General features: G+C 22.9%; 17 protein-coding genes across 22 annotated transcripts; 8 read left to right on the top strand and 9 right to left on the bottom strand.

Moving 5' to 3' along the window:
* The first annotated feature begins 4301 nt into the window (after positions 1 to 4301).
* On the top strand, positions 4302 to 6877 carry LOC128952332 (GATA zinc finger domain-containing protein 4-like). Its single transcript, XM_054297712.1, has 4 exons — positions 4302 to 4683; positions 5330 to 5439; positions 5805 to 5962; positions 6621 to 6877. The coding sequence occupies exons 1-4, from the start codon at positions 4399 to 4401 to the stop codon at positions 6770 to 6772; spliced, it is 705 nt and encodes a 234-aa protein (XP_054153687.1). The 5' UTR covers positions 4302 to 4398; the 3' UTR covers positions 6773 to 6877.
* A 6212-nt stretch (positions 6878 to 13089) lies between these two features.
* On the top strand, positions 13090 to 16401 carry LOC128952354 (uncharacterized protein DDB_G0271850-like). The gene is made up of 4 exons (XM_054297738.1): positions 13090 to 13431; positions 15288 to 15397; positions 15669 to 15823; positions 16221 to 16401. Exons 1-4 carry the CDS (start codon positions 13195 to 13197, stop codon positions 16370 to 16372), a joined length of 654 nt encoding a protein of 217 aa, XP_054153713.1. The 5' UTR covers positions 13090 to 13194; the 3' UTR covers positions 16373 to 16401.
* Positions 16402 to 23613: 7212 nt separating this feature from the next.
* Positions 23614 to 25842, bottom strand: LOC128952596 (uncharacterized transmembrane protein DDB_G0289901-like). Its single transcript, XM_054298012.1, has 3 exons — positions 25767 to 25842; positions 24655 to 25659; positions 23614 to 23810 (listed from the first exon to the last, which is right to left on the bottom strand). Exons 1-3 carry the CDS (start codon positions 25831 to 25833, stop codon positions 23614 to 23616), a joined length of 1269 nt encoding a protein of 422 aa, XP_054153987.1. The 5' UTR covers positions 25834 to 25842.
* A 1259-nt stretch (positions 25843 to 27101) lies between these two features.
* LOC128952262 (uncharacterized protein DDB_G0271670-like) lies at positions 27102 to 28617 on the bottom strand. Its single transcript, XM_054297621.1, has 3 exons — positions 28382 to 28617; positions 27605 to 28273; positions 27102 to 27292 (listed from the first exon to the last, which is right to left on the bottom strand). Exons 1-3 carry the CDS (start codon positions 28446 to 28448, stop codon positions 27111 to 27113), a joined length of 918 nt encoding a protein of 305 aa, XP_054153596.1. The 5' UTR covers positions 28449 to 28617; the 3' UTR covers positions 27102 to 27110.
* Positions 28618 to 29249: 632 nt separating this feature from the next.
* Positions 29250 to 32909, bottom strand: LOC128966239 (uncharacterized PE-PGRS family protein PE_PGRS54-like). Of its 6 annotated transcripts, none has more exons than XM_054313084.1 (6): positions 32789 to 32909; positions 32500 to 32670; positions 31566 to 32372; positions 31182 to 31529; positions 30124 to 31098; positions 29250 to 29425 (listed from the first exon to the last, which is right to left on the bottom strand). In XM_054313084.1, the coding sequence occupies exons 1-6, from the start codon at positions 32865 to 32867 to the stop codon at positions 29289 to 29291; spliced, it is 2517 nt and encodes an 838-aa protein (XP_054169059.1). In that variant the 5' UTR covers positions 32868 to 32909; the 3' UTR covers positions 29250 to 29288. The 6 variants fall into 6 exon arrangements, with proteins under 6 accessions (XP_054169059.1, XP_054169060.1, XP_054169063.1 ...); XM_054313085.1 differs by having other exon boundaries at positions 31182 to 31709; positions 31746 to 32372; XM_054313088.1 differs by having other exon boundaries at positions 31182 to 31709; positions 31782 to 32372.
* A 1044-nt stretch (positions 32910 to 33953) lies between these two features.
* On the bottom strand, positions 33954 to 35306 carry LOC128952597 (peptidyl-prolyl cis-trans isomerase-like 1). Its single transcript, XM_054298013.1, has 3 exons — positions 34996 to 35306; positions 34779 to 34912; positions 33954 to 34368 (listed from the first exon to the last, which is right to left on the bottom strand). The coding sequence occupies exons 1-3, from the start codon at positions 35046 to 35048 to the stop codon at positions 34058 to 34060; spliced, it is 498 nt and encodes a 165-aa protein (XP_054153988.1). The 5' UTR covers positions 35049 to 35306; the 3' UTR covers positions 33954 to 34057.
* Positions 35307 to 37479: 2173 nt separating this feature from the next.
* Positions 37480 to 40450, bottom strand: LOC128952509 (histone-arginine methyltransferase CARMER-like). Its single transcript, XM_054297916.1, has 4 exons — positions 40391 to 40450; positions 39134 to 40246; positions 38683 to 39015; positions 37480 to 38599 (listed from the first exon to the last, which is right to left on the bottom strand). Exons 2-4 carry the CDS (start codon positions 40034 to 40036, stop codon positions 37706 to 37708), a joined length of 2130 nt encoding a protein of 709 aa, XP_054153891.1. The 5' UTR covers positions 40037 to 40246; positions 40391 to 40450; the 3' UTR covers positions 37480 to 37705.
* A 3839-nt stretch (positions 40451 to 44289) lies between these two features.
* Positions 44290 to 48037, top strand: LOC128952294 (serine/threonine-protein phosphatase PP1-beta catalytic subunit). Its single transcript, XM_054297658.1, has 6 exons — positions 44290 to 44977; positions 46046 to 46177; positions 46314 to 46544; positions 46760 to 46864; positions 46991 to 47349; positions 47591 to 48037. Exons 1-6 carry the CDS (start codon positions 44923 to 44925, stop codon positions 47687 to 47689), a joined length of 981 nt encoding a protein of 326 aa, XP_054153633.1. The 5' UTR covers positions 44290 to 44922; the 3' UTR covers positions 47690 to 48037.
* Positions 48038 to 54096: 6059 nt separating this feature from the next.
* LOC128952595 (neurexin-3-beta-like) lies at positions 54097 to 56948 on the top strand. Its single transcript, XM_054298011.1, has 4 exons — positions 54097 to 54187; positions 54609 to 55444; positions 55532 to 56233; positions 56306 to 56948. The coding sequence occupies exons 1-4, from the start codon at positions 54097 to 54099 to the stop codon at positions 56723 to 56725; spliced, it is 2049 nt and encodes a 682-aa protein (XP_054153986.1). The 3' UTR covers positions 56726 to 56948.
* Positions 56949 to 62464: 5516 nt separating this feature from the next.
* Positions 62465 to 64182, top strand: LOC128952593 (uncharacterized). Its single transcript, XM_054298010.1, has 4 exons — positions 62465 to 62509; positions 62698 to 63063; positions 63167 to 63928; positions 64022 to 64182. Exons 1-4 carry the CDS (start codon positions 62473 to 62475, stop codon positions 64180 to 64182), a joined length of 1326 nt encoding a protein of 441 aa, XP_054153985.1. The 5' UTR covers positions 62465 to 62472.
* Positions 64183 to 64756: 574 nt separating this feature from the next.
* LOC128952205 (myb-like protein I) lies at positions 64757 to 67878 on the bottom strand. The gene is made up of 4 exons (XM_054297554.1): positions 67481 to 67878; positions 66792 to 66901; positions 65574 to 65728; positions 64757 to 65118 (listed from the first exon to the last, which is right to left on the bottom strand). Exons 1-4 carry the CDS (start codon positions 67769 to 67771, stop codon positions 64889 to 64891), a joined length of 786 nt encoding a protein of 261 aa, XP_054153529.1. The 5' UTR covers positions 67772 to 67878; the 3' UTR covers positions 64757 to 64888.
* Positions 67879 to 79200: 11322 nt separating this feature from the next.
* Positions 79201 to 81246, top strand: LOC128951951 (demethyllactenocin mycarosyltransferase-like). Its single transcript, XM_054297259.1, has 2 exons — positions 79201 to 79979; positions 80401 to 81246. The coding sequence occupies exons 1-2, from the start codon at positions 79436 to 79438 to the stop codon at positions 81222 to 81224; spliced, it is 1368 nt and encodes a 455-aa protein (XP_054153234.1). The 5' UTR covers positions 79201 to 79435; the 3' UTR covers positions 81225 to 81246.
* Positions 81247 to 81788: 542 nt separating this feature from the next.
* Positions 81789 to 83196, top strand: LOC128952591 (N66 matrix protein-like). Its single transcript, XM_054298008.1, has 4 exons — positions 81789 to 81911; positions 82015 to 82179; positions 82386 to 82853; positions 82994 to 83196. The coding sequence occupies exons 1-4, from the start codon at positions 81830 to 81832 to the stop codon at positions 83194 to 83196; spliced, it is 918 nt and encodes a 305-aa protein (XP_054153983.1). The 5' UTR covers positions 81789 to 81829.
* Positions 83197 to 86277: 3081 nt separating this feature from the next.
* LOC128952248 (translation initiation factor IF-2-like) lies at positions 86278 to 88511 on the bottom strand. The gene is made up of 4 exons (XM_054297606.1): positions 88321 to 88511; positions 87715 to 88143; positions 87245 to 87388; positions 86278 to 86586 (listed from the first exon to the last, which is right to left on the bottom strand). The coding sequence occupies exons 1-4, from the start codon at positions 88385 to 88387 to the stop codon at positions 86336 to 86338; spliced, it is 891 nt and encodes a 296-aa protein (XP_054153581.1). The 5' UTR covers positions 88388 to 88511; the 3' UTR covers positions 86278 to 86335.
* Positions 88512 to 90362: 1851 nt separating this feature from the next.
* LOC128952589 (uncharacterized) lies at positions 90363 to 92251 on the bottom strand. The gene is made up of 4 exons (XM_054298006.1): positions 92195 to 92251; positions 91834 to 91893; positions 91608 to 91755; positions 90363 to 90437 (listed from the first exon to the last, which is right to left on the bottom strand). The coding sequence occupies exons 1-4, from the start codon at positions 92221 to 92223 to the stop codon at positions 90363 to 90365; spliced, it is 312 nt and encodes a 103-aa protein (XP_054153981.1). The 5' UTR covers positions 92224 to 92251.
* A 6830-nt stretch (positions 92252 to 99081) lies between these two features.
* On the bottom strand, positions 99082 to 100655 carry LOC128952586 (macrolide glycosyltransferase-like). Its single transcript, XM_054298002.1, has 2 exons — positions 100037 to 100655; positions 99082 to 99920 (listed from the first exon to the last, which is right to left on the bottom strand). Exons 1-2 carry the CDS (start codon positions 100575 to 100577, stop codon positions 99082 to 99084), a joined length of 1380 nt encoding a protein of 459 aa, XP_054153977.1. The 5' UTR covers positions 100578 to 100655.
* An 18285-nt stretch (positions 100656 to 118940) lies between these two features.
* Positions 118941 to 119468, top strand: LOC128952584 (uncharacterized). Its single transcript, XM_054297999.1, has 2 exons — positions 118941 to 118994; positions 119091 to 119468. The coding sequence occupies exons 1-2, from the start codon at positions 118941 to 118943 to the stop codon at positions 119466 to 119468; spliced, it is 432 nt and encodes a 143-aa protein (XP_054153974.1).
* Positions 119469 to 128836: the final 9368 nt, after the last annotated feature.

Below are 128836 nucleotides of genomic sequence, written 5' to 3'. Positions count from 1 at the left end.
TAAAAAAAAATAAATTTAACAACAAAAAAAACAAATAAAAATAATAACCTGAAATCATCAAAATCATTGCAAACAATATAATATATTTAAGCATGGTGAAAGATAGTAGATTAAAATTAAAAGATACAAGATAAAAATTGTTATATAAAAATAATTTTTAAATATAAATTATTTTTATTTTAGTTTTTTTTTGATAATAAGCCTAATTTTTTGTTGTTGTAAATAAAGATAATTTTTTTAATTACAATTACTTATATACCTGTATATACAGTATATAAAGTATATGATAATAAATTATTGTCGCATAAAATATTATTAATAATATTTTATATACAGAATAAATAATAAAAATGTTAGATCAATAAAACCATATATTTTTATTTCAAATAATAAACTTATTATAATTTCAATATAATATTTAATATATTAAGTGAGCATGCATATTAAAAAAAAAATTTATATACAGTATATGATAGTTAAACTAATAAATATTATATGTTAGTTTATTAAATAAAAATATATAATATAACAAATAATAGAAAATTAATGGAAAATTATTATATATGCATTATATCAGCATTTACTAACTTATAACATTAAATAAAAATGATCTAGCAAAAAATTAGCTAAGTAGATTTTAGAAAAATAAATAAATCTTATTTATTATTAATAAAAAATATTTACTTTTTGTTTTGAATAAAATATAATTAGTTTAAATTAATAATATTTTAATTGAGAATTTATTGGGATTAAATTAAAAATTTATAGGGAATACAATAAATAAAAAAACTTGCAAAAAAATAATTAGTAATATAAAAAATATTTTCAAAATTAATGACCAAGCTAATGTTAATAATTTCAAAATTTTTTAGTCGATAACATTACATAAATAAAATAACATAAATCAATATGTTTAATTATTGCATGGTTAAAAAGTTAAATGACTTAAATTTATTTTTAGTTTGAAAAAATTATGGGTATATAAGGAGCCTGTATCTTTTTTCAATTTAGTTATATATTGAAAACAAAATAATATTAATTAAAATATTAATTATTATTTTTAAAAAAAAACAATACTACTAAACATGGTGATGCTATATTTGTATAATTATTAATAATAATTTACGTAATATATTTTTAATTGCTGTATAATAAACTATACATCTAATATTATAATATGTTGTAATTATTGTTTATATTGTATTGATATTTGAATTTAAAAAAAAAAATTGCGATAAACTCTAATTATTAGCTTATTTTTGTTACTTAAATAATTTTAACAACAAAATTAAAAACAAAAATGTAATGTAATGTAAAAATAACATAATAACAAAATAAATCAACATGCTTAATTATTGTGTCGGCCAGTTAGCCGACGATTACGTAAAATAAAACGAAACGGTAATAACAATTAACGTTTATTTTATAAAACATAAAAAACTAATCAATACAACGATTACAAAACGTATATATATATATAGGATATGTCTGTGTCGACATCTGGTCGACAATTCCCCCGACGGAAAGGAGTCGATCATCTATCCGACGTCACCATAGTTGACCAGAGCAAACGCGGGAGCTAGTCGTGTATTACGTGACGTTTTATCGGGCGGTTTTCGGTGCGATTTCGGTATTTCAACGAATTTTCGTCCCAAACTTTCGTTGATATTTGCGGACAATTTGCGGGCGTCATTCATAAACAATGTTATCGGTGTGTTTGAAACCGAGTGTCGACTTTTCGATAACTGTCGCTTATTTTGACGGCTTTTGATCGGCTTTTCGGTGGTATCGATGTTGTTGACGGATATGATAGCTGTCTGAGCGATGTTTACGTTTTCTTTCGGTTCGGCGGTCCGTGGATTGACAGTAGAAGTGACGGATACCGATTCGGTTTGAGAGACAGCGCTTTTGTTGACATTGTCGTTTTTGGTGTTCAATACAATGTCTGTATTGACGACATATGCGTTACACGAATGAGCGGTGGCTATTGACGGACTAGGCTTCGGCATCAAATTGAACAGTCGTCGAGCGTCCTGACCAATGAGTGCCGTGTGGTTACAATCTTCGACGACATGAAGAGTCAAATAATCTGTTTTATTTCCGATTGTAACCGACACGTGTGAACTACCGATGGTGTAGACCGTGCCGACAAGTTGTTTGATGGCTATTATTTTCGATGGGTCGGGTCGTAGTCGAAGTTTTTGCGCCAATTGTGACGATACAATTGATACGGTGCTGCCGGAGTCGAGAAGCGCTTTGAAATACATACCGTTGACTCGAAGGCCGAAATAATCGAAATCCTTGACGTCATTGGTATTGACTTCAGCTGAGGACGAGTTGATGGTTCGTGTGTTGGTTCCTGATCTGCTATCGGAACCGTTGCGGTTCGAACCAAAGCGTTTGATTGGACACCTAGAGTGCCAGTGATACTTACGGTTGCCGGTTGCCAAACAATACCGACACGGCGGTGAATCGTTTTTCTTACGATATGTATTGCGTTTGACAACCGTTGCGGTGAGAGTCTGTTCACGACTAGTGGTCGATTGAGTTAAACTTTTCGATTTGGACGCTTCGATACCTAAGGCGACTTCGAACCAATCGTTCGGTGTCTTAACTCTCGAAGCGCCTAATAGCTGCCGATAGCTATCGGGCATACCGTTTGTGAGCATAGCGACGGTGTTGCTATCATTGAGACCGGCCTGTGATAGAAGCCGACGCATATCGTTGTAATATGCGGTGACCGTCTCATTACGATTAAGTGTACGACGAGTGGCGTCGATCAAAGGGTTCGTTGATTTGCGTGTGAACCGGGCGATCATGAGTTCGCGGCACCGGTGATACGTAATGGTCTGCCACATCGGTTCAATCTCTTCGGCCATCCAAATATGCGGAACCATTCTTCGATGGTGATGTTGGCGTCGGGACCACTGTACTTGTCACATACCAGACCGATAATGCGACCAATCGGTTGATATGTACGGTGTGCAGCGTATGTGTCATCGTTATTATGTCGAATCATTGCCGATGTTTGCGTATGAGTAACGTCACGAGTAATGCTTTGATTAATCGGTGGTTGCGGCGGTTGGATCTGATTGTCGGAAGTGGACATCCGAGAGACCTGTGCTACGACTGTCTCGACATCGGATTCACTGACTTCGAGATCCTTGACATCGACACCGGTTGACGGATCATTAACTCGTTTGCGTTGACAAACACGTGTTTTCGGTGTGCCTACCGCTCGGGTACGGCTGCGGGTGCTGTAGTAGTACGGCATGATTGACACGATTGTTGACGATGACTAACGGTTGAGTAGGTTTATTGTTGCCGACTGCGCCAGAATGTCGGCCAGTTAGCCGACGATTACGTAAAATAAAACGAAACGGTAATAACAATTAACGTTTATTTTATAAAACATAAAAAACTAATCAATACAACGATTACAAAACGTATATATATATATAGGATATGTCTGTGTCGACATCTGGTCGACAATTGAAATAAGTTATAAATTACAATAATAATAATAATAATAATAATAAATATATATTATTAGTTAATTCTTAATGTTTAAAAAATAAAGTTAAATGAGTTTATAATAATAAATTATTTTTATTTAAAAACTGGGTATAAAAGGACCATGTATCTTTAATATAATATTTAATATCTATAAATAATAAAATACAATATTACTAATATATTAAATGAGCATGAATATTTTTAATAATTTATATACAGTATATTTGGTAGTTAAACTAATAAATATTATATGTTAGTTTGTTAAATAAAATTATATAATATAAGTAATAATAGAAAATAACAACAAAATATTTATATAAAAAAAATATATTAATAATAACCATATAATTAAATAATATGTGTAGTAACAAATTAATTTTAACTAAACTATATTATTTATTTAATTAATTTACTCTTTACACTAGTAAATTTATGTTAAATTCCCCCCTATAATAAAGTTTTTAATAATAATAATTGCTATAATTTTCAACTATTTCTAAAAATAAATATATTATAACATTTACTGTGTTATAGTAATTTGGTTTTGTATTATATTAATTATCCGAAAACGATTTAATAATTAAAATATAAATGTAATATCTAATAAATATTTATAATTTTAAAAAAAAAATCTATAAATAGAATTTGTATGCATAATTTAAAACTATTAATTAAAAAAATACTTTTACTTTTTATATGATTTTAAAATCTGTGCCAAATTAATTTTAAAATATATTAATAATTTCTCCATTTTATAGTAAATACATTTTTTTATAATTAGTTAGTTATTAGTAGTACTAAGTTTGCTAAGAAACAGTTGAAGTTTAAAATTTAAGACATTATTTAATCTAACAATCATTCTATAGTTATAATCATAAAATTATGTCTAAAATTATCCAATTACCATTGTTTAATTTAATATTAGCAATAATATTAATTGAGTCTGAAAATTTTGTAAAATGTAACAACACTAACATTAACAATACTGATTATAACAGCAACAATAGCGGCATTAATGTCAACAATAGCGGCAATATATCAAACCAGAGCGCCATTAACATCAACATCAATAGCAGTTTGAGTAATATACAGACTAACAGTAATAACATTAGCAACAATAAAATTAAGTTATTTGATCTACCTCCAATTTCTGAGCTAACATCTAAGGTAATATATATTTATTAAATAATATTAAATTTTACATTATAAATAATATTTATAAAAAAAAAATAAATATTAAATTTTAAAATTAGCATAAAATTTATTATATTATAATGGTAAATTGAACAGCCATAAAAGTTACCGTCTATATTAAAAACAATCATAATCAAGGTTTAAGATTTTAGGGGATGTTTAAGGAGTTGGGGTATAAACTATTATTGCATTTAAAAACGGCAATTTCATAAAATTTAAAGAAATTCCCAATATAAATTCACAGAAAAATTGAGAAATTTTCCAAACATAAAAATTTAAAATAAAACTTAATTTAAAAAAAATAATGTATTTAAAATTGAAAAATAGTTGATAAAAACATTAATCAGTTATTTTTAATATTTTAATAATGGCTCTTTGGGGGCTAAAATTTTAAAGGGGGGGGGTGATACCTACTCGTTTTTAACATACACCCCCCCTCCCCCCATTTGGTCAAAACGTTTGGTTAGTGAAATCCATAAAATCTTGATTGTGAAGAGGTGGAGACGGGGTCATTTGACTTAACCCCCCCCCACCCCCTCTTTATTAACCTTGTTTATAAAAAAAGTAATTGTGATTAGTTATAACTAAATAAAAAAAATAATTTTTTTTTTATAATTAGATGACTGGTCGTTGGTATAAAATTTATGCAACAAGCTCAAATATGTTTATCAATTTGGATATTGAAAACGTATTCGGCTCTAATCCGCCTGAATTAAAACTAGCATTAAGGTAAACTAAAAAAAACAAAAAAAAATAGTAACTATTGATATTTATATAAATATGTATTTAATTTTTAATTATTTCATATATTTATATATATATAATAATAATAATAATAAAATATCTAATTATTTCATATATATATATATATATATATATATATACTAATAATAATAATAATAATAATAAAATATCTAATTATTTTTACATTAACTAACAACATGACATTAAGGTAAACAACAATAAAAAAACAAAAATTAGTAACTATTGATATATGTTTAAGTAAATTTTAAAAAAAATTATTTCATATTTTTATATATAATGATAAAATATCTAATTTTTTTAATATAATTTTTTTTAAAAATATTTTTTAGTAACGAAATTAATGGAAAAATCGTAAGAGGATATACAATATTAGATCAATTGAATGGTATGGATGTTACCTATGATGAAGGTAGTCGTGTTAACTATAATATAATGGACTATGATTTTGAACGCTATCTTGTAATGAGAAATACAAAATCCAAAAATGGTATATTTTTTTATTAAAATAAAAATTTAACAAACTTTAACAATTTATAGATTTATTTTATAATGATTTAGTATAATTATTTTTTTTTGGACAAAATTTTAGCCAAAAAATTTAATAATTTTTCTATTAATCAATGATTTTTTGTTGTTGTTGAAAAAAAACCAAACATTTTACTTAAATAAAAAAATTCTATTTTATTTTTAAGGATTTTTTATTTAAAAAAAAAATTAAAATATTAAACATAAATCTAATATACAGTATATCTATAATATTAAAAAAAAAATCTATAGATCATAAGGAGTCACTGAAAAAAAAACATTGAATTGAATACATGTTAATATAATTTTTTTATTTTAACTAAAACACTAACCTCTCCCCCTCCCCCTCCCACCCAAACCCTAACACTTTCTAACCTCTCCATCCATTTACCCCCACCTAATATCTAACGTAATTAAATAGAAAAAAAACATTATATATATAATTTTTTTGGTACGATAAGTATGTAATTTAATGCATTTTTAAATAGCATGAATTTTAATTAATTTATTTTACTGTTTATAATCTAGACTTAAAAGCGATAATAAATATAATATATAGTATTTTTTTTAATAAATTTGTTAAAAATTGTTTTTTTAATTATAATTATTTTAATTTATAGTTGAACTAACCGTTTACAGCCGATTCAATGATCAATCGCCAGAAAAGGCTAGACTATTGAATAATATTTACAGAAAACTCGATCGATTGGGTCTTAAAATTAATTTAAAACCAGTTAACAACAAAAAACCTAAAAATCGACGATTAGGTTAATCTGGTTAACCGATCAATCAAATAATTACCGAAAAGTTATAAAATCAAAATTTATTGAAAAAAAACAAACAAATATTTTTTTAATTAATTATTTTGTTTTGTAAGCAGCAAATTATTAATCAATTATTATATATAGTTTAATATTATAATTTTATTAACATCTATAATAAAGTATATATATATATTATATAATTATTACAAATAAAATCCTATTTATTAAAAATCTTAATATGTATTAATAATATGTAATTATATACTATATATAAATTAATAAAAATTTAACATTTATTATTTTTGTTAATGATTTTTTTCTAAACTTTTTTTTGTTGATTAAAATCTTGTCCAAATCCATCCATTTCCATAATAATAATAAATTATAATTAATATTAAATAATAGTAATTAAAATAAATATTAAAGTAATATATATATATTATATATATGTTTTATAAAATTATTAATTGTTATTTATTTATCTAATAAATTTCAATCTAACCAAATGCACAAACAAATAATAGTAACAACAATAAAATATTTTTTAATATATAAATCATAATTAATTAACTAATGATTTATTAAACATCATAAAACCTTAAAAAAATTTATTAAAAATAAAATTATTAATAAAAAGATTATTATTTTAACCATAAATAATTATATAAAATAATAATAATTTATTTATTATTACCAAAATATAACTACTACTTCTACTACTTATTAAGATATAAAAATTAATAAAAATTTTATTAAATAATATGTACATCAATAATTATTGTATCTTTATTATTATTATTACTAGTCTAAAATCTACTAAAATAATTAAAACAAGATAACAAACAAAACAATTAACACATTATTGCTATTATTGTAATTATAATAAAAATCATTAAATTGTGTAACATAACAAAAAAATATATTTATACATTTATAAATAGTAGTTTATATTATCAAAATTGGTATATAATTATATAAAATAATTTATAAATGTACAAAAAAAAATTTCAGCAATAAATGTTTTTTATATATTGTTTTTTAGATAATAAATTTAAATTATTTATTAAATGACAGTCTAATTAACTAAAATATTATTAATGTAATCTTATATAATTATAGTAAACATTTATGAAATTAGATTTTTGTTTTGTTTTTACTATGACAACAAATTAATTATTATTTTATTGTTTTTGTTATTATACTTAGTTTTAACATAAAACAAAAAAAAACTAACAAATTACTAATTGAAAGTATAATAAAAAGTTTATTAGCTATAGTTTTATGTGCAAAACATTTTTTATGTCTATTGAAGGAATAAAAATTTTAATTATTTTAAATTTAAAAAAAACATTTATTAAAAACACTGTAATTATAATATTCTATATATATATATATCTATAAATCAATAATAATATAAATATAAAAAATTTATATAAAAACATTAAAATAGTTTACAATCACTTAATTTATTATTCAAATTATTAATAATGATTATTTTATATACAGAATAAATAATAAAAATGTTAGATCAATAAAACTATATATTTTATTTAAAATAATAGACTTATTAAATAACATATTACTAATATACTAAATGAGCATGCATATTTTTAATAATTAATATACAGTATATTTGATAGTTGAACATATATTTATAATAGTATAATACGTGTTGTCACAAATTAATTTTGTGATAATTGACATTATATTGTACCATGCTTTAAATTATTAAAAAAAATTATTTATAAATTATACATATAATTAAATATTATATTTAAATTATTAAAAAAAATTATATTAATATTTTTTTTGCATTACTAATAGAAAATTAATGTATTATTTGCATTATATCAGCATTTACTAATTAATACATATCTAATATTATAATAATTTTTAATTATTGTTGTTAATATTGTATTGATATTTTTTAATTTAAATAAATAGTTGAGATAAAATATAAACTCCTAATATTAAGTACTAAATCTAATTATTAGCTTATATTTTTAATTCAATTATTTTAACTACAAAGTTAAAAAAAATAAATAATTAGTAATGTAAAAATATTTTCGAAATAAAATGATCAAGCATAAAACAAGCTAATGTTAATAATCTCAAAAAAAATTTTTTGTTGCCAATAACATTACATAAATAAAATAAAATATCGTAAATTAACATGCTTAATTATTGCATGGGTTAAAAAGTTATAAATGAGTTTATACTAATAAATTATTTTTATTTACTAAAAAATTATGGGTATATAAGGAGCCTGTATCTATTTTCCAATTTTAGTTATATCTAGTGAAATCAACAAAAAAAATAATAATTAAAAATTAATTATTATTTTTAATTAAAAAAAATCTATTTTTACAATATCTACTACTAACTATATTAATACTATCAAAACTAAACTAACCATGGTGATGTTTAAAAAATACATTTTACTGGTGGCTATGTTGTTCATGATTGCCTCAACCACTATGTCAGGTATTGTCAATCAATTTTGTTATAATTTTTGTTGTTGTTAAATATTTGAATTTTTTACAATAAAATTTTTTTTTCCTAAAAAAAATAATTAAACTATTTTTAACTAATTATTATTATTATTATTATTATTTAGTGGCCAAGCAATGTGGTAAAGATGAAATACAATGTGCATTTAGGGATAAATGTTGTCCTAACTTTGATCAGTTTTGTTGCTTATTATAAGCCAAATGATAATGATGTTTTTTAAAAAAAAAAAATTTTTAAAAATAAAATACTTTATTATGAAAACATTTTTTTTGTATATTATAGTTATTATAAAAAATTAAAATTAAAAACATAATAGAAAATAAAAAATATTATTTTTTTTATATAATTATATAAATAATTATTTATTTATGTTAATATTCTTTATAATAATTTATTTAAAAATAATATTATTATAAGCCATTAATTAATTATAATTTATTATAAGCCAGATGATAATCATGTTTTTAAAAAATAAATACAATTAAATAAACTGATAAAAAAACTAAATAAAAATAAAATACTTTATTCATTAAAACATTTTTTTTGTTTATTATAGTTATTATGAAAACATTTTTTTTTGTTTATTATAGTTATTATAAAAAAATAAAATAAAACTAATATTAGAAAACAAAAAATATTTTTTTTAATTATACAGTATAAATAATTATTAATTTATTTATGATGATATCCTTTATAATAAGTTATTAAAAATAAAATTATTTAAGATAAAAAAAGATTATTAATAGAAACTTTAAAAAATTAATTAATTAAAAAATAGCTAAATGAATAATATAATAATTATTTATTTAATTTTATCAATCTATAACACTACTACTACTATTTATTAAGACATAAAATTAAATTAATTAAAATTTACTTAAACTATATATAATCTATAATCAATAAATAATTATTGTATCTTTATTATTATAATTATTAATTACTAGAAATGTACTAAAATAATTTAACAAGATAACAAACAAAACAATTAACATTTAATTGTTATTATAGAAATTATAATTATAACAAAAATAAATCAATAAATTGTATAACAAAACAAAAATATATTTATATCTTTATAATTAGTATTTAGTGCTATTTAATCGATATATAATTATTAATAAATTAATATATAAATGTAGGAATTTTTTTTATAAAAAATGAATAAATAATTGTTTTTTAACATTTATAAAATTAGATTTTTGTTTTGTTTTTATTTGACAACTATGACAACAAATTAACTATTATTATTTTTTTGTTGTTATTTTAGCATAAAACAAAAAAAAATAAACTAACTAATTACTAATAATATAAAGTATAAATAAAAATAAATTTACAAACTATAGCTATTTGTGTAAAAAAAATTAATGAAACAAACTATATAATTTTTTTTTAAAAAAATTAACAAACAAGCAAAATGTTATTAATAAATTATAAAATCTATTTGAAATATTTATTACATTCACTGTACATAATTGGTTTCTGTATTCAAACGTATCAATTAAGCTATACATATCTATTGTATGATAAAATAACCAATGTCAAATATGATGAGGATGCACAACTTAAATGGCCAGCTATAACCGTATGTATGCATAAATATTATTTTCTAAAACCGTACCTGTATCAAAATAAAACCATTGAAAAGTGTAAACATAGTGGCAATAGTATTACTACAAGTACAGAGTGTATGAAAATTTATAGAAATTTAAATCAGCTATCAATTGCTAAACAAATAATGCTAATTGTCAATAGTAGTCAATGGCTACAATGTAGTCTATTTACCAAAGTACAACAACAACAACATCATGGTAATAATAATAATAATAATATTGATGCTAAATATGATGATTGTCAAGGTAGATTTAAACTAAATGAATTTTTTAATGATTTTGCCTATTGTTTAACATTATTTGCCAATCATACCAACAACACTAACAATGTACATGGCGATTATTATGATGATGGTAAATTAATAAATCAGCACACTCTATTTAACAATTATAATTATGATCTAGGTAGTAGTACAAAATATCTGGCTAACTTAGATTTTGATCTAAAATTTATGAAAAACTATAATGTATATTTAATGTTACACTGGCATAGAGAACGTATCTATCATTTATTACAATATAGAAATGTACAAATTATTAATATTAATGGCACCGGTTTGGGTTATATTAGATATAGGGAAACAGTATTGGATGATAAAGTTATGACATATCGAGGCCAATGTCATACAAAACAGACACGTTTGGAGTGTCTGTTCGACTGTCAGATTAGGCAAACAATTAGTCAATCAGGAGGACAGACACCCAAAGAACTATTTACTTATGATATACATAATAATAGTCTATATTTTACTAATACTAGCTATCAATTGGATGCTAATTGCAAACAACAATGTAATAATCATCGAAAATGTAGACAACATTTCTATACATTTGTAACAACTAAAGAATATTACGATGAATCGAGTTTTAATCAAAAATTTCGATTTGTTTTGGAAGTACCGTCAGAGCCGACAACTGTCTACGAAATATATCTGAAACTATATTTCAATGAATATCTGTGTCTATTGGCCAGCATTTTGAGTCTATGGTTTGGTTTTAATATACTATCGACGGGTAATGCGATAAATAAATTAGTTAAGAAACTGATTGATAATAATTTTAATTTATGTATAACTTTTAATTTAACTCAAAGAAACACTAATCAGAATAATACGAATAATGTTTTTATTAATGTTCGTAATTCTAATAATTAAAAAAAAATTATTAATATTTTATATAATTTATATTTATAAAAATAAATTCATTACACATTAAATTATTTATATACAGTTTTATTGGACAAATTTATTTGAAAATATATAAATTGTATATTTATCATTTTAATATAAATTATTATTATTAATTATTATTAAAAATATAATTAAGTTAATTAATACTGTAGTAAAAATTATTGACTCAATTATCAAATATAAATTAATATTATTACAAATTATTAATATAAAATTAATATCAAGCTAAATTAATATAATAAATAGTTTTATTTATCAAAAATTTTTTTTTTGTTATTTTACAATAATAATATTTACTAATAAAAAAAATAAATTATTATGGGTATACAAGTGTCTGTATCTTTTTAAAATTAATAATATCAAGAAAATAATAATTAATAATTACTTAAAATACTATTAATTTAAAAACAATATCCTATTTTAGCCTGCTTAAATATATATTACTGATTGATATCTTTATGCTGATTATGCCATAACTATGTTAGATAATTATTATTATTATTTTTACATAATAAATTACATATTTTAATTTACAACAACAATAATTTTTTATATTTATATATTAATATATTATAATTTTTATTAGTTAAATATTTTTATTTATAAAAAAAATTATTGCTAAATTGTTTTGTTTTATTTAACTAAAAAATCTGTAAAAAAATGTTAAATATATATTTTTAAAAATAATTACTATAATTGTCTTAACTATTATTAATTATTAGCTAATAATGTATTAATATTTATAACAATAATAATTAATATTAAATTTTAATAATTAGTTTTATTTTTTTAATTAGTTTTATTCAATGCCAACATTTTGTAATATTTTAAAAATAATTCATTTAACTATTCATTTGTATGTTTTTAAAATAAATAAAATTATAATTTAAAGCTAATAATTAAATGATTACTCATATGTAATTCATTATTAAATGAAAATATTTTTTTAAAAAAAAATCTGTGCAAAAATTAATATATAAATATATTAATAAATTCTCCATTTTTAGTAAATATAATTTTTTGATTAGTTTAAATATTATTAGTGCTAAGTTTATACAGATAGTACATAATCTAATTCAACTTAACATTTATTAAAATAAGTATAAAAACAAAGTAATGTTTATAATTAACCTGTTACCTTGGTTAGTTTTAATATTGGTAATAATATTGATTGAATCAAACAATCAGGTAAAATGTAACTATACTAATATCAACATTACTGGCAATAACACCAACAATGGCGGCAATAACTCCATTATCAGCGGCATTAACATAAACAATAGCGGCAATAACTCAAACAGCAACAAAATTAAGCTACCTGATTTACCTCCAATATCTCTAATGACATCTAAGGTAATATTATTTAAAAAAAAATTTTTAAAATTATGTTGTAAATATAAAATAACAGTTTATATATTTAAATCATATAAATATTATCATATAAAATTTATAATATTTTATGTGATATTTTTAAAGATAGATACCAATATGTTAAATATAATAATCATAAATCAGATTTATTTAGTGTACAATCTGGTGTAATACAGGGTGGAGTTACATCAAGTGTTTTATTTAATCTATACATTTCAGATATTATACAAAATTTAAATAGTTATATTTTTAAATATGCGGATGATATTACATTAATCAAAATAATTAATAATAATAATGACTGTCATAAGTTACAATCTGATTTAAATTGCATTTCAAATTTTTGTATTATAAATCAGTTACAATTAAATATCAGTAAATGTGAATTTATGCGAATTTCAACTAAATCTACTGAAATAAATGATTACTTTATAAATTCTACTAAAATTAAAAATATAGATAATAACAAAAATGTAGGTATATTTTATGATAAAAATTTTAATTTTAATATTCACGTAAACTATATATACAACAAATGTATTAAAAAATTTGCAATTTTAAAAAATATTTGTAAAAAAGCTAGTGGTAATACCTTTTTAAAAGCATATCAAACTTATATTATACCCATAATTGAATATTGTAACCTATGTTTAGTATATAATTCAACACAATCTGAAAAAATTGAAAAAATTCAGAAAAAAGTGACAAAATATATCTGTATGCTAATGAATAAATTTAATTTATCATATTATGAAAGATTAAAATTTTTAGATTTAGAATCATTAGGTAAACGCAGAATTTTACAAAATTTGAAGTTATTTTTTAAAATAAAACTTAAAAACATTGATATTCCTAACAATTGGATAAACTGTGTTGAATTCTATAATACAACTAGACATGGGATAAAATGTAGAAAAACTGTTAATAGATTAAAAAGGTTTGATAAAAACTTTTTTGATTATAATGTAAATTTATTTAACAATTTACCACAAAATATTAGGGATGAAACAAATTATAACAAAATAATTAATTTACTTAATTGTTATTTTAAATAAATATGTAATTTTAAAATAATTTTAACATATTTTATTGTCAAATATTATTGTATATTATTATGAGAATATTGTATTTCATAACAAGTATGTGAAATAAAGATTATTATTATTATATAAAACATTTAATCAATTTAATTAATTAAAATAATAGTTAATCTGGACACATATGATCTAGTGATTTATAATCAATAATTTCTACATATTTTTTTATAATAAATTAACTGCAATAGTTCTATACAATATCTGTATGTTTCAAGTAACTAATATATATATATAAGTTAAATAAGTAAACTATATGTATTTATACATATACTAGTATATATAATCTAAGTTATTAAATTATTTACTCAAATTTAAACTTTTAATTGGCATTATCTTTATATATATATATACTGTTGGTAATTTTTCGCAATTCAATTTTCGATTGCCGCAATTGCGGAAAATTGCGTGAAATTGCTTGAAATTGCGCGCATGAGGGAATGTATAAAAATTAACTTTATGATATAATAATTAAATTTTATATAATTAATTTATGTTTTTATTCATATTGCTGTGCCATTTAAATTTTTGTACAATTGCGATTTTCGCAATCGATCTTTTTGCAATTGCGGCAATTTCACGCAATTTCCGAGCAATGCAATTGCGCATTTTGCAATCGGTACATCACTATATATATATATATATATATATATATATATATATATAAATCTAAGTTATTAAATTATTTACTCAAGTTTAATCTAGTACAATTTATACTTGCTATTTTATTATTATTAATATTAGATGACTGGTCGCTGGTATGCAATTTATTCAACAAATAGAAAAATATCTAAATATTTGGACATTGAAAACGTATTCGGCAGTAATCCATCCGAATTAAAACTGACATTAGGGTAAATAATCTATTTTTTTTATATAAAATAATATAATTATTACTTTTTTAAAAAAAATATATATATATAATATAGATAAAATATTTACTAAAAAAACAAAACTTTATATAAAATAGTATTACTATAATTAGATTATAATTTTATAAAAATTTTAATTTTAATTTATACGAATACTAACATATACATAAAACAGTAAATTCAATTTGTTATTTTATTTAGTTTAAAAAAGTTTTTAAAATTTTAATTATTGTCTATTTTATTTTGTTCATAGTAATTATAAAGACTTACCAAATATTGGATATACAATATTAGATGATCTGAATGGTATGTATGTTACCTATACTGATGGTGGCCGAATCTACTATAATATATTGGACTATGATTTTGAACGCTATCTTGTAATGAGATCTGAGATGAGAAAAAATGGTATATTTTTTTTATAAAATTTTCTTATATTATAATTTTTAAATAATTAAAAAAATTAACAAAGGGTTTTTAAAGAAAATTTAGTAAATTTTAATTAAAAAATAAAGAAGTAAAAAATTTGCAAAATTAATGTCAATGATTGACGTATAGGTTTAAAGTAATTAAAAAAATAATAATATTTACTCTTAAAGTGGTATAAGATTGTTTTATTAAATTAATTTAAATAATTTATATATAATAAAATATATTTAAATGCTATTATTATAATAATTTTTTACAATTTAAAAAGATAAATTAACAATTACAATTTTTATTAGCAAGTAAAATTTATAAATATTAATTTTATGTAATTTTAATACTTGTTTAAATTATTTTATTTTAATAATTATAATTATAGCTCATCTAAACGTCTTCAGTCGATTCAATGACAAATCATCAGAAAATGTTAGACTATTGAACAATATTTACAGAAAACTCGATCGATTGGGTCTTAAATTTAATTTAAAACAAATAAATCAACAAAAACCAAGTAATCGACGATTTGGCTAATGGTTATCCCATCAATAAATAACTACCGAACAGATAAAAATATAATTATTTAAAATAATAATTTATTCAAAAACTAAATAATTAAGTAATTGTTTATATACTTTATTATTGTTATTAAATTTTTTTTGTTTACTTGTAATTTATTCAATATTGTAAACTAAAATTATAAATTTTTTAAAATTAACAATTGCAAATTTTATTCATTGATTTTATATTTAAAATTTATTTAACTTTGTAATTTTTATCTATAATAAATAAAAAAAATTAAAAAGTTTATTAACGTTTTCTTTTAACTATATAAAAATAAATCATAAATAACTTTTTTTAAAACATAAAAATCAATAAATTGTATAACAAAGCAAAAATATATTTATATATTTATAAATAGTATTTTATGTTATCTAAATTGTTTATATAATTATATAAACTAATTTATAAATGTTTTTCAATAATAATTGTTTTTTACCATATTATTTTTTTAGATCTGTTTAAATAATGTTAAATTAAATTAGATTATGTATTATTATCTGTGTAAACTGTCCATTTTTAGTAAATATAAATTTTTAATTAGTTTAGATATTATATTAGTGCTAGGTCAGTACAGATAAAATTAATAAAAAAAATTTCATAAATAATCTTTTTTAATTTTACATTTATTATATAGATATAATCATATAATAATGTCTAAAATTATCCGATTACCATTGTTAATTTTAATATTCTATGCCAACATTTTGTAATATGTAAAAAATAATTCTTTCTAACTATTTATTTGTGTGTTTTAAAATAAATAAAATTGTAATTTAAAACTAATAATTAAATCTTTGCTAATATGTAAGTGATTTTAGATAAAAATAAATTTTATTAAAAAAATCTGTGTCAATTAATACTTAAATATATTAATAAATTCTCCATTTTTAGTGAATATAAATTTTTAATTAGTTTAGATAGTATTTGTGCTAAATTTGTAAAGATCTTTAATTTAACATTTATTTAAAATAACTATAAACATAAAATAATGTTTAAAATTAACCTGTTATCTTGGTTAGTTTTAATATTGGTAATAATATTGATTGAATCTAACAATCAGGTAAAATGTAACTATACTAATATCAACATTACTGGCAATAACACCAACAATAGCGGCAGTAACTTCACTGTAAGCGGCATTAACACCAACAATAGCGGCAATAACTCAAACAGCAACAAAATTAAGCTACCTGATTTACCTCCAATTTCTTTAATGACATCTAAGGAAATATTTTTTAAAATAAAACTTTTTAAATTATGTTGTAAATCTTAATTTACAATCTATTTAAAACTTAAAATTTAATCAATTTAATTAAAATAATAGTTTAGCTGGACTCATATGCTCTATTGTTTTACAATCAATAATTTATACATAAGTTTTTATTTTATAGTGTAACTGAAATAGATCAATAAAATAACTGTTTGTGGTAGTAATTAATAAATTTAAATAATTTAAATAAGTAAACTATATATATATATATATATATATATATATATATATTCTAAGTTATTAAATTATTGTATAAAATAATATTTAAAAATACTTAAAAAAAAGTATAATTTAGTACAATTTATAATTACAATTTTATTATTATTAGATGACTGGTAGCTGGTATGAAATTTATTCAACAAATTTAAAAAGAAAATTTAGAAATTAAAAACGTATTGGACAGTAATCCGCCCGAATTAAAACTGACATTAAGGTAAATAAAATAAAAACTTTATATAAAATAATATAGTTATTAGATTATAATTTTATAAAAATTTTAATTTTAATTCGTACATATATTCTAACATATACTTAAAACAGTAAATTCAATTTGTTATTTTATTTCGTTTTCAAAAGTTTTAAAATTTTAATTATTGTCTATTTTATTTTATTTTTCATAGTAATATTAAATACTTACCAAAAATTGGATATACAATATTAGATGATTTGAATGGTATGTATGTTACCTATGCTGATGGCAGTCGAATCTTGTAGTAAGACATAAAGGAAATGCTAATAAAAATTGTATATTTTTTTAATAAGATTAAATTACAAAAAAATTGTTTACAATTTCCAAAGTTGTTTTTATGATAATTTTTTTAAATTGAAAAACTAACAATTATAGGGTCATAAGAAAATTCAGTAAATTTTAATTAAGACCAGTTAAGAATGCTACAAAACATTTTCAGATATAAAACCATAAATACGTTTAAAATCATTAGTTATGGGTTATAAAATAACATTCTAAAACAGGTCAAATATACATAATTTCGTACATATTGTCAATCCCAAAATCTCGATCTTAGGAGGGGGTATTTTGGCCTTACCCCCCCTCTACCCCCTTACTTAACCCTGATATATATATATAATATTAAGAATAATTTTATGAAATTTTAATACTTGTTTTAATTATTATTTTATAAATATAATTATTATATTTATAGTTGATCTAACAATCTTTAATCGAGTATCTATATAATATACAATATTGTTAATAAATTTGTTAATAATTGTTTTTTAATTTTTATTTAAATTATAGTTGATCTAACCGTTTACAGCCGATTCAATGACCAATCATCAGAAAATGCTAGACTATTGAACAATATTTACAGAAAACTCGATCGATTGGGTCTTAAGTTTAATTTAAAACCAGTAAAACAACAAAAACAATATGATATACAATTTGGTTAATGATTGTCCGATTAACTACCGAACAGTTATTTAAATAAAAACTTAATAATTATATAATTTTATTATATAATGTACTTTATTATTGTTATTAAAAATAAAAATATTTCCTTTTAATTTAATCTATATAGTAAACTAAAATTATATATTTTTAAAAATTAACAACTACAAATTGTCAAAATATTACATTTAAAATTTACATATTAAAATTTATTAATTATTTCATTTATAAAATGTTATTTTTGTATATTTTTAATAGATAATACAAACAAATTACAAATATTTAATATTAATTATTATTATTATTATTATAGCTATTATTAGAATTGTTTTTATTAGTATTTCTTTGAGTTAAATTAATAGTTAAACATAAATTAAAATTATTATCAAACAGTTTCTTAACTAATTTATAACTAAATAATAATTTTCAAATTATTTCAAGTTAGAGGATATTTCTATAAACTATTAATCCATTTTTACATAAATATATGAATTTTTTAAAATTAGATAATTGAGAAAATTTATTAAATTTTTTTTTTTAAAAATGTAACTGAAAATATTAGTAAAAAGTATAAAATTTAAAAAATATTGTCTATAATTGATAGACAAATGTATTTTTGTGTTTGAAGTAATTTTTAAAAAATATATACTTTTAAAATCAATTAAGATATGACAAAATATTTTTTTTTAAAATAATTTTTAAAAAATTAAATAATTTTTTGAAAGTTTATAAATTCTAATTCGAATCATTGTTCTATTTTTTTATTATATAACGACTAATTTTATAAAATTTTAATTATTGTTTTAATTAATTTTTTTAAAATAATATTATTAATTATAGTTCATCTTACGGTTTTCAGTCGATTCAATGACGAATAATCAGAAAATTTAAGACTATTGAACAATAATTACAGAAAACTCGATCGATTGGGTCTTAAATTTAATTTAAAACTTATAAAATCTATAAAACCAAATAATCGACGATTTGGTTAATGGTTATCCGATTAATAAATAACTACCAAATAGATAAAAATATAATTAATTAAAATAATATTTTATTCTAAAACTAAATATTAATAATTAAGTAATAGTTTATAACTTTATGATTGTTATTTAAAAAATTATTTAAATGTAATTTAAACAATATAGTAAACTAAAATCATTAATTTTTTAAATTAACAACTACAAATTCTATTGACAAATTTTTAATGTTTAATATTTATAATATCTATAAAAAATAAAAATAAATAAAACGTTTTATTTTAACTATATAAAATATATCATAAATAACTTTAATAATTTTTTTAATATAAAATTTATTTAAATCGTTACTTAAAAATAATTTATTAAATAACCATTTTTTAGTAAAATGAAAGTTAATATCAATTATTTAAATAAATTATTAAACGATTTATAAAAAAAAAATATAATTTATTTGTAGTCATAAAATCTTTAATAAATTAAATTAAAATTAATTTATCATGCTTGAAAAATTCTAGTTATATGTTAAATTTTTTTTTTATATAAATATAAAAATTAATTATTTATTATATAAATACAGTAAAAACTATAGATAGCTTTAGATATATGAATTAAACAGTATATATATATTTTTATTTTATATATTAATGCTACTATTTAATTATATAATAAATTTACATTGTTTTACATTATAGTGTATTTAGAAAAACATATTAAATTAGTAATAATAGATCAGTCAATATATACATATACTGTATACTATAGATGGATTACTTTTTAAAAATTATTTATTTATTTATTTGTCATCAAAAAATAAATTTAAACATGTAAATCTTATTTAATTATTAATTTAATTTATAAATAGTTATTAATGGTGGTTTACCAAAAAATTAAAATAATAAATAAAATATTTTTTGGTCATCATTAACAGCATTATCATGTATTTTATTTTTTGTTAGCCAGCTAACATTACACCTAGATCTGATGGTCCATGACAACCAGGATCAATTAAGCCAGTACCTTTGAGTATACACCAATGCTCGTCCGGACAACATTCACCAAAACATTTAGGATTACCATTTGGACATTCTGGTTTATCAACTGGATCATTTGATTTTATTGAATGATCTAATAAATTTTTCATAGATTTTTTTACTGTAAAAAAAATCACACATATTAATGATAGGTAAAAAAATAAACAACAAATAATAATAGTTAAATCTAGATAATTAAACAAACATAACAGAAAATTAATTATAATAACATACACATACATACACATACACCTACACATTCACATACACACACATACACATACTGTACACATACACATTCACACACATACACATACACATACACATACACATACACATACACATACACATACACATACACATACACATACACATACACATACACATACACATACACATACACATACACATACACATACACATACACATACACATACACATACACATACACATACACATACACATACACATACACATACACATACACATACATACATACACATACACGCAACTTACTTTGTTGTTGTTGTTGTTGTTGTTGTTTTTGTTGTTGTTGTCTCTGTGGGTTAGACCGTCCGCCGCCTTTATTTCTATATTTAATAAAACCTAATTAGAAAAAAATTGTTTAAAATAATGAATGAATAGATATTTTTTTTTTAATTAAAAAATATTTTTTTCAAAAAAAACCTTTTTTCTCAAATTCAGTACAAAGTTCTAGTTTTTTGTCATTAGTTTTATAATCGAAACCTTTGCCATTCAGACATTTTGCATTCATTTGATTACAATATTGAAGATTACAATAAAGTTGAAAACATAATTTCAAAACATATTGATGACAAAAATCTTTGATTCCTTCTAAAAATTATTTTTTTAAAAAAGTATAAAATATAATATTATAGTATTATATCATAAATAAAGTTTTTTTTAAATAAGTTTTCTTTAATTAAATATAATTAATAAATAGAAAAATGTTTTACGTTTATTATGTGCTAGTATTGCATTATACATTACATGACCTGGATCTATTAAATTTGACATACTACTACCACCACTACCACCACCACCACCACCACCATTTCCACCTAGATCAATAATTGTAATAATAATAAAATTTATTATTATTATTATAATAATTTAACTAAACCTTGATACTACCCTGATTTGACTTGTGATTAACTCTATCATTAAAAGTTGATCCTTGTCCACCTAATAATAAAATTTAATTTAAAAAAAAACTTAAATATTATTTAATAGTATTTATCTAACCAAAAGTAACTGAAACAAACAATAGTCCCAACAAACTAATAATTAAAATCAAGTTATTTAATATAATAGTTTTCATTTTGTATTATTTTTAGTTTTTATCAATTAATTAGTCAAATAAGTTAAATATGGATAACTTTAAACTATATTGAAATACTCTATATCTATGTTAAACTTTATGAAATCTTATTAAAACATATCTTTTTAATAAAATTTTTTAAATTATGTAATATTTAATTGCTAACTACGTGTTGGTAATATATTGATGTATTTAAATTATTTAATTATAAAAATATGATTAATTAAACATTAATTTTGATGATTAAATTACGGTAAGTGTAAATTTATTTATTATAATCAAAAACGAGTTACATCAAATTATAGTAAAACTCATTTTTTAATTTTTTTAAAAATTATTTCTAATTAAGTAATATTTAATTGCCAACTAAGTGTTAGTAATATAGCTGCAAATATTTTAAAATGTTTTATAAAACAAAAATTTACTTTTGATAATAATTACAAGATGATAAAAGTGTAATAACAATCAATTAGTATATTTTAATAATGTATTTTTAAAATAGTTTTTAAAAGATCTTTTAATTTACAATTTTTTTTGTATACATTATTAGTATTTTTCTAATCGAATCTAAAATCAGAATTTAAAAATTTCGCAAAAATAATGTTACAGACAAACAGAAAAACGATTTATTAGATTCCCGTAAAAACAAACGTTTATTTAGATATTATTTTTTTTTTGGTATATTTTTACTGAAAAAAGGTTTCTGTAATAAAATGATAAAATTAACTTTAAAAAACAAAAACAACAATCGAAATTTTATATAACAATTAATAAATTTATTATATTATTGTTGTTGTTGAATAATGTTGATGCTAATGTTGAAAATTTTAGTTTTATTAAAAATTTATTATTTCATAAACAATTATTAAATCATAAAAATTATTGTAACATAAAAAATTATTAAATCATAAAAATTATTATTTCATTAAAAATTTAATATTTCATAAAAAAAATTATTAAATCATAAAAAAATTATTATATCGTAAAAATAATTAAATCATAAAAATTTAATATTTCATAAAAAAATTATTAAATCATAAAAAAATTATTATATCGTAAAAATAATTAAATCATAAAAATTTAATATTTCATAAAAAAATTATTAAATCATAAAAAAATTATTATATCATAAAAATTTATTATTTTATATATAAAAAAATTAGTAATGTTGATAGTTTCAAATTTTTTTTACTACTTTTTCCTCGTTAGTCCATTTTTTATTTCTACATCTCCAAACAGTATTTAGTTTAAAACCAAATGGATACCAACCGCCGCCATTTTTACAATGATAATATGATTCTTTGCAATTATTAGCATTACACGAATGATAGAAACATCGTTTACTTAAATCATGACAGATTTTAATAACAATTCCTAAATAAATATCATACAATATATTTAAAAAAATTTTTTTTTTTATTATTATTAGTAATTAAAATTAAAGAATATATATTTTAATTTAATAAAAAAAAATAATATAGATATATATAGATATATAATGCCAATTAAGTTTTTAAAATTTTTGTGTAATATCTCATGTGTGTATATACAGTAGTTTAAACTTTCAATGTTAAGCAAGACTAACTTATTATTACATTTTTTTTTATCAAGTATCTAATGCTAATGTATTACGTAATATTTTTTTAAAACAATTTTAAACTCTCCCTTTAAGATCTCACAGTGTTTTTTTTTGCAAACAATAAATAAAAATTACAGTACAAAAAACTAGGGTAGTATATCACATATATTTCAATAGCCATATAGGCATTAACATGGGTTATTTAACAATAAATAAATTCACCCATGATCATCAGCACCTGACCTGTGACAAAAAAAAATATTTGCAAACTGAGATGGGAATATCTATTTTAAAAACATTTAACTGGCATAAACTATATATGAGGCGTTATTCGGATAATGATTTTTGATAATTTTTGATTAAAATGCACTGTCGAAGCTTATGGTTTATTAAAATATATTTGACCTCGCTCAAATACACTGTTAAATATTTTTTAACATTTAACACTTTAACAAACACACAATTAAACATTTTATGTAATTTAATAGTTCATAAAATTTGTTATTTAATTTGTGTATTATATTTTTGTTTGTTTGATTTTTATCTTGGTCATTAATTTTATTTTTAAAATAAGGGACCTTATAATATATCTGATAACGTTTGCTATATATATATATATATATTTATATTGTATCTTACTTTTATAATAGTCCTCTTTCTTTTTAATTGCTTCCCAATAAATTCCTTCAAGTAATTTGTTATAATGAGGTGGATTAACACCCCGGGGAATTGGTTTACCGTACAAGCTACTTTTTCTTCGCCCAGTCTTAACAAAAGCATATTCGCCAGTTGGACGTCTATTGGAGGCACTACTAGTCGACCCTTTTGAGTTACCTCTTGTCGACCCTTTTGAGTTACCTCTTGTCGACCCTTTAGAGTTACCTCTTGTCGACCCTTTAGAGTTACCTCTTGTCGACCCTTTTGAGTTACCTCTTGTCGACCCTTTAGAGTTACCTCTTGTCGACCCTTTTGAGTTACCTCTTGTCGACCCTTTAGAGTTAACTCTTGTCGACCCTTTTGAGTTACCTCTTGTCGACCCTTTAGAGTTACCTCTTGTCGACCCTTTAGAGTTACCTCTTGTCGACCCTTTTGAGTTACCTCTTGTCGACCCTTTAGAGTTACCTCTTGTCGACCCTTTTGAGTTACCTCTTGTCGACCCTTTAGAGTTACCTCTTGTCGACCCTTTAGAGTTACCTCTTGTCGACCCTTTAGAGTTACCTCTTGTCGACCCTTTAGAGTTACCTCTTGTCGACCCTTTTGAGTTACCTCTTGTCGACCCTTTAGAGTTACCTCTTGTCGACCCTTTTGAGTTACCTCTTGTCGACCCTTTAGAGTTACCTCTTGTCGACCCTTTTGAGTTACCTCTTGTCGACCCTTTAGAGTTACCTCTTGTCGACCCTTTTGAGTTACCTCTTGTCGACCCTTTTGAGTTACCTCTTGTCGACCCTTTAGAGTTACCTCTTGTCGACCCTTTTGAGGCACTACTAGTCGATCCTTTTGAGACACTACTAGACGAACCTTTTGAGGTCCCACTTGTCGACCCTTTTGAACCAGTTTTTCGATTAGCTGTTGATTTGCCGCTGCTTTTGCCACCATTTTGACCCTTATTTTGATTAACTTTTCTAGTGTTTTGTTTTTGTCCATCTATGACAACAATTATGTATTTATTGAGAAAATGAGATAATTTTTTAAATAATAATCGTTATAACTTTATTTTTTAAATATTTTATTTATAGTATATATAAACTGACCAGATTCAAATAATAAAACTAACAAAAAAAATAATATTAATAAACAAAACATTAGTGATAACTTCATTGTAAACTTTAATATATATATATATATAAATACTTAAAAATAATTATATCAATTAATAAGTTAACTATTTAATTATAATTTTGATTAAGTAATATACTTTATTAAATTTTATTTTAATTAAATTTAAACTGCGTCTTATTTATTTGATTTTATTAAATGCAATACAGTATGTTATTTATAAATATATAATTTAATGATATTATTATATTAATTAATGTTTTAATTATTAATTTATTTAACTAAACAATGATAACCATGATTTTTATTTATGATTAATTTTATTATTAATAGATGATCCATGTCTACCTAATTAATTTATAATTAAAAAATATCTTTCAATGGTATTTTTTTTTAAAAAAAAGTTTACAGTTAGAAACAATAAACTAATAATCAAAATTAAATAGTTTTATATTTTAGTTTTCATTTTGTATTATTTTGTTTTTGTTGTCTTTTTTTAGTCAAATAAGTTAAATACAGATAATTATAGTGATATATATATACATAAAATTTAATTAAAACTTATTTATTAAAAAAAATGTAATCATTTAAAATTATGTAATATTTAATTGCTAAGTACGTGTTGTTAGTATACCGTAGATGTAAATAAATAATTTATTTATAACAATATGATTTTAAATATTAATTTTGATTCCTTAAATAAAGTACAATAAAAATTTATAAAAAAATTTATAAAATTATTAATAAAATTGTTTTAACATTGCTATAAAAACAATAATTACTAGTAAAGTTGTTATTTACTCTAAAAAATTTCTCTATCTATTAATCTATACATTATGGAAACGATTACATATTTATATCTTTTGCGTTTATAAATTTTTAAAATTTTTGATACAATTTTTTTAAAATATATATTATTATTAGTATTTTTCTAACCGAATATAAAGTCAGAATTTCTAACTAATTTGTAAAAAACTATTCACAGACAAACAGACAGACTCAAGAAAAACGATAGTTTAGATTTCTGTAAACAAAACATTTTAATATTTTTTTTTGATATTTTTAGCTGATAAAAAGTTGCTGTATTAAAATATGAAAACAAAATTATTTAAAAAAAAACAATAAATTAAAATAATATTAAAATTGTTGATGCTAATGTTGAAAAATTATTATTTTCATAAAAATTATTATAAAATAAAAATTATTCTTTTTAAAAAATTATTATTTTATAAAATTTAATATTATATAAAAATTATTTTCATAAAATTTATTATTTTATAAAAATTATTATTATAAAAATTTATTTTCATAAAATTTATTTATATTTTTTCTTGTTTAATCCATTTTTTATTTCTACATTTCCAAGTAGTCTTTCCCGGACCAAATGGAAACCACCCTGCCCCATTTTTGCAATGATAATAAGATTCTTTGCAATTATTGGCATTACACGAATGATAAAAACATCGTTGGCTTAAATTATGGCATATTTTAATAATAATATCTATTACGAAATGTTCATACAATATATTAGAATAATTTTATTTTAAAAATATTAAGTATTAATAATTCAATGTCATTATTTATTATATAATAGTTATACAATGCCAATTTGGAAAGTTTAAATTTGATTAATATCTTTATGCTTAACTAAATAACTTAGTATACAGTTTTATTTTTCAAATGCATTATATAATATTTTAAACAATACTTTATATAACTTACCTAATATCAAGTTAACTGTATATCAAGTTACCTTGCTTAGCGTAAAGTTTTAATTGGCATTATATGTATATATATACCGTATATATATTACCTTTAAAGTATTTTTGTGTCTTTTTAAGAGCAGTCCAATAAATATCTTCAAGCACTTTGTCTTGAGGTGGTATAAGACCCCGGGGTACGGGTTTACCGTACCAGTTACCTTTTCTTCTGTTAGTTTTAACAAAAGCATATTCGCCAGTTGGAGGACCTTTTGTGGTGGTAACAGTTTTCGAACCCTTTGAGGCACCACTTTTCGAACCTTTTGAAGAACTACTAGACGAACCTTTTGATGTACCTCTTGTCGACCCTTTTGAGGCACCACTTGTCGAACCCTTTGAGGCACCACTTGTCGAACCCTTTGAGGAACTACTAGACGAACCTTTTGATGTACCTCTTGTCGACCCTTTTGAGACACCACTTGTCGAACCCTTTGAGGCACCACTTGTCGAACCCTTTGAGGAACTACTAGTCGAACCTTTTGAGGTACCTCTTGTCGACCCTTTTGAGACACCACTTGACGAACCCTTTGAGGAACTAATAGACGAACCCTTCGAGGCACCGCTTGACGACCTTTTTGAGGCACTACTAGACGAACCTTTTGAGACACCGTTTGTCGAACCCTTTGTACCAGTTTTTCGATTAGCTGTTGATTTACCGCTGCTTTTGCCACCATTTTGACCCTTATTTTGATTAACTTTTCTAGTGTTTTGTTTTTGTCCATCTATGACAACAATTATGTATTTATTGAGAATTTTATTTTTTTTAAATCATATAATTAGCTAGAAATATATTATATTATATATATATATATATATATATATAAACTGACCAGCATCAAATAATAGAACCAACAAAATAATAAATATTACAAAACAAAACATTAATGATAGTTTCATTGTTGGTTTTGTTTTTGTTTTGTCTAAATTAATATTACAGTATATATATATATAGATATTAAAAACTTATAGATATAAAAATATTTAAAAAGTATTTTAACCGAAACAATATAGATTAATAATTAAACTATTATATAAAAATTATTTCAAAATTTAATTATTTTTTTAATTAAATTTAAACTGCGTCTTATTTATTTTTATTTATTTTATTTATTGATTTTATTAAACGCAATATGTTTTTTATAAAAATTATATTGATATATTAGATTCCTTATTTAAATTAGTATATTATTTTTATCAAAAAAAAAATAAACTATTTTTATTAACATATACAAATTATAAATATTAATAATTTATAAATATATATATAAATTAATACCAAAAATATATTAAATTAAAACAAATTTTAGAAAAATTATAATTCTTAATAAAAAATATTTTATTTTGAGTAAAAAATATATTAGTTTTAATTTTAGTATTTTTTTAGCTTTTAGCTGTCTTAATCTACAATAATTTTAAATAATTTTTTTAATTATAATTAATTAATTTATTATAGTTTATAAATAATAGCTATATATTAATTTGATCCATCTTAAAACAAAAGAATTAAAATTTTGTAAATAATTATTATTTATTAAATTTTAAAAATTATTATAAACAAAATTAAACCAAAAAAATAAGTAATAATTTATTTCATTATAATATTTAAATTATTTAATATATTTTTGTTGCTTATATATATATATATATATATATATATGAATTAACAAACATAAATTAAAAACTTATTAAATTATTATTATTATTATTATAAATCTTAAATGTTGTAAAATTGTTATTTTAAAACATTGGACCCAATAGTTCATCAAAATCTAATTTAACACATTTATCATTATGACAAACATCTTGACCATAACAACAACCATCAGCTGATTGTTTGCACGGAACACCTGCAGAGCAACTACTTTCTGTCGGTACTATTGTAATAAATAAAATGAAATTATAAATTTTAAAAATATATATAATTTAATTTAATTTAATAAAAAAAATTTAATTTAAAATATTTAAATATTTTAGCATAATAATAATAATAAGTGTCATATATATACCTACTTATATATATATATATATTATATATGTCTGTTTAATTTGTTTGTTTGTTAAATATTAATTATTAATAAGAAATTGAAAGTTTTTTAAATAGTTTTTTAAAATAAATATTTATGTATTATAAAGGAATTACTTGTGTGTGTGTGTGTGTGTTTGTATGTATGTGTGTGTAGGTATGTGTGTCTATGTATATGTGTGTTTATGAACGTGTTTTATGTATGTATATACAGAATGTATGTTTGAATGCGTAAGTTTGTGTAAGTGTGTGTGTGTGTAGTTTACTAATTAAATCTTATTATTTAAATTATTAAATTTAATTTTTTAAATTTAAATATAAATCATCAAGTTACTTTCTAAAATTAATTGAAAAGTATTAATAATACTTTGAGCAGTATTTTCTATAAAAAAAAATAAATGTTAATTTTTATCTATTATCTATTTGATTTTTTTTGTTGGTAATTTTTAACAATATTTTATTAATTTTACTAGTTATTAAAAACAAATATTTTTTTGTTGTTGAATATAAGTTAGATTGTATTTGTAATTTTATAATTGATTTGCTTACGTTCAGAAGTACTAGCAAAGAAACCATCGTCAGTATCTTCTTCAATAAAATCGCTACCATCATCATCATCATCTTCTGTAGAAGTTGATTTGTTATTATCTCCTCCAGGAGTAGTAGTTTCCTCGCTATGATCTCCTCCAGGAGTAGTAGTTTCCTCGCTATGATCTCCTCCAGGAGTAGTAGTTTCCTCGTTATTATCTCCAGGAGTAGTAGTTTCCTCGCTATGATCTCCTCCAGGAGTAGTAGTTTCCTCGTTATTATCTCCAGGAGTAGTAGTTTCCTCGCTATGATCTCCTCCAGGAGTAGTAGTTTCCTCGTTATGATCTCCAGGAGTAGTAGTTTCCTCGCTATTATCTACTCCAGGAGTAGTTGTTTCCTCGTTATGATCTCCAGGAGTAGTAGTTTCCTCGCTATTATCTACTCCAGGAGTAGTTGTTTCCTCGTTATGATCTCCAGGAGTAGTAGTTTCCTCGCTATTATCTACTCCAGGAGTAGTTGTTTCATCGCTATTGTCTCCTCCAGGAGTAGTAGTATCTTCGCTATGATCTCCTCCAGGAGTAGTAGTTTCCTCGCTATTATCTACTCCAGGAGTAGTTGTTTCATCGCTATTGTCTCCTCCAGGAGTAGTAGTATCTTCGCTATGATCTCCTCCAGGAGTAGTAGTTTCCTCGCTATTATCTACTCCAGGAGTAGTTGTTTCATCGCTATTGTCTCCTCCAGGAGTAGTAGTATCTTCGCTATGATCTCCTCCAGGAGTAGTAGTTTCCTCGCTATTATCTACTCCAGGAGTAGTTGTTTCATCGCTATTGTCTCCTCCAGGAGTAGTAGTATCTTCGCTATGATCTCCTCCAGGAGTAGTAGTTTCCTGGTTATGATCTTCTTTATTTGTTAATTCATTATCTTTATTTTCGTCACCTTTATTAGCACCTTCATGTGTAGCTTCAATTTGATTGCTTTCATTACTTCCATTATAACCTAGAATAGTCACATAACAATTTATTTGATTATTAAAATTTTAACTAATTATTTTTAAATTAATTAATAATTATTGGCTTCACCTTCAGTTGTTGTTGTCTCGGTTTGTTGTTGATTATCATTACCGCCAGGATTTCCATTATTACCTCCATCTCCAGTATTTCCATTACTACCATCACCTCCATTACCACCAGGACTTGCATTACTACCATCACCTCCATTACCACCAGGACTTGCATTACTACCATCACCTCCATTACCACCAGGACTTGCATTACTACCATCACCTCCATTACCACCAGGACTTGCATTACTACCATCACCTCCATTACCACCAGGACTTGCATTACTACCATCACCTCCATTACCACCAGGACTTGCATTACTACCATCACCTCCATTACCACCAGGACTTGCATTACTACCATCACCTCCATTACCGCCAGTATTTCCATTACTACCATCACCTCCATTACCACCAGGACTTGCATTACTACCATCACCTCCATTACCACCAGGACTTGCATTACTACCATCACCTCCATTACCACCAGGACTTGCATTACTACCATCACCTCCATTACCACCAGGACTTGCATTACTACCATCACCTCCATTATCACCAGGACTTGCATTACTGCCATCACCTCCATTACCACCAGGACTTGCATTACTGCCATCACCTCCATTACCGCCAGTATTTCCATTACTGCCATCACCTCCATTACCGCCAGAATTTCCATTACCCCCATTACCTCCATAACCGAAAGGACCTCCATTACCGCCATCACCTCCATTACCGCCATCACCTCCATTACCGCCAGTATTTCCATTACTAGCATCACCTCCATTACCACCAGGACTTGCATTACTGCCATCACCTCCATAACCGAAAGGACCTCCATTACCGCCATCACCTCCATTACCGCCAGTATTTCCATTACTAGCATCACCTCCATTACCACCAGGACTTGCATTACTGCCATCACCTCCATAACCGAAAGGACCTCCATTACCGCCATCACCTCCATTACCGCCAGTATTTCCATTACTACCATCACCTCCATTACCACCAGGACTTGCATTACTACCATCACCTCCATTACCACCAGGACTTGCATTACTGCCATCACCTCCATTACCATCAGGACTTGCATTACTGCCATCACCTCCATTACCGCCATTACCTCCATTATCTCCGTAACCGAAAGGACCTCCATTACCGCCTGAATTTCCATTACTGCCATCACCTCCATTACCACCTAAATTATTACCTTATTAATATACAATAGTCAGTAAACAATTTTATTAAACAATTTATATTATTTTTTATTTATAGAAATAATTTCATTAATAATTAATATATAATAAAATAAATAAATAAATAATGATTGTCCTAACCTTCAGTTGTTGTTGTTTCAGTTTGTTGCTGATTATCATTACCCCCATTACCTCCATTACCACTATCACCTCCATTACTGCCATCACCTCCATTACCGCCAGAATTTCCATTACCCCCATTACCCCCATAACCGAAAGGACCCCCATTACCGCCATTACCTCCATTGTCACCTGATTTTTCGTTTAATAAAAACAATTTAAAGTTTAAACTAATAGATTTAAATATAATTATTTATATATATATATATATCCTAATTAATTTAGTAAATTAATATATTGTAAAACAAACCATCTTGACCAATTACAAATAATTGTTGCGACAAAATAATAATAAATATTAAATAGCAAAAAAATTTAGTAATTTTCATCTTGATAATTATTTATGGTAGCTTTTTAAAAATTTAAATATTACTTATATTTAAAAAGTAAATAATTTATTTTAATATTATTTATTTGAAAAATGGAGCCATATTATTATTTTTAAAATTAATTAATTAATTAATAATTATTTTTTTTATTTAATATTATTATTAATATATCAAATTTAATTATAGCTTTTTAATAAGCTCAATAATATTTTCTCTACTGTGTTATTGTATATATATATATATATATTAATTATTATTATATTATTTATTATTAATTAATATATATATATATAATCGTTTTCAAAAGTGGTTGACACGGTTTTTTGTTGGCTATAAGTTTTAAACTGTTAAAAAAAATATAATTTTTTGGGTGTACTTTGGATCGGTTGTCCCGTTCTCGAGATATACCCGAAAAACTGGTTATTTTTTAACAAATTATGTCCGCAGAACCCAATTATTTCGGCAACCGATGAATGGACAACAAAATAACCGTAGAATTGTAGATATTAAAAATATAAACTTGCACATTTTTTTGTCCTGGCCGGATCGGTAATCCCGTTTCCGAGATATACCCGAAAAACCCGTATAAAATTTACCGGTTAGGTTTAAAATATTAATTAATAAATTCAATGAAAATAAGAAAAATTATCAATAAATAATTCATTTTAAAATTAATTCAATTATTTTGCTTTTGAATACAATGTGTATAGTGTTTGTCTTAATTTATATAATTGATTAAACAAATCAATGACAAAAACTAAATAAATTTGAAATACTATTTGAATGTAATTTTAATATCAATTTTAATAATAATAATTTTTGTTGTTTTATTTATAATTTAAACAATTTTTATTTGTTTGAATGTATCGGCAATTTGGATATCAAAACAAAACAAAACTAAAAAAATATTAATAAAATTAATAATAATTTAATACAAAAAAAATTCATAACATAAAAAAGCAAACAATTTGTTTTATATTTATAAAAAAAATGTTAAACTAAACATTACATTAACCGATAATTTATAATATTATTATTGATAGTAATAATAATAATAATATTATTATTATTAAATGACATATAAATTTATAATAATTGTATTGTAATAAAATAAAAATAGTAATAAAAATAAAATGTTGTTATCATTTCAAATGGTAGGTTTGGTTTGTTCAGACAAACCAATCTATAACCTAATCCCTGACCGATGCCTTCAAGATCTTCACCTCATCGACAGGTCTATCAGTTTTGTCAGTCTTTATTCGTCCCATTTTCTCCACAACTGACATACCATTAGATACGCGACCAAAGATGGCATGTTTACCGTCCAAGTGCTGAGTGGGCGCTAGGGTTATGAAAAATTGACTGCCATTGGTATTGGGACCCGAGTTGGCCATACTAATGATACCGGCACCGGTATGTTTGAGCGATGGATGTATTTCGTCGTCGAATTTCGGTCCGTAGATTGAGGCACCGCCGCGTCCAGTGCCCGTCGGATCGCCGCCTAAATTGATTTGATAACAATAGTTAATTAGTGATCGCAAGAGAGAGACTGAGACAGAGAGAGAGAGAGAGAGAGAGAGAGAGAGAGAGAGAGAGAGAGACAGAGAGACAGAGAGAGATAGAGAGAGAGACAGAGAGAGACAGAGACAGACAGAGAGATAGACAGAGAGAGAGAGAGACAGAGAGAGAGAGAGAGACAGAGAGAGAGAGAGACAGAGACAGACAGAGAGATACAGACAGAGAGAGAGAGAGAGAGAGAGAGAGAGAGAGAGAGAGAGAGAGAGAGAGAGAGAGAGAGAGAGAGAGAGAGAAACAAATAGACAGACAGACAGACAGACAGACAGATAGAGATAGATTGGATCAGAAGTGGTGATCAATGAATGAAACTGAACGGACGGACACAACAAATACCTTGAATCATAAATCCTTTGATAATTCGATGAAATTTTGTATTATTATAATAACCTCTTCGGCAAAGTTCGGCAAAATTCTTGCAAGTCTTGGGCGACTCAGACCAGTATAACTCGATAACTACTTCACCCATACTTTAGTGATAAGTGAAAACAAACGGATCAAATGAATGGTAATTATAATTAGAAATCAATTGATTGACTGATTGTTGGCAAACCTGGTCTCGAGTATCGCTGACTTCGGGCGCCACGAATCGTCCGGTATTGACATTTGAGGCGCGCTTTTCTGTGTCCGCGGTCTCTGATCGGGCAAAACAACAAACGGTTGGCCACAACAACAACAGCAACACCGATACAGTCAGTCAATCGGATATAGTCTTGGGATGTGATTATTAGGTGATAATAATAACTAATTGTCTGTTTGTTTGGTTGTTTGGTCACTGAAGTCAATGAGCGGTAAATGACTTTTTGAATGATTTGTTTTGTTTTTTTGAAAACAAATTAACTGAACAAACGTTTTGTTGTTATTATTAATAAATAATTATTTTTTGTTTGTTTGACATAAATATCGTTCAAATAATATATACAGTATTATTGTATTTTGAAATTCTAGTTAATATTCTCGTGAATTAATTAATTAATTAATTAATTAAATAAATACATTATTAATAATAATAATAGTTTTTTGTTTTGTTTTTAATATATTTATAGATATACAGTATATTATTATTTTTTTTTTAAAAAATTAAATATTATTATTAATTACGGTATTGAAACAAAAAATTAAAATAAAATAAAAAACAGTATTATCTATATTACAAATCTGAATTACAATATACTGTATAATAATATTTTTAATTTTCAAAATTAATATATTATAGTATTATAATGTATTTATAAGAGAATAATTAAATTATTGAATATATAAAAAAATAAACTTTTAATAAAATAGTTAAAAGTTAATTTATTTAAATAAGCAAAATTAGTCTAAATTAGTTGATCTGTATTTAAGTAACGATTCAATTGTTTTATATTAATTTATCTAAAATAAAGTTATAAAATATTTTCTTAAATAATTATAATATTGAAAACTAAATACTAAATAAAACAAACAAAGACTTAATTACCAATCAATTGATGAGAGATTTGTTTATTAAACAAATAAAACAATTTAACAAAATATGGATTTTATTGTTTTTAAAAAAAAAATTGAACAAAAAAATGTTTTAAGTATTACATATAATAATTTAATAATAATAATTGAATGAAAAAAAATTAGAAAAAATATCAATAAATAATTAATTTTAACAATAATTCAAATTATTTTTTTTTTGTAGTTGAATACAATGTGTGCGTCTCTATAGTGTATATAAATTATATTTGATTAAACAAATCAATAAAAACTATTTGAAACTAATTTTAATATCAATTGTTTTCATCAACAAAAAAAAAACTTTTTTGTTGCCCAAAAAAATGAAGGGTTTTTTAAATAAAAAAAATAATAATAAGTAAATCACAAAATTTCTAATTTAATATACAATTATATATAAATGTAAAACTATCTGGATCATTTTAAAATCACTTAAAATTAAATGTTATATTTTATGTAATAATTAAAATTACTTTATCAAAGGGATATTATCTTTTTTTTTCAATATACAGTATTGTATAACAAATATTGAGCCTAAAATATATTTGTTTTTTTTAATTAAGTAATTAATTAATTAAAAAATTTATAAATTACCATAAAGTTAATTAATTATATATATATATTTATCAATAAAACATGTCACCTAAATAATTTATTTTCTCATTTATTTTTTGGTTGTTGTTGAAAAACTAGTCTATAATTTGATTAAAAAATATATATAATTATCAATACTTAATTGATTTAATGGGATTATTTATATGATATTATTTGATAATAATAATATTAATTGATAATAATTAGATTAATAAAAGTATACCCAAATAATTAATGTACAGTACATAATATACAGCAAATCTATTACAATGAGAAAGTGAGAGATTATTATTATTATTATTATTACAGTATAAGTTATTTACCATAAAATTTTTTTATATAAATCTAATTAATTAAATTAATCTGGATTTTTTGATAAATAAAATTAAAATAATTAATTTTTTCACACAATTATTTGTTGTTGTTTTGTTTTCATAAATAAATTAAAATATGATATACAAATTAGTATATAAATATATATATATACTAGGTAATAATAATAATAATAATAATCATAATAATCAGTCCAAAAAAAATTGTTAACAATTGATTAATTCAAAAAAAAGCCTAGAGTTTTGTGTGTATTTGTTTTTTAAAAAAATATTACCACAAAATAATTATATATATAAAATAATTATAATAATTGAAATATTAAAAAATTAAATTAAAACATTTCAGGAACCGTTTAAATATAAGTAATAATAATAATAATAATTAGAATAATATTATTAAAAAAAAGTGTAATAATTATTATAAATGAGTGAAGAATTTATGAGACAAAAAAAACAATTAATTAATTAATTAAATAATTAATAAAAATATATAAATAAATCAGTTGTGTGTGTGTGTTGTTGATTGAAATTAAGTTAGAATTAATTCATTATCGAAAATATATATATAATAATAATAATAATTAAAAAAAAATAAAATCAAACAAACAAACAAAAAAAACAATTTGTAATCAAAAAAACAATTGCTGTATTTTTTTTCATTGAAAATGTTATTTTTTAACACAAATGTATTGCTTTTTTTAATAAATCTAAATATTCAACAAAAAAACTATTGTTTTGTGTTTTATTTCATCTGATTTTTCTTCTTCTTCTTTTTTGATCACACTTTAGATAAACTACTGGATGTGTTGTGTGTGTGTGTCTGTGGTTTGGTTTTGGTTGTTTGGGTTGACATCAATGATGGACCGATTTGTATACATTGTGTGGCGAAACCACTGTTGTCGACGACGACTGGTGTTGCTGTTGTTGTGGCGGAAGAATCAGATTTTGTGGTGAAGCGACCGCATAGTCGCCAATCATTAGGCTTGTGTTAACCGGAAAGCTGTTGTTGGCTCCGGCATTGAAAACGGAAACACCGACAGACGATTGCTGCTGTACTGTATTGGCCGATGAAGAGAATAGCGATGGAGAGATACCGCCGCCAATAGAACTGGTCGGTACTTGGGCTGCCACTGGCTGTACAACCACTTGCCGATGATGATGGCTTAGCGGACTGTTGCGGCTCTGATGGGAGGCGGCATTCGGACTGACCGGCAGTGAACATAGATTTTGAATCAGTTGGCTCTGTGGTGCCGATGCTGCTGCTGATAATGGCATCATATTTCCGGTAATCATCGGTTGTTGGCTGTGATTGTGTTGCTGATGGTGTTGCTGCTGATGATGATGACCAGCGTAACCATTGTTTGGGGCCTGTATTTGCATACTGTTTATCTCAATAACAGATGAATGATTACCGCCGGTAACACCATTGCCGATGCCATTCATAACAACCATTCCGTTCTGGTTTGTTGCCGACTGATTGGTTGAAGCGTCCAATGTTTGCCAATATTGTTCACTCGGCGACTGATCATTACAGCCGGGCGGCGGCTGCGGCGGTTGACCCGTATATCTGAAATACGGATTCTTCAAATCCAGCGAATTGGTTGCCTTATCGATGCGGCCATAGTTTTCCACACACAACTCGATGTCCACGTTATAGCTCTGCCTTTTGTTCGATACCAATACCACACGACCCGATAGTGTTTGTCCTTTTTGGACAAACAATGGTGTATCGACCAGACATCGGACCTATTAGATTAGTATTAGTATTAAAATCAATATAATCCTAACCTCAACAACAATAAAACAAAAACTACTCGTTCATCGCATACCTGATACCAATGTGTTAGCGGCTGTGTCGGCGCTGTCGACAACCAAACCGTTTGCTGCGAACCGAAAAAGGCAACATCAAACCAAAAGGCCAGTCCGTGTACTTCGTCCGTCTGGAGCATCGAAAAACTGAACGGTATATCGATTCGATGTAAATCTTGTTCGTCAGCTTTGGTAAAGTCGACTGAATAGCGAAACGATTTGGCCGTACATATCCTGACATCGAATGTATCGACTACTGGCTGATAGAAGTATTCTTTAAGGGCCGCACTTCTCAGACTTGACAGATCCACTCCGTGAAAGTTTTGCTGAAACCAGAAGTTAGCTTTTGTCAGCTGTTTTTTGTGTCGGAAAAGTAAATGGAAAAACAAGACATTAGTTATCTAATCATCTGATCTCAGATGATTGTTGTGATCAGTTGTGATCACAACAACAACAACAACAACAACAAACCTGTTCGACATAGAGCTGCGAATCGCTGAACGGCGCTATATGTAGATCGCCTCTCGATGGAAACATTTTGCCATTGGGTGCCAACCATTTCTTTGCGTGCAAATATGTTTCAAGCATACGCTCGTTGAACAACATATAGCCCATCGGTTCCGATATAATTATGTCCACTTGTTCGCCGAGTGTGATCTCTTCGATTTTACCGGCAATCACTTGGATCCGATCGGATAGCTTATTAGCGTAGACCAACGTTTCGGCGTGTTTGGCCATCGATGAGGCTTCGACAGCGTAGACTTTGCGTGCGCCAGCTTGGGCGGCAAAAAACGATAGTATACCGCTACCGGCGCCGACATCGAGCACTACTTTATCTTTAAAATCCTCGATGTTGGCCAGTATTGCCCGCTGATAGGTCGACGTACGGATGAAATCTTGCATCATATTCTGCTGCTGCGATAGATAGCCATAAAACTGGAAGTACTGCGAAGCGGATGATTCATCGGTACGCTGCGAAAACACCGACTCTTTGCGACCGTATTTGAAATCCGTAATCAATTTGTTGAACACCTGGAGATCGGAATCCCGGGCCTGCGATTGTTGTTTTCGACGGCCAAATTCCAGTACAAATGTCCTGTCCTTTTCGGTAATAGCAAAACCGTGTCGGCCAAAGACAGCCGTATCCGACTCTTTGTAGACTTCGATGTCGTACAGACTGTTGATGGCATTGGTGTCGACGCCGGTGTTGTTGCCGACGCCGACGCCGGTGACGGCACTCTTGCATCGGATCAATAGATTATCGCTTTCGTCGATCACCTGAATCCGAATGGTATGGTTCGGAAACTTTTCGATCAGTTCATCGGTATCTTCGTTGAGCTCTTTAACTAAAACGTCTTCAAAAACAACGGCCATTATGTCTTGTGTTGTGTTGTGTTGTTGTAGTAGTAGTTGTTGTCCTATCGGTTGGTCAGTCAGTCGGTCAGTCAGTAGTTGTCTGAATAGTTGATCGGTAAGTGTGATCTATCGGGTAATCGGGTGTCCACACAACTATCGGTAGTTTTCGGTAGCAGTAGAGAGAGATATGAGATGTCAACTGAATCTAAACGCCGTAAACAACATTGGCTTCAAATATATGTAACAATCAAACGGTTAGTTATAGTCTTCAATAATACTAATAATTAATTAATTAATTAATTAATTAATAATTATTTCAAAAATTCAAATCAATTAATCAATTAATTTAATAATAATTTAATTGTTGTTTACTTTTGTGTTGTTTTTTTGTTTAGTCGCGCGAAACACTCATTAAAAAAAATACAATATTATTATTATTATTATTATTATTATTATTACTTATAATATATATTTATATTATTATTATTATTATTACTATTAGATATCATTTATATTATTATATAATAATAATAAAATGTATTATAAAAATCAAAATCAATTGTTTTTTGTTTGTCTATCACTTTATATGTATACTGTATTTCCAATGCACACAATGAACAGTGCGATACACACACACACACACACACACACAATACTAATACAGTCAACACTCGCTATTAATAACACACACACACATAAATGTAAGTTTTAATTATACAAATAATATATTAATTAATTTTAATTAATTATTTTTGTAAATTTTTTTTTTATCAATCAATTGTAATATTTATTTTTTAACATTTTGTTTTGTGTGTGTGTTTTAATAAATTTTTATTGTAAAGTTTAATTGCATTGCATTATAAATGATTTATTATTTAATATTTATTATGGGTAGTAAACTGTATTGTACAGTATATAAAAATAACCTCTCTTAAATTACGTTACCCGTTTTATTATTTATTAATTTTTTTTAAACATTTAACATGCACAAATAATTATTACAGTATATTGAATAACTATGATAACTAAGCATGCTAGAAAAACATTAATTTAATAATTGTTTTTTTTTAAAAAGTTGCTTGTATAAAATAATAATTAATTAATTACTAGAATTTAATAACTATTATTATTATTATCTCTAAATTTAACTATATTAAATTTTTTTAAATAATTTAATTTTAATTATAATATTTTTCTAAATTTTTGTTTAAATTTTTTTGTTGGAAATTTACTACATTGACAATTTAATCATTTACTATATGTATATATATTTATTAAAATTTATTGATAATTTTGACTACTATTACACTATTTTTTTTTTTTAAAAAATTAACAGTTTTTTTTTAATATAAATATTTATTTTTATCTATCGATAATAACTGTGTCGATGACCATATTAGACAATTTTTTTTTATAAAAAAAATCAATGTCAATTAATATAATTTACTAAACAAAATAAAAAATGTTATTTAAGAAAAACGTAACAGTATTTTAATCTAAAATAATTTAAAATTTTTAAATTTTTATTGATTAGATTTTAGTCTAAAAAAACTAATTAAGATTATTATTATTCATATTCATTAAAACACGTGGTGTTGTATAACTAATGTGATAATATATAAATATTTTTATTCATATTTAATATAAAAAATTAAAAAACTAAAAAATATTTTTATTAGTAATTCAATATTTTTTAGTTTTTGTGTGTGTGTGTGTGTGTGAAAAAGTATGTTATAAATTAATTTATTTTATTGACCTTGATCATTGAACTGCTAGTACAATAGTATTAGTAGTATTGATTTATTATTTTTTAATTTTTTTAAACAAAGCAATAGGATCTCCCTATTAAATTTTATTTTATTTTTTTTAATTAGATTTATTATACAAGTGTAGTATTAATGTGGGTAATAATAATAATAATAATACCATATAAGTTACATTGTTTAATTAATTAATTAATTAATTAATTAATACAAAAAAAATAAAATAATTATCAAAAAAAATGATAATGAGATAATATAGATTATAATTATTATATATATATTATATACAATTGATAATAATTGTAATAAAATTAAAATATCTATAATGTTAATAATCTATATGATAAAAAACCATATATAATTATATGTATAAATATTTTTAAAAAAAAAACTAAATTTTTGTTTTAAAGTAACAAATAATAATATAATTTGTTATAAATATTTTTTCTTAAAAAATTAATTTGCAAATTGAAATTAAAAGATAAATATTTTAATTAACTAAAAAAAATGTTAGAAATTTTTATTAACATTTATATATATATATTTATTATTAATAGTTTTTATTCTGTGTGTGTGTGTGTATGTGTGTATGTGTGTATGTGTGTATGTGTGTATGTGTGTATGTATGTATGTGTGTGTGTGTGTGTGTGTGTATGTATGTGTGTGTGTGTGTCTATGTGTGTGTTTGTGTGTGTGTGTGTTATCAGTTAAGCCATTAATTGTTTCTAAACTACTAATAAATATTTTTATTATTATTATTATTTTTTTTTATTAAGTTACTTAATATAATAATAATACTGTAGTAATAATAATTAATTTTTAATATTTTGTATATACTACATATTCAATAAATATTTAATATTATTATTAGCATTATATAAAATATAATATGACTTTTCAAAATAAACATTAAAAATCTAGAAAACAAAATAAACAATACATGTACAATTTTAATAATAATAATAATAATAATATAAAAAATGTTATCAATAGGTTATCATAGCATTTAATAATTAAAAAAAATAAAATAATATAAATTGTATTAATTTATTTAATGCATACTATAAATGCATAGTAAATACAAAAATTATTTTTATAGATACAAACTAAATACTAATAATACTAATAAAAAAATATTAGCAAGGTTATTCATTTTTTTTATGTATTTAATTAGTGTTATCGTTAAATAAATAAAACAAAAAAATTTATCTAGATAAAAACTCCAAGTTTTTTGTTATTTATAAAAAAAAACTTATTGTTTACTGTATTATAATTATTTGATTATTTATTAAATTAATTATTTAAAAAAATTGATATTTTTATTTTATTTTTGCTATTCATACATACATTCTCTCTCTCTCTCTCTCTCTCTCTCTCTCTCTCTCTCTCTCTCTCTCTCTCTCTCTCTCTCTCTAAGTACTGTACAATGTATTTTTAAAAATTATTTTTAAAGTTTTTTTTTTAAAATAAGTACATAAAATAACTCTATGCACATTTTTTTGCTAAGCTATTGGTTTTATATTTTCTAGTAACGGGTTGGTTAGGGGTTTTATTAAGTGACGGTTTGGTTATTGAATATATAGAGTCTAGTGTAAGTGAGAGAGAGAGAGAGAGAGAGAGAGAGAGAGTGTGTGTGTACTCTATAAGCGGCGCACACTTAATAGAGTAGTGCAAACTCATTGTAATTTATACAGTATTATACGTAACTAGAGTAACCTATAATATTTGATTAATCCTGGAAATTATTATTATTAGAAATTAGACAGAAATTATAGATTTTTTTTAAATATTTAATTTAACAAACAAAAAATTAATTATAAATTAATTTCTATAGTATATTAAAAAAATATATTTTAGTTATATATATAATTGTTGTTTTAAAAAATAATTTCTAGGATAATAAAACAAATTAACTAGTTTTTTTTAAATTTTCTAGATTATCCAAAATTGACCTATACTGGTGGCCACTCTGTATACAGTATATAATATATATACTGTAGTTTTATGTGTGTGTGTGTGTTTGAAACGCATGTGTACTGTATATAACATTTAAGTGTATATTCATTATAGTCTAACAGTGTGTGTGTGTGTGTGTGTGTGTGTGTGTGTGTGTGTGTGTGTATGTAGTACTGTGTGTATATATTGTTAGCTATTTGTCGGCCATTTATTTTTATGGTTAGTATCAGCAGTACTGACTGTACTATACTCTACAGTACATACAGTATATGCAGTGTATAGTATTAGTAGTCTAATACCCACACATATATAAAATACATACACACACACTGTATATGTCTAACTAAAAATAGTGTACATATTATTATTATTATTATTATTACTGTATTACTGTATGTATATATTATTAGTAATATTACTATAATATTATTAGTGTATGTTTTACTGCACACTATATATATATAGTATATACAGACAGTAACTAAAAATATATAATACATTATATGATATTATAATATAATATAATAATAACTGAATCTATCGTTCATTTTGATTGTGCGTTCAGTACTGTTAACAACAACAACAACAACAACAACTCATTTAGTATTTTATTATTTATTTATTTATAATATTTTGTTTATTATTTATTATTAATAATAATATATAAACATCAAGTGTTTGGTGTGATTATTGTGCAGTTGTTGTTGTGGTTGTGATTGTATAGTCATCGTTGTCTTCATCGTCGTCGTCGTTGTTGTCGTTATCCTCTGGAGGTATATAAACACAGTGTGTTGTTGTTGTCGTTGTTGTGTTTGCATCACATTATTGGACATTAAAAAGACGTTGTTGTTGTCGTCGTCGTTGTCTTCGTGGTATTGATCCCATCGAGAGAGAGAGAGAGAGAGAGAGAGAGATATAAAGAGAGTCATCATCATAACCATCAACTACTGTGTGTTGAATATATCCTATCAATTGATATCAACAATTGTTACCACCAATTGATACCAACAATTGTTACCACCAATTGATATCACCAATTGTTACAACCAATTGATACCACCAATTGAATTGTTTGACTGAATTGTGGTATTATAGTTGATATCCTTGTCTCACACACACTCTCTCTCTTAATAATCTTCTTAGTCATCGTTGGTATTGTTGTTGTTGTTATTGTCGATAATAATAATGAGCTCCGAAAGCGATCTAAACATCGATAGCATAATTAGCCGACTCCTCGAAGGTATGACCTATTAATTGATTGATTAATGATATTATGATATATATCTATTGACCATCCGATGACTGGATCTACTATAACACACACACATACATACATACAGATAGACAAAAAAAACCAATTGATCCCATGATTTTGTTTGCCATTAGATGGGACACCATTAGGTGTCCATAGATTTTATTTTTAACGATAATATATGATAATTAATTGCAATTTATTTTTTTAGTTAATTTATAGTAATTTTAATAATTTATTTTATTTTTTTGTTGATTAAACATTTGTTAATATTTTTTATTTTATTTTTTTGATAGTTTTGTTTAATTAGTTTTTTTTTGTTGATTAAACATTTGCTGATAATATGATATTTTTGCATAAATATTATATTTTTAAAAAAATATTTTAATGGTGTGAAAATAAATACTATTTAATTTCTATATAAATATATGACTAATAAATTTCATCAGCTAATATATATGTATTTATCATAATACTAAAAAAAGTTATTTATATCATATATACTGTATAATCATATAATTTATATATATATATATGATATGATACTAATAAAAATCAAATATCATTAACTATTGAATGAATAAATTTTGTTGAAAGTGTTAGCAAAAAAAAAATAAATAAAAATAATAATAAATATTTATATATATATTTATTATGATATATCATTGATTGCAAATATTATAGTATTAAATATTACTAATAATAAAAATTGAAATCTAAATGAATTGGCATTTTTTTTGTATGTATTTTTCATTTAGCAATTAGTTTAGCTAAAGTTAATTAAATGTTAAGTTACATCTATTTTTTGTTAATTATAATAATTTGTAAAAGTATAATAATTACCATCAACTTGAAACTAATAATAATAAAAAAATTATAATTGCAATATAATTAAATAGTAAATTTTTGCTACCCCCCCCCCCCCAAAAAAAAAATTATCTTCCCCTCACTAATCACTGAATTAAATTGTATTCAAAAATATCAAAAAATAAAAACTAAATATCAATTTTTAAAGTTATATTAAAAATTTTTTTTTTTGTTTATTTGTATATATAGTTCGCGGTTGTCGTCCGGGAAAGACTGTCCAATTGGCCGAAGCCGAGGTCCGCGGACTATGTCTAAAGTCACGGGAAATATTTCTCAGTCAACCGATTCTATTGGAATTGGAAGCGCCGCTCAAGATATGCGGTAAGTGTTTGCTGATGGGGACAGTTGCCTCTCTCTCTCATATTTTATGATTGATTGATAAAAATCGACATAACTTTTTTTTACTAAAATACTATCATTCATCCATCCTTATATGACACCCGAAACCCCAATTCAGGTGACATTCATGGCCAGTACACTGATCTATTACGGTTGTTCGAGTACGGCGGCTTTCCACCCGAAGCCAACTATCTGTTTCTCGGCGATTATGTGGACAGAGGCAAACAATCGCTGGAAACTATCTGTCTATTGTTGGCCTATAAGATAAAATATCCGGAAAACTTTTTCCTACTCCGAGGCAATCACGAGTGCGCTTCCATTAACAGAATTTATGGCTTTTACGACGAATGTATGTATCTATCGGTCGATCCGATCCGATCCGGTTTTTTGGTGGTGTTTCCACCATCAAAGTCGAGTCGCTTATCTATCTATTTATTTTTTGTTTGTGTCTCCCTTTCCTATCTCTCTCTCTCTCCCCTATTGTCACTACAACAGCAACAACTGTTGTCATAAATCATTTGATATGATATGATATATAATGTTTTGTTTTCATTGTTTTTTTAGGCAAAAGAAGATACAATATTAAGCTGTGGAAGACATTTACAGATTGTTTCAATTGTCTGCCAATCGCTGCTATTATCGATGAAAAGATCTTCTGCTGTCACGGAGGTAAACACGACAGTCTCTCTCTCTCTCTCTCTCTCTTTAGTTGTTTTGTTGTCTAATGTAATAATTAATAATGTTTATTGATTGATAATACCCTTTCCACACACACATATACACCAACACCCCCAGGACTATCACCCGATTTGCAATCAATGGAACAAATTCGCCGTATAATGCGTCCGACTGACGTACCCGATACGGGCCTACTATGCGACCTGTTGTGGTCGGATCCTGATAAGGATGTCCAGGGTTGGGGCGAAAACGATAGGGGCGTATCGTTTACATTCGGTGCCGATGTTGTCAGCAAATTCCTCAACCGTCACGATCTGGATCTGATATGTCGGGCACATCAAGTGGTTGAGGATGGCTACGAATTTTTTGCCAAACGCCAATTGGTTACATTGTTTTCGGCGCCGAACTATTGCGGCGAGTTTGACAACGCCGGCGGTATGATGTCCGTCGATGAGACACTGATGTGCTCTTTTCAAGTGAGTAATTGTGTGTCTATCTTTAGCATACAGATCCTCCCTGAGCGCGCCTGCCTTGACCTCAATCAACGCTATGTGTGTGTGTGTGTGCTATCGATAGATATATAGTACTGTAATATCAGTTATTTTTAGCCGCACATAACTTTTGACATTTTTTTAAAATAATTAAATTTTTTTGTCAAATTGTAATTTTTTTCTTTTTTTTTGTTTTGCATTTATTACCCGAAAAAAATACTAACAGATACTAAAGCCATCCGAGAAAAAGGCAAAATACCAATACGGAGGTCTAAACTCTGGCCGACCGGTAACACCGCCGAGAGGACCGGTCAAAAAGAAATAGTGTATTGATTTTTTTCAATTATTATTATTATTATTACTAAAAAAAACAACCGATTTTCAATTAATCAATTTCAACAACAAATATATAGTTTAAAAATTAATTTTCAACAACAAAATAGTACGGTAACTGAAAAAAACTGTTGTTTATTTAGGATATCAAAAATTAATTATTATTATTATATGAATTTTACTATCACAACAAAATTAGATATAACTAATTAAAGACAACAACAAGTATATTGTAGTTATTTAAAAAATAAATAAATTAGATTATTAACTAATTACATAATAATACAAAAAATAAATACATAACTATTTTTATGTTTAAACACACACACACAAACACTTAACTATATATTATTATTATTATTACTACTAGTAATAGTAGTAATAGATTTTAAATTATTTAATTTGAAAAAAATAAGATTTAATATTTGATTAGTTTTTTTTTGAATATCTATTTAATCATCACATTTGTAAACTGTGTTATTTTTTCTCTCTCTCTCTCTATTTCTAACTATATATACAGTATATTATAATTTTTAGCCAAAAGTTGTTTTTAATTCAACAAACAAACAAATATTAATTGTAACAAAAAAAACAAACAAATCTTTTGGTATATAAAATGCTATTTTATGAAAAACAACAACATTTGATCAACAAATAATAAAAGTATTTAAAATTTAAAAATTAAAATTAAACACTAAAATATATATATATATAAATGATTGAAAACAAAAAATAATAATTTTATAAAACATACAAAACACTTACACACAAATATAATAATAATAATAATAATAATAATAATATTTCTATTATTAAACTGTAATATTTGAAATCGACAACACATTTATAACAACAACAACAAAATGCTTAAAATATTATATATATATATATAATTATTATTTTTTAACTATAACACAAAAACATTGAAATGAAAAAAACTATGTCAAACAATAAAGCAAACAAAAAAAATTATTGATTTTGTGCTAAAGATTTTGAATTGTTGTGTAAGAGAGAGAGAGAGAGAGAGAGAGAGAGAGAGAGAGAGAGAGAGAGAGAGAGAGAGAGAGAGAGAGAGAGAGTAACTAACAGCCGGTGCTTTCAATATTATTATTTCAATTTTATTTTTTATCTAAAAAATATTGTGTGCTGTTTGTCTCTCTCTCTCTCTCTCTCTCTCTCTCTCTCTCTCTCTCTCTCTCTCTCTCTTACCTAATATTTATTATTATTATTATTATTGGAAAACAAGTTATTATTATTATTATATAATTAATTTCAAAGCTAACACTGAAAAAAACAAGAATATTATTTTATTTTAATTTTTTTTTCTTTATTGTATTGATTGTAATAATTACCAACAGTTTGTTTGTTATAATTATTATTATTATTATTATTACAGTAAATACAAGTTAATTACTGTTATTGTGAAAATCATCAATAATTTCTTGTACTTATAAATTAATATTTCAATTATTATTATTATTATTGATTTTTTTTAGTAATTAATTAGGCAATCATCAAATAAACTTATTATTATTATTATTATTTTTTATAATTATTATAAGTGAATAAAATAATAATAAATTAGTTGTCATTTTATTTAATTTTATTTGTTTTTTTATAAAAAATACTTATTTTGATCGTAAATATTGTTGTAATGTTTATATATATATATTTGTTTGTATGTGTATTGTCTAACTTAATAATAATAGTTAATTAATTGGTGGGTAAATGTATAATAGTGATACTTATATAAAAAAAATTAATTAATTTTTGTTATAAAATAAAATAATATCAAAAAATCCCCCACCAAATTATTATTATTATTATTAAATTAAATACAGTATTATTATTCAAACACATTATGAAATTGTACTGAAATATACAACTATTACTACTACTACTACTACTACTACTACTACTACTACTACTACTACTACTACTACTACTACAACAACAACATTAAACAACAATTATATAAACATTATTTTTATTATTATTATTATTACACAATATTTTTATCCATTGACGATCATATATTCACTAAAAAAAATTATCATTGATTTTATTATATATACAGTATATATACCGTATATACTATAAGTTAAAAAAACAAAAAAAAATGTATTAAACATGTATTTTATTGTAATTTAATTTCTCTCTCTCTCTCTCTCTCTTTCTTTCTTTCTTTCTCTTATATCTTGTAATGAATTCATTATTATTTTACATAACATATACAGTGTGTATATCATTATGAATCTCTCTCTCTCTCTCTCTCTTTCTTTCAATCTCTCTCTCTCTCTCTCTCTCTCTCTCTCTCTCTCTAACTTTAACTAAATGTTGTAAACATATTATTAGTTGCAAATTTTAATGATTGGCCGCACACACACACACACACACCACACACACTTACATAAACACATACACACCCAAAATTGGCCAACAAAATATCAATTTGTTTTTTTATTGTTATTATTGAATAAGAAAATAATTTATATTTATAAATAAATTAAATGTAAATTATGATAATGATAATGATGATGATATAACTGAAAACAAACAAAACAAAAAAAACAGTTAATAGTTTTTATTGAAAGTTTATACAGTATTATATATAAAATATATTATGTATGTATATGTATATATCGTATATATATATAAAAACATGGTATAAATTTGTTTGCATTGTGTGTGTGCAACAAAAACATGTTTATTAGTTAAAATTGATTGATTGACTAAATAATTATTATAATTAAAATTTTAGCTTTTAGTTGCAATTTGTTAAAAAAAATTAAAGTATTATATATTTTATATAAACGCACATAATATAAATTAATTAATTAATTAAATTGTTAGCAAACAAATAAAAATAAAAATTATTAGCAATTCTGTACTTAATATTTAAAAACAAAATTTTGTGAATATATTATATATAAAATAAAATATTTATATATAAATATTTATTAGTGATTTTAAAACAATTATATCATAATAGATAAAAAAATTAACAAACAAAATGCTATTTTTTGATTATATCAGAAAAAAAACTTAAATTAATTCAACAATTTTTTTTAAAAATAAAAGTTTTTGTTTTGCATATATAATCATTAAAAATAAAATCAAATGTTTTTATGGCACACAAACACACACAACAAAAATTGATAATTTAAATATAGATATTTTTATGTGTGTGTGTAAAAGCAAATGAGTTTTTTTTGGTTGAAAAAAATTAGTTATTTTAAGTAAAAACAAAAATAATACAAATTATTACAAATAAATTGTTAGATCACACATACAAACAAACAAACAAAATGCCAAACAAAGTATTGATATATACTGTATATAATATATATATATATATAAACACAAACAAACAAAAAAGTCTAGATTTAATAATAATAATAATAATGACCATGATTATAATAATAATAAATATTATTGAATAAAAATAAAATATTTTTATCATAAAATAAATCTCTCCCTGTTTTTTATTATTATTATTATTTTATTAATACTATTTTATAAATTAATTATTAATAATGTAGTGTTGAGCTAACACACACACACACACACACACATAAAAAAAAGTTATTGCAAATAAAAAAAATAAGACTAAAAATGCAGTAAATATTTATATATTTTATCTAAATTTATATTAATATAGTATATAAATATAAATATATTTAACTAATAAATTATTACCCATTTATATGACATACCATATATATATATATATAAACTTTGTGATAAAAATGTTAATATTATTAATAGGGGAAAGAAAACTATAATATTAGATATTTATTCATCTAATAGACTCTATATATAAATATTATTTTTAATTAATTAATTAATTATACATAAATTTAATTTATACTACGGGTTGTTTTATTTTTGTTGTTGGTGTTGTTATACTAGATAGTGCCAATAAAAATTAATAATATAATAACCAAACCGTTTAGTTGAATTAATATTTAATGGTAAAAAAATTTAATGTAAATGTTAACAAATAAAAATTAAAAAAAATAATATTATGTTATTTGCACTTTTCATTTTTATTCAGCTCTAGTATGTGAATAATATATTACTTAAATATATTAAATATATATAAATATAAATTTTATTGATTAATTAAATTTAAGTAAATGTCAATAATATTATTCATTTTATATATATATATGCAAATATATAAATTTATAATAATTTATTTATTGTAAATACAGTATATAATAAATAGTGTTAAAAATTATTATTATTATTTCTGTATATTTTTATCCCATAAAAATATTATTTATTCAAAATCACATTTAGATATATATATATACTGTATTTATGCAAATTCAATGCAAATGATATGATATGATAAAATAATATAAAAAAATAAAATAATCTATTTTATTTGATAATATCATTTAGCCAAAAAAAATACAATTTATAACAAGCATTACTGTATACAATATTATTAGTAAAGTATATATATTTAAATAGAAAAATGATTAATAACTTATTTATCCAATAATAATAATTTGTATATATTTTTCTAAATGTCTATCCCCTGAGTGTGTAGCTAAATGTCAGATTTATATATATAAATATATATTATTTTTTTAGGGTCACAACATTTAGGGCTATAATTTTTCTAATCTAATAAAATGCCTGAAAAAAACATAGATTACCTAAAAAAACTAATAAGAAAATAAAATAATAAGAAAAACTATAGTAATATATATATACTGTTAGATATGTCGTAAGAAATTTATTATTATTATTATTAGTACTGTATATTTTTGTATATAATTTTTGGGAGTATTTTATTTATTATTTTAGTTGATTTTTTTGTTGTTGGTTGGTTAGTATTTTTTTATCGCAAACTATTTGTTTATCTATTGTTTTCTTATGAAAGGCCTGTTATGTATGCTTATGGATATAATGACCCCACCATCACCACCATCACCAAAAAACCATACCATCCACACATACATACACACACACACATAACTGTCCGATACTTTATCACTGATAACGGCGAGAGAGAGAGAGAGAGAGAGAGAGAGAGAGAGAGAGTCAAACGTCTGAAGTTTATTGCATTATATAAGAAATATATAGCAAAAGAAAATGAAAAGACATTTATAATGTCTATAATATATTATATTATTGTCGGCTCTTTTGAGAGGAAAAAACAATGCAAACGACATATATATATATATAGTATATATTGTTTTTATATATACAATACAACCAAAACAATAGATAAAATTTACGCAAAATCCATGAGAGAGAGAGAGAGAGAGAGAGAGAGAGAGAGAGAGAGAGAGAGAGAAATTGCGAGAAAAAAATCAATAACTATTGACTTTTGGCAACAAAAATACTTCGCTGAGATTAACAGTGGGTTTTTAAATATACAGTATATATCAATATAATATATATATATATATATATATACTGTATATGATATATAAAAAAAATCAAAATAAATATATAGTGAGAGAGAGATAGAGAGAGAGAGAGAGAGAGAGAGAGTGATACCTAAATGGTATGGACTGTCATATTATTATGTGTTTAGTGTTTATCTTATGATGATATGTGTTGTTTGTTGGGATCAGTTTGTGTCGGGTAGTAGTGATATGATTGAAGATATAAGTGAAAAGGGGGGCTAAAAAAACGGTATGCGATTTGCCATCAGTGAAACTACCAGTTTGTTTGGATATCTATCTATCTATCTATCTATCTATCTCTCAGCTCAAGCCATGAGAGCTGTTGCTGAAGAATAAAACTGTAATTTTCATCACTAGTTATATATATATATATATACAGTACAGTAGTATATATATATATGATGATCACCTTATTAGCTGATCCAAAGATACCATTGATTAACGTCATCGACAACAACAACAATATATCTAGTATTACATATGATTTTTAAAAATATGTTATGAATATCGATGACAACAAATTAAAAAGGCTATTACATCACTAATTTATTTTAATCACAATTATTATTATTATTATTATCATCAATAAGCAAAAAAAAGTGTCAATAATTTTTTTTAATATATATATATTATATAAATATTTATTACAAAATAAAACGCCTGTTTTATATATTATATTTATATTATTGATAAATATATAGTTATTTTTTATTAATTGAAATTTTTTCTTAGAAATAATAATTGTTTTTTTAATTAATTATTTTTTAAATTAATAATTTCTTATAAAAAAAGTGTTTACGTTGTTGTGTTTGTGTACTACAAAAATAAATTATAAATTGTGTATAAATTTTTATTTTGTATTTTTAAAAACTTCAATTTAATGCAATTTTTTATATTTTTAGTTAAATATTGATAAAATCAATTAATCAAACAAACATAAAAAACTAAATAAAAAACAATCAGTCAAATGATGTTAACAATTATAGTGTTTATAATAATTAATATTTACTTAAATGCCAGCAAAGTTTGGTCCCTAACTATAATCGACGATCGGATTATTGGTTTGTTTTATTTATTTATTTAAAAATAAAATAATTATTATTTGCGTGATAAGTATTTTTTTTTTTAGTTATCTATAATAGTAATAAACATTATTATTATTATATTTTAGAAAAAATAATTAGTTATTAATAAAAATTTATGTTTACATATTTATAATGTTATGTTGAAATAATTTAATTTATTAATTTAAATAAAATATTTATTACTACTACTACTACTAATAATAATAATAATAATTAATTATATCTATCGATATATTGTAATTAAATCTATAATTTAATTAATTTATTTATTTATATAACATAAGAAAAAAATACTATTACTAATAATAAATCAAATAAATTTTTTTAATACAATTTTTATTTATTTTTTATAATAAAAAATAAATATAAATACAACACCAAAAAATAAAATCAATAGACAAAAGAGCGCCGGAATTTCGTGGCGAACACTACCTGTCCCATGACTTGCGTAACGCCTACCATATCGGGCCAAACAGCGGTCTCATAACGTTTACGTTTCCGGCGGACAAGAGGCCCGACACGAAAAACGATTTGCTAGCCCTGGGGTTTCAGACACGGGATGAAAATGCACTGCTGGTCAGGATTGAAAGCGGTACGTCCGACTATATGGAACTGGCACTGGTCGACGGTAATGTCCTGATGGTCTACAATCTGGGTATCGAAGATCTGGACGTCGGGGAACTCAGTTTTCGGGTCAACGACGACAAATATCATACGGTCAGGTTTACCCGATCGGCTCAAAATTCGACCATTCAAGTGGACAACCATCATGTTGTACATAAAAGTCCACCCGGCCGCCAGTTGACCATTTTCAATAGTCATTCGCGTATACAGTTAGGCGGCAAACGTAATATTGTCCGCAATACTATCGATCGGCCATTTCACGGGATAATTGCCGGTTTTGTATTCAATGGTCATCGTATACTCGATATGGCTGTCAAAGATGATCCGCGTATATCGATTGACGGCGACGTCAAACTGTTGGTCTCTATTGATAATAGCGGCGGCAGTGGTGGCGGCGGCGGCAATAATAATAATAGTGGCGACAAAAAAGATAGCATAATAAACATCAATCACGACTACAACTACAACAACAACAATAGCAGGACTACTGGTGGTATTGGTAGTGGTAGTGAACACCATCATCATCACCACCATCAACAACAACATCTGGGTAGCAGTTATTACGAAAACAGTACACTTATGGAAACAAGTGGTCCACAAATGCAAGAGGTTTTTATATTATGTGATATTAGCGGAAAATTTGTTATATATTTACACTAATTATTATTATTTTGATACTGAAAAAAACATTTGTAGGCCAAAACATCCGTCGGCTACGACATCAATGACCTGATCTATTCGGGCGCCGGTTCCGGTTGTTTCGATGCCGACGACGAAGACGACTGTTCCCGTATGGAGGCTTCTGGCGGCGGCGACGGCGGCGACGATCTTATAACACCTGTCTATATAGCGAGTCCGCGATCGCCGGTTACGGGAGTACCGCCCTATTCGCTACAGTCGACACCGCATGGATCGGTAGGCGGTGTGGTGTCCCATAAGTGCGACGCCGACGACGAAGACTGTATCGATGGTTCGGGTTCGGGTGAACTAATCGGTGGCCAACAACAACATATAACCAGCTCAAGTAATAACATCTACTATGGCAGTGGCGGCGCCCAGACCAGCCTATATGCACCGCACATGACTACCACAACTGTATCGGCCTATCATCGACCACAGTGGACAGTCGGGACGCCGCGGCCGCCACCGCTATACCCGGAAATTACGCCACCCTATTACCCGATAGATCAGCAATTACCCGATCATATGTCGACTGCAGTGAATAATCCATTTATTGTTTATACAACACAACGTCCAATAACACAGCAACCCATTTGGGATCGACCTATCTATAAGATAAGTGGTACAACCAGGCAGCCATCATCAGCAGCCGATAACCGTAATATTGGCCGACCAGCGCAGCTGCCGGAATCAAAAGATCCGCCCACTATTTATCAGGTAATTGTTTTTTAACGGGAGGTCTATATTGATAACAATTGAATATTTTTAAAAAAAAATATTAAATTACAGATACCGGTGCCAGAGATACCGAAAATATTTGTCAAAGAACCGGCAAAACCGAGTACTCCAGTGCCCAATAAGAGTACCAGTGATCGGACAGTAATGATAATCGGCTTAATAGCCATCGGACTGATTGTTGTTGTTATTATAGCGCCGATTGTCCTGTTTTTCAAAGTCCGTTACCGTACGGACACACAGTTTAAGATCAATGACGATACGATTAATAAAAGTCACTATCAATTTCAACCAGTTTCGGGATCAACGTCATCCATGTTGGCCACTGGCGGTCTACCCCAGACACATCTCATTGGTGGCGGCGGCATTGGTGGCGGTGTCGGTATGTCCAGGACGTCGCCCACCACTGACCAACACCACAAACCGTTGATAAAAATGCCCAAAAAGAAAGATCTTAAAGAGTGGTACGTCTAGAGAGAGAGATAGAGATAGAGACAGACAGACAGACAGTTTATGGACAGTCATATCATATGATTGACTCCTAAAATCCTCTCTCACGGGATGTCCGCTACTCTGTGTGTACTATAACTGTACAGTACTTTCTGATCATTGAAAATAAAATTAACAAAAAAAGATTGTATGATATAATCAAACAAATAATATATAATAATAATAACAACAACAAAATGATTGTGAATCCCGAAAGCAATATATAAACTAAAAAAAAAAGTTTTTTTTATCTATAAAAAAAAGTGACAAAAATATTATTATAATAATAATAATAAAACAACTGATAATCAGTTTTTTTCGTATTTTGTTTGTTATTAATGTATTATTATTTTAAACTATACAATATATATATAAATGATGTGATTATATAATAATAATAATAATAATATGATAATATACTATCTATATATATATATTGTTTAACAAAATGCAAGTATAATAATAATAATTATTATTATATAATATATATAATTGTTGGTTGGGTTTGATTAGAAAACAAATGTTAAATTGAATGTAATTATAATTATCATAATATTGATATATTATATTTAATATATATATATATATATATTGTATTTACTATTTATAAAAATAAGTTTATTTTCTCTTTTTTTTTCTCTCTCTCTCTCTTTAAAAATTGTTAGCCAAATAAAAACGATAGGACTCATACAGTATATTGATTATTATTATTATTATTAGATTGAAAATTATATTATATTATAAATATAATATATTGTTGATTTATTTTATTAAAAAGTTAATTAAATTATAATTTTAAAACTAGTCAATGATATACTGTATATAATGTAGAATAATAATAATAGTGTTTTAAAAAATAAGTTTTTTTTATTATCATTAACTTAATAGTAGTAATTATATCACAATTTCAATCACATTTTTAATTGTTATTATAATAATGTTATTTTTCTAAAACTAGCAAATAATTGACAAAATAAATATGAGTCTAAAATCTACTTATTATAATATATATACAGTATATATATAAACAAAAAAAAGGATTATAACATGTATGTGGTGTATGAAATTATATATATATATATCAGATAAAAATACAGGTATTATATATATTAATATATATATATTTAAATCAATTAATTAATTATTACATCCATAAAATTATAATACTTATACTGTATATATAAATATAACATATATCAATATAAATATAATATAGATTATTGTGATTTAAATATATAATTAATATATAATATATATATACAGCAATATTGGTGTTAAAATATGGATAAATATTAAGCAAATTTGTTATATAATTAAAAAAAACTTGCGGTAATTGTTTGGATAATAGAGAGAGAGAGAGAGAGAGAGAGAGAGAGAGAGAGAGAGAGAGTGAAAAAAAGTAATGAATAATATTATATATATAAAGACATAATTAAAATAATAATTAATTTATTATAACTATCTAATAAATTTTTATTATATAAAAAATAACATTAATAATAATAATACAAATAATATCGGTAATAACTAATTATAATATTTTTTATTATTTTCAAAACTTTTTTAATAATAAACTTTTTTTTAATTATAATTAATATATAATTTTTTTTTAATTATTATTATTAATCATAAAATAACTGAATTTTGTTACCAACAAACAAAAAATATGTTACAATAAAAAAATGCAAAAACAATGTAACACTTAGAACAACACTAAATGTTTAAAATAATGAATTAATTGCTAAAAAACAAATTTTTTTTAAATCTAAAAAATATAAGTTTTAAAAAATTGACAACAAATGTGTTTAGCAAATGAATTGTCTAACTATTTAATACAAAATTTTAAAATTTATGACAATTTTTGTATAAATACTGTATATATTTAAATGACAATCATTTGAGTCATTGAAGAAACAAAATAACTTTTAAATCTTAAAATAATAATAAAAAATAAACAATCATTTCATAATATCACTTAAATATTAGTAATTATAATAATAATAATAATTATTATTATTATATTTAATAAAGCGATTAATTCACTTATTTAAAAAAAATTGTTTAAATTTTTTGAAAAATTATTACTATTATTACTAATTATTATTAAACATTTTATATATTAAATTATACAAACAAATAATAATTTTTTGATTATTTTATAGAAAATAATTTTAATCAATTATTTTTAAAATTATATTTAATGTATTGATTTTTTTAAAATTAATTTTTAACCAAATTAAAATTTTTGTAAAAATATTATTAATAAATAAACAATAATAACTAATTTTTTGTTAGAAAAAATTACATAATAATTTTCTAATTAATTACTGCTAATTAATATAATAATTAAAATTGAAAATTTTGAATATAAATAATTTACAAACAAAACAATCGATTTGTAACCAAAAAAAACCGTTTATTTTTGTTATAATTTTATTAATTATATAACTTTTATTCAAAGTTTAAAAATACTAATTATACATACGTTTGACTAACTAACTAAAGTAAGTAAATTGTTATTATAATCTAATTTTAATTATATTTTTAAAAAATTATTAAATTTTTAATTGCTATTTATTAAAAAAACAAGCGAATATTTTTAATTAAAAAAATTAGTAATTATTTTTAAATAAATATATATAATTATATTTAGATAGCAAATATAAATCAGTTTAAATAATAATAATAATAAAAAGATATATTATATAATATAAAGTTATTATATGTATTATATGTAATATATTAACTATACAATTGAAACTACAATTTTTTTCAAAGACAATAAAAATATGTATTAATTATTATATAGTAATAGTTATTAATTTTTGTTCAAATTATTAAAAAATGTATTATTATATAATATATTTCTTTTTAGTTTAAAACTACAAAAAATGTTTTAGTTTATTTTTTAATTTTTATATTGAGAGTTATGCTAAGAAATAACTATTATTTTTTTCAAACTTTTTCAAACTAATCAAATTTTCTGAAATTCTGAAAAGCTATTTTTAAAATTTATTTTATTAGTTCTATAAAATATATAATTACACGATCATCACTAAAAAAGACCGTTAATGTTAAAATTAATTAAAGAAGTATTACACAAAATTAAATTTATTAATTATTAAAGTTAAAAATTAATAAATAATCGAAACGACCATCAAAAGAACGATGAAAACGACTATAATAAATAACAATATTAAAATAGAGTTCACTATATGTTTGGCATAAATTTCAATTAATACGCACATCAACTAATATGGTGACACAAATTTCATAAAAATGTATTATAAAATGGCGTCTTGTAGAAAAGACTACAGAGAAAATTTTACAACGCGATTTTTTATGTATTTAAATATTTTTTTGTAAAATTTCTTTACAACCATAATAACCGATACCCCAAACTATAAGCCAATCGCGCTGGACATGTCATTTATATATTGTAGATATGAAATTTTTAATGTTATGGTATAACTAATTTCTTCGTTGTCACTATTGGTTACTATTATTTCAAAATTATTATCTAATGTGTTTTTTTTCTAAATAATCATAATATGCGACTAAATTAAATGATTCATATTTGCATTGATGTAATACTTTGCAATCACTTATGCAATGTCTGGGATATTTAGCTACCGATCTATGTTTGGCTAAACATTTCGTAGTAAATTCATTGTATTTAGAATACATTTATTAACAGAATCATCAATACTGATTATGTCTAAACATAAATTGCCAAATAACTGTTTATCATAAGTAGAAACTGTTTTGCGATAATCTACAGTGTAAATATTGGATTTTTTTGGGTCAATGTTTTTAGTTTTATATTTAAAACTAGGATATAATGTCTCTTTACGAGACGATGAGGTTAAACTAATACTATTGATGGCTAATCTTTGATAATTATTAATTAAAATAATAAATTTTATAACATTGTTTTTACCAAATAGTAAATCGTGAATTTCAAAAACGGAATCATTATCGATATCAATTTGTTTGAATATATGAATACAAAAATTATCAAATTAAATACTTTAGGTATAATTATTAATTATTGAACAATTATGTTCAAAATTTCCAACTTTGATTAAACAGTTGAAAATATTTGTATCTTTTAATTGTTCAAATTGTTCAAAATAAGTATCTAACTTATTGATAATATTATTTTTGTTATAAATAACCTCTACAATAGAAGTGACATTATATTGGTTATAATAATTTTGTTTTAAAAAGTATATGTTTATTTAAGCATTCATTAATTGCTTGCAATAAAATTTTATTTTTAAGTTTGTAATTTAATACTTTAAATATTCAATAGTTAAATTATAATTATGAATAACGCAAATAATTAATAACGCTATTATTATAAAATTATAAGTTCGCAATAATTTTTTCATAATTGATTTGATAATTTAAAAAAAACCTATATTAAAAAAAATTAATATATACTATTAGCAAAACTAATAATTAGTAAATTTTAAAAAAATTATTTCACAACACTAAAAGCATTTTTTCTAAAATAAATAATTACTTTTTGTAAACAAAAAATTATGAAAATCTATGAAATTAACTTACGTGAAAGTAGTAGTAGTAGTATTTGTTGTTGCTGTTGTGATTATTATTATTGTAACAAAACTTATTTCACATTAGTTCGTATTGTTATTGTTATTATTATTATTATTTTGTTGTTGTTGTTATTAATATTATTTAACTAAACTTATTTCTTTTTTTGTGATATCGTTGTTGTTGTTAACCACAAACTATAAAAATAATTAAATTAATTAACAAAAATTTTATATATATTTATAAGAGACAGTATATAAAATATGTAATATATATATATAAAGTATATTAATTCATAACTGTTATGTAAAACTGAATTATATGTAAATATTTAGATAATAACAATTAATTAAAAAAAAATTATTACTAAAAATTAATTTCTAAATAATCTCTTAAAAATATAAAGATATCAGTTATAAGTTAATATCAGTTTAAATTTGTTATTTTGTATTTATATTTAATTAATCTAATTGATTGATAATTAAATGATTTATTATAAAATATAAAATTACACGATCATCTCACTAGAAAAAATCAATGTAAAACTAAGTCCTATAGATATTACACTAACTATAGGACTATAACTGTCTATACATATAGTTTAATAAATATTAATATATACTTTATCTGACTACTAAAATTGAAGTCATTTTTTAAAAAAAAAATTATAACACCATCATCATTGAATTTCATTTTATTGTCAGTGAAAGGTAATTTTTTTAAACAAATAATATTAATATATAAATTTGATATTATTATTATTATATATCTAATTATATAATTAAAATTAAATTATGTATAATATGTGTATTTTAAGTAATGTAATATTTTCTATTGGCTTAAAAAATAAATAAATTTTTTATATTTTTTTAAAATATTCACAATATGTTGTTAAAAAAACATCATAAAAATTAATTAATTTTAGACTTAATGCAAATTTTAATTAAATCATTTAAAATTAATTATAATTTTATATATTATAGTTTATTAAGAAACTAATAAATAAATAAAAAATTATTAAGTATTTTATTCAAACAAAACAAAAATCTATAATTTAATATTTAAAAAAAAATATGTATTATCTAATATATTTGATTATATCTAATTTATAAAATAATTAGAAAAAATAATTAACAACAACAATGAAGTTAACTATAATATTATTTGTATTAATGTTAATTATTTTATCAAATCTATTATTTGTTACCGGTTAGTAATATTGTATATATATTATATAATACTGTATATCATAATTAAGTTAATTATAATGTTAATAATATAATGATTATTATTTTTAATTTATAACTTTGCAAAACAAGAAAATTATGTAAAAATTAATAATAATATTAATAATAACATTGTTGTTGTTGTTGTTGTTGTTGTTGTTGTTGTTTTAGATGGCGAGTCCATACATGATGATGCCTTAAATGAAGTTGGTAAACCTAATAGTAGTAGTAGTAGTAGTGGTAAGCGTCCTATAAGTAAAGGAGGTGCTGGTAATGGCGGTAAAAGTCCTGAAGGAAAAGGTTCTGGTGCTGGCGGTAAAGGTCCGGGAGGTAAAGGTGCTGGTGGTCAAGGTCCAGGTGCTGGCGGTAAAGGTCCAGGTGCTAGTAGTAGGGGTCGTTATAATCCTAATGGTGTTCCGGGTAGTATAGATGGTCCAAGTCCTGGATTTGGTGGTTTTAGTGGCAAACAAAAAATTAATAGGAAAACATCGTCAGCTAATAATGGATTTAAAAAATTATTCGCTAACAATGATAAAGGTAATTAGGAATTTATTTTCAATAAATAATTATAATAATAATAAACTTAATAACTTAATTTTTTAAATTAATTTTTTAATTTTTAATTGTTTATAACTAACAGATAGAATACAATCAAAATGCAGAATACAATATAAAAATTGTTTAGAAATATATTGTAATATAAAATATTGCGATGAATTTTATTCAAAAAAATGTATTACTGGTAGCAATTGGTATCCATTTGATAATCATAGTACAGAACGAGATATTTGTCGTAAATTTTTCAATTATAGTTATACACAGAGATATCAAATGATAAATAGACGGCCACCGTATATCAAAGGTAGTGCTAAGGGTAAGGGTAAAGGTAGGGGTAGAGGTGGCGGTAATACTGGTGGTAGTAAAGGTGTCGGTAAGGGTGGCGGTAAAGATGGCGGTAAAGCTGGTGGTAGTAAAGGTGTCGGTAGGGGTGGCGGTAATACTGGTGGTAGTAAAGGTGTCGGTAAGGGTGGCGGTAAAGATGGCGGTAAAGCTGGTGGTAGTAAAGGTGTCGGTAGGGGTGGCGGTAGTAAAGGTGTCGGTAATACTGGTGGTAGTAAAGGTGTCGGTAAGGGTGGCGGTAAAGCTGGTGGTAATAAAGGTGTCGGTAAAGTGGGCGGTAAAGGTAACGGTAAGAGTTTGGGAGGTAAACCAGGTAGTAAACCAGAAAATAAACAACTAAAAAGCCCACAAAATAAAGTTAATGGTAGACCAGGTGGTGGTGGTAGACCATCAGTGGGTAAATTTGATGGTAAACCTGGTAACTGTAGAATACCCGAAAAAAATGATAGAATGGAAACAATGTATAGATTTGCGCTAACAAAAAGTCATAATTACTATAAAAGTAAGTTTTTTTTATTAAATAAAACATTATTATTATTATTATTGAACTTATATTTTTTGGTTTTAATTAATTAATTATTTTGAATTGTTGTAGAAGTTATAGACAGAATCTGTTATAGTATTGGTAGACGTTGTACTAGAGGCTGGTGTAATGGCCAGTATTGTCAACAATTTTATTACGATTGTCTCAATGGTCAGGGTTGGTATCCGTTTGTAAATCCACAACAAAATAATAAATGTAAAAACATGGGTTAATGAGTTAATATATATATATATATATATATATACAGTTTAAATTAATTAATATTAATATTAATTAATTTAAAAAATAAATTTAAAACGACTTTTTTAATACCTAATAATCTTTAAGAAATTTGTAATAATTTTTTTTTTTAAAAATGATATAATATAATAAATAGTATGTCTATTTAATTTTATTAATATAAACTATAAATTTATTAATTAATAACTTTAAATTTTAATAAAAAATTAATAAAATATTGAATCAATACCAAGTAAACCAATAAAGTTTTTATTATTTATTTATTATTATTATTATTATTATTATTATTATTATTATTTTATTTATTTATTTAAGTAACAATCTAGGTTACTAATTTAAATTAATCTAATTTATATTAGTACATAAATTAAATTATAATAAATAACAATAATAATAATAAACTTTTTAAATTTATTAATTATTGCTGTCATAGTAACTAAAATATAATAAATATGCTTGATAATAATTTTATTTTATTAGAATTGAATTACAGTTAAAGTTTAAACAGTTATAAATAAATAATTAATAAATTAATAAATAATTGGTATGTCTTTATATATATATATATATATAAATTTATAAATTAATTTTGAATAATTTTGGATTTATTTTTCAGAAAATTTTTGTTATCTAACTGTATATTAATTTATATAACTTTAACCCAATTTTAACCCAATTTTAACCCAACTTTTGTTGTGGTATACGTTGTTTTAGTTGTTGTCGTCCTTTTCGTTGTTGTTTACGTTGTTTTGGTTTTTGTTTTGACTTTTGTTTTGGTTTTGGCTGTTGTTTTGTTGATTTTAAATTAAATTTCAGACCCAATTGATCCAGTTTTTTGTAAGCGTTATGCAATTGTCTTAATTGTTCAACTAATTGGTCATTGAATCGACTATAAAGTGTTATACCAACTGAATTAAATTGAAGATATAATAATAAAAATAAAAATTATATTATTTAAAAAAAAATATGTATAAAATTATTTACAATTAATTTCAATAAATGATTATTAAATTTTTATAAAACAACAAAATATTTTATAATAATATCCAAGAATCATAAATAAATTATTATTTTATTTTTAAAAATACTATCAATATGAATTACTAATTTAAATTATAATGATATATTTAAAAATTAAAATAAATTATTTAATATCAAACACAATAAAAATTTCAAAGTAAAATAATTAACTAGTTATAAACATTTACTAAATAATAATTATAATTATTAACTAAATAATAATAATAATAAATACTGTATGTATTTATATATATATATATACTGTCTTATAAATAATAGATATTTAAATAAAATATATATAAAGTTTATAATAAAAAAAATAAATAAAAAACATTTACATCACCTTTATTTTTATGTAAAACTTTAACTAATAAATAGCGATCAAAATCATAGTCCAATATATTAAATGAGATACGACTACCGGATTCATAGGTAATATTAATAAAATTCAAGTCATCTAATATTGTATATCCCGAATAGGTTGGTTTTTTAGATCCACTATTAAACACAACAATATATATATATATATATATATATATATATATATATATATATATATATATATATATATATATATATATATATATTATATAAATATAAAATAATTTTTTAAAAAATATTATTGTTTTTTGTTGTTGTTGTAAATAATACTAAAACAAACAAAATACTAAATAAATATATAATTAAAAAAAAATAAATTCTATAATTTTTTTTGGTTTATAAACAATTTTATATAGTATTACAGTATATAGTATACCGATATAATAATCGACTTATTATTAATATTATATAAATAATTCATGATATTTTGATTTAAACTTTTATAAATTTTTTTTAACTGTTTATTTGAGCTAGATGAAATAAATATTTTAATATAACATTAGGTTAGTATAATAGTAGTGAAAGTATAAAAGTATTTTTTTTAAAAAAAATCACAAATCATTGCATTCCTGATATATAGAGTATATACTATACATAGACGGATAAAACATTAATTCATTATATATATATATATATACAGTATATAGGCATTTCAAAAACTGTTTAACTTAAATAAATACAAATTATTTTTTTTAAATTAAAACTTAAATTTCAAAATTTAAAATGTGTTAAGTCATTACTATTATTTATAAAAAAAATAATAATTTTAATATAAGAATTAATATTTTTAGTTTTAAATGAAATAAAAAAAATTATATATATATATATATAAAATAAATGTCGTATAGCTTTGCCGACTAAAATACACTAGAGGTCCTCTGAGCATTAATTTACATTTAATATTTATGGTAACTAATTATTTGGTACTTTTTTTTGGCACTACTCTTAAATTACGTTATCATATTTATTGCTTAGACAATAACTTAATATTATAGCAACAAATATGATAACGTAATTTAAGAGTAGTGCCAAAAAAGTTGACCAAATAATTTGTTACCATAATTATTAAATCTAAATTAATGCCCAGAGGACCTCTAGTACTAAAATGAGGACCTCTAGTGTATTTTAGTTGGCAAAGCTATACGACATTTATTTTATATATAAATTAAATAAAATATACCTAATTGTTAATTTTAATTCCGGCGGATTAGTTCCGAATAAATTTTCAATATCTAAATTGAAATTATGGTTCGGATTTGTTGCATAGATTGCATACCATCGACCAGTCATCTAATTAAATAAAAAAATATTTAGTAGTAGTAGTAGTAATAGTTGGTATTAAAAAATGTAAAATTTTTTTTAATCAATAAAACATCTATAGAATAATTTTTTGTTTGTTATTGTAATTATTAAACTTTTATTTTCTATAATTGCCATATAATATCACAGATGTTCATTGCTGTAAATTATATACATCTAATTAAATAAACATGTATTCAGTAAAATAAAATTCATAAAATATATACATAATTAATCATGTCTACTTTATTTATTTTTTAATTAAATATGTCTATATATAATAAAAAATCAATAATTTTATTATATATATATTATATATATAGACATATTTAATTAAAAAATGAATAAAGTAGACATGATTAATTATGTATATATTTTATGAATTTTATTTTACTGAATACATGTTTTTTAATTAGATTAACTAGATTAGATTTTAATTATAAATTATTTATTAAAAAAAACAATAATTTTATTATATATAATAAATAATTTATAATTATTTGCTAGTTTCAGAATACTTTAATTAAATTAATAATAATAATAATAATTAATTATACATTGATCATTTACCTTAGATGTTAATAATGAAACTGGAGGTAATTTATATATGACGCTATTGTTGAGGTTATTGCCGCTATTGTTGTTAACATTATTTAGGCTATTGTTGTTGATGTTATTGAGGCTATTGTTGTTGATATTATTGCCGCTATTGTTGACATTATTGCCGCTATTGTTGTTGATGTTATTACTGATAATGTTGGTGTTATTGTTACATTTTACCTGATTATTTGACTCACTTAATATTATTGCCAATATTATAACAATCAATGGCAATTGAATAAATAACTTTAGTTTAGACATTGTTCAATGAATTTACTTTTTAATTTAATAGTTATAAAATTTTATGATTTTACTCTAACCTTACTAATAGCTAACTAAATATTAAATAATTTATTATTTACTTAAAATGGAGAATTCATTAATATATTAAATAATAATTAAATTGACACAGATTTTTTTTTTATTTTGTTGATTTGAGTCTCTTTAAAAAATTTATGTTGTAATCAATTTTAAATTATTATATTTAATTAAAAGTTTTTAAAATTTTAATTAATATATAGGATTAATTTAATCATTGTCTGTTTGAAATATACTATTAATATGTTCTTAATTAAAAATTAAAATAAAATTATTATTCATAATAAAATTCATTAAATATTCATAAATTATTTTTTATATAACATGACAAAATTCAAATAGACAATTTACTTTTAACTTATATATATATATATATGTATAGATATATCATTATATATATACAAATCACTTAATTATGTTTGTGTTGCTATTAAGGTAACAAATTTAAATTACAATATTTTTACTTATGTTTGTCCAATGTACAACAAAACTTTGTACAAAAATTTTTGAATTTTAATTTCAGGTTTTGATAAAGCATTAAAATTGAGCTATGGGAATCAGTATTGAAATTTTGATATTTTGTCAGAAACATAGAGAAAATTTAAAAATATACTCTATTTGTTTTTATTTTTGTCAAAGTTACTATATATAGTTTTTTTTATTTACATTTATTTTAAATCGATATTCATATCAGATATTTATTATTCCATAGTACTAGTTCATAGATTCAGATTTTTACCGGGCACAGGACCTTTACCGCCATCATTGAACCTGTGTAAGGGAAGAATATTTTTTAATGATGATCGTGTAATATTTATTTAAAATTGTCAGATATCATACATTGTTAATTGAATAGATTGTAAGTATTTCTTCGGTCTTTTGTAATGATAATCGTGTAATTATATATTTTATACATTATAAATTTAAATTCCACGGCCACCAACCCCGTCGTCACGTCCGCCACGGCCACCACCGCTCGTTACGTCCACCACGGTCACTACCGCTTGTCACGTCCGCAACAGCCACCACCTCTCGTTATGTCCGCCACGGCCACCACCGCTTGTCACGTCCACCACCGCTTGTCACGTCCACCACCGCTCGTTACGTCCGTCACGGCTACCACCGCTCGTTACGTCCGCCACGGCCACCACCGCTCGTCACGTCCGCAATTTTTTTTCATGCTGAATCATTTTAATCCCCCAAATGACTAAAGTTAAATTTATTTTAAATTGATATTCATTTCAGATATTTATTATTCCAGTGTACTAGTTGATAGATTCAGATTTATTATTAATAAGTATATGTAATCACATAAAGTATTAACGACAAGACATGTTTATAATGTCCTAAACACCATTAATATTAATACACCAGAAATACCAGTATTACAAAAATATTAACGGTATTTACTGTCATCATCAGGACCTTTACCGCCATCATCATGATCTTTACCGAGATCATTGAACCTGCGTAAGGGACGGGTATCTTTAATGATGATCGTGTAATCTTTTTTAAACTCAATATTGTTTAATATCATACATAATGTTATTTAAATAGATTGAATAGATGGGTCTTTTGTAGTGTAATTCAAATTAATAGTTTATTTATTTCATATAATATACAAAATATAATGAGAAAGGGCGGATGCCTTCAATGATGATCGTGTAATCTTTTATAAAATGTTTTCATATAAAAACAAAATTTACGAATTTTCAATGATATAACAAAATATATATTCATATTTTATAATATAATATAGATAAATTTTAAATATATATATAAATTTCTATTTATATGTATTGAAAGATAAAACAATATATATATATATACTTTATATATAAAGTGTATAGAGCTTATACATTATTACAGTAGGGTTATACAGTATAAGTACAATACAATACAAGTACAATAAGTTATATACAGTATGTTACATAATAGTTTAAATATGTTAAAGTGTTGTTAAATTTTTCAATTTTTAATATTTTTAATTTTTACCCATTCTCCCCACTTATAATTCAGTATATATGTTATTATACAGTTATTACTATACTTTATATACTGTGTATCTCTCTCTCTCTCTCTCTCTTTCTCTTTGTACTTCATATAATTATTACTTAACATAATAGCACTTATTATTTTAATATTTAAATTAATAACAAACATTTATTAGTATAATTATATGTTTTAGTGTCATCAATTACTTTAAAACTTTAATTATGATAAAATGACTATTGTTTTTCTGTACTAATTAAAATATTTTTTAAAATAATATATAGAATTTCAGTATTATTTGTAATTTTTTTTTATATAATTAACAAAATAATAAAAAGCATTAAAAAATATATAATAATAAAAATTTTATAATATATAATTAGTTTTCTATACAGTTTTATCTTGTTGATTTACCCATTTAATACATATAATAAAAATTGAGATTGACAACGCTTTTGAGTCATTTTTGGTAGACCTAAAACCAGCCTACTGGTGCGGGGTCTATGTGAGATAAATCGACCGTATGAAACGTGTTATACGGCCTAACGGAGACTATATTTAAATAATATTTGAAAAAAATTAAATAAAATTCTCTTAACCTTTCAAAACTAATTTCAATTCAACAAATCCAAAATTATTTGATGAACTGATTGGCAAAATAATTAGCAATTTTTAGTTATTTATAAAGTTATTACTTTATTGTAAATTAAAATTGTACTTAGTATATAACCGCCCATTACATTCACTTCACCCACATATACTGACTAATTTGCATAAATCTTGGGTATAATTTTTAAAACTAATAATAGCTAAAACAATTAATTAAAATTATTATATTTTTAATTATTAATAAACTACTAAAATAAATTATAATAATCACATGTTAGAATGTGGTAACGGGAGGTAATGTGGCTTTTGTAGTCTTTCCCGGTCCTGGGGAATCCCGTATAATGATGGTAACATAGACTTCCTTGAGTACCTGCATAGCACTTTCATACCTGACCCACATCCGCAATTTGAGATATTCAACTTTAAAGTGGTTTTTCAACTTTATAACTGGAAAAAAATTTAAACTTATTAGTTATTTAGACATATATATGAGATATTTGAGATATTTGACATAAAATTTTGTAAGCTGTAATTATTTATTTGACTATGCCCATAATATTTGACATCAATGTATTTTTAATAATGATTATGTGAATAAATGCAATAAATACTTATATACTTTTAAGTCGAATATCTCAAATACTTAGTGAAATTTTGTTTTCATAAATGTAGTAAGAGCTGCATTATAGAACAGCCATAAAATTTTGATATATATATATATATAAATATTTAAATTTAAAACATATTCAAACTTCCCAATTTTATTTTTAATAGTAAAATACTACACAAAAAATATAAAAATATTAGTTTTAATTTTTATATTATTTAATATATATGTATATATAAATATATACATTATTATTTGTTATTATATATTATATATTATTAATTTTTAAATTCAATATTCAAATTATTATTCAATATTTTAATTAAATATAAATACTAAGAAATATTAATTTTGTTAGATTCGCCACCGCCGCCGTCACGTCCGCCATCGCCACAACAGCAACCAGTTCCGCAACCAACGCCGTAACCGACACAACCGCCACCGACCGATAATAAAATTTAAATAAAATAAAGGTTAGATATTTTTTATTTATCTATTATACTTATATTATGTTATATATATATACAGTATATATATTATACTATAAACTATAATATTAACTTATATTAACAATTAAATATACTACTGCATAATATACAGTGTTTAAAAATCAGTATTCTTTAATTTAGGAATGTTAAACATAAATACAAAAAATTTATAAAATATGAATACAAAATACTGAAAACAAATTATAGCTTATTTTAAAAAATAATTAAAAAAAATTAACACAATAATGCTTTTGAATATGTTCTTTAGTAAATCAATTTCTTTTTGTTTCAATCAATTTGTTTTTAAGCATTGAAAATGATCTTTCAAAGTCATGAGAAGTTGGTTTACAATAAAATTTTAAAATCTAATTTTGAAAACAATTTACAATCAATGTCTCCATTATCTGGATTACAATGTGTAGGTTCGCTGTTATCATACAGTTCCCAATCCATAATATTATACAAATATTTTAACAGACATAATATGGACAACAACGATAGGACCAACAGTCCAGCAATTAATAAAAAACACCATGTTCTTTAGCGCTAACATTAAGTACATTAAAAGGGTACGGTGTCCTCAATGATGATTGTGTAATCATTTTTTAAATGACTACTTAATATTGTCAGATATAATATTGTTAATTAAATAGATTGCGAGTATATCATCTGTCTTTTGTACTGATGATCGTGTAATTATATATTTAATAGATTATATATAAAAATATGATTATTTTTTACCAGTCATTACTAATAGAATAAATTAATTTTATATTTCAAAACAAATTTTTGTTAAACATACACACAAACACATTTAACTGGAGATGTTAAGCATTTATATTTACCTCCATCACAATTACTGCCAAGATTTTATCTCCAATATCTTGACCTTTACCGCCATCCTCAGGATTTTGACCTTGTAATAAATAAGCGAACCTTCGGTGTACACTTGAATATAAAATCCAAACCATCTGCTAATACAAGTGCTAACAACAATCGTATGGTCATATAGTAGGTCACTGTATAATATGATATTTTATAATAAAAATATTATATATATTAATAGCGGTTTTAAAATTAACATTTGTTATAAATTAAAAAGCAATAAATTTAAAATAAATATGATAAAAACATTATTTTTTTCATTATATTTTATTTTATAAAAAATAATTAATTAAATAAAATAATTTATATAAAAATTTAGATATATGCTATTCAATATGATTTAAATAAATAATTTATAATTATTATATTTAAATTATTGAAATTATTTGATAAACTTATTGGCAAAATATTCTGCGACAACAAAAACAACTATACGATTTCAATACTATTATTTATAAACAATAAATATTTTTAATTACTTTATATTTTGATAATATATTTTGTTATTATTTAAATGATTGATCATACAAATAACAATTAAATAGATAATTTGGTTTAAAATAATAATAATAATATGACATATTTTATATATAATTATATAACAGTTTAAAATATTAACATTTGATTTTTTAAAAATAGCTAAATATCACATTTACTGCAATTTAAAGTATAATTTTAAATTTAAATACCTATTGGATTTTATTTGTCGAAATTTGATTCGATTTTGGGGAAAGTGTTAAAAATGAAGTAGCATAAGAATTTATGAATTAATTTATATAGATTATACATATATAATTAATAAATAATCTATTAGTTTACTAAACATACTTAAACATACAGTATACGATACTAAAAAATAAATACTTTAATATAGTGTCAAAGTGTCACAAAAATATATAGTTTTTTATATGAAATGTGTTGTATTTAAAAATTAATTTTTCAAGCTATTCATTCATATTTTAATTTGAAATAATATTTAAAAAATGTAAATTTAGTTATTTTAAAATATTTAATAAATTTTATTAATAAAATATAATGAATTCTTAAATATTATGTTAATGGAATCTTTGTCACCAGGTTCTTTATAGCAAGTATTTAATGCTATCATATGGACCTTATTGCCAACATCATGACCTTTATTGCTATCATTAGAACCTGTGAAATAGGCAGTTATCTTCAATAATGATCGTGTAATTTTTTTAAATGTCTATTCATTTTTATAATAAACGATTAAATACATATAACACAAAATATTGTTATAGAATTATCGATAATTAATTGTCAGAAAATAGATCTAGAAAGCTAAAAAAATCATTGAATTTATGATACATTGATTAATACAATCATACCTACTTAAAACATTATAACCTAAATTATCATATAATTCACTATCATGTCTTACAACAGTTTTACTAAAGTCTAAATAATATATATTTTATTAAAACTGTCAATTCATTCTTCATAATCAATTGAGTATTTATTAAATTTTGCTGGTTTATAAAATTATAAAATGGTTTATATAATGATCAATGCATTAAAAAATATATTATACAATCAACTAATTCGTCTATTGAAACGTCTAGCTATAGGGAATTTAAACAATTTGACAAAACAGTTGACAATAATACTATTTGAACCAAACATACCTAATCTTTTAAATTAAAATTTTATTAAGTAAATTAAACATACACACACACACACAGAATTGGAGATGTTAAGCATTTATATTTACCTCCATCACCATTAGTAAGTTTATAACGACAATATCTTGACCTTTACCGCCATCCTCAGGTTTTTGACCTTGTAATAAATAAGCGATCCTTCGGCAAAAACTTGAATATAAAATCCAAACCATCTGCTAATACAAGATCTAAAAACTATCTTATGCTCATATAGTAGGTCATTGTATAATATGATATTTTATATTAATAAATATTATATATATAAATAGCAATTTTAAAATTAACATTCGTCATAAATTAAAAAGCAATATATTTAAAATAAATATGATAAAAACTTTATTTTTTTACATTTTATTTTATTTAATAAAAAAATGATTATTTAAATAAAATAACTTATATAAAAATTTAGATATATGCTATTCAATATGATTTAAATAAATAATTTATAATAATTATATTTAAATTATTTGATGAACTTATTGGCAAAATAATCTGCGACAACAAAAACAAATATACGATTTCAATACTATTATTTATAAACCATAAATATTTTTAATTACTTTATATTTTTAATATAATAATTTTTTGTTATTTAATTGATAGGGCAGACAAATAACAATTAAATAGATAATTTGGTTTAAAATAATAATAATAATATGACATATTTTATATATAATTAACAGTTTAAAATATTAACATTTGATTTTTTAAAAATAGCTAAATATCACATTTACTGCAATTTAAAGTATAATTTCAAATTTAAATACCTATTGGATTTTATTTGTCGAAATTTGATTCTAAAAAGTGAAAAATTAAACAACAACACTTAAAACCTATCTAAAATATTAACAAACTATATATAAATTATTTCACGTGTATTGTACTTATATAACTATACTGTATATACTGTATATATTGTATATACTTTATACTTGTATGTGTGTATGTGTGTATGTGTGTATGTGTGTATGTGTGTATGTGTGTATGTGTGTATGTGTGTATGTGTGTATGTGTGTATGTGTGTATGTGTGTATGTGTGTATGTGTGTATGTGTGTATGTGTGTATGTGTGTATGTGTGTATGTGTGTGTGTATGTGTGTATGTGTGTATGTGTGTATGTGTGTATGTGTGTATGTGTGTATGTGTGTATGTGTGTATGTGTGTATGTGTGTATGTGTGTATGTGTGTATGTGTGTATGTGTGTATGTGTGTATGTGTGTATGTGTGTATGTGTGTATGTGTGTATGTGTGTATGTGTGTATGTGTGTATGTGTGTATGTGTGTATGTGTGTATGTGTGTATGTGTGTATGTGTGTATGTGTGTATGTGTGTATGTGTGTATGTGTGTATGTGTGTATGTGTGTATGTGTGTATGTGTGTATGTGTGTATGTGTGTATGTGTGTATGTGTGTATGTGTGTATGTGTGTATGTGTGTATGTGTGTATGTGTGTATGTGTGTATGTGTGTATGTGTGTATGTGTGTATGTGTGTATGTGTGTATGTGTGTATGTGTGTATGTGTGTATGTGTGTATGTGTGTATGTGTGTATGTGTGTATGTGTGTATGTGTGTATGTGTGTATGTGTGTATGTGTGTATGTGTGTATGTGTGTATGTGTGTATGTGTGTATGTGTGTATGTGTGTATGTGTGTATGTGTGTATGTGTGTATGTGTGTATGTGTGTATGTGTGTATGTGTGTATGTGTGTATGTGTGTATGTGTGTATGTGTGTATGTGTGTATGTGTGTATGTGTGTATGTGTGTATGTGTGTATGTGTGTATGTGTGTATGTGTGTATGTGTGTATGTGTGTATGTGCAAGTATATCAGCTGTCTTTTGTAGTGATGATCGTGTAATTATATATTTAATAGATTATAATTAAAAAATTGATTATTTTTTACCAGCAATTACTAATAGTATAAATTAATACTATTTTATATTGGTTTTTAGATAGAGATAGAAATAGAGATAAAAAAATAGAGATAGAGTAATGCGTTTTGAACTGTCAATTATTTTGTTAATTATAAAAATAATTCAATATGTCCATACAATGCATATGAAGTATAATTTAAATTTAAATATAATTTGATTAGAAACAAAAAATAAGAAATATTTACTTAAAATTATATTTTCTAAAATATTCACTTTTTATCAAAACTATACTTTTTTAACCAAAAATTATTTATAATTACTATTACTAATATAATATTTACTATTTTTTTATGTGTTTGTGTGTGATTTGACATGTTAAATTACATATTTATAATAATTTTCATTATTATAAGAAGAGAAGTGAGAAAGAGAGAGAGAGAAAAATTTTGAGAAAAAAGAATTCGAGAGTTTCAAATATCATTTTCAATTATGTTTTATAAATTTTATCTTACATTAATATTAAAATCATAATCAACATTATTAATTATTACTTATTTTTAAAATTAAAATTATATATAAAATAATTAGTATTTATAAAATAAGTATAAAGAACATTTTTGTATTATTTATCTAATCCTAAAAATAAATAAATTAATTCTGCTTATAATCTTTATATAAATACCGACTTTGCTGACATATAATAGCATGCAATTATATCTAAAGTGGTACCAAGGAGTGCAATTATATCTAGATATAGTTGCATAAATTTTTTTGTAATATTAAATAACATTATTACTACAATTGACGTATAGTTGCTGTCATATAAAAGATTTTTGAAGCTGTAAAATAAGGTTAAATTTTTTGTACAAAAATATTTAACAATTAGTATACATTTCCTCTGTCAATGTGTCAATGACAACAAAATGACTGAATGTTTAATTAATGTGTCATCAAGTGAAGACTCGGAGGTAAATCAAGTGAATGATATGTCAATGGTTATATCAGTGACCTCAAGAAGTAGTGAATTGAAACTGACATCTGTATCAACAAAAAAGTTAAAAAATTAAAGACTAGACGGTTATAATATACAATACAATTCAGATTGGAAGCAATTGAATGGCATAAAAACAATGGTAATAATCAATCAGAAACTGCAAAACAATATGGGACAACAACAAGACAAAACATTGCATTGTGGTTACAAAATGAGGATAAATATTGTAATTTATTTGACAACAAGTCCGTGAAAAGTGTGAAAACCCGCCGAAGACTTCTTAAACCACGTAGCGGTAAATTTCCAGAAATGGAGTCCAAAACTGTAAAATAGGGTAAAACAGTTGAAAATACATTTCCTATAGTTGTATCTTATTATGACAACTGAATGTTTAATTAATGTGTCATCAAAGTGAAAGACTCGGAGGTAAATCAAGTGAATTATATTATTAATGAATATATTAATGTTTTTTTTAAAAAAAAGCAATTAAGATATAGATTGAAAAAGTATTTGATTATATTCCTGATGTTAATCAATTAATTACATTTATATTTCGATTTAATAAAAATTTTTGAATTGCTATAATTATTTTTTTTTCTCAAATAAAACATGAAATCAAATTTAAATTTCAAAATAACAAATATAATAATATTACATAAATTTTTGCATACCTTAGTCATTAATTATATAGTATTAGTTAATTTTTAATATAATTATTGCATTTATTATTTTGCAACTAATATTTATGATAATAGTTAATGATTAATGAACATTCATATAATATTTTATAATATATTGATTTTTACTTAAATGTTAAGAAAAACATTGTTTTATGAATCATTATATACTTTATACACAATATCTTTTTTTTAAAAAAAACTATTACTATTAATTTTTATGTTTGAATAATTTTTCTATACTTAACATTTGCTAATATTTTTGTCTCTTAATGAATAAGAACAGTATATATAATATACTGTATTTAATAATAATAATAATAATAATTCTAAATTTATTATTATTATTATTATTATTATTATTTTTATTATTATTATTATTAGTTAAATTTATTTTAAACATACGATTAATTAAATTATATTTACTTGCAAAATCAATATTGCACATGTATCAGTAAAATAAATTATCATAATTAAAACATTAATATAATTTAGTAAGGTTAAATTTAAAAAACAATAATTAATATTAATTTAATCATTGTCTCCTTAAAATAAACTATTAATTTGTTTCAAAATTTTTAATAATGAAATTTTAATTAAATAATAATAATCATTAAATAAATAAATTTATTTATAGATAACATGCCAACAAAAAAAAATTTTACAGTTTAATAATATACATGTATAATATATATAAATATAAGATATAATTTTGATATAAATATAAGATATAATTTTGATATATATATATATATATATACTGTATATATATATATATATAAATTGCACTCAATTGAGTTTATTTAGCTATTAGTGTAACAAATTTAAATTACAGTATTTTTCCCCTAAATATTATTTTTCATAAATAATTTTATGATAACTTTTTTTATATAATTATAAAATCTAGTATTAGTATTTTTTTTAGTTGAATTAATCAAATAAGTTATATCAAAACAATAATAAAGTAGTTAATAAATTAGTTGCACATAACATTAAAATGAACTATTAATTTAAGTACTCTATATATATAAGTGTAAAATACATTTTAATTAAATTTTAATTTATGTATTAAACCTTGAATTTTGTTGCTACCAGAAAAAAACTTTATAAAAATAAATAAAAATTACTAAAATTTTATATAACATTATTATTTATTATAACATTAATAAACTGTATCTATATTTGGCTGTTTAGTAATATCCTTAAAAAATCAATTTAAAATATTTATAACTATATTAGTAACTGACAAACTAATTGAATATTAATAAATTAAAACATATTAATCATATTTTTTTAAAAAATATATATATATTTATATAATATTTTATTTTTAAATAAAATAATTTTTAGTAGTTAATATAATAAAATTAATATATATATATATTTGAATTTACAAAAATAATTTACATTTTATTATTAATTTAGTTTATTGAAATATTTAATTTAAAAAAAATAATTTTATAGATTTTACACAATTATTATTATTATTATCTTCAAGTGTGAGTATATTATAATCTTATCATTTAATTAATTAATTAAATTAATTATCATTTAAATTATTATCAATTTGTGATAACAGTATCCAAAACAAACCATATATCTAGTGCTACACTATGTGTGTGTATATAAAAACTTTTAAATTTAAAAAAATTATTTAATTAACTAAAAAAATTATAATTTTTGTTTTATATTTCATAAACAGTTGTCAATAACTGTTTAAAAAAATATTCAAAGAGAGAGAGAGAGAGAGAGAGAATATATTTTTTTCAGTTTAAATTAATAGTCAGTTAATAGTTAAGAGATGTCGTCCAACAACAACAACAAAAACGCCGACAACCCGAAGCTAACAGTGCTATTTGCACCGTCACCCGGTATGGGCCATATCGGTGCCTGTCATGGACTGGCCGATATCCTGAGCCGTATAGGTGGTCATCGATCGGTATTTGCATTGGACATCAGATTCAAGGGCCGACTGGCCAAACATGGCTACGAAGAAGCTATACTACAGTCGATAGGACCGGAACCCTATTCGTCGACCGAAGAGGATCTGATGCAACAGTTTTTCGACGAATACGGCGATCGACTGCTGAATATGACCGCCGTTGACGTACTTCGGGCTATCGGTCCGGTGTTTATGAAAATGTTTGACGACTGTAAACGATTGGAATCGAACTATCGGTCAGTAGTGGCCAGTGTCCGACCGGATCTGATAGTATGCGATACGCATATCGGTTCTCCGGCATTCATGAATGCGGGTCGGCCATGGATTTTGTTGAACTCCATGAGTCCGCTAGAGTTGTACAATGCCTGCAATGCACCCGACGTACTGCCGCCCGCCTGGTCAGGTAGGTTTTATACCATACCCTAATCAATAATAATAATTTTGTTACACCACTTATAATCTCATATTTACCTCTCTCTGTCTCTCTGTCTCTCTGTCTCTCTGTCTCTCTGTCTCTCTGTCTCTCTGTCTCTCTGTCTCTCTGTCTCTCTGTCTCTCTGTCTCTCTGTCTCTCTGTCTCTCTGTCTCTCTGTCTCTCTGTCTCTCTGTCTCTCTGTCTCTCTCTCTCTGTCTCTCTGTCTCTCTGTCTCTCTGTCTCTCTGTCTCTCTGTCTCTCTGTCTCTCTGTCTCTCTGTCTCTCTGTCTCTCTGTCTCTCTGTCTCTCTGTCTCTCTGTCTCTCTGTCTCTCTGTCTCTCTGTCTCTCTGTCTCTCTGTCTCTCTGTCTCTCTGTCTCTCTGTCTCTCTGTCTCTTCATAAACAATAGGCTACTCGTGTAGCGACCAAAACAAAGACAAATGGCTTGATTTTCGTCAACAACTCGAACCACTGTTTGCCGACTTTCATCAGACAGTCGACGACTGGTACTATCGGCAGACTGGCCAACATATTGCCGACTCTGGACTACAGCCAATGTCCAGACTACTGAACATTTATATGACACCCGACGAACTGGATTTCAAACATATTGCGGGCGTCAAGCCGTTAGACACCGACAATTGGATGCGTGTCGACGGCTTTGTGCGGACCACTAATGAATCGGTTGAACTGCCCGACTGGCTGTTGGCCAGACCGGGAAAGTTAATACTACTGTCGCTGGGATCGCTGGTTAGCGGTAATCTCGGACTAATGCGTTTCGTTACCGAAACACTCGGTAAATCTCCGCATAAGTTTATCGTCTCAACGGGTAAACATCACGACAAGTATACATTGCCCGAAAATATGTGGGGACAACCATTTCTACCGCAGACAGCAATCTGGCCACTAGTAGACTGTGTTGTCACACACGGCGGTAACAATTCGACTACCGAAGCATTTTATTTCGGTAAACCAGTACTATTGATACCCGCTTTTGCCGACCAGTTTGATAATGCACAGCGTGTTGTCGATACGGGTCTCGGCTATAGATTGGATCGACCAGTCAGTAGTCAGTCATTGTTGGATAGTGTCCACCGGTTGGCCACCGATACCGAACTCAGTGTTCGTATGAAACAAATTGGTGAACGAATTCGGCAGAGTTTTGATGCCAATAGTCGGGCAATTGTTGAACGCATTGAACATATTGTTGCCGATTATGAATTAAAAAAATAATTTTTTTTTTAAAAATATATAAATAAAATCATTATTTACTTTTAATTAATTTGATTTGTAAATTACAGTTATATTATTATTATTAGTTTTTTTATATATTAAAAAACTTATCTTTATATCATATTATTATTATTATGTTATTAACAATTACAACAAATTAATAATTTTAATTAATGTTTAATTTATTAAACAGATAATTATTAATTTTAAATTACATGATATTTATTAATATATATTTTAGCATAAAGTAAATCAATAAATAATAATTATTATAATATTGATAAATAATAAATACAAGATAAATGTTAATGTAATTTATCTAAATTTAAGTTAAAAATAAAATTATTGGATTCATCAAAATTGCAAAATTTTCAAACAAATGTAATGATATATAAATATTAAAATTAATAATAATCTTATAATAATAACATATGGTTTTTCCAAATAAACAATTTAATTAATAAATAAAATTACATTAATGAATTAATTTTTTAAAAAATAATATTATATATATATTTTTTAAAAAAAATATTAAATATTTTGCTTTGAGTAATTATTAGTAAAAAAAAACTAAATAATATATTATTATTAAAAAAAAATACAAAATGAATTCTAATCTAATTTATTATCAATTAATAGTAATTATATTATTATCGAAACAATTGCTAGTCATTAGTCAAGATTATGGTTAGAAATAAATAATTAATTAATTAATTAAAATTTATAATTTTTTTAACTTTTAATTTTTTTTTTTTTAAATCACAACAACAAATTGTTGGGGGATTATTAGATAACCAAAATAATGGTTCAAATGGTGAATCGGGATCTGATAATAATAATAATAATGATAATAATGAAAATTTAAATAATAATAATCAAGGTGATAATGATAATAGTGATAATAATGGTGGCCAGGGATATATTGGTAGAAGCCCTGGTAGCCAAGAGTCTAGAGGTAAATTTTTTATTAAAAAAAAATTAAATAAATTAAAAATAAAAACACTTACAGTAATATCTGTAAACAATTTTTGTTTATTTATTTTTTCATTCTACGATAATATTGATAATAATTGTAATGATAATATAGCTTATATAATCTTAATTGATATGTTTGAATGCGTTTAATTAATTAATTATTATTATTATTGCATATTAAATTAGGTAATGCTCCAGGTACAGGTGCTGATCTTGATAAACAATTAAGGGATGGTAGTAATGGCAACCCTGGTAATAGTGGTGGTGGTGGTGGCAAACCGGGTAATAGTGGTGGTAGACCGGGTAATAGTGGTGGACCACCGGGTAATAATGGTAATAGACCGGGTAATAGTGGTGGCCAACCGGGTAATAGTGGTAACAGACCGGGTAATAGTGGTGGCCAACCGGGTAATAGTGGTGGACCACCGGGTAATAGTGGTAACAGACCGGGTAATAGTGGTGGACCACCGGGTAATAGTGGTAACAGACCGGGTATTAGTGGTGGACCACCGGGTAATAATAGTAATAGTGATTGTGCTAAATGTATTGCCGGACGTATTCAAGGTCTACAGTTTAAAGATCCAAGACAAATTAGGAAAAAAGATATACATATGGAAAATCAATATAAAAATGCTATCAAACGTAATGATCAAGGTAACTTGTTATATAAATATATATATTCAATAATATATATATATATAAAGTTTATACGGATATATAATTGTTTTTTAGATTATATAAAAATAATTAATTTTGTTGTTGTTTTTTGTTTTTTTTTAAATTAAAAATTTTAGGTTTTGTAAAACATATTTGTCTTACGAATAGAAAGCCATGTATTAGTGAATATTGTAATGAAAATTATTGCAATGAATTCTATCAGAAATGTCTAAAAGGTTCCGATTTCTATCCGTTTACTAATCATAAACCTGGTCTCGATATTTGTTCAAAATTAGATCGAAGAAAATATCTAGAATTGCTTGATAAACCTTATCCATGAAATTTATTATTATTTTTTTTAATAAAATTATTTATTTTTTTAAATGTTGATATAAAAAACAAAAAAAAATTATATGTTTCAAGTAGTTTTGTTAAATATATTCTATTTAATTAAAAATTAATGTTAAAAATTTTTATTTTTAAATTTTTTCTACTGTACAAAAAATATAATTTTGTTTAATAAATATATAAGTTTCTTATTTATGAATTATTTTATAATCTATTGTCACAAAATATTTTTTGAGTTTATTGACATAAATATAAATCACTTAAAAATACTTTTATAGTTATTTAGTAATTTTTAGTATATGATAAGCAATTTTTTTTAAATAATTAATATTATAACAAAAAAAGGCTAATAAACTTTTAAATTATTTTATTAATTTAATTTATTATTATTATATTGTTGAGATCATTGTATTTTAATTAATTATTATTTTTTTGATTACATAGTAAATGTAAATCTAAAATTACTAGACATAAAAATTTCAATTATAGAAAAAATTATTAGTTTATTAACTTAATCAACTTAATTTATTGTTATTTTTGAAATTTATTGAAAATCTGAAATATATTTATTGTATTATTACAATATATAACTTATAAAATTTATAAAGAATATAAAGAGCTTGGTGTTTTAACAATATTATTATCAGTTTATATATTAACAAAAATTTATATATAAATATATTATTGTTAACTAAAAATCAATAATAATAACAACTTGTCTCATATATAATGTTACGCTATATTGTATTGTTTGCTATTATCGTAATGTTTGTATTAGGTAATATATTTTTATAAAAAAAATAATTATTTTATTATAATTAAAATTATTTTTAAAAAAATAAATAAAATCTATATAAATATTCTAATTATCTATTAATAAGATATAGCTTAATTTTTTTTTTTTAAATAAATTATTATTATTATTTCAAGGTCAAGATGGTGATGATGTTGGAGATGATGATTTAGCACCTGAGAGATAATGTCTTAGTGAAAATTGTTTACAAAGTTTAATATAGAAAATATAAATTATTAAAAAAAAGAAAAAAGTAAAAAAAAAATAAATATTATAAAATTATTATGGCTTAGAATGTAATTTATTTAAAAAAATAAAATAAATTATAATGAAATTAAAAATATAATATTTAAAAAAATATATATTTTTGTAATTTTATTTTTTATATATATAATTAATTTCAATAAAAAAATTTATTTAATACAATGTCTAACATAATTTTTATGAATTTATTTTTTTTATTAAAAAAAATTGGGTTAACATATTTAATCAATATGATAATTAAATAAAATAATTATTATCTAATATTGCTTGTTGTTAGTGTTGTTGGCATTTATTAATTGGGCTTAATTTTAGCCCCTAAATCTAAAACGTCTTCCACCTTCACGACGTCTACAACCACCTCCTCTACCCCTACCCCGGGGTAATAGTGGTATCAGACCGGGTAATAGTGGTGGACCACCGGGTTATATTAGTGGACCACCGGGTAATAGTGGTAGCAAACCGGGTAATAATAGTAATAGTGATTGTGCTAAATGTATTGCCGGTCGTATTCAAGGTCTACAGTTTAAAGATCCAAGACAAATTAGGAAAAAAGATATACATATGGATAATCAATATAAAAATGCTATCAAACATAATGATCAAGGTAACTTGTTATATAAATATATACCTATATATATATATATATTTAATATTATAAATAAAGTTTATACGGAATATATAATTGTTTTTAGATTATAATAATAAAAATAATTAATTTTTTGTATATTTTTTTAAATTATAAATTTAGGTTTTTTAAAACATATTTCTCTCTCGAATAGAAAGCCATGTATTAGTGATTATTGTAATGAAAATTATTGCAATGAATTCTATCAGAAATGTCTAAAAGGTTCCGATTTCTATCCGTTTACTAATCATAAACCTGGTCTCGATATTTGTTCAAAATTAGATCGAAGAAAATATCTAGAATTGCTTGATAAACCTTATCCATGAAAATATTATTTTTTTAATAAATATATAAATTTTTTATTTATGAATTATTTTATAATCTATTGTTACAAAATATTTTTTGAGTTTATTGACATAAATATAAATATAAATCACTTAAAAAAATTTTTGTAGTTATTTAGCAACTTTTAGTATATGATAAGCACTTTTTTAAATTTTTTTAATATTATAATAAAAAGGCTAATAGACTTTTAAATTTCTATTAATTTATTATTATTATATTTTTGAGATCATTGTATTTTAATTAATTATTTTTTTTTGATTACATAGTAAATGTAAATCTAAAATTACTACACATAAATATTTTCATTATAGAAAAAATAATTAGTTTATTAACTTAATCAATAATTTATTGTATTACAATATATAACTAAAATTAATAAAGTATATAAAGAGCTTGGTGTTTTAACAATATTTTTGTATCAATTTCTATATTTTAACAAAAATTTAAAATATATTTTTTATTAACTAAAAATTAATAATAACAAGTTGTCTCATAAATAATGTTACGCTATATTGTATTGTTTGCTATGATCGTAATGGTTGTATCAGGTAATTTTTTTTTTAAATAATTATTTTATTAGTTAAAATTATTTAAAAAAAAACTAAAATCTATATAAATATTCTAATTATCTAATATAAGATAAAGGTTAATTTTTAAAAAAATATTATTATTATTATTTAAAGGTCAAAATGGTGATGGAGATAATGATGGTGGTGGTGGTTGCTGAATATTTGTTAATATAGAAAATACTATAAACAAAATAATAATTTTTTTAAAGTATAAAAATTTAATAATAAAAAAAAATATTATTGGTTACAATCTAATCTATTAAAATGAATTTTACAAAAAATAAATTATAAGAAAATTCAAATAAAATTTTAATAGTCTATTTTTGAAAAAAAAATAAATATTTTTGTAATTTTATTTCATTAATTATAATTATATTTAATTATATATATATATATAATTAATACCAATAAAAAAAAAGTTTATTTAATACAAAGTCCAACATAATTTTTATGAATTTATTTTATTTTAAAAAAATCAATATTTTGATAACTAATAAAATAATTTATTATATTGATTTGGTTGTTGGAATTAATTTTAGCCCCAAACCCTAACACGTCTTCCACCCCCACGACGCCATCCGCCACGACGTCTACCACCTCCACCCCGACCCCGTCCCCGACCCCCACCACCGCCTTTACCACACTTATTGTTTTGTTGGGGATTTATAAACGGATACGAACCCTGACCTCTCATACATTGCCAGTAAAATGATTGACAATACGGTTGATTACACCAAACACGAAAACATCGGCGACCAATATTGAAACAGATTCTCCATACGAGTACTATATATATATAGTTATCAAAAGATAAATTTAAAAGTATATTAATTAAAAAAAAAACATAATTACTGACCAAGATAAAAAACAAAAACAAAAAATTATAATACACAAATTTAATAACTAATTTTATATACTATTATATTATAATACAAAAAAAATAAATGCTTAATCTAAATAAGTGTAATAAAAAAAATAGTGTAACAGTGTATTTGAGCTAGATTATTAATATATTTTAATAAAACAATGGAAAAATAATCACTATCCTGATCAACCAACTGATCTAGAGTTTATAATACACAAAAAAAAATTAAATAACCATTTTTTTAATATAATAATTTTAAATTAAATATACTACTTAATTACAATTAAATATGTAACAGTCTATTTGAGCTAGATTATTAATATATTTTAATAAAACAATGAAAATAAAAATCACTATCCTAATCAACCACCTGATCTAGAGTTTATAATACACAAAAAAATTAAATAACCATTTTTTAATATAATAATTACAATTAAATATGTAACAGTCTATTTGAGCTAGATAAAATATATTATAATAAACTTTGACAGCTTTGACAGTGCATTTTTTTAAATAAAAAGTAATCAGAAATCACTTGTAAGTGATAACGCCTGGTATATACTCTGTAGTATAACTTACGTTTATAGTAGCGATGACGTCTGGTTATTGCAAATCTATAAATATTTTCAACAAAATTATTTTTCGGTGGTACATTACCACCGCCAGGTTGACCACCTGGTTTACCACCAGGTTTTCCTCCAGGTTTTCCACCGGGTTTGCCACCTGGTTTATAAAATAATTAATATAATTATTTTTTAAAAATTTATTATATCACATAATTTTCATCACATATATTCAGTTAACTACTTGTTTACTTTTGCACAAACGTGTTAGACTCGTTATCTATCTATCTATATATATATATATATACATTAGTCTATTTAGTGTTATCGTATTAGTGATACTATTTTTGTTTTATGCCGCACAAAAATCATCACTACCACAAGTGAGATTCGAACTCACAATTTTCTCTGTTTGAGTGTACGATTCCCACCCCTACCATCTAGCTACATGAGCTATTATATGTAACAGGTTATTATTTGTTTTACCGGGTTTGCCTCCTGGTCTTCCTCCTGGTTTGCCTCCTGGTCTGCCTCCTGGTGCTCCTGGTTTGCCTCCTGGTGCTCCTGGTTTGCCTCCTGGTGCTCCTGGTTTACCTCCTGGTGCTCCTGGTTTACCTCCTGGTGCTCCTGGTTTGCCTCCTGATGTCCCTGGTTTACCGCCTGGTGTTCCCGGTTTACCTCCTGGTGCTCCTGGTTTGCCTCCTGGTGTACCCGGTTTACCGCCTGGTGTCGCCGGTTTACCCCCTGGTGTACCCGGTTTACCGCCTGGTGTCGCCGGTTTACCCCCTGGTGTACCCGGTTTACCGCCTGGTGTCGCCGGTTTACCCCCTGGTGTACCCGGTTTACCGCCAGGGGTTGCCGGTTTACCCCCTGGTGTCCCTGGTTTGCCTCCTGGTGACCCCGGTTTTTGTCCATCTAAGACAAAACGATGTTATTATTTGAATTGAACATTAATTAATAATTAAAATATTAATAGTTTTAATTGATTTTATTCTATTTTTGTTTTAAATTTTATAATTATCTACTGTAATCTATTTTTATCTATTTAAATATAATTTTTATAATAATTAGTTTTATAAAATATTAACTAACCAGCATCAAATAATAAAATCGACAAAATAATAAACATTAATGAACAACATATTATAGTTAACTTCATTTGTTTGATTTTTGTGTGTTTTATTATATATTGTTTTAATGTTTTTATAAAAAAAAACTAAATTTTTAGTAAACAATTTTTAATAATAATGTAGTGATAATATAATATTTTTAATAACATTTAATGTTTTTTTAAAAAATGAAGTCATAAATTTTCTTATTTATTAATTTATTTTTTTAGTATGCTTAATTATTTTTTTTATAAAAATTTAAATTGCGTTTAATTATTTTTAACACCTTATGGTTTTTCAATAAATTTTAAAGAACATTTTATTTATAGTAGTTATAGTTATTTAACAATTTTTTTTATAAAAAAAATAGTTAATAAAATAAAATGCTAATAAACTTTTTTATTTTCTTTATTTATTAAAACAATTTATTATTATTATTATTATTATTAAATTGTTGAGATTAATGTATTTTAGTAAAAACATTTTTTTGTATAAATAGTAAATGTCGACAACAAATTAATTACTAGACATAAATATTAAAACAATAAAATGTTAAAAAAATAGTTTATTAACTTAATAAATAATTTATTTAATTTATTATTGTTGGAAAAATATTTATATAACAAATATATATATATATAATATATTATAGTAGTCTAACTAAATTAATATAAACAATAAAATTATATATAAAGAGCTTGGTGTTTTAACAATATTTTTACCATTTTAATTATTTTAAAAATTAGTATTATATATATACAGTATAAAATAATAATAATTTATTTTTTGCCTATAATGTTACGCTATATTATATTGTTAGCAATAATCGTAATGATTGTATCAGGTAATTATTTTTTTAAAAAATTGTTAAACTTTGTTAGAAGATTTTTAATTAATATTTTTTAATAAATAAAATTTAAGATTTCTACTTAGTATTTTGTAAATATATGTTTTTTAAAAAAATAGTAAATAATATATAAATTGTCCAAAAAAAATAAATATTATTGAAATGTTTAATTGCTTAAATTACATTAGAAATTAGGTGATATGATTAATGCTGATAAATTTAAAAACAAAATTATTTTAAAAATAAAAACATCTAAAAAATCTATACCCAATTATTGTTAATTTTAATTTTTTTAAATATATACATTTATAATAATAGTGATAACAGTGTATATATATTGTTTATATAAATAATATATTAATTTAACAAAAAAATAATAGTAAAATACTATTGATATGTTGTTTGAATGCATTTAATTGCTTAAAAAAATTACATTCAAATTAGGTGCTGATAGTGATAAACCTGGTAGTAGTGGTAGTGGTGATGGTAAACCTGGTAGTGGTGGTGATGGTAAACCTGGTAGTGGTGGTGATGGTAAACCTGGTAGTGGTGGTGATGGTAAACCTGGTAGTGGTGGTGATGGTAAACCTGGTAGTGGTGGTGATGGTAAACCTGGTAGTGGTGGTGATGGTAAACCTGGTAGTGGTGGTGATGGTAAACCTGGTAGTGGTGGTGATGGTAAACCTGGTAGTGGTGGTGATGGTAAACCTGGTAGTAGTGGTACTGGTAGTGGTAAGCCTGGCGATTGTGCTAAATGTATTGCCGGACGTATACCTGGCCAACAATTTAAAGATCCAAGACAAATTAGGAAAAAAGATATACAAATGGAAAAACAATATAAAAATGCTATCAAACAAAATGATCAAGGTAAGTGATACAGTATATATATATATATATTTATATATATATATAATTATTAAATACTAGTATATTAAATTATATAGTATATATATTAAATTAAGTATATATATATATATATGTAGTGTATACAATTTTTTTAAAATTTGAACAAAAAAATTATTTATGATTTTTTTTATTTGTTGTAACATTTTAGTATTAGTAAAATATATTTGCATCACTAATAGAAAGCCATGTATTAGTGAATATTGTAATGAAAATTATTGCAATGAATTCTATCAGAATTGTCTAAAAGGTATCGATTTCTATCCGTTTACTAATCATAAACCTGGTCTCGATATTTGTTCACAAATCGATAGATTAACATATCTACAATTGCTTGATAAACCATTTCCCTGAAAAAATAAAATATAACGTAGTACAATTGACTTGTTTATCATATTCATGTATTTATTATTATAAATTATTATACCTGGTACTATTAATATTAATAAAATTTTATAATATTTTTTGTACGTTTTTCTAATTTATTTTTAATGTTATAATTATAAATTACTATAGACTTATTTTTAAAAAAAATAATCTATCCATGATAACATTAGTGACAATCTATGATAGATAAATAATCTATTGTAATAAATCAATAAAAAAAATTTTAATTATAATTACAATAACGGTTTACATGAAATAAAATGCTTTTATTAGTCGATTTGTTAGAGCTATTATTATTTTTGTTGTAAAAAATATTTTAATAAGTTTTTTTTTATAAAAAATTTATTTTTTGAAATAATAATTTTATTGTTTTGAATATTGCCACCAAATTAACATATAAATACATAATAATAGCATAATGTTTATAATTATTTACTATATAATATTATATTTTATATAATTACTAATATCTAATAGAAAAATAAATTTAGTAAATTTAGATCAATTTTAAATTAGATTAATTAAAATTAATATTAAATTTATCTAAACACTAAAATCAACAATGAACAATAAATAAATTCTGGAAATTTTAACTTAATTAATATAAGAACAATCGTAATCATTATTATAGATTAATTTATCAATTTGTTTGATTATATTGTCAATTATATTACTATAATCATAGTAAGGTTGTTGTTGTTGTTGTTGTTGTTGTTGTTGTAAATGTTTTAATTCATGTCGATATAGTTCTAAATTATCTATAAGTTTATTAATTTTTGTTGAAACCAAATCTAATTTATCTGTTGAAAGTTTTTATGAATATAATATTTCATCAATATTTAATAAATCATTTAATTCTTGTCTATTTTGTTGTTGTTGTTGTTGTAATACTATATGTTGTTGTAGTCTATGTTGTTGTTGTTGTTGTTGTAATTGTTGTCGATCATGTTGTTGATCATATAGTTAATTTAGTTGTCTCATTAATTGATTTAATTGGTTTTGCATATAATTTATATAATAAATATAAAATAGACTAAACAAAAAAAAACTATCTGGAACTTTTGCTTATTATCTAATTTATTGAATTGTTTGAAATTATGCAAGGTAATTAAATTATAATTAATAAATTTAACTGGCTGATCAATTATTTCATTCATGATTTCTGCTATCAATTCATAATTATTTTCCACTCGTTTCATATTTCCAGCCAATTGTAGAAGATTTAGGAAATAATTTCTCAATTTATTACCATTAATGCCATTATATTCTAATAAACAGTTACTGAAAACAATAATAAAAAAATAAATATATTAAAATAAATTTTTTACTAAATAATACACTTTATTTGAAAATTAATACTTTAATTGATCATCATTTTGTTGGAAATGATCATTGTTTAGATTCTCGCAATACATACGTCTAGAAAATAAATGTATTTAATTTTGTTTAATATTTAAATTTTAATATAAATATTTTTATTATTTTTACTATTACAAATTATACTACTATTATATGTATTTATCATAATATTATATAGTTTTTGTAACTAAATTATATATTACATTTAACTATCAAAGAAAGTGAGAGAGAGAGAGAGAGAGAGAGAGAGAGAGAAAATAGACTATATATTTATCATTTTAACACTAGAATTTAAATTATCAAAAAATTTAATGAATATACAATATTAAAGATTTTAAATATTTTATAAATTTATACTTACTTCTCATTTTCAAATGAAAACAGATCCATTATTATTTTTCGTATAGTATAGATACAATTATTATGATTATTTTGTTTATCAATTGTCAAATTTGAAATGTTTAGTTTTACAAAACTTTTATAATTATCATCGGGTTTATAAGTTAAAAATATATTTTTAGCATTTAAATTACGATAAATGTTATGCAAATTATTTATACGCAAATATTCAACGCATTCGCACATCTCTAACAATATATGACTTGAAATATAATAATCATTAAAATCCATTACTTTATTTGATTTTCGTTTAAATACTTTTGTCAATTGTTTAATAATATCATTAAGACTTTGTGAACAAAACTCCATTTGAATGAATAGTTTGTTGAACTCAAACCACGCGTCCAAACAGTTGACAACATATTTTGACCGAAGTTTAAACAGTTGTTTAACTTTTTCATTGTAATCATTTACACCATAATCTGTAAAATAATCTGTTTTAAAAAAAACAAAATAATTAATAGTTATTCACTAGAATAATAGTAAAATAATGTATTAATAATATACCATTTAATTTGATAACTTTAATAGCATAAAATTTATCACAATTTTTGTCTAAAACTTTAACAAAATTACCAAATTTTCCCATTAATTCAATTGTTTGAAAGTTTTCTATTTTTTTAGGTTTCTCATTTATATAATTAAAATTTTTTTTATACAATTCCATATTAATTGTATTAATAGTTTTATGAAATTCATTAGCAATTAATTCAATTTCATTATTATAATAGACAGGTATTAATTTATTGAATTTTATGTTTGGTATATATTGTATTTCATAAAATTCATTATTAGTTAGTCTAATATAATTACTAAGTATTTCATCGACAATAAAATTACAACTATTATTAATTAGATTATCATTATTATTATTATTCATATTTCCTCTTTGATATAAATTTCCATTATTTGTTAGAAAATATGTTTGATTAATAAAAGTATTATTTGTATAATATTGATAATAATATGAAATACATTTAATATCATTCAAATCCAAAATTTTTTTAGGTTCTCTAATAAATAATAGATTTTCATTAATTTTATGTCCCAATTGATTGTATTGATTGTCACCCCAACTGTATACGTCACTATCCATTGTTATGGCAAATGAACAGTTAGTGTAACAATAAATTGATTTAATTTTAATACTGTTTTGAAATTTAATACGTTTTGGATTAATATATTCAACTTTTTGTCCGCAACCGCACTGTCCATACGTGTTATGACCCCATCCATAGACAGTGCCATCACTGCTGAGGGCCAGTGAATGATCCCAACCACTGGTGATATCAATAATACATTTATCGTTCAGACCTGTAACCATAGCTGGTTTTTTATTATTATTATTATAATATTTCCAACTATATATATGATTATCACATGTTAAAAATAATATATATTCATTAGTAGAATCAATTTTTTTAATATTTTTCTCATTTAAAAATCTATTTATATCATCTAGTTGATATATACCCATGCTTGTTTTGTCATATTTTTTACGTTTCATTGCATAATCATAATCTTGTTTGTTTATGTCATCGTCAGTTGTAAATATAAATTTTTTACTATTACAATGAATTAGCTCTATTTTATTTTCAACTATTGATATATAGACATAAATATCTTGAAAATTTTCCATTAGTTTTACAGCTATATAATTGCTAGAATTTTGTCGATAATATTCTACATCTATCGATAGTTTAATTTGATTCTCAGAATCGGCATATATATCGATTAAATTTTTATAATCTAAATCATCTAATTTATTAATTTTCATGTAAACATCATTAGTTGAATAACAAGCAAATTTATAATAATTGCCATATTTTTCAATATATTGCATATAGATATTATCAACATTAATAATAATAAGATTATCTATTAGTGTTGGTGTCCATAATTTATATAATAATTTGGTTTTAAATGTTCCGCATTGATAGACATTGCCATCCATTGTTAGAAAATATGTTAAAAAATTTTCATTATTAAATGATATTATTTTAACATTTTTTAAATACGTTATCAATTCTGGTTCGCTATAATAATTGGATTCTGCATCATATTTATGTCCCAATTGACTCTTACTATTATTACCCCAACTGTATACGAATCCATCACTAGTTATGGCAAATGAACAGTCAGTGTAACAATAAATTGATTTAATTATAATATTTTCTGGAAATATAACACAAACAGGACTTTCAATATATTCAGTTTGTCGTTTGCAACCGCACTGACCGTATATGTTATCACCCCAACCATAGACAGTGCCATCACTGGTGAGGGCCAGTGAATGATCCCAACCACTGGTGATATCAATAATATATTTATCTCTGAGGTATGTAATGATTGCTGGTTTGCTATACGTATCACTGGTATGTCTACCCAATTGTTTGTAATCATTTAAACCCCAGCTATATATATGTTGATCATTTGTTATACATAATGCAAAATCAAATCCTATAATAAATTTTTCAATATTTTTATCAAACAATTCAGGTATAATTTGTGGTTCATTGACTGTATTGTTGTTGTTGTTGTTGTGACCCAAACCAAGTATACCACTCGTGTTATCACCCAATGTATAGACCTTTTTATCATATCCAACAAACCAAACACTTTTGCCATTTGAATGAAATAATCTAATATTATCTTTCACTTCATCTGATAATTGATTACATAATTTAAATGAATTCAAAACTTGTATTTCAGACGACATTTTAGTCAATATAATGAATAGTATTTTAAATTAATATAAAATAATAATAAACACATTTTTTTATTAAAAAAAAGTTGTAGAATTATTATATTATTATTAACATTAATTTAATTTTAATTTTAATTTTCTATATATTATAAACAATATCACTTATATTATAGAGTAAATATTATTATTAAAATATATATTCAAAAAGTTAAACATTTTTTTAACATTTTCTTAAAAAATAGAATTAATATTTTATTATAAATGATCACAAACACTAAAATACTGATTAAGTTATAATATTTTTCTTTTAATAAATAGTTTCATAAAAAAATAATTGTTTAAAAACAGGTTAGGCAACTATTGCTAAATTACTTATAAATGTTAAATACATACAAAAAATAAATAACTAAAATAATAAAAATTTTTGACAATAACTATGACAAAAATTTATTAAATAACATAAAAACATAAGTAGTATTAAATATTATAATATATATATAAATCATATTTAATCAAACTATTTTAGTTACTAAATTATTTTGATAAAATAATAAATATTTTTATCAATTACTTCATAAAATTTTTTTATTTTTATCAATTGCTGCATAAAATTTATTATTTATATAAAATTATATTTCCAACAAAAAAAGAAATAAGTAATAAATACAGCAAAAAAAATTGTTATTTTGTAATTATTATAATGTAATGTTGTATAATTGTTGATAAACGTTTGACTAAAATATAATAATTTTTTTATCAAACTTAATATATTACTTATTATTGTGAATGTATATACTGTTTATAACATAACAAAGTAGTTTAATGGGTAATGGGATTATATTTATATTTTTATCAATAATTTTTTCAACTAACATTAAACTGTATAATTCTAGTACATATTGTATTTATTTATTAAGCACCAATAAAAATTAATAATAAATTTAATAATTACAAATTACAAAACATATTACAAAATTGTTATCAATCAAAACTTGTTATTATGATTTTTATTATTATTGCAGATAAATACTAGCAATTTCTGTGTTAATATAAAATATTTATAATTATATATACTAGTATATAAATATATATATATATATATATATATATATAATATTAATAAAATAAGTAAATACTATAATTGTTGTATTATATAATTATAATTTACATAACAAATTTTTTAAAAATAAGTAATTATTATTTTTTATTATAAGTAAGTATCTGGGACTAATCTATGGAGCTAAACAATTCAGATATAATTTTAATAAATATAATAATACTTTAAATAAAAAATACACATATTTTTAATTAATTGTTTTTGTAGTTTAATATATTTATATTTAAAAAACATCATTATTATTATTATTATACATATTATTGCTAATTGTTCTAAATAGTTATCAATCTAAATCTAAATGCTACAAATATATTTTATTTTATCAAAATAAATATTTATAATATTTGTATTTAGCAAAACATATTTTCATAATCAAACAAGATAAAAATTTTATTAATTTAATTATATATTTTAAACATAAATGTAATTTTAATTTATTTTATTTTTAAATAAATACTTTCAATTAACTAACAAAAATTATATAAATATTAATAATAATAATAATAATAATAATAATCTTTATTTAGCAAAATTGCAATAAATACATAACAGAGTTGTATTTATGATAAAGTTACAAATTGTTAATAAATTTTTTATAATCATTACAATTTCTCATATCAATATTAAGCGAATTATATAAATTTATACAATAATTAAAATAAAAATTATCAAACATTTCTATTCGTTTATCATGTTTTCTAATATATAAACCCTTTCGAGATGTTTCATAAAATTCAAAATAATTAAACCAATGATTTGGTATAGTTTTACATTTTGTTTTAATTTTTTGTATTAGTTTTAATGCATTAAATTCTCTTCGTTTATGTAATGTTTTTAAATCTAAAAATTTAAGTCTCTGTTCATAATTTAAGTGTGTTTTTTGGCATTTATAACAAATATATTTAGTAATACTTTTTTGTATATTTTCAATATTATCTGATTGTGTTTTATTTAAAACCCAATATTTAGATGAATACTCTATTATAGGTAATATATAAGTTTTATATAGTTTTAACATAGTTATATAATCACATTTTTTACATACAAATTTTAAAAATTTAAATTTAGAAAAAGATTTAAATACAATATCATTACAATGATCATTAAACAATAATTTATCATCATAAATTAAACCTAAATGTTTATAACTGGACACTGTTTCATATAAACACATTAAGTTATCATTATATTTCAATTTTTTAGATAATTTTCTTTTTTTAAAAATTAATTTTCTAATATTTTTTGGATACATTTGTTTTTTCACTATAAATAATTTTATTGGAAATACTTCATTAAATAATGTTTCATAATTTTTAACAATAGTATCATAAATTAAATTTATATCAATTTCATTAAAACAGATTATTTCCCAATTAATTTGTTGTAACTTATTATTAAATAATTCTAAATTATTATTAGAAAAATCTCTAATAATTTTATAATTAATTGTATTTCTATTAATATTATATTTAATTCGTATTTCAAAATATATTGCTTTATGATCACATTTTTTAGATAAATTTTCAACAATTTCTAAATTATTGAAATTATTTGTATTACAAAATAGTAAATCAATAATATTATTATTCGCTATATAAGTAGATTCAGTTATGTATTGATTAAAACCTAAACTTTTAAATAAATTATTTATTTTTGTTACAAACTTAGAAATATTTAAATATTTATAATTGATATTTAAATCTCCAATTAAATAAATAGAATTATATTTACTTGTCTCAAGTTTTACTAAATTTTTCAAAAATAAATTATAGATTATATTTTCATTATAATTTGGAGGTAAATATACTGTTATTAATAATAATTTAGTTTTAGATAATATCAACTCTACTGATATACATTCAAAATCATTAAACAAATCTCTTTCAATACATTTTATATTATTGTTTATTGCTATAAGAACTCCTCCACCTCTAGTGTCAGGGTCTCTATCTTTACGGTATATTAAAAAATCATTACTTATGAGATTATTTGTAATTTCTGGATATAACCAGGTTTCATTTAAAATAAAAATATCTAAATTTAATTCTATAATTTTAGCTTTTAATAATTCTAATTTATTGCACACACTTCTACAATTGCTAAAATATATTTTTAGTTTTTTATCGACACTTATCTTATTTGATAATTCAGGTAATTTTGCTGATAGTTGTTGAGAGGATTGAACCGAAAATCTTGAAATTCTTTGTTTTGTCGATAATTTGAATGATTTTTCAATAAAAAATCATTTTTATTATAAGTTTGATTTCCATAATTATTTTGTCTATAGTCATTGTTCATATTATTAGAGTATCTGTTATTATTTGACGGATAAAATGATTTAGTATTTAAACGACATTCACGGGATATGTGTCCAGATTTTCCACAATTGTAGCACTAAATATGGTTATATATTATAATTCAATATTGAAAAAAACTAATACATAATATGAAATTATAAATTTATGTATTAGTTTTTTTGTGTTGTTGAATAAATATTATTAGACATCATTTATTTTTATTATCGTTTAGTTTAATAATCATTACTTAATATATGAATTTTTATATCAATTATTCTAATAGTAATAATAATTAAAAAAATTTCCCAAGGTTAAATATATATATATATATATATATATATATAATACTAAAAACATGGCTTACATAATAATAACAAATATTTTTTATATACACACATAAAAACTAAATATACTATTTTTACTGTATATTCAAAAATATATATATATATATTACAGTATTATTATTAATACTTATTACTAAAAAAAAAATTATTATATTTAATAAAAGTAAATTAAAAATTGCTTAATTATTTTTATTATTTATAAATTTATATATTTAGTGATTAATATAACTTATTGAATATAACTAATACTGTATTAACTAATATAAAAAACTACTTATGAAAAAAATAATCTATAAAAAAGTATAATATAATAAAAAAATATTTTTTTTAATGATAATAATACAAAAAAAAGTGATTTATTTTTTAACTAAAAAAAACCTAAAATTATTTTTTCAATTCATAATCGGCAACAATCTGTTCAATGCGTTCAACAATTGCCCGACTTTTTCCATCAAAACTCTGGCGAATTCGTTCACCAATTTGTTTCATACGACCACTGAGTACGGTATCGGTGGCCAACTGGTGGACACTATCTAACAATGATTGGGCACTGACTGGTCGATTCAATCTATAGCCGAGTCCCGTATCGACAACACGCTGTGCATTATCAAACTGGTCGGCAAACATGGGTATCAATAGAACGGGTTTACCGAAATAAAATGCTTCGGTAGTCGAATTGTTACCGCCGTGAGTGACCACACAGTCGACTAGTGGCAGGATTGCTGTCTGCGGTAGAAACGGTTGTCCCCACATATTTGCCGGCAACGTATACTTGTCGTGTTGTCTACCCGTAGTGACCACAAACTTATTCGGTGAGTTGCCGAGTGTTTCGGTTATGAAACGCATTAGACCGGGATTGCCGCTGACCAACGATCCCAGCGAAAGTAGTATTAACTTTCCCGGTCTGGCCACCAGCCAGTCGGGCAGTTCTACTGTTTCATCAGCGGTGGTCCGTACAAAACCGTCGACACTCATCCAACTCGAGTCTAGCGGCTTAACTCCCGGCACATGTTTAAAGTCTAGTTCGTCGGGTGTCATATAAATCTTCAGTAGCCGGCACTTTGGCTTCAGTCCATCGGCGGCAATATGTTGGCCACTTTGGCCATAAAACCAGTCGTCAATTTTCTTGTGAAATTCCGATTCAGTCTGTTCGGGAAACGACGGATTGATTTGTCGGCGAAATTCAAGCCATTTGTCTTTGTTTTGGTCGTTAACTGAGTAACCTATTTGTGTTGATAACCACAAAAAAAACTAAACTATTATTATTGATTCGGGTATATCATACCCCACCCAACCCTATCCCCCACCCCCACAATCATCACCAACAAAAAAAACCTACCTGACCACGGTGGCGGCAATAGATCGGGTGAATTGCACTCATTATACAACTTTAGCGGTCCCTCGGAGTTCAACAAAATCCATGGCCTACCGCTGGTCATAATAGCCGGCGAACCGATATGTGTATCGCATACTATCAGATCTGGTCGGACACTGTCCAACACTGCCCTATAGTCTACTTCCAGACGTTGATAATCGTCAAACATATGGCCAAACATCGGACCAATTGTTTCGAGTATATCCATCGGATCCATATTCAGACATTTGTCGCCTAATCCGGCGAAAAACATTTCCATCAAATCTTCTTCTGTAGAAGAATGTTGTTCCGGTCCTATTGACTGCAGAATAGCTTCTTCGTGGCCATGTTTGGCCAGTCGACCCTTGAATTTCCTATCCAATGCAAACACTGTCCGATGGCCACCCGTATGGCGTAACATATCGGCCAGTCCGTGACAGGCCATGATATGGCCCATACCCTGACACGGAACGAATAGGAAAGTTAGCTTTTTTTTGTTGGTGTTGTTGTTGTTGTTGGACGACATATCTAACTATTAACTGATTATTAATTAAACTAAAAAAATAAAATAAAAAACTTTTTTAGTTTCTAAATGAAATATTAAACCAAAAATAATAAAATTATATTAACTTTTTTTTAAAAAAAAATTTAATTAAATAATTTTTTCTGTGTTTGATTTGAAACCTTTTATTTATATACTCTACTCTACTGTACAGTATATACATGTATATTGTTGTTATCAGTAGTATTTAAATATATATAAACTTAATCAATGAATAAAAAACATGGGATGGGGAGGGGGAAGGAAGGGAGGGAGGGAGGGATGGAAATTTTTTTAGTACACATAAAGCTATTTAAATTTAAACAAGTATTGCAAGTGATTACTAGCAATACTATTACTAAAAAACGTGTTGTTTTTTCAACAAGGTGAATAAACACAAAAATGATATTACCTGTACTTTATATTATTATTATTTGTTTAATTAATTAATATACCTTTACTTAAAAAAATATATATTTTGATTTTTTTTAATTTAAAAAATTACTAATAGAAAAAATATCTTAGTTATTTTTGTAATATTATTTTTTTAAATGTTTAGTATATTTTTTATAAGCTATTATTATACATTGTATTAATAAATAAATATTTATTATTATTATTTCGTTACTCTGATTATTATTATTATTATTATTAAACGCCCAGTCATTGTTATCAATTAATATTAATAATAATAAATCAATTTAAATGATAATAATACTTATTATTTATTTATTTATTTGTATATACGATATGATTAGACACACATACTTGACTACTAAGTGCTTAATATAATATTGGATTAAAATATATATTTATCTATAAAATTATTTTTTACTACATATATATTGATAAAAATTTTATTTTATTTTTTTTTGTAATATGATGATCAAACACACAAAAATATACTCTTGGTTAACTAAAATAATAATAATACTGTAATAATAATGTATTTAATAGAAAAAAAATTAAATTTAATTAACTTATTTTTAGTTATTTATTGTAAAAATATTTTAACTTATTGTTAATTTTATTTTTTTAATAAATAATTTATTTTCCACTCTAAATATCAATATTATTCAGTTACTCTAATTTATTATTATTATTATTATTATTATTATTATTATTATTATTTTGTTGGCTAAGTGTGCAACACAATAGTTGTAACAAAATAATAGATAGTAATTACTGTATACCTGTACTCACAGTATAATAGATACAAAAAAAATAATAATAACATATCTATGAATAAAATATTATTACAAATTTTTTTATTAGTAAAAATATATTGTATATCATATATGATATAAAAATTTTTTTAAACATTTTTATTGTAATATAATTGTAATTTACATTAAAAAATTTTTTTAAATGTTTAATTGATATTTAAACTAATATTTGGTAATTTTTGTTTGTTTTTTTATTTTTAGTGATAAAACTAATACTAGATATTAAATTTATTAAAATATTTATGATAAGTCATATTTTAAATTATATAATAAATACTGTTTGATAATATTGTGATAAAATTAAGTGTACTTTTTAAAAAAAAATTACATTAATTTAGCTAGATCAATTAAGTGCAATAATGTACTATTAAACTGTATCAAAATGTTTATCATGTTTTTGCATGTTATCAATTAAATTTTAAAAATAAAAATTATTTTATTAATTTATTTTGTTATATATATGCTCAATGTTTTATCATATTTTTAATTAAAAATTATTTAATGATTTTTTTCAATTTTAATTAATAATAAAAAAAAATTATTGTTTCAATTGGTTCAATAATTATTGGCCCGACTATTGGGCCATCAAACACCGTAACACGTCTAACACGTGTTCACCAATTAGTTTCATACGATCGGTCAGTTCGGGCGATCAGTGGCCAACCTGTGTGTGTGTGTGTGTGGACACTATCACAACAATTTAGTGGTCACTAACTAGAGGTCCCGTAGAGACAATTAAACTATTTATCGGGAATTTTTGCCGAGAGTTTAGCCGGTCTGACAACTAAGTCCTACAGTCTGTCAGAGCTAACCCCCCAATACCGGCGGCCAACCGGATATGTGTGTGATATCGCATACTATAATATCTGGTCGGACACTGGCCACGGGACTACTTGCCCGATCTCCGGCTACACTTCCCAATCGCTTACATAATCCATCAAACATATATGACGGCATCAAACAGTGGACTAATAGCCCTCCCCACCCGCCTCTGACCACATCTACGGATGTCATATATTGACAGCACTTGATGTTAAACACCGATACTGATGAACACCTGTACAGTGCAGCCCATATATATATATATATATATATCGGGCCAGACCATGACAGGCACCGATTTATGGCCCCCTCCCCACCGTATACCAGGTGTCGGTCCAAACAGCACTGTTAGCTATCGTGTTGTTGTTGTTGGACGACATCTCTCTCTCTCTCTCTCTCTCTCTCTCTCTCTCTAACTAACTATTATTTTAATTAAAAAAAACAGTAATTAACAACTGTTTTATGTAATATTAAATAAAAAAAAATTATATTTAATTTTCTATTTTAATTAAATACATTTTTTTCAGTTGATTTAAACTTTTTATACACAGTCTAACAGTTGATATGTGTGTTTGAAATACTGGTACCAAAACTACAACAATAAGTCAATTCAAATGATAGTTATTAGAAATTTAAAAATATATATATATATAATTAAATAAAAATTATACACAACTTGAATAACTACGATAATAACAGTGTTTAATAATATAATTGATTAATATATATATAATAAAAACTATATATTAATATATTTCACTAAACTGAAGTAATAATATATATATAATATATATTCAATATATGGTATATACAGTATATAACTGATTATTTTATTAAAAAATCAAAATATATGATTGACTGAAAGTATTACTATTTTTTATATTTAATTAGCTGACAGTTACTAATATTTCTATTGATTTATTTCGTATATAAAATAGCTAAAATATAGATTGATTTTTTAATAAAAAAATTCAATACAATATTTAGTATTTATTTTTATGTGTATAAAATTTCAAGGTTTAATATATACACAAAAAAAATAAATAAATATACAGTTATAGAGTATTTATTGTTTAAATTAACACATTATGTAACTTATATTTATTAACTACTGTTTGATAATAATTGATAATTTTTGTTTGTTTTTAGTGATAAAAACCTAAAACTAGATATAAATTTTTTCAAGTATTTATAAATATATATATTTCAAAAAAAAACTTAAATTATATATCAATTATTATTTAAGTAATAATGTGATAAAATTTAGTATACTTTTTAAATTTTTTTTAAAAAGTGATATCAATTGATTTCATTGTTTTTATTAAACTGTTAAAATGTCTATTTGTTTTTTTTTGTTTGTTATATTTTATCAATAAAAAAAATTATTTATTTTATTTATTTATTGTTAACTTATTTTGTTATGTAATAAAAAATTAAATCAAAATAATAGTTTAATATAAGTAAAATATTTGATTTTTTTATATGAATTCTTAATTAATTGGTGTTAAAAAATTAGACACAACTTGTATAACCAAATACCAGTGATTAATAATATGATTGATTAAAATATATTAATAAAAAGTATATAAATATTGCAATAAACTAAAGTAATAATATTTATATTATATGGTATATTACATAATTAGTACAATACATATGGTATATATATATATATATATAACTTAAAATAATCAGTAATTTTTAAAATGTAAATAATATTTATTGGCAATTAATTGCCGTTAAAATTTTTGGTCCAATTGAGTAAACGTTTTATATAAATAGGTATTTCACTGATTGTTACAACAGATAAACCAATCCATAAGCCAATAGTACCACACATTTCATAGATAAGTGAATAGATATCCATTGATAACTGTTCAGTGATTTGTGGCTTTAATGTGTGTTTCGGTATTATATTAATTCCCGTATATTTTAGTCCCGTCGTTGACGACAACCCGACTGTTGTTGCGGTCATATCCGGTAATATTCGGAAACATCTTTTCATAAATTGTTTCATACATTTTGTTTGAAAACTATTATATAAATCAAATATATTTTCATTGCTCTGACAATTACTTATCTCATAATTTGTTGATAAATCTATTTCATGTAAAGTCATTGGAAAACAACTATTGGTTATTAAATATTGATTTTCGATACAATTATCAATTTTTTGTCTAATTTTATTTTCATAAAATATCTGATCAAATTGATTATCAATTGATTCATCTAAACACTGATCATTAGGTGTCGACAACAGTTTGACGACTTTAGTCGTATACATAATATTTGTTAAACTATTTGTTTTGATATTAAATTCATTTTTATAAAACCAATCATCAAATTTAGTGCTTAATATAAATAATGAATTTATTAATTTATATCTAATTAATAAATTTTTTAGTTTATGTTTTTTATTAAATAAAATCGACTTAATAGTTGAATTAAATAAAAAATTATCATTGAATACAATGAGTGATAATAATTTTGTCGGCAATTTTTTTTTAATTTGAATTTTTAATGTTATTTGTCTTTCTTGGCAATCAATATATGATCCATCAGTAAACCAAAAACGACAATCAATTAGACATTCATAGATCATTTGTCTAAATAGTTGTCTAATTTTAATATTTATAGTTTTTTCATAACTATTTATATGTCTATATATATGGTTTAAATCTTTATCGATGTCATCATTATATAATGGGATAAAAAAATTATTTGGAGGTAAAATAGATATAGAAATTATTGGTAATCTTATATTGTGTTGAAATTTTATTTGTGTTATTGTTTGATATGATTTATAGATTAAAATTATCGACAATATATGCCAACACATTATTAGAAAACATATTAGAAATATTAAATTTTTAATATAATTATAATAAGTTTTGATATTATTAATAAAATAAATATTAAATTTGATTTTTGTTGATAATCTATAGATTTTTTTATTAAATTTCTTTTTTAATAAAAACATTATTGATATTATTAATGAATAACAACTGTATCCCCAAAATATACTCATAAGTCCTCCCAATTCACACCAATAAGCTATTGACGACATCGCTGGTGAATGTATTACATTTAAAAAGTGATAATTATTAATTTTAATTGTAAAAAATTTTACTGTTTTATGAATATATGATTTCAAATCAATTAGTTTACGATAAATATTATACGTATAATAATTGCAATCGGGTTTGCATTTTGTATGTAATTGAAAAATATTATTATTTATAATACAATTATTATTATTATTACTAATATTCTTATAATAATTATGAATAGATATAATTGATGATTGATTTTCAATGAGATATTGAGTCCAATAGTAATTATAATTACATTTTCTATACTCTCTATCAGTCATTACATTTAACATGCATTCAGTTCGGGATTTTGGTTGAAGTATTAGTCGTCCATCAGTTGATTGTTTGTCGCCATCGATGTTGTTATCATAGTATTGGCAATCAGTCTGATAGGGAAACGGTAGGTATTGTTGAAGATTTGTATTTATCATATAATAATAATATATTTTGTTTTCATTAATTATATCCAAATGTTTCTGGAAATGTGTGGGTGTATTACTTGGGCTCAGTAATAGTTTTAATGGCAAACCATTATATAAATAAATATCTATAAATGTATTCTCATATTGTAGATCAATTGGATCAATCATTGTATAGTTACCCTGGTACAATATAGTTATACATGGTTTACCCGTATAACTAAAGCGCAAATAGTTTTTATCATAAAAATTATTACACGATTTGTCATTTATGAAACATTCAATAAAGTTTTTAAACGTATCATTACTTTTAGATAACCAATTGATCCACTGATGAACACTAGTAGTAGTCGTCAAACACAGTGTTATCGATGGCATAGCTTTCGCATCAAACATATCAACAGATTTATTGAAATACAATTCACTGTTTGTTTCGTAACTAAAATATTTAATTGTATGCAAAACTATTTTATAGTTAAATAATATCCACAATAATAATTTAACAATGATTTTCATTTTTTTAATAATTATTATATAATATTATACTAAAATTTGAAATTAATGAAATATTTAATAAGTATATCAACTGAAGTTAATATACGATTTAAGACATTAACAAACAGTTTTTATATTTATATTTGTTATTTTTTTTTGAAAAAAATTCAATTGTCTCTAATAGTAACTTATAAAATATTTATAGTTAAATATCATTCAATAACTGTATACTGTATATATACAGATATTTAATGATAGTTAACTATAAATATTTTATAAGTTACTATTAGTGACAATTGGATTTTTTCAAAAAAATAACAAATAATAATATAAATTATATATATATATATATTAAATAAATTAGAATTTAGAAAATATGTCAATTATATAATTATATATAAAATTTAATTACTATTTTAATAATTAAACACTATATTAAAGTAATTCATATTATTTTATTATTTTATTTATAATTGTACTAATTGTTTAATATTTTATTGTTTGAAATTTAGATATTTTTTGGGATAATTACTAGGATATCAATTCAAAAGTGATTAATAAACTATTATAGTTTTAAGTCACTAATAAATATTAGTAAAATAAAATATAGACATAATTTTCATAAAATTTTTTCACAAAATTTCAGCCAATTTTTAGATATAATTTTTTTAAAAACATATTTATTTTTTACATGATATATTCACATATCAATTATAATATTATTATTATTATTATGTAACTTAAATAACTTCAATTGGAAAGCCTAATAATTACATTTTTTATTAAATACTATATTGTTTTATACTACTTGTTTATATGACACTGGTACAAATTGTAATTAAATAATTTATTTTTAATGACATATGTTTGTTGATTAATATTGTTGACTATAGTATTTCAACAAGTACAAATAATATTTACTGGTATTTTTTCCTAATTATATAATCAATAAAATTAATTATTTATTAATATTATTATATAAAATCTAGTCTTTTAAATTATTAATTAAAGTATTTTTGTAGTTGTTTTTACTAAAAGTTTTTTTTAAATGTGTTTATTATATAATAAAAATTTATAGTAATAATATAATGAATAAGTTAAAAATTTTGATTTACTTTAAAACTAATTTACAACCATAAATTACAATACAAAAATTATAATGAAAAAAATAAAATAATTAATTTGATAATTAAGTTTTTTTAAAAGATTTAAAAGATTATTTTAGTCACATTTGAATTGATATCCTAGTAATTATCCTAAAAGTATCCAATGATGTCAAACAATAAAATATTAAACAACTAATCCAATTATAAATAATAAATAAAAATTATATGAATTACTATAATATATTGTTTAATTATTAAAATAGTAATTAAATTTTATATATAATTATTTAATTGACATATTTTCTAAATTCTAATTTAGATTTATAATATATTTAATATATATATATATATATATATAGTATACAGATATTGAATGATATTTAACTATAAATATTTTATAAGTTACTATTAGTGACAATTAAAATTTTGTAAATAAAATAACAAATATAAATATAAAAAACACTGTTAGTTAGTCTTAAATCCTATATTAAAGTCAATTGATATATATAATTATTAAAGATTTTCATTTAATTCAAATTTCTATTTTAGTATAATATTATAGAATAATTATTTTTTTAAAAATGAAAATCATTGTTAAATTATTATTGTGGATATTATTTAACTATAAAATAGTTTTGCATACAATTAAATACTTTAGTTACGAAACAAACAGTGAATTGTATTTCAATAAATCCACTGATACTGTGTTTGATACGAAAGCTATGCCATCGATAACACTGTGTTTGACGACCACTACTAGTGTTCATCAGTGGATCAATTGGTTATCTGAAAGTAATGATACGTTTAAAAACTTTTTTGAATGTAAAATAAATTCCGATTCGTGTAATAATTTTTATGATAAAAACTATATGCGCTTTAGTTATACGGGTAAACCATGTATAACTATATTGTATCAGGGTAACTATACAATGATTAATCCATTTGATCTACAATTTGATGATACACATATATTTATAAATTTATTTAATGGTTTACCATTAAAGCTATTAGTTAGCCCAAGTAATACACCCACACATTTCCAGAAACACTTAGATATAATTAATGAAAACAAAATATATTATTATATGATAAATACAAATCTTCAACAATATCTGCCGTTTCCCTATAAGACTGATTGCCATAACTATGATATCAGTGATGGCGACAAACAATCAACTGATGGACGACTAATACTTCAACCAAAATCCCGAACTGAATGCATGTTAAATGTAATGACTGATAGAGAGTATAGAAAATGTAATTATAATTACTATTGGACTCAATATCTTATTGAAAATCAATCATCAATTATATCTATTCATAATTATTATAAGAATATTAGTAATAATATTAATAATAATAATAATTGTATTATACAAAATAATATTTTTCAATTACATACAAAATGCAAACCCGATTGCAATTATTATACGTATAATATTTATCGTAAAATTGTTGATTTGAAAGCGTTATATATTCCTAATAATACAATAAAACATTTTACAATTAAAATTAATAATTATCACTTTTTAAATGTAATACATTCACCAGCGATGTCGTCAATAGCCTATTGGTGTGAATTGGGAGGACTTATGAGTATGTTTTGGGGATACAGTTGTTATACATTGATAATATCAATAATGTTTTTATTAAAAAAGAAATTTACTAAAAAAATCTATAGATTATCAACTAAAATAAAATTTAATATTTATTATCTTAATAATATCAAAACTTATTATTATATTAAAAATTTAATATTTCTAATATGTTTTCTACTAATGTGTTGGCATTTATTGTCGATTTATTCAATTTATAAAACTTATCAAACAATAACACAAATAAAATTTCAACACAATATAAGACTACCAATAATTTCTATTACTATTATACCTACAAAACGATTTATTATCCCATTATCTAATGTTGACTTCGATAAAGATTTAAATCATATTTATAAACATATTAATAGTTATGAAAAAATTATAAATATTAAAATTAGACAAAAATTTAGACAAAAAATCTATGAATGTCTAATTGATTGTCGTTTTTGGTTTACTGATGGATCATATATTGATTGTCCGGAAAGACAAATAACATTAAGAATTTTTATTATAAATAAATTACCGACAAAATTAAGATCATTACTTGTATTCAATGATAATTTTTTAATCAATTCAACTATTAAATCGATATTATTTAGTAAAAAACATAAACTAAAAAAATTATTAATTAGATATAAATTAATAAATTCATTATTTATATTAAGTACTAAATTTGATGATTGGTTTTATAAAAATCAATTTAATATCAAAACAAATAGTTTAACAAATATTTATTATACGACTAAAGCCGTCAAACTGTTGTCGACACCCAATAGTCAACAGTTGTTGTCTAGGTTTTAACACTTACCTCCTTTGACCAGTTTTTTAAGAAAAAATACACATCAATTTTGAAAATAAAATTAATTTTATTAATTTAAAGACAATATTAAGTTATAAAAAAATACAAAAATTAATCCAAGTTAATATTGTCGTCCACCGCTTCCGTCTTCAGGTCCCAAACTTCAACAAATTTTCTGACGTCACCAAATTCATCGAAATGCTTTTGAACTTGTTTTGAATGTCTTCGAACGATGTGCGTTTTGACAGCAGATATGATCCAATCCTCGTATCCACATAGGGAGCATTTATACACCTTATTGTTTTCGCAAACTATTGAAAAATAAAAAAAATATTAATATAATATAACAAAATTATTTAAATATATATAATTATTTAGTAATACATACCATTTGATGGAGACGGCCAGTTTGGAAGTGGTTTTCTGTTGTACCAGCAATCACATGAATGAAGTTTAGTTTTATTAACTTTAGGCATAGTTATTAATATTATTAATATTAAAAAGTTATACAAAAGTAGTTGTAAAACTAAATGATAAATTTATTTAACTAAACTTGCGATATATATACAGAAAATTTCACCTTCTAATTGCAATTAAATCGGGTGTGCCTCGGTTTTTACACAAAAATAAAAAATAGTCGTTCAGGTGTGGCTCGACTTTGGGTGTAGTTTTGACTTTGGGTGTTTTAACAACAACCAAAGTGTCTACAGGGGGGTAAATTGAAAATTAAATATTAAAATTTATCTAAAATACACTAAAAAATGCTAAAATCTTTATTTAAGGTCTAAATGAGTTTATATTAAGTCTTAGGTGGGTTAATATTTTCGAAAAAAAAAATTAAAAAAAAAAAAAAAATGGGCCCTAGGGTCTATGATGAGACCTAGGTATCGTGTGAGGTATCAATTTTATAGGATTTTTACTCTAGATTTCAATTATGAAATCAGATTTTTGTTACTGCTTACCGTTCAAAAATTACGACTATAAAATCATACACGCACACAAAAAATTACGTTTTTTTATTTTTCTCAAAATATTTAGTATTTTTAAAAAATATTATTATTGAATCAATTTAATAATAATAATATGTAAAAATATTCGAAAGAATTTTTAAATTATCTAATATGGATTAATAGATATAACATAAAATTTGTGTATTTTTTAATTTTTTCTTTTAATTTTTTTTTAAAAAAAAAAATTATATATTTTTATTTTAAATTTATTTATATATTCATATATATAATTTTAAAAAATTTGTCCCCCTAATACTTTGGTTATGCTTGTCAAAATGTAGCTAACGCCCAAATGTAATTATTTTTATTTTAACAAGTTTTTCCTCAATTTATGAGTATAAAAGCGCAGTAAAATCATTTTTTGAAATCATAATCGTTTTTAGCGTTTGTAGTTAAAGACAAAACTTACTTGTACTACAGATAACAAAGTAATATACTGAGTTATATACAGTCAAAAGTAAGTGGAGTATTTAACTTTGATAAATGTTTTAATTATTTTTGTGTTACAGATGTCTCAAAAATCTCGTGAATTTGTATCAAATGAGAATTTGGAGGGTAGCGATTCTGACTCAAGTCAGGGGTCTGATGCACCCATAGTTTTGGTTGAACCAAAGGGTAAAAAGCGTGCAACAAAACAGTCCACTTCAAAGGCAACTAAACCTGTACCAAAAAAACAGAAGGTTATTACAAGCGCAGAGATTGACAATGAGGACAATTTTGATATTGTCGAGAACACTGGCACTGTGGATAAAGATGACGAAAAGTTCATTTCTCTTAACAGATCAGGTAAATATATTTTTTTAAAATTATTTTTTCAATTTGTAACATATTTTATTTTAGATTTCAATGGATTTGGATTAAATACTAAAGGTAAAGTAGTTTTCTTAAATTACTACTATTCTAAAATGGATAATAAAATCAAAAGAGGTAGCCAACGGTTCAGAATGGATGAAATAAAAATCCCATTTGCTATACGTGTATTAAAACATTTCGCAGAACTCAAAGGCATTGATGTACAAATGGAATGCATGTGCAAATGTAAAAGTTGTAAAAGTTGCCCTAAAAAATCTATGTAAAAAAGTTACAAAATTGAGTATTTTTTAACTTTCAGCTCAAAGTTAAAAAGCTTATTATGTCTTAATACATAAATTTCATTAAAATTGCATGTAAAATGTTAATTGTCAATTATGTTATACATAAATTTATAATTTTGTAATGTTAATATATTTTATTAATTATTAATAATGTTATATTTTAATCAAACTTATTATTATACTATATTATATAAATGTTATAATCAATTATTTTATGTATTTTAAAAACTTATTTAATCAAATTTTTATTTTATTATATAAATATTTTAATCAATAATTTTATGTATTTTAAAACTTATTTAATCAAATTTTTATTTTATTATATAAATATTATAATCAATTATTTTATGTATTTTAAAACTTATTTAATCAACTTTGTATTTTATTGCTTATAAAATTTTAAATAAATATTTGATGCATTTGTTTTATTATTATTTTAATTTACTTTAACTGTTTAATTTATAAACACTAGTTCAATTAGAAGAGCTGACTAATTGTAACTAAAAAAATTATGTTTATTTATAACTGTTTATAATTAATAAACAGTATTGCTGTAAAAAACATTTGTTTTTCTAATCCAGACAAATGTTATTAATAAAGCTATTTAAACTTAGTCTACTAATGGCATAGTTCCAATGTGACAATTATAGTTTAAAACAATTATTAATAACTATGATCTGTTTCGATAACAGTTGCTGGAAGGTTAGCATAAAACATAATTTTTAGTTATATAGTATTTGTAATAATTTTTTAAATTGTATTTATATTATTTATATTTATATTTTAAAAATTTTGATTTAATAAAAAATATTTTCAGTATAATTTATATTTTTAAATATAAATATATTATTAATAATATTTATATTTTTAGTATTATTTATATTATTAATTATATATATATATATATATATATATTATTCAAAATATTAAATATATTAATATTATTAATATTATTAAATATATTAATATTATTAAATATATTAATATTATTAAATATATTAATATTATTAAATATATTAATATTATTAAGTATATTAATATTATTAAATATATTAATATTATTAAATATATTAATATTATTAAATATATTAATATTATTAAATATATTAATATTATTAAATATATTAATATTATTAAATATATTAATATTATTAAAGTTATTAATATTATTAAATATATTAATATTATTAAATATATTAATATTATTAAAGTTATTAATATTATTAAATATATTAATATTATTAAATATATTAATATTATTAAAGTTATTAATATTATTAAATATATTAATATTATTAAAATATTTATATTATTAAATATATTATTATTACTAAAAATATTAATATTATTAATTATATTAATATAATTTATTATATTAATATTATTAAAATATTTTTATTTTAACCGTTTGGTACCGTTAACCGTATATATTATTCAAATTATTAAATATATTAAAATTATTAAATATATTAATATTATTAAATATATTAATATTATTAAATATATTAATATTATTAAATATATTAATATTACTAAAAATATTTATATTATTAATTATATTAATATTATTAATATATTTTTATTTTAACTGTTTGGCTATAATAAAATTTGTCTATTGGAGACAGTAACATCAATCGTGCTACTATTATGTTATTAATTATTTTTATATTGTAGTAGCACGATGTTGCTGACGATTTTATATTATTAATTAATATATTAATATTAATTTGCATTTTATTATAAAATTTAAAATTTATATTTTGTTTATTATTTATAAATATCAAAATTCATTTTTTACAAGTTATTAAAATAGTACAGATAACTAATTAAAAAATATATTTATAACAAAGTATTAATTTTTTATAATAATTAATATATTACTAAATGTATTTAATTTTTAAAAATTATTTAATTTAATAAAAATTTTAAATTATATAGTGTTACAATAATAAAATAGTTTTAAATAAAAAATATAGTTTTTTAAAAAATAAATTTTAATTACAGCATATACAATCTTTTGTACTGTTTTGAATTAGTTCTAGTAAATATGGTTTCGTGTAACTTGAGATATATGAATGTATATTATTGTCTGGAAATTTGCTCTGCCAAATAAACTTTGATTCGGTTTCATTCCATAATATAGATGCATTTAAATTAATTATTGTATGAACTGATAAATAACAATTATCAATTTCATCTTTTATTATATAATCTATCTGCTTTTGAGATTTAATTTCATCTAATATTTTATAAATATATTGAAAACAACTAAATATTATAAAAATATTTAGTATAATTAAGTAAAAATTAATTATTTTTATTTTCATTTTATTTAGACATTATGGAGGAGTCAACTATACAATTCAATTGCAATGACTGTAATGAAAGTTTTTCTTCACATCGGTTATATATACATCATCAAAGACTTGCTCACCATAATAAAATCATATCAAGTACTAGATGTCAAATATGTTTATCAGAAATAAGTCATTATAGCGAAGTGAGGAAACATTATGATAATTGTTTTAAAAACTCAAATATTACAATGCCGATAAATTGTTTACTTTGTGGCATTCTATTTTATACTATGTTTTCGTTTATTAAACATAAATTAATAGAATTTACCCAAACTGGATCAGGAAATATAAGTAAACTAAAATTACCAGAAAATCTAAACTTCAAATTATCAAAACATGCTTTCAAACATTTTCTTCAACAATATGAACTATATCCAGTTGAAGATTACAAAAACAGTGAAGACTTTTTCTTAAAATATCAATATGATATTAAAAGATTAATTGATTATGTCTTGGAAAAATTTGTATCAACAAAAATTCAATTTTGTTTGCAATGTACATTTTATAAAGAAACTGCTGGCGTTAGAAGTTATACAATAAGTTATTTTACAAGTGATAATTTTATAATAAATAAATATTATAAAAATAAATATATAATAAATCGACTAATAAATTATTTTGATAATAAAATTAATACATTTGAATCACTTGGTAGCGGTTGGATAATAAATGAAATAGACAGATTAGATGTACGAATAGCTAAATACAATCCACTAAAAGGGGGTTGTGAAACTACTAAACTACCTGATCATGTGTTAAGAAAACGTGCAATTATTTCAATAAAAACTAATGATAAAAAATGTTTTATTTGGTCTGTATTAGGATTTATTGCTAATAATTATTATAAGTTTAATAATAAAAAAAGTCCTCATTTAGAACGTTTATCTCAACTTAAACCATTTTTAAAATATATAAATTTGAAAAATTTAAAATTCCCATTAAATTTAAAATCTATTAAAAAATTTGAAATTAATAATAAACATCTAAATATTCGTATAAATATTTATACTTGGGAAAAAATTTCAACTTATGAAGAATCAATTGTACCACTTTATATATCAAAACATAAAGCAAAGCATTCTATTAAATTATTGTTGTATAATAATCATTTCTATTATATTAAAAATTTCAATAGACTGTGTGGAAGTATGCAAGCAAATTATCGACATTTCTGTTCTAATTGCTTAAATGGATTTTTAACTAAAATTAAATTAAACGAACATTATAAAAATTGTTTACACTTTAAACCTCTTACTGTCAAAATGTCAAAAAAACCAACTATGAAATTTGAACACTATGAGTATATGTATAAATTTCCATATGTAATGTATGCTGATTTTGAATCTTTATTAGTAAAAGAAAAATCGCAACTTAATAAAAAAACTAAACAAACAGCTCAACATGTCGCTTGTGGTTACTCTATTATTGTTATAAAAAATCAAAATGAAATTTACTTTTATAAAGTTTACAGAGGAAAAAACTGTATGAATCATTTTTTAAATACATTATCTTTAATTTCAACACAAATAAATGCTGAATTAGTTCAAGAAAATTCAATGATAATTACTGATTCTGAATTAAAAGAACATCATTTATCAACTATTTGTTTTTTATGTAAAAACTATATTAAACCTGAAGATAAGGTTTATGATCATGATCATTTAACTGGAAAATATAGAGGATCTGCTCATAAAATGTGTAACATAAGATTCAAACTACCTTATAAAATACCTTTATTTTTTCACAATTTAAAAAATTACGACTCGCATTTTATAATAGCAAGTTTACAATCAAATTATTTTAAAAGCTGTACTGTTATACCACAATCTATAGAAAAATTTATTTCAATATCTTTGGATAATATAAAAGTACTTGATTCGTGCCAATTTTTAAGTGAAAGTTTAGATGTATTAGTAAAAAATTTAAAATCTTCAAATAATAATTTTTCGATAACTAAACAAATATTTTGTAATAAAATTAATAATGACTTTATTGGAATGTTATTTAAAAAAGGAGTATATCCATATGAATACATGGATAGTTGGGAAAAATTTGATGAACCAGAGTTACCAACAATTGAAAAATTTTATTCTAAATTAAATGATACATCAATCAGTGTTGAAGATTACAATTTTGCTAAAAAAATTTGGAAAATAATGAAAATTAAAAATTTGGGAGAATATCATGATTTCTATTGTTTATTGGATACAGCTTTACTATGTGATATTTTTCAAACTTTTAGAAAAATGATATTTGATAAATATGAACTTGAACCTTGTCATTTTTATTCTATACCTGGTTTGGCGTGGGCCGCCGCTTTAAAATTAACAAAAATAGAAATTGAACTAATGCAAGATATTGACATGTACATGTTTATTGAACAAGGAATAAGAGGAGGAATTTGTAATGTCTTTAAAAGACATTCAATTGCTAATAATAAATATTGTAAAAATTTTGATGATAAAAACGACACTATCTTTTTAACTCATTTAGATGTAAATAATCTATATGGTAAAAGTCTTAGCGAAAAATTACCTTTAAAAAATTTTAATTGGGTTGACATTACTACTCTTAACAGTATAAATTGGAATACTATTGAAACAAATGGTGACAAAGGATATATTTTAGAATGTGACTTAGAATATCCTTCAAATTTACATGACAAACATGATTTTCCACTTGCTCCAGAAAAATTAAAAATTACAAACAATTTATTAAGTGATTATCAACACAATTTATTGAAAGATCTTAAAATGTATGGATATAATCGATCAGCTACGGAAAAATTATTATTAACATTTTATGATAAAACTAAATATATTATTCATTTTAAAAATTTAAAACTGTATTTGGAATTAGGATTAAAAATAAAAAAATTCACCGCGGAATAGGGTTTTATCAAAGCGATTTTTTAAAATCTTATATATCAATAAATACAAATCTTAGAAAAATTGCAACAAATGATTTTGAAAAAGATTTGTATAAATTAATGAATAATTCTGTATTTGGTAAAAGTATTGAAGACAAAAGAAAACATATAGATATAAAATTTGCTTTAAATTGGAAACAAGCAAATAAATATATTCAAAAATTAAATTTTAATACTGCACAGATTCTAACTGAGAACTCTGCTTTGATTAAAATGAATAAGACAAATGTAACTTTAGATAAACCAATATTTATTGGATTTTCCGTTTTAGAACTTTCTAAATATTACATGTATTCTATGCATTACAAAGTTTTTAAAAATCATTATAATAATAAAATAAAATTATTATATACAGATACGGACAGTTTAGTTTATGAAATTAAAACTAACGACTATTATGAAGATTTGAAAAAATATTTCTCACCTATAATGGATTACTCAAATTTTTCAAAAAATCATAGTTTATATAATGACAAACATCAAAAAATGATTGGATATTTAAAATCAGAATATGGAGAAAAACCAGTAAATGAATTTATTGGATTAAAAAGTAAATTATATTCTATTAAATATGATGAAGTTATGAATAAACGTGTGGCTAAAGGTGTAAAAAAATATATTATAAATAATTATATGACACATAATCATTACATAAATGTTTTAAATGAAGAAAAATATTTTAATACGACGATGAACAAAATTGAATCTAAAAATCATAATTTGAAATCTGTTCAATTACAAAAATTTGTATTACAACCTTTTGACGACAAATCATTCATTTTAGATGATGGTGTGAATTGTCTTCCGTTTGGTCATTATAAATCTTATTTATAATTTTTATAGATACATCTCAAAATTCATCAATTCATTTAAACGATCAGATAGCATCAACATCATCATCATCATCATCATCAACTCCCCCATTATCTCTAGAAAAATTTAGCAAAATAGTTATTAAAAAAATAACTTCTCCACAACAATTAAACCAGTTATTAAATATGAATTCTGTGGCAAAAATTTCTAATAACATAATTAATGGAGCCTATATAACTGAAAAATCTCTACCCATTACCCAAGATAATATTCAAAAAAGTTTAATTAAATTGTCATCTTTTGGTATTATTAATATAATACCTTTGTTTGATTATATAATTGAGCCAATGAATAGATGTATTATTAAGATTAAAAACAATTATGATATACCAAAATTTTCAGCTGGAAAATTTTTTGATATAATTGAATTAAAAAATGTAAATTTAATTATGCGTTGCTTTTGGGTTGATAATAATGATACTTATATTAAGATAGAAATAATTAACGAAAATGTTTTAGACAATTACATGTTTAGAAAAGATCTTTTATTAGCCAATGCAATAGTTGCAGATATTAAATATTATAATGAACGATCATTTGAATGTATATCTTCACTTCCAAAATGTATTGTACCGAATGGTAAGATTATATATTTAGTTGTTAATCTTAAATATTATAAAGATTATTTTTTGTTTAGATGAACAATTGAAAATTAACTTAATAAATGATGGAAAGATACCAACAAAAGGAAGTGAACAGAGTGCAGGTTATGATCTGTATGCAAATGATGTAGGAGTATTGCAACAAAATGAAAGAAAATTAATTTCAACTGGTGTAAAAATGCAAATTCCGAATGGATGTTATGGGCAAATATGTGCACGAAGTTCAATGGCATTAAAGGGTATAGATATAGGAGCTGGTGTCATCGATTCAGATTATACTGGTGAAATAAAAGTGCTATTGATTAATAATAGCATTAATAATTTTGCCTATATTCATGGAGATAAAATTGCACAAATTATTATATTACCATTGAAAAAAGTGACAATGTTTAATGCAACTTTTAAACAAACACAAAGAGCTGACAAAGGATTTGGTTCTACTGGAAAATAATACATTTTATTTTAAATATTATTAATATTTTTATTTTATTATAATAACGTTTATTAATTTTAATTTTTAAAACTATTTTTATTTTATATATTTAATAGATTATAATGTTTATACTATTATTTAATCATTGTTAAATTTTAAATAAACTATATATATCCAATTTATTAAAAAAAATATATCATTATATAATTTTATATATATATATTTTCAATATTGTAATTATTTTATTTTAAAAAATAAAAAAAAATTAAATTAAAACATTTTTATTTTTTTAATTATTAATTAAATTAAGTACAGTACAAATAATATTAAAATAAGTTTTTTCTAGTTGATTATAATATGTGCCAACAAATGATGATTATTTGAACAATTCTTTTATTCCTATAAAATACTAAAAATTAGTTGTTATTAGTATTAGTTTTAGAATTATATACCTCATTATCCCAATTATTGGTAAATACATTGTCACAATCTTCATTAGTCTTCCATTCTTTAATTGTATCCAATATAATTTTTAATTGTTTCAAGTTTTCCATAGGGAATCCATATTGAATATACATTTCTTTAATGTCAATTTTATTGCGAATTATTTCTTTAACTAATGATGATTTGATGCATTTAGCATCATTTAATAGAGAATCAAAAACGTAGTCAAATTCTTCACTTAAAATACTATATATAGTTTGTTTAACACTATCAGATTTATAAAGATTATTCAAAGAAGGTATATCATTATTCAATGGCTTCATTATTAATGATTTAAAATAAAATTTTTCAACTATTTATATTAATATAAAACTTGGCCTTGAGTTAAATCCGATTTATTGTCGTTTAATAATTTATACAAATATTCAGCTTTAGTTTTTGCGCAGAGAGGTTTATAGATAGATTTAAGTCTATCATGAATATTACAAGGTTGAATACTTATATCATTTTGTTGAATAACCATTAACTCTCCATCAGTAGGAATAGTTTTATCACAAATTTTGAGAACATCAATGTTATCAATTTCAATAATTAAATGACCAAATCCTGCTTTATATAATAGTCCTTTAATCCCTTCATCATTTTTAGTTATTCCAATATACTTTGCTTTAGTATTGGAATTTAAATGATATATTGCTTTAATAACAGGAACAAATTCACTTGCTGATAATCCATACTCAAACTTTTTGTTGAATTTTAATCCATGAAATTCATTTTCAAGGTAGTCAATTAAATATTGATTTGAAACATCAATTTTATTTCGATTTATACGACAATTAAATGGTACACTTCCACTTATATTGTTAAAACAAAATCCAATTTCTCTTAAAATAAATTCACAATCAATTTTGAAACCATTAGAACATATAATAATTTTTAAATCATTGAAACTTGGTGAAAGAAAAGCCATAATAAACGAATATTAACTAAAACAAAATTTTAAAAAGTTTCTTTATTTATAACTAAATTCAAGTACATTAATAAATATATAGTGTAATATTAATTAATACTAAATATTAATATTTTAAAATTTGTAATGGCAACATATGATGCAACATTTAAACACCCGAGAAGATTTATTATCTATGGTCCATCGGGTTCGGGAAAAACTGAATTTGTTTGTAAAATGTTAAATAACATGTATGAATTATTTGGATTTTATTTTGACAAAATTGTATATTATTCTGGACAAGGTTTTCCTATAATAAACAATGTTCATGGAATAAATATTAAAAAAGTTAATACTTTTGATAAAAGCAATATTGAAATGTTTGATTCTAACGAAAATAATTTATTAATAATTGATGATAACATGCATACTGTAGGCAATGATTTATTTATAAGTGATTTATTTACTAAATTATCACATCATAAAAATATAACAGTTATATTGTTAATACAAAATTTATTTCCTAAAAATAAATATATGCGTGATATTTCAACTAATTCCACATATGTTATTTTAATGAGTAATCCAAGGGAAACACTTTCTGTCAAAATATTAAGTAATCAAATTGATAGCAGTAATCCAAAGTTTATATATGACTCTTATATTGATGCAACAAAAAACAAACCTTTCAGTTATTTATTATTGGATTTTGACCAAAACACACCTGATAATATAAGAGTTAGATCTAACATTTTTCATGAAAATGAAAACCAATGCGTCTACATTAAAAACAAATAAATTAAAAAATATTTTACGTTGTGTTTCATATTTAAAAAAATTAAGTACAGCAAAAACAAAAAAAGATCGAAAACAATTATTAAAACAAGCTAATAATTGTATTATAAATGCAATATCAGAAATAGCTAAAAATTGTTTAATTGGAAATATACCATTAAAAACTTGTGATTTCAATAAACTTAAAATTTATAAAAATAAATTGCGACAACTTTCTATAAAATCTCCTATAATTAAAAGAAAAAATATTTTAATACAAAAAGGTGGCAATATCTTTTTAAAAATACTTGTTCAACAAGCAATATCTCATTTAATTAGTCATTTTGGTAAAAAAATCATAAATAAAGTCAGAGAAAAATATACGTAAAATGAGTTTTAAAAAACTTAAATTAATGAATGATAATAATTCCAATAATAAAATTTCAGAGTTTTTAAATGTTCAAAAATTACAAACTGAACCTAATTTATTACGATTAAATGACTTGGACAAAGAAATACATTTAATTTTAAACACAAATTATACAGAGCGTGACAAAGCTAAATTATATGCTGATTCTTTAAGAAGATTTTTGATATTTAAAAGGAAATTTAACAATATTGAAGACAAAGATTATATTAATGTAACAAATAATGTATTTGAAGATAATGTTCCCATAAATAGAATCCCTCAAAAAATAGAAGATAATGATGATGATTATGTAACTCCAAAAATTTTAAGAAGAAAAGCATTTACTACTTTCAAAAATAAGAATAAACTTGGTCAAAATAAATTAAATATTAAACCTAATGTTTTATCGTTAATTAAAAAACAATTATTTACAGCTAAACGTAATTACAACTTAAGAAATTTAGAAAAGCCAAATTATAAGTTACCTAATGTCTCAAAATCATTTGAATGGAAAAAATATTAATAAAACTATATCTGAAGCATACTATAATATTACAAAATCATCAAGTTTTAGTGGAATTAATAATTTATATAAAGTAATTAAAGAAGAATATCCATTTATAACATATAATGAAATTAAAAGATGGTTAACAAAACAAAATGTATATGGAATTCATCGACCAGTAAAACATAAATTTAAAAGAAATTCAATTGTTTCTCGTTATATTGATCATAATTGGCAGGCAGACTTAATTGAAATTAAATATCCTACAATAAATAAGAATTATAGATATGTACTTATGGTAATAGATAATTTATCAAAATTTGGATGGGGAATTCCACTTAAAAATAAAACTGCTAAAACAGTAAAAGCAGCTTTTATTAAAATATTTAAATTATCTAAACGCAAACCTAGTATATTATCTACTGATGCTGGTCTTGAATTTACTAATAAACAATTTAAAAAATATTTAAAGTGGAGAAAAATAAAACATTTAGTACTAAAAGATTCATCTAAAGCCAGAGTAGTTGAACGCTGGAATCAAACAATTAAAGTTAAACTATACAAATATATGTATTATAACAAAACAAAAAATTTTATTAATGTATTAAAAAATATTATTAATAACTATAACAACACGACACACAGCAGAACAAAATATAAACCAGTTGATGTTAATAAAAATAATGAAAAAATAGTATATAATAATTTATACAAAATAAAAGTTTCACAAGAAAATCAAAATTACAAAATTGGTGATTTTGTGAGAATACAATTAATGAGAAATATATTTCAAAAAGGATATATTCCTAATTATAGCAATGAAATATTTATAATACATAAAATATTTTATACATCACCTTATTATAAATATAAAGTAAAAGACAAAAAAGGTGTAATTATAAGAGGTTCTTATTATTCTAATGAATTAATAAAAATTGATTAAAAATGAATTATTTTGAAAGTGATGATAAATACTTTTATTTAACTAATAATAATAACGAATGTACTGTAGAAGTAGATTATAATCCATCCATATCTTTTAAACAACCACAAGAGTGTGCTTTAGCTGAGCTAATTATTCCTAAAAGGCTTGATTTAAAAGAACCTTTAGAAAATTTAGTTCTTACTTATAATTTCAAATGGGTACCAGAATCATTTTATGGTGACATAAAAAATGATATTGTTGAGCACGATAAACATAGATTAAGTAATATTACAAAATTTGTTGTGCAGTTTGATTCAAATTATTCATTAGGAGAAAATATAACTGAAAATTACGAAATATTACATAACAAAGATATTCATTGGAAAGACCATATAAAAGAAATAATAACTAAAATTAATGGAAACATTGAAAATACTATTAAAAAAAGATATCCAAAAACATTCAAAATGCCTTCAACAAAGGTAATTGGTAATTATGGAGAATACAGTTCTGGTTTAGAATGGAAAATTAATAATATTGTATTTGATTTTGATAGTACAAAAAATATCTATAAAATTAAAAATGGAAATTTTTATATGCCAACAAAATTTTGGTATAATTTACATGATGATGATGTTTTAATAAGTAAAGAAGAATATGAAAAAATAAAACCAACAAATAAAAAAGCAATAAATGACAATGAAAAGAAAGTAGAATATTATTTGTTAAGAGGTGTTTTTTATATTGATTTTAACGAAAATTTAAAAAAACTATTAGGTTTGAAAAATTATAATATAAATAATTTATTTGATATTTTTTCCTTATATAAAATAATAAACAATGAAAAAATTAATTTAACATATCAAAATTCTGACATTCCTAACGCTTTAAAAACATCTATTAATAATATAGAAGAAATAAAAAGTGATGTTCGTCCATTAAGTGTCTCGAGAAATATAAATTATTTAATTGTTTATTGTAATATAATTATTGAATCTAATTATCAAAATAAAAAATCTAATATATTAAGAATTATCCCTACAAATATTTCGGAAAAAGATGATGTTATAAAAATTGATTTCAACGTTAAAAATTTTATACCATTAAAATACAATGAATTTAATACAATCACTTTGCGTATCACTGATGAAGAAAACAACAATCTTATTTTTAGAAAAGGAAAATTATTTGCTACGCTTATAATAAGACCTCAGTACAAAATATAACTTAGTTGTATTTTTATTAGCAACATGTGTACATCTTATCAGAATGGATTATAATTCATATTATTGTGCACAAGCAAAATATAATCAAAAAGGTGAAGGAATACCAATTCAAGGTATAAATCAAATTGAACCTAATAATATTGATTTTCTGCCACATAAATCAAAATCTGTAAAAACTAAAATTTATAAAAACAAAGTTTCTGGTTTAAGAAGAAAACCCAGAACTAATAAAAAAAATAAAAAACGATTTATTAAAAAAACAAAAAAAGGTAAAAATAAACAAAAACGTAATTTGGATATATTTGCTTAAATATGGCAACTGAAATTTTAAAAGATGAATTAGATTTATTTGAAAAAGTAAAATATCAAGGAACAATTGAGAGTCAACAAATACTTGAATATCGACCTAAATCAAATGTAATAGATTCAAACACAATTGATTTTGAAATTCAAGCATCAGCTGATGAGTATATTGATATGCGAAATATTTATTTATATTTGACTTGTAAATTAACAAACAGAGACGGAACAAATTTTGCAGCAGCAATTAATAATTTTGCGCCGACTAATTACGTTTTAAACACAGCATTTGATCAATTAGCTATTTATCTAGGATCAACATTAGTGAGCCAAGCTGCTCAAAATTATAATTATATGTCATTTATTGAAGCGGTTACTGAGCAATCAAATTATTCTAACTCAACTGTTGCATCATCTGGCTTTGTTACAACTTTTTGGACACCAGCATATAATTATGAAAATCCAAATGAACACTTAGCAACTTTATGTAATGCTAGTAAAGTAATGCAATTTTACGGAAAATTACATGGGCCAATATTTACAACAAATAAATTATTAATTAGTGGTGTACCAATTAAATTAGAATTTACTAAAGCAAATGAAAGATGGCCAACAGTTTCTGAAACAGCAGCAATGACAGCAGATCAATATCCTTTGTTAAAAATTACAGATATGAGTGTTTTTGCTCGAAAAGTTAAAGTAACACCAAATTTACTTAATGCACACGCACAAGCATTAAGAATTTCTAATGCATTATATACAGTTAAACGACCTAATATTAAAGTAATTAATTTAACTCAAGGACAATCAACTTTTAATATAGATAATTTATATCTAGGTCAATTACCTAGTAAAATTATTTTAGGTATGGTTGACGATGCAGCTTACAGAGGAAATAGTTATCGAGATCCTTTAAGATTTCAAAATTTTAATTTAAATAGTTTAAGTTTAAATGTCAATGGAGATATGATACCTAAAGTACCGTATCAACCTAACTATACAACAGATTTATTTGCTAGAGAATACCACGATTTATTATTGAATTTAGGATATAATTACGTTAATAACCCATCTCCAATTGACGTTAAAAATTATAAAAATGGATTATGTTTATATGCTTTTAATTTAAATAATGATTTTAGTTTTACTAACAAATATATAAATTTACCTAAAAGTGGATATATTAATGTGCATTTAAAATTTTCAGAAAATTTAGCAAATGCTATAAAGTTAATTTGTTATGCTGTATTTGATAATACTATAGAAATTGATGAAAATAGAAATGTAACTACTGATTACTAAACATGAATTCTATTCAAATATTAAGTTTTATTAAAAGAGATAAAATAGCAAAAAAACAATTTTGTGGTGTTTTAGCTTTAAATCAGATAAGTTATATAAAAACTATTAAACCGTGTGCATTGATTGTTAACACACATAAATCATCACAACCTGGAGAACACTGGTTTGCTATATATGTTCCACTTACTGGACCAATTGAATATTTTGATTCATTTGGAAGAAAACCTTATCACCCAGAAATATATTCCTTTATTAAATTAAATGGTAAAAAATATATATTTAATCAAATACCATTACAACATTATTTGTCAACTACTTGTGGTTATTATTCTATATTTTATATATTACTGCGAACAAGAAATTATAGTCTTAAAAGAATATTAAACTTTTTTTACGTAATAGATTATTGAATGATAAAATAATTATTAAAATAATTAATAAATTAAAAAAAACATGAAATCGGTTAGATTCTGTGATAATGTACAAGTAAAAATAATGTATGTTTGGCCATATGCTTCTAAACAAGCAAGAATTTCTAATTGGCATTGGATAGTATGGGATAGACGTATTCATGAAATAAAATGTAAACTTATTGGAGAAAATATATCTTATGTTTTAGAAAAAGAATTTAGAGAAAAAATTTTTAATGAACGTTTTACTAAATAATGTTATTTTTTATTCATGTAAAATATTATTAAGAAATAAAAATTTTTTGTTTTAATACAATAATTGCATTACAAATTGGACAATTAGTTAATTTCATTGAACATGTATAACAAGTTAATAAATGAGAACATGGAAAAAATACAATATCAAATTCATTTATATAACATATTTTACATAACATGTTATTTTCTATCTTATTATTCATTATTACATTAGTTATATCAAAACATTTTATTTTATCATTATTTAGTCTTTCATTATCCTGCTTCAGCAAATTGTTGATAATTATTTACTGTAATCCTTTCTGTCCATTGAAAATTTTTATATGACTCTAGTCTTTTATTTAAGTCACTGTAATTTATATCATCCATTTCACTTGTTCACTACTTTCACATAAAGACTATTATGACTGAAAATTTATTATACAATTGCTTTTATACTATATTTTTGTACAATGAAACAATAAAAAATATATCTCCAATAAATCTAATTAAATGTATAAAATATTAATTTTTCTAAATTTATGTCTATATATTATGGTAAAACTCTGGTAAAGGAGCTTTGTGTTATTCAAAATAAATAAAATTAATTTTTTAATGTTTATTTTATATAGTATTAATAAAATAAATTTTTTTTCAAAATTGATGTGTATGTTTTATTTAAAAACGTGGTCAAAGGAGGTAAGTGTTAAAACCTAGACAACAATTAAATTTTTATTATTATTATTATTGTTAACTAAATCATCAAGGTGATCAATAAATGTTATGGGTTTGCATGTAAATTGTGATAGTAGTTCACTATTGAACAATTGGGTCCAAAATAGGCAATTGATTAACCAAATTGTAAATATAATTTTTGACACTGGTCCATTTATAACCAAATTGCTTAAAGCAGCTATATAATGATTTAATAAAAATTATTTAGAAATTTTAAAAATTATATTTTTGTTACATACATTTACTAAGTAATATCAATAAATAATCAATTGCTATCCTAACAATTGAATTACACAAATCAAATGGTTTACCCGGATTTTTTGTGTAAACATACCATACATTGATTATGTTAAGTGTAATACATAAAATAAACATGGTCATAATAAGCAACCATATGGTCAAACTAAATATGCCAAACAATGTAAACTTTGTTGTATATATTGCCGCATAATTACCCGATAATATTGCCATCAAATTGCTTATAACTACCGGATATATTGAATCAATTAATTGTAATCTATCGCTAGTATAGCTAACCAGGGCTAAGATAACATCAATTGTCTAAATTATTATTTTTTTAAAAATAATAATAAATTGTTAATTATTTTTGTTAAATTTTTGTTAATAAAAATTATTTGTACTAGCTAACATTATTATGGATACGACTCATAATCCCTGTCCATGAACCATTAGGTAGTTTTGAACCACCAATTTCATTGCCAAGCGATATAAAGGTTAAACTATTTTCAATTAAATATAATTTTTAAATTATTATATCAGTATATATATATTTATAATATGATTTGTTATGTATTGATTAAAATAAAAAATTATTTTAATAGTATAAGGTATATAATATATATATATATATATATTAACTAAGTAGTATTATGATAATCTTTTTTTGATAAAAGTTAATATTATTTTTATTTATTTTAAAAGTATTTATAAAAAGATTCATTTAAAAATAATAACTAATATTTTATATTTATATTTACTTTGTACTAGTTTACTTAGTGTGATTACTTTTATCATGGTACTTTTCATAAATTATAACAATAACTAAAAAAAGTTGCATATAAAGTTAAAGTTATATACTATAATTACTATAAGATACAATATAATAATAGTAATAATAGTAATAATAGTATATAATATTTATATAATACC

Source organism: Oppia nitens, unplaced genomic scaffold (assembly GCF_028296485.1).
Source record: "Oppia nitens isolate AA-2021 unplaced genomic scaffold, nextdenovo-longstitch-racon4-pilon3 scaffold1_pilon_pilon_pilon, whole genome shotgun sequence".
Taxonomy (NCBI): domain Eukaryota; kingdom Metazoa; phylum Arthropoda; class Arachnida; order Sarcoptiformes; family Oppiidae; genus Oppia; species Oppia nitens.
The sequence above is the reverse complement of the archived record's forward strand: the minus strand, read 5'-3'. Positions and strand labels throughout refer to the sequence as shown.

Excerpts from the sequence above, each read along its gene's own strand:
- LOC128952332 (XM_054297712.1), top strand. The coding sequence starts at position 4,399 with ATGTCTAAAATTATCCAATTACCATTGTTTAATTTAATATTAGCAATA. Across the intron at positions 4,684-5,329 it reads TTTCTGAGCTAACATCTAAG|ATGACTGGTCGTTGGTATAA; the intron begins GTAATATATATT and ends TTTTATAATTAG. Across the intron at positions 5,440-5,804 it reads GAATTAAAACTAGCATTAAG|TAACGAAATTAATGGAAAAA; the intron begins GTAAACTAAAAA and ends AATATTTTTTAG.
- LOC128952354 (XM_054297738.1), top strand. The coding sequence starts at position 13,195 with ATGTTTATAATTAACCTGTTACCTTGGTTAGTTTTAATATTGGTAATA. Across the intron at positions 13,432-15,287 it reads TATCTCTAATGACATCTAAG|ATGACTGGTCGCTGGTATGC; the intron begins GTAATATTATTT and ends TATTAATATTAG. Across the intron at positions 15,398-15,668 it reads GAATTAAAACTGACATTAGG|TAATTATAAAGACTTACCAA; the intron begins GTAAATAATCTA and ends TTTTGTTCATAG.
- LOC128952596 (XM_054298012.1), bottom strand. The coding sequence starts at position 25,833 with ATGAAGTTATCACTAATGTTTTGTTTATTAATATTATTTTTTTTGTTA. Across the intron at positions 25,660-25,766 it reads AGTTTTATTATTTGAATCTG|ATGGACAAAAACAAAACACT; the intron begins GTCAGTTTATAT and ends TTGTTGTCATAG. Across the intron at positions 23,811-24,654 it reads GAAAGAGGACTATTATAAAA|GAATTGTTATTAAAATCTGT; the intron begins GTAAGATACAAT and ends ATATTTATTTAG.
- LOC128952262 (XM_054297621.1), bottom strand. The coding sequence starts at position 28,448 with ATGAAACTATCATTAATGTTTTGTTTTGTAATATTTATTATTTTGTTG. Across the intron at positions 28,274-28,381 it reads GGTTCTATTATTTGATGCTG|ATGGACAAAAACAAAACACT; the intron begins GTCAGTTTATAT and ends TTGTTGTCATAG. Across the intron at positions 27,293-27,604 it reads GACACAAAAATACTTTAAAG|ATATTATTATTAAAATATGC; the intron begins GTAATATATATA and ends ATTTCGTAATAG.
- LOC128966239 (XM_054313083.1), bottom strand. The coding sequence starts at position 32,867 with ATGAAAATTACTAAATTTTTTTGCTATTTAATATTTATTATTATTTTG. Across the intron at positions 31,099-31,181 it reads CGAGACAACAACAACTGAAG|GTTATAATGGAAGTAATGAA; the intron begins GTGAAGCCAATA and ends TGACTATTCTAG. Across the intron at positions 29,426-30,123 it reads CTTTGCTAGTACTTCTGAAC|TACCGACAGAAAGTAGTTGC; the intron begins GTAAGCAAATCA and ends TTATTACAATAG.
- LOC128952597 (XM_054298013.1), bottom strand. The coding sequence starts at position 35,048 with ATGTCAATACCGGACGATTCGTGGCGCCCGAAGTCAGCGATACTCGAG. Across the intron at positions 34,913-34,995 it reads TCAGCGATACTCGAGACCAG|TATGGGTGAAGTAGTTATCG; the intron begins GTTTGCCAACAA and ends TTATCACTAAAG. Across the intron at positions 34,369-34,778 it reads CAAAGGATTTATGATTCAAG|GCGGCGATCCGACGGGCACT; the intron begins GTATTTGTTGTG and ends AAATCAATTTAG.
- LOC128952509 (XM_054297916.1), bottom strand. The coding sequence starts at position 40,036 with ATGGCCGTTGTTTTTGAAGACGTTTTAGTTAAAGAGCTCAACGAAGAT. Across the intron at positions 39,016-39,133 it reads CGCAGCTCTATGTCGAACAG|CTGACAAAAGCTAACTTCTG; the intron begins GTTTGTTGTTGT and ends CACAAAAAACAG. Across the intron at positions 38,600-38,682 it reads CGCTAACACATTGGTATCAG|GTCCGATGTCTGGTCGATAC; the intron begins GTATGCGATGAA and ends CTAATCTAATAG.
- LOC128952294 (XM_054297658.1), top strand. The coding sequence starts at position 44,923 with ATGAGCTCCGAAAGCGATCTAAACATCGATAGCATAATTAGCCGACTC. Across the intron at positions 44,978-46,045 it reads AATTAGCCGACTCCTCGAAG|TTCGCGGTTGTCGTCCGGGA; the intron begins GTATGACCTATT and ends TTGTATATATAG. Across the intron at positions 47,350-47,590 it reads CACTGATGTGCTCTTTTCAA|ATACTAAAGCCATCCGAGAA; the intron begins GTGAGTAATTGT and ends AAATACTAACAG.
- LOC128952595 (XM_054298011.1), top strand. The coding sequence starts at position 54,097 with ATGTTAACAATTATAGTGTTTATAATAATTAATATTTACTTAAATGCC. Across the intron at positions 55,445-55,531 it reads GTGGTCCACAAATGCAAGAG|GCCAAAACATCCGTCGGCTA; the intron begins GTTTTTATATTA and ends AAACATTTGTAG. Across the intron at positions 56,234-56,305 it reads ATCCGCCCACTATTTATCAG|ATACCGGTGCCAGAGATACC; the intron begins GTAATTGTTTTT and ends ATTAAATTACAG.
- LOC128952593 (XM_054298010.1), top strand. The coding sequence starts at position 62,473 with ATGTTAATTATTTTATCAAATCTATTATTTGTTACCG. Across the intron at positions 63,064-63,166 it reads ATTCGCTAACAATGATAAAG|ATAGAATACAATCAAAATGC; the intron begins GTAATTAGGAAT and ends TATAACTAACAG. Across the intron at positions 63,929-64,021 it reads AAGTCATAATTACTATAAAA|AAGTTATAGACAGAATCTGT; the intron begins GTAAGTTTTTTT and ends GAATTGTTGTAG.
- LOC128952205 (XM_054297554.1), bottom strand. The coding sequence starts at position 67,771 with ATGTCTAAACTAAAGTTATTTATTCAATTGCCATTGATTGTTATAATA. Across the intron at positions 65,729-66,791 it reads GAATTAAAATTAACAATTAG|TGGATCTAAAAAACCAACCT; the intron begins GTATATTTTATT and ends TGTGTTTAATAG. Across the intron at positions 65,119-65,573 it reads AGTTTTACATAAAAATAAAG|TTGGTATAACACTTTATAGT; the intron begins GTGATGTAAATG and ends AATTTAATTCAG.
- LOC128951951 (XM_054297259.1), top strand. The coding sequence starts at position 79,436 with ATGTCGTCCAACAACAACAACAAAAACGCCGACAACCCGAAGCTAACA. Across the intron at positions 79,980-80,400 it reads ACTGCCGCCCGCCTGGTCAG|GCTACTCGTGTAGCGACCAA; the intron begins GTAGGTTTTATA and ends CATAAACAATAG.
- LOC128952591 (XM_054298008.1), top strand. The coding sequence starts at position 81,830 with ATGAATTCTAATCTAATTTATTATCAATTAATAGTAATTATATTATTA. Across the intron at positions 81,912-82,014 it reads AGTCATTAGTCAAGATTATG|ATAACCAAAATAATGGTTCA; the intron begins GTTAGAAATAAA and ends GGGGATTATTAG. Across the intron at positions 82,854-82,993 it reads TATCAAACGTAATGATCAAG|GTTTTGTAAAACATATTTGT; the intron begins GTAACTTGTTAT and ends TAAAAATTTTAG.
- LOC128952248 (XM_054297606.1), bottom strand. The coding sequence starts at position 88,387 with ATGAAGTTAACTATAATATGTTGTTCATTAATGTTTATTATTTTGTCG. Across the intron at positions 88,144-88,320 it reads GATTTTATTATTTGATGCTG|ATGGACAAAAACCGGGGTCA; the intron begins GTTAGTTAATAT and ends GTTTTGTCTTAG. Across the intron at positions 86,587-87,244 it reads ACGTCATCGCTACTATAAAC|TACTCGTATGGAGAATCTGT; the intron begins GTAAGTTATACT and ends ATATATATATAG.
- LOC128952589 (XM_054298006.1), bottom strand. The coding sequence starts at position 92,223 with ATGGATCTGTTTTCATTTGAAAATGAGAA. Across the intron at positions 91,894-92,194 it reads TTTTCATTTGAAAATGAGAA|ACGTATGTATTGCGAGAATC; the intron begins GTAAGTATAAAT and ends TTTATTTTCTAG. Across the intron at positions 91,756-91,833 it reads CAAAATGATGATCAATTAAA|TAACTGTTTATTAGAATATA; the intron begins GTATTAATTTTC and ends TATTGTTTTCAG.
- LOC128952586 (XM_054298002.1), bottom strand. The coding sequence starts at position 100,577 with ATGTCGTCCAACAACAACAACAACACCAACAAAAAAAAGCTAACTTTC. Across the intron at positions 99,921-100,036 it reads ATTGCCGCCACCGTGGTCAG|GTTACTCAGTTAACGACCAA; the intron begins GTAGGTTTTTTT and ends CAACACAAATAG.
- LOC128952584 (XM_054297999.1), top strand. The coding sequence starts at position 118,941 with ATGAACGATCATTTGAATGTATATCTTCACTTCCAAAATGTATTGTAC. Across the intron at positions 118,995-119,090 it reads AAAATGTATTGTACCGAATG|ATACCAACAAAAGGAAGTGA; the intron begins GTAAGATTATAT and ends AATGATGGAAAG.